We start from the raw sequence: 122,968 nt of genomic DNA on the forward strand, positions 1-122,968 counted from the left end.
TATTGTGTTAAAAGCTACCACCGGCAAACACACACACACACACACTCATACATGAAAACAGTGTCTATGTGTGTGACTAGAAAATCATTTCATTCTGGAAACCCTGGAAACCAGAATCAATTTGGATCATCCTGGCCAAAAAAAAACTTCCACCACCAATAATAATAATAATAATAATGACAATAGTGTGACAATAATTCCTGGAATACAATAAATATATACAAATCGTGGCAAACAAAAAGGAAAAAATGAAAGGAGAAAATGAACAAAACAAAACAAAAAAAAACGATCAAGTTTGACTAAAAACACACACGGAATCAAACTATGATTCTGAATGAAACACACATTTATGGATCATCATCATCTGTATGTATGTAAGTTTGAATCAAAAGAATGAATGAATGAATGAATGAATCATGGTTACAAACAAAACGAAAAAAAAAATTCGGATCAGACCAATTGAATTTGATAAAAATAGATGAAATAGAATAAAAATGGCTACCACACTACAACCATTAAATTCTATTATTATGTTATATACTCATCATCATCTTTAGCAGCCATTCTGTTTATATTCCATTTTCAATATCAACATAATATGGATATAGAATCTGTATTTGTTGATGATTATAATCTTCGATTATGATGATGATGATGATGAGAAGTTTCGAATTATAATACAAATCTATTACACACACACACATATACAGGAAAGTGAAAAATTTTTCCATTCTTTCTCTTTTTCCATTTTAATATTTTTTTCTCTCTCTTTCTCGATTTCTGGTCACACGCGACCAGCCAAAAAAAAAAAAAAAAATATTCAACGGCATCGGCCAATTTTTATTCGTCTTCTGTTTGACGACGACCTCTCTCTCTCTCTATCTCTCTACCAATTTGATTGTCAACTTTAGACGCACACACATATATATTGAGGGTAAATTGTTGTTTCCCATATGGCCATATCTATAATAGGAGAAGGTCTACATCTAGGGCTGTGTATATATGTGTGTGTGTGTGTTTGTATAATGTTTTTTTTTTCTTTTGGTTGTTAATTCACACGATTGATGATTTGGATCAGTCACCGACAATAATAATAATAATGATGATGATGATGATGATGATGATGTAGACGAGAGGATGAGGACAAAAAAAAAGATGAAAAGTAAATGAATGAATGAATGAATGAATGAGAAAGATCGACCGACAGGCGATTTTTTCCAACACACACACACACAAACACACATATTATATCCCAATAAGTTTTAGTTGTAGTTCATTCGCCGAATCATTCTCTCAATCTTTCTCACTATGTGTGTTTGTCTGTTTATATATATGTATATATGTTTTCGTTGTCGTTGTTATTTGTTTGTTCCATAAAAAGGTTCCAATATAAATAGATTATGAAGAGAATTTGAACAAAAAAAAAATTGTGGGGAAAATTATGATGATGATGAGAGAGGACGAAATAGTGAATCATTTTGTCCAATGAATATATCTGTATGTTTGTGTGTGATAGGGCCCTAGTATGCATTTTTGTTACCCCCCCCACCATTACCTTTAGTTCAAATGTTTTTATTCAATTGAACTCGACCAATTTTTTTAATATTATTGTGGAACACACACACAAATAAATAAAAAAAAAATCTGGCCCCCCCATACATGATACACAAACCAAACAATCAACCAACCATAATATTTTCTATACACTACCATCACCACCACCACCACCACTTTCTCCAATAAAAAAGGTCGAAGGACCCTATTAATCGGTTATTTGTATGATACATTCATTCATTCAATTTATTCAAATTTCATGTTTAAAAATTCCTTGGAACTTGAAAATTTGTTAATTTTTTTTTTCGTTTGTGTGTGTGTGTGTGTGTGTAACATGAACGCACGCGCACAATTTGTTACCTGAGTTTTTGAGAAATTGAATTTAAACCTGTGTGTGTGTGTGAAGAAATTAGTAAGGTATTTAGGAACCTAGAAGAGGGGAATTTTTTTTCTTTTGAAATCATTTTCACTACCGATTTTCATTTTGGAGTAGAGGAAGATAACAAACCAAACAACAACAACAAATGAATGACAGCTTTATGACCTTTTTTTCTGTTTTGGTTTTTTTTTCTCATTGACCGTGTGTGTATATACCGTATATTACAATCAGGGTCCTTGGAAGAAGAAAAAGAAGAAGAAGGGCAACAACGAAAAAAAATGTCTTCAAGATTTGTCGTCGTCCATCCTCGTCGTTGTTGTTGACCTACGACCTTTTTTTTCGTTGTTGTTATTGTTGTTATCATTATTGTTTAGTGTTTTGTGGCCTCTGTGTGTATGTGTGTATTTTGGTCGTAACCTCATTGGCTATGGCCAATTTGGTTATCATTAACAGCAACAACAACTACCAACACCACAACCATCATCAGTAGTTAAGATCTATTCAGCAAAAAAAAAAAAAAATTTTTGGTCAAAATTGAAACCAGAAATTTTTTTTTCTCTCCACTGAAGAGACTGATCATTTTCGAATCTAGTTATTAGTATCGGCGTTGTTGTTGTTGTTGTTTGACCGTTTTTTTGTCGATTCGATTTTGTTGTTGTTGCTGCTGCTGCTGCTGGAACGAACGAACGAAACAAACAAACAAACAACAAACATACTACAATCAACCGATCGGCCAGAAAAAAAATTTTCGATCTAACAACGATCCAACAATGGGCCATTTGGTTATGATCATTGTATATTATGATTTGGTTGGCCCATGTTTAGGGTCAATAATTTTTTTTTTGGGTATTTTTCACATATAATATGAACTGGGGGGAAAGGTGAATGAGAGGTTGGATGATCTCAATGATGATGAGAGTTAGAGATCGTGACTGACAAATAAACGAAATATTGGTTGATCCAAAATGTCATGATGAAGCAAAGAGAGAGAAAGAGAATAAAGTTCTATGAAAAAAAAACCATTTTCATGAATGACAGATGCATGAAACATGGAACATCTACATATACATAGACAAGGACAGATGAATTCGTTTTTGGAACCAAGCAAAAAAAAAAAAAAAAAATGACTTTACCCACTCTCACTAATCACGCATACACAAACACACACACACACATTTATTTATAACATGATGCACGTGTTCAATCGCGTTTATGTGTTTCTAGTTTCGGATTTTTTTTTTTTTTTTTTTGACACACCGATACAAATACATAATGGTATCAACCATCAAATGGAAAATTGAGATGATCATCACAATGATGATTTCGTATTTACATTATTGTAATTCAATTTCAAATTCAATAGATTAAATGAAAAAAAAAATAGGTCCGTGGTAAACAATAATAACTAATTATTACACAATCCACTTCCTTCTCCTACATTGTTTGTTTTTATTTTTGTTAATATTTTTCCTTCAATTTTCATCATTTACATCTTTTTTTTTCTATTTATTATGCCAATAATAATAATCTAACGGATTTTTATCCTTATGTATCATCATCATCATCATATTATTTATGTCGTCACTGACTGCAAGACGTTCATTCAGTCAATTGATCGTTTTCCATCATCATGGATCATAATCATCAATAGAGGATCCATCTCCATTTTGGTTACAAACTACTATGTGTGTGTGTGTGTGTGTTGTGTGTGCTGTTGTGTTTGCATCATTCAATGAGAGATAAATTAAAGAAAAGAAAACAAAAAAAAAATCTGTCAAAATAGATCATCCTGTTTTAAAGAGACAAAAGATGAAGAAAAAGAAGAGCAAAATGAACGGGATGAGTGAGAGAGAGAGAGAGAGAGAATACATTTATTCATTCATTTTCATTCCAGCTATAACTTGAATTTTTTTCTTCTTCTTCTGTATCTGAATCTGGCAACAAAATTTTCAAAAAAAAAAAATGTAAATTAGCCGGACAAGAAATTGAATAGCTATTAAACTTTTTTTTGGCTGAATATGAATAAAATGAACTAAACTGAACTGAATTGAACCTAACCAAGTTGAATATATACACACACACACACGAACAAAAACAGTATTGGAAAAAAAGAGAGAAATGAATTGAAATAGAACAAATGGATATGTGTGTGTGTGTATGTGTGTGGATGGCCAAAAATATTTAGACGACCGAAGACAAATGATGATGATGATGGCGACCCGAGAGTCATCGATGATAAAAAGAAGACGACAATAAACATCGGAAAGAAAGGAGAACGCAAGAGAGAGAGAGAGAAATAGAGAAAAGCCTGGCATTTTTTTTTTCTTCTTTTTATTCAGAAAATGAAGAAAAAAAAGCCTAATACAATGTGATTTGGGTAAAGTAAATCAGCCACCACCACCACCACCAACCATTATCATCTAAATGTAGTTCCTTTTTGGCTTTGGCGTCATCCTACACACACACACATAAAACAACACACAAATTGACATGAACAAAACTCGAATTTTTTTCATCATCATCATCATCAATTCACATTGGATCCTCACTTTTTTTTTGCTTTATTGTGTTTGCTTATGTGTATAAGTGTGTTGAATCCTATGCTTTGTTGATCCGGTTTGCTGCTAGCTTTTTATTATTATTTTTTTTCTTTTTACTAAAAGGATCCTCGAACTGGGTTAAATGGCAATGGACAGCTGTCATATCATGAAAAAAAAACATATAGTAATTCTCTCTCTCTCTCTCTCTCTCTCTCTCTCTCTCTCTCTCTCTCTCTCTCTCTCTCTCTCTCTCTCTCTCTCTATAGAGCCAATATATAATTGTATAGAGTTTATGATGATGATGATGATTTTGTTTCGGTTATATGATCCGTTGATTGTTGTTGATCAACACCACCACCAAATACACACATACACATACACACACACACACACCATACGGATAAAAAAAAATGATCATTATCATTATGATGACCAATATATACAAATTCTGTATTCTATGATTCTTTGACTATCTTTATCTGAGTATCAATGATATACATTTTTTGTGTCTATGCATAGATAATATATATAGAGATCGAGTGTTCAATGTGATGATTGACAAGAAAAAAAAATCAAAAGAGAAAAAAAATAGATTTAATTGAATTCAATGATATCGAGGAAATCCAATGAATGAATGAATGAATGAATGAATATTTGACATATGAAATGAATTGAATTGAATGAATGAATGAATCACAGTTGTAACAACCTAGCTGTCAATGTATATATATATACGACGATTATTATTGAGGTGTTACGGTAATGGTGGTGACAGAGAGAAGCCGTCGTGGTTTTGGTTACGTTTTTTTTTCAAATATATATATGAATCCCGCCTTTAAACATATAAATAAATGTTTGTGTTTGTGTTTGCGTGTGTGTGTGTGTGTGTGTATTTGTAATTGGATCCACATAGAATTATAGTAGGTAGCGTTGTGTGTGTGTGTGTAATATGCGTGTATATAGAATGATCCATATAACACACACATACATACACACACCTACCAAAAAATTTATGGATCATCAAAGAAATATATATATATAATAATATATGCTATTGGATTTTAGTAGTGGTAGTAGCATTATTATGTAATATAATATAATATTTGATGATTCAAGAATTTTTTTTCTTCAACACAATAGATACTATAAAAAAATAATATATCACAAGAATTCTAATCCATATTATATATGGATAATAATGCTACAAATGTATCAACAAAAAAAATAACACATCATTATTATATATTATTTTTACCACTACTACTACCACTACTACTACTACTGCTATTTACAAACAAATAAACAACCACACATCATTTTATTAATAAATAAAACACAATATAAATTACTAAAAAAAAAAAAAAATTTCTATTTACAACTAATGTGACGAAATGGAATTGGTGGAATTTAGATACAATTTTTTTTTTTTTATAAAATCGAATAACTAAAGAAAAAATATGAACCAAATTAATATAACAGTTATTAAAACAGGAAGAGAAAGAAACCATCAAAGTGTTCGAAATTTGTGAAGAAGACACCACAACCAACCACAGTGAATGATGAATAATAATAATAACAACAAATAAGACAGTTGTGAACAAACGAATTGATGATGATGAAAAGAAAAGAAAAAAAAATGCCCTGGCCACACACACACACATTCATTCATTCATTCAATTCATTCGAATATTAGAGAAATTCAGTAAAAAGCCAAGATAGTAAAATACGAAAATCAAATAGCAACAACAGCAGCAGCAGCAGCAGAAGCCACATTTAATAAAAGGGATACACACACACACATCCATATATATCGACAATTGAATTGTGTGAAACAACCAACCAAACCAATAGGTTTTTTTTGTGTTTGGTGGTGGAAAAGAAGGGAAACGAAAAAAAAAAATAGAAAAAAAAACCAAAATCGACAAAAAAAAATATTCAGCTAAAGAACATATAACAAAAGAGATATTATTAATATATACAAAAAAAAATGAGAGAAAGATATCATACAGCCAAGTTTGCCGCTTCTTTTTCATCTGGGATCATCATCGTTCATTTGTTCGTTCGTTGTTTTAAACGTATAACGTACAACAATAACAAAACTTCTGTTCTGTTTCGGCAATAATACACACTGATATGGTGATGGAAGTAGTAGTAGTAATAGTAGTAGTAGTAGTAATAGTTGTGGTGGTGGTGGTAATGATTTGTGTGAGGAAAAAAAAATACAAAAAGAATTTTATCGACAATTGTCGAAATGTTTAGTTGTTTTTTTTTCTTTTTTCATTCATATTTCGAAATATTTTTGGTTTTTTCTTATTATTATATTTGGGTGGGAAAAAAAATAACAACAACAACAACAACAATGATAAAATCCTTGCTATATATTGAATGAACGTTGTACATTGGTGAACAGAAGACATTTAGGGGGAAAGCAAAAAAAATAAATAAAAAATAACAACAAAAATATTTAATGGTGGTAGTAGCGGTGGTGGTGGTGGTGGAATATGAGCCAAAATTATTGTGTAAATGACGACGTTTGTTGTCGTTAATGTTGTTGTTGTTGTTGCTGTTGTTGTTGTTGCTGTTGTTGTCGTCTGCGAGCGAAACGGAGCAAACTATGAATGATTTTGAATTGAATTGTACGACGACGACGACGACAACAACAACAACGATCCTGTTGTTGTATATGATGTTGTATGTGTGCATGTATATGATGGCTTTGGCTTCACACACACACACACACACACACAGACATACAAAACATTCACAGGATTCAAAGTCTGAACTACTAAAAACTTATTGCTGACTCTTTTTTCGTTCACATTTGTGCGATCAAATCGCTACTGTTAACATCGTCGTTGTCGGCGGTCGATTCGTTTATTTTGATTGAATTTTTTTTTTTTTACATATATTTTGGCCATTGATGATTTTGGAAGATTTTTTTTTTTCGTTTCCCATAGTGTTTGTGTGTGTAAATGTGTGTGTGTGGAGATTAAAATTTTTTCTCAGTTTGTTTCATTGTTGTTGAACCACAATAGATACAACAACAACAACAAACAACAACAACAACGAAGACGACGACCTTCATCATAGAATTAAGCGCGAATATTTTTTTTTCTCTCTCTTTACATCTGTTTTGTTTTGTTTTTTTTTTGAAAATTTGACAATTCTTGTGTTGATGATTCTGATTTCCGTTTTCTTTGATCATCTAGAATTGAATTGATTGAACGGTTACATCATGTGTTTTGTATCTATTATCCCATAAAAAAAAAGTTTGTCGCAAAATTATTCTTGAATTCTTGTTGATTGAATAAATGAAAAACAAAGAAAATTATCATCAATTCATCAACACATTTGTGGCCTGTATTTTTTTAAAAAAAAAATCTAGTCTTCGAATCTAATTTTCCGTTGTCATCATCATCATCAAACGATTCTTGATTTCTTGACAAAAAATTTCCAAAAAAAAAAAAAAATGAATAAATAACAACAAATGAAATAATCTTCCTGATGCTTGTGTTAAATACATTGTCGACAAATATTCCTGATCATTATGATCATTATCAATTGAATAAACGACAACAACAAAAACGACGACAACAAAGTGGACAAAAATTTAATGAAACAATTAGTAATAATAATAAAAAAATCAAATCGGTAACAATCGATTATAATAATAAATATACGGAAATGTCGACGACGATGGGCTGGCAATTTCAACATCAACATGCTGGATCAATGATGACAAATACCGGTACAACATCATCATCATCATCATCATCATCTTCAATATCACAACAATCACAACATATGATGAGTGGTTCATTACCACCAATGATGGGTGGTGGTAATGGCGGTGGTGTTGGTGGTGTCAACACATGTATGCCACATTCAGCAAATACCGGTAGTAATGGAATTTTATATAATGGTGGTGTAACAGTCAATAATAATAATAATAATAATAATGGCCATTGGTCAACATCACAACAACAACAACAACAAAAATCATCATCATCAATAACAAATCATTTACATAATGGTACCATGATGAATACAAATTATATGAATAATAGTGTCGGCAATAATAGTGGTGGCGTTGGGGGTGGTGGTGGTGGTTCTATGATGAACAACAATTATTCTATGAATAATAATTATAGTGATCCAACAGCATCCACGATGGGTGGTGGATTATCATCGAATAATGGTAATCATCATCATCATCATCATCAACATCATCCTCATTCACATCAAATGTCCAAAATGTATACACAACAACAACAACAACAACAACCGCCACTACCGGTACCACAATCACAACAACCAACGCCTACAATACCATCAGCAGCAGCACCAGCAGTAGCACCAACAACAACAACAACGACAAAACAAACTGTCTCTGGGTAAGTTTTTTTTTTGTTTTGTTTTTCAATAGAAAAACTTTCATTCAAAAAAAAAAATTTACACAAATATTTTGAAGGATAAAAACAATAAAAAACTACCTATATAGACACCTTTTCCTGTCCCTTTTATTATATTAAACATCATCATAATCAATAATCAATAATTTTATTTCTTTTCCTGTTGAGAATCGTTTTCGTTTTTTTTTTTTTTTTTTGATTATTATTTGATCATCATCATCTACTACAACAACAACAACAACAACACTTATTATCATTATCATCTTTGATGTCATTTTTGTGTGTTCGTGTGTGTGTGTGTGTATGTGAATATATGCTAATGAATAAAAAAAAAAAACTTCATCACCATCACAACTTCGTCATCATCTCATCAGAGAAATTGATAATTAACAAATGAAAAATACACTGATGTGTGTGTGTATACTATACATACCATTAATCATATGATTATGATGGTGATGATTTCAACTTCTGTTTCAAAAAAAAAAAAAATGTTCGACAAACAGTGGCCATTCGTTCCAAAAATTTGATAGCGAGATGGAGAGAGAAAGTGAAAAAATATTTGTCGAAATCACAATCATCATCATTGATTTTTTTTTTATTTGTGGAACAGAAAATGACGACCTAGGATTTTTTTTTCCATTTTTATTCAATTCTTTCATCTTTATTTTCAAAGTTCTGTGTTTTTGATCAGTTAGTTTGTCATCATCATCATCATCATCATCATCATGTTATGATCATGATCCATGATGATGATCCTAATGACCAATGATCAATGATTTTGTTTTATGTTTCTTATTAACTCTTCTCTTTTTTCTCCTTCTTCTTCTTCTTCAACTCTTTTGTCGCTTTCTATCACATTTTCCTTGCTCTTTCACATTTTTTTTCTCGAAATGGTGAAAAATGAAACAAGGAAAATGTTTTTTTTTTCATTCATTCATTTTAATTGGCTATCATTTTTTTTCTTATTTTAATACACACACACACACACACACATTCCACGATTATCATATGTTTGCTTTGATTTTTCAATTGCATTTTTATTTTACTTCAAACACACACAGGCATCATGTTTGTAAATTGAATGATGATGATGAACATTATCTTTTTTTTCTATACTGTGTGGTCATTTCTAACTTATCAAATACAAAAAAGATGAATCAAATCGTAAAAAGAAATGGTGAAAAATTTCGACATAAACTTTGAACATATGAGATGATGATGAACAATATCGTAAACATTGATGGATCGAATGAGAGAAAAAAATTGACTAAATAACCGTGATGGTTAAACATTCGAATAATAAAAAATTTTTTTTTGTTTGTAACATTTTTTATGAATGATGATTTCAAACATTGATATATTTCCATCATATATGGAATGTTTGTGGTAATGTTAAAAAACTAGAACAAAATTAGTTTTAAGTGCCAAATAATAATGATAATAATGGTGGTGATTTAAAAGGATTAAATATCAATTTTTCAATCTTGGAACAAGAAAAGATTGAAAAGAAGGAGAGAGAGAGAGAGAGGAATATAGATGTTTGATACTTTATTCATTTAGAAAACCGCCAAAAATTCATGGTCGAATCTTTTTGTGTATATGTGTGCTTGTTGAAGATGATAATTATATCATCATGGACAAATGATAAAATAAAAAACAAAATAGAATGTATCATGATCATTGACAACGATAATAATAATAATAATAATAAACGTTGTATATATATACAAGATAAACAAAACATTAAAAATGAATTTTTCAATCATCGAATGTCACACATCTCTGTCTCTTTTTTTTAAAATTATGTTTTGACAACATGTTACCTTGATAATTTCTAATGCAACACAAATCTCAAACACAAACACACGCACACTTATTGATTTTCATTTTGATTCATATCTAACTGTTTTTATTTTCTTTATTTTTTTTTCATTTTCCCATCAATTTAATCAAAAACAAAAAAAAAGACGAAAACGTAAAAATCAATCACAACAACAACAACAACAACAACAAGCAGCAGCAGCAGCAACAACAAAATCTTCAACAACAACAAGAACCATATAATATTCGTTATAATAATGGACAAACACCTCCAATGAATAATGGTGTTATAGGTGGTGGTGGTAGTGGTGGAGATTTTCATAGTGCCAATAATAATAATTCCATGTTGATGCAATCACATCATCATCCTCATCATCATCATCATCATCAACAGCATCATGATGGTTCATCCATTAGACATGATTCAACAATTTATGGTGGACATCAGGTTAGTAATTCTTGTTTGTTTGTTTTTTTTTTTTTGGTTCTAAAATTGATTTTATTTTTTTCCAATACATAGCATATGAATAATTCTTATCCAAATCAACAATCGTATCAAACACCTCAACAACAACGGATGCAACCAACAAATTGTTTAAATGGATCTCTTAATAATAATCAATGTACCTCGCAATCATCATCTACGATGGCCATGACAGCCGGACATCAAGCATGTGGTCCAGCTGCAATGTCTGGTCATCATCATACTCACCATAATGGCGGTAATGGTGGTGGTTCACATCATGGAAACGGAATGATGATGTCCGCTGGAACACATCAAGATCCCACAATGATGACAACATCGGCTGCTATGAAATCCAATAATTATAACAACGGTCGTGCATCAACAATGCGTAATGTTACACCATCAACAAATCAAGCCGCTTATTCAACAACGGCCAATCCAACACAACAGCATTATTCTTCATCACAAACGCCCAAAAGATCTTCCTCATCATCATCATCGGCTGCAATGTCACAACCATATTCAATGATGAATCAAAATAATGTTTATCATAACAATAATTATGGTATGCAACCACAACAACAAAATCAACCTCATTTCAATAACTCACAGGTAAATGTGTAATTTCTGTTTTTTCTTGATCAATTTTAACCTTATTTATATTATACAGTATCCTGTTAATCAGAACATGTCATACAACCCGAAAACATCATCAATGCCATTACAACAACAACAACAACAACAGACACAATCGCAGCAACAACCACAAATGTTTAACAATTCGATGATGCCTGTTGCAACAATGAATAATGGAAACACTAATAGTAATGGATATAACCATCATCATACTCATCATCAACATCATGGACAATCGACGAATACAGCAGCCACAACAGCAGCAACGACCAAATCCACACTTCATCATCATCATCAACAACAGATGCGTAATCAGCAAGGTCAATTCATGTCAAGCAATCAATATTATTCATCGTCATCATCGGCAACGCCAACGGTGGCGGCGGCTACATCAGCCACCTCAAATACAGCGGCAGCAGCCTCCCATCACCAACAATCACAACAAATGGCCCAAAATCATTCACACCATTCTTCCCATCATCATCCTCATCATCATCAACAACATCATTCGCATTCACAACAGGCACAAATGCATTCAACACATCATCAGCATTCACTTCATCAAAACAATAATCAAATGACTGGCAATATGACTCCAAATAATCAGATCTCAAATCATCATCACCATCCTCATCAATATGATATCAACAATTCTGGTAGCTATGGTACGGGTGGTGTTGGTAGCCAACCTTATGGCCAACAACATCACAATAGCTCTTATTCTCAACAACAACATTGGTCAATGTCTGGTTCCGGTGGCTCAAACAATCAGGGTCAACAATGTAATGGTGGTGCTGTTGGTAACAATATCAATTCGTATCAACATTCACCGATTCCTGGCAATCCTACACCACCATTAACACCGGCATCGAACATTCCACCATATCTATCACCAAATGGTGCCGATAATAAATCATCAAATTTAACTATTAACGATGTTAAACCAAGACTTTCATCAAATCAACGTAAGTTTTACATTGTTTATACTACGATTCTCTTTCTCTAACATTGATATATCTGAATATCGTATCATTCATTAGGTGATGATGAAATTCGTCTAACTTTTCCGGTACATGATGGTATTATTTTACCACCATTCCGTTTGGAACATAATCTTGCCGTCAGTAATCATGTATTCCATTTAAAACCAAATGTATATGAAACATTGATGTGGCGCCACGATCTAGAATTACAATTAAAATGTTTCCATCATCAAGATCAACATATGAATACAAATTGGCCAGCATCGGTTCAAGTATCGGTCAATGCCACTCCATTAGTGATTGAACGTAGCGATACTAAAACGTTCCATAAGCCATTATATTTGAAAGATATTTGCCAATCTGGACGTAATATGATTCAAATCACTGTGACAGCATGTTGTTGTGTATGTATTTGATGAAACAAAAAAAAATATTTTCAAATGACAACATTGTCTAATACTAATATTTTCAATCATTATCTATGATCAGTCACATCTATTTAGCTTACAATTGGTACATCGGCCAACATTACGTTCTGTGTTACAAGGTTTACTACGAAAACGTTTGCTTCCAGCTGATCATTGCGTGACAAAAATTAAACGCAATTTCTCCAACAATGGATCATTGACGCCATCACAACAATATGATGATAGTATCGAGCCGACTGCCATTAAAGTTCCACTTAAATGTCCAGTTACATTCAAAAGGATCTTATTACCATCACGTGGTCCAGATTGTAAACATATTCAGGTTTGTTGATTATTTATTGTAAAATTATCATTACTTTTTTTTGTATGAAAAAAAATTATGTTTATTTTCTAATCATCATCACTATTATTATTCTCTTACAATTTATCCAGTGTTTTGATCTTGAATCCTATCTACAAATGAATGCCGATAAAAACACCTGGAAATGTCCGATTTGTAATAAACCGGCTTTTCTTGAAGGTCTTGAAGTTGATCAATATATTTGGGGTATATTGACATCGACCGGTTTGGATGTTGAAGAAGTAACCATTGATTCAAATGCCTATTGGAAACCAATCAATAAATATGATTCAGGTAAAGAATGATGATAATGATTATTTATAAAAATGAAAAAAAACGACATTTTTTTTCATCCATCACATCATTGGCAAATTGTTACTAAAATGTTGCACTCTTCATTAGGAAACTACAACACATCAAAACGATTCAAGGCTAATTCACCGAATAGTATGCAATTGCCAACATCAAGTTCTTGGGAACTTGGTCAAGGCCTATCACCATACCAATCATCGATGCCCACACCTGACATGCAATGTATGTATACATTGATTATTATTTTTTTTTCTATTCTTTTTATACATCATTTAACTCACCTAAATCGTGATATTTTGTTATTTGTCATTCGAATGTGTAGCTATTTTAAATGGATCCAATGCTACTACTAGCAACAATAATGGTATCCAATCAAATAACGGCAATATCAACAACAACAATAACAACTCATCATCATCATTGATACAATCATCATCATCATCATCATCAATGTCGAGCTTTGAATTTCATTCATCTGCATCTGAATTTGCACCATTGATGCATGATTCAACTAATGATATGGGAATGGCTACTATCAATCCATTAACAGCGATAGAAAAATCCATTAGCCATGTAGAACAGAATATGGGTCCACCTGTATTCGGATCATTAGGTTCAGCAAATACAACATCCGATAATACCACCAATAATAATAATGGAATACCTACCAGGCCAAGCAGTACCAATTTGAATAATAATAATGCAAACAATGCTAATAATAATCCAAGTTTATTGAATACACCTCCATCAACTTCATCATCAGCATCATCAGTTGCCAGTAATAATGGTAGTAATTCGATCATGAATCCCGGTAGCCATGGTCCACATACACCTGCAACACCATCTTCCTCAGCAGCTGTTTGCAGCAGCAGTAGTAATAATAATAATCATGGTGGACCAAATACACCACACACTCCACATACACCACACACACCTCATACGCCCGGTAGTTCAATGAATAATAATCAAACATCAGCACCTAGAACGCCACAAGGTAGTGAACAATCATCATTATCATCAACGAATAGTCAAAATGGTGGTAGTAGTAAAAATGGAAACAGTAATAGTAATCCTGGTTCTGCATTGAATGATCTCCATTTTGATCCAGCTGCCGTTATTGATGGCGAAGGTCAAGGACAAGAAACACTTAATGTAAGTAATTTATAAACTAAAAATTCTAGAAAATATTTCTAATCTTTTTTAATCATTACATTGATAGCTTCTTCCGGACAACATGGTCGATATGGAATTATTGTCCTATCTAGAGCCATCAGATTCAGGCCTAGGTACGGGTAATTCATCAAGTGTTGATCTAAGTGGATCATTAACATCAGTCGACGATAGTGTCGTTGCTGAAGAAATACTCTCATTATTTGACAATTGATTGATACATACATGACAACATAACATAACATGAAACCAAAAACAAAAACAAAAACCAGTGACCAAATGAGTATTATTATTGTCTTCTGCTACGATTTTTATCAAATATTTTTCTCTCTCTCTCTCTCTCTTTCTTTCTTATTTTTTGTTGTTGATATATAATTATTATAATGATAAAAAATTCATGAATCATTGAAAAATGACAAATTATTGTAAAACTTTGTTATTGTTTTTTTTTCTGTCTGACTATCTATATATCTCTCTTTCTCTTTCTCTTTCATTCATCATTTTTTTTCAATTTTTTCAATTGTTAATTTATTCATCATCATCATCATCATTATGTACAGTTTCAAGAATTGATTAACAATTATTCGAATTTTTTTTCTTGTTTTGTTTTTGATCAATCATCAACATCATCATCATTCAATTATCATTACGCACGAATATTAATGTTCAAAAATCAATGTTATCGTCGATTATCTTTGACCAAACAAAATAAACAAAACAGAAAAAACGAAAAATTTTACATATTTATTCTGTGTATATAAAACTCTCATACTGATTGTTCTTCATTGTCATTATGATTTTTTTCCTCTGTTCTCATCAAAAACACACACACACACACAAACACATTTTTTCCGTTCTTTCTGTGTATTGATTATATTGATGATTTCATGAATGAAAATTTCAAACTTTGATGATCAAAAAATATTGAAATTTTGATTCAATTTTGTTTTCCTGGATCAAAATGATGAATATATATTGTTGAAAGCTTCTTTTTTGTTTGCATGAAATACCTAGAATGCAAAACGAAAGAAAAAAATGAAAGGGAATTCTTTTATGAATCAAATAAATTCTGATTTGATATATAATTACCAAACAAACAAAGAAAAAAAACTCGTTTTTGTCAATCAATTTTCATAAGGTTTTCATAATATATTTAATACTTTGACCAGAAAGAGCATATAATTCATATAATACTCTGCCATGAATTTCATCGGTTTTGGTTCATTTTTTTTTCATTTGAAAATATAAATGGGGAAAAAAAATTTGAAAATGGTTAATTCATACAAAATATATGACGACGTTATAACAAACAAAAAAAAAAAAAAAAAAAAAAAAAAATAATGATGATGATGATGATACGTTCGTTCATTGATGACGTACAACACATATACACGTGTGTTGTGATTGAAGAATTTTTTTTGTCCATGCATGTATAAAAAAAAAATGATCAATTCATACAAATAGAAATTCAAAACAACAAAAATAATTCTGACTAGGTCGTAATTGTTTGTTTTTTTTCCAAGAAAAAAAAAGAAAAAAAAATTCTGTTTTTCATTTACATTACATTAATTTGATAATGGATAAATGAATATAAATTATATAGGAAGCTGTCACAATTGGAATGTTATTGCTGAATCACTTGTTGTTGTGGCTGCGATTGCGATTGCGGTTGCGGTTGCTGTTGATGTTGTTGTTGTCCAACAATATTATCATTGTATTGAGATGTCTGTTGTTTACATACATTCGTATTATTGATTCGTGTTGTTGATATACTGGAAGTGGCCGTAGTCGAAATGTTTCTTCCTACTGGATTCGATGCAAGCTATCAATATATCAATATAATGATTAAATCCAATTGTAATTTGATATGAATTATTATTATTATTATTGTAACATACTTCACCCAGCATCTGTAATGGTGTTGTATGTGTTGTTTTGGCAATTCGTTGTTCAACCAGATAGAATATATATTCATCGAATAATAATCTTATCAGATGAAATGATCCAAATGATTGTGCCGATCGTAATGTTAAATCACGCATTACAAGTGAACTGTAAGTGAAATGAATTTTTTTTTTTTTCATAAACACATGATGAATGACATGATATATTGATAATAATTACCTATAGAATTCCCATTTGAAGAAAAATTGTTTGGCTGTACTATTATTGTGATTTGAAAGGCTCATATTCAACACATCTTCACACCAATAAGCCCAACGATCGTATGGACATTGATCGGATAAAAAGCCCTAAATTTGATTTATTGAAATTTTTTTTTCACTTATTTAATAGTAACATATAGAAAACATACCTTGAAGCTTGATTCGATTTGATGTACAATCTCTTCATTACATCCGCAAACCCAGGATGCTTGTTCCTTGTTTGTTTTGATTAAACATCATGGATGATTATCATTAATATTAAATTAATCAAAATCAAAAACAAGATTGCATCATCATCATCACAACATGATGATGATGATGATAATGTGGGTGAATATAACATAACATACCTGAACATTTTTAAAGTCTACTTTATTTAGATCGTTAATCATTTGTAAAACTTGTTGCTGATTTTTTAACACTGCACATGCTGCTGTCGATAAATGATTCAATGATGTATAACGTCGAAGCATATGGCTTAAAGCACTAACCGCCGATGTTTTCATACGTATAAATTCATCTAAAAATGTATATCATCATTGATTGATCGATTAATGATCATTCAAACCACAATGAAATGGAAGAGAAAGAAAAAACATTAAACGTTCAAAGTTCGATATATATATATATTAATAATTTTTGTATGCACTAACCGGAATAACCTTGTAAGGCATTGATCATCCATTTATTAATACATTTGGCAAAATTTCTAATCTGTTGTGTTAATATTTGTGGTATTGGTTTCAATAGATTTGGTAACAATAATGTTGATAAAATTGAATTATACATTGTATAATCAGTTTGAGCGATCCAATTGGATATATCGGTTTTAGTTATTTCACGTAATGATTGTAAACTTAATTGTTGTTCAATATCATTATCAATAGAGGTATTTGGTGGCTGCCAAAATGATAACCATATATTTTCTACCTCTTGGAAGCTTAATTCGGATAAGGCCTGAATGATTTTATCATAATGAATACGATAACTTTTGAAAAATAAATTTGATCTTTTCTGTAATTCATCCTGTTGCTGCTGCTGTTGCTGTGGACTATCTTGTTGTGGCCAAACAGAATCCATTAATTGTCTTGAATCACCAAGATATGATTGCAATGTTTCTTTCGTTGCAGACATATTTTGTAAATCATTTATGGCATTCATATTGCTATTATTATTACCGTTGTTGTTGTTGTTGTTATTGACTTTCGGATTATTATTGTTGCTACTGTTGCTATTATTATTATTCGATGAAGCATGATTTATTTTTGATCTTTTCATCGGTGGCATCGTATTGTTTTCCACTGCACCATTATTATTATCATTCAATGGTGAATTGGTTTTCACTCGAATTCCATAATAATGATATTTTGAATTGCCTAAAATTTAAAAAAAAAATTAAAAAATTAAACTTCATTTCTCATCACCTATATTCATATACTCATATTACCTCTTGTTCCCAATCGTCTAGTACGAAGACCAACAAATACCGAACGTATCAATTTACCAAATGATGCTGCATTCACTGGTTCCATATTATTTGCCTGGCAATGTTGTTGATAATGTGAATAGAGCGTTGATCGCGGAAGTGAAACTCCTGTTGATAAAGAAAAATTCAATTAAGACATCAAATGTACATGAACATATTAATTCTGTTCATTCAAAGAGAAAAAAGAAAGAAAAAAAACATCAATTACCATCAGCTGTCTCGTAGTTTTGTAGCAACCAGGTAACCTATTTATACAGATATAAATATATATAAATGATCAATTATAATGATGATTTATATTAAATTAATGATTGAATATTTTCATACTTACAGTCTGTGGTTGAACAGAGATTCGTGTTGGTTGTTGATATGATGATTTATTATAATCAACATCAATCTACAATGACAAATGAATGATTTTGTATCAATAATTTTTTTGTTCTTGATAATACTTACTGATATTGTATCACGATGAGACATAAGGCCATTATTCGGTATTGTTTGTGATGGTTGTTGTTGAGATTGTGATTGTGAATGCGGTGGTGGTGGTGGTGGTGGTGGTGGTGGCTGTTGATGATGCGTTTGATTCATTGTATGATGATCATTGACTGTAGCGACTGTTGCTGCTGCTGCTGCTGCTGTTGATGCCGCAACTGTTGGATCCATCACAACATAACCATCGGGTAAAGCGGTTGCATAATATGCACCATGTGTATATGAATCAGTAACATAATATGTAGCCCTATTTTTATTATTAAAAAAAAAATTTCAATTTGTTATATAAATTCATTCGTTTTTTTAAAAAAAAAAGATTCTTACATTTGTCCAGCTGAATTTGTATCATTTGGATAATTATAATCTTCATATGATGTATGCTGTTCAGCAGCGGTAGCAACAACAGCTGCATTATTATCTGTGCCATCAGATTCTAATTGATTTGTTTGTGATTGTGATGGTTGTTGTTGTTGTTGTTGAGGTGTTGGTGGTTGTTGTGGTGTAACATTGTTATGTTGATCAGGTTGTTGTTGTTGTTGTTGTTGCTGATCGGATGATGAAACCGTTATATATTGTGATTGTTGTTGATTGACACCAACACCAACAGTTGATACTAATGTCACAACCGGTTGTGCTGAGATCATTTCTATTGTCAAGAGAAAAAAAAATCAAACAATTATTATGGCATAATTAGTTATAATTAAAAAAAAAAGAAAAATTCCTAATTTGAATATGCTTGTCATGAATGAATGATAACAATAACAAATAATCGCAAAAATAACAACCTGTAGAATGTGGGTGTTGTTGCTGGGTCAACGATGTTGATGATGATAACGTGGATAATGATGTTGGCGTTGAAGATATTGATGATGATGATGATGGTATCGATGACAACGTGGCAGCTATTCCTACAGATGATGCTGATGAAGATGATGATGATGATGATGGAGCAACAACCGTTATAACGGCTTGTGCCGCTGTTGTGGTCACCAATGATGTAGATTGTTGTTGTTGATGATGATGATGATTTAAATGATGTTGTGGTTGTTGTTGATACAATTGTAATTGACTAGATGATGATGATGATGATGATGATGAATAATGAATTTGTTCAGGAATAACACTTGCACTAGTCGATAATAATAATGGTGATGGTGTTGATGCTACAATTGTAATTGATGATAGATTCTTTAAATTATTTGATAATCTAGGTTGTTGCTGTGATTGTATTGAATGTAGTATTTGAGGTTGTTGTTGCGATGTATGTGGCGGCAAATTATTTTTATTTTGATTTGTTGTTCTATCCGTATTTTGATTTGAATGTTGATCCATCATCAACAACAACAACAACAACCACAACGATGACGATGTTGGCGGCTGGTTTTGGTTTTGATTTTCGTGGTTATAGTTTCTATAAAATTGTCGTTGTTTCAATGTTGATGTTTGACGATCTTGATAAAGCTGATGATGATGATGATGATATGGATTGATCGTGGCATTTACAATAATTTTGATCAATGTATAATCATCATCATCATTTATTATTATTATTGTGGTTGTTGTTGTCGTTATGGTTGATCTTTGTTTTGGCTGGATGATGATTCCTGAGTTTGATTGTTGCATTCTATGGATAATGACAAAAAAAAAATCCAGAGTCAATATCATTATCAATAAACGATGGAGATGGAAACATAAAAAAAATGCTAAAATCAAATAGGAAAAAAAACTAACAAATAAATGTCAAAATATGAATGGATTATAAATATCAAACAAAACAAAACAAAACAAAAAAAACATTTGGTTCAATTTTAGCAACGTATATGTATGGTCAGGAAAATGGAGTTAATTTGTTTGGTTTTTTTTCTTTGTTTTGTACTTTTTGTATCACCATCATTGCTCAAATTGATGTCGTTGTTATGTCAATAATATATAGGAGAAACCACCAATTGATAATGTTTTTCATTGTCGTCGATAAATGAATCTAGAAAGAAGTGGAAATATCGAACCACACGACATATGGATTGGATTTTTGAAATGTATCTGGAATCTACTTTTATTCATTTCATTAGACAAAATTAAATCAATCAACTTGTTGACAATATACATCATTTATATAATGATTTTGAATCAATTTAGAATCACACATACACACACACATAACGACATAATATTTTCTACAAAATGTGATGGGTGAGAGGTGAAAAAACCAGAAAGTTTACCTAATTGTATATTGTTGATTGTAATATTTATTCATTATTCTACTTTGCACACACACACACACACTCACATTCACATTGATTGATAAGTTTGATCAGACCATATATCATTGAATCAAGCAATAACAATCACCATACAAAAGCCATACAATCTAAGACAAACATGGCATATGATTAGCAAACAAATAGACAAACAACAACAACAAAAAAAAAACAGAAAAAAAATCCAATAGTAAACCCATGCTGTTGAATGGAAAAGAACACTAAAACTAAAACTAAAACCAAACTGAACTCAAATATGAATTGAAAACATAACATTTAGCCACATAGAAAGATAAGAAAACCAAATAAATTGGTTGATAATAATCAATAAATAAGACAAAAAAAATATTTTATTATCATTGAATCGGGTTAGGTCAACTAATCGACATTACCACCAACACCACCACCACCACCATTGCAATGTGGAGACAAAAATTTCCGCTAAGAAACCACCGATTTTATTTTCAATCCAATAATCAAAAATGACTGAATAATGGAATGGAATAACCACTACCGTTATTCCAAAAAAAAATCCAATCGATTGTATTTATTTGAATTTTTCATCTTGTTTGAAAAATTGTGAAATTTATTAATTGCTTTTCTGCGAACCTGTTGTTGTTGTTGTTGTTGCTGTTGTTGGATTCGAATCCATTCGTGTTTTTTGTGTGTGTGTGTGTGTGTCGAATCGAACCAGCATGATTCGAAATCATTCCATCATTTCATGACGACCATAATTTTTGTAGTACGTCTACCGAATCAATTATCACCGGTGACACATGATGCATACACTTATTAACAGTAACCTAATCATTTAATTTGGTCGTCGAATAAAATGTTGAAATTCGAAACAACAACAAAAAAAATTGAATGCCATTGGCCAGATGTATAAAATGAATGGATAATTAGCTATCGAACTTTATCATCATTTATATCAGTCGAAAAATACAAAACAAAAAAAAAAATTCTGTGATACTTATGTCGATGCAGATGCTGAATTGCAAATTCATTCATTCAAAACATCTGCTTATGGCTGTTGAGTTCCTGAAAACAAAAATTCAACAGTTTTTTTTTCACGAATTGATAAAAAAAACTGTTTTGGTGACATTCACACACACACACACGGCCCATCTAGTCAAAACAATCGTCTCCTGTAAACAATTATTATTTCTGATGATGATGACCTAATGGTGGAACACACACACACACATAAGTGCGCGCGTGCCAAAATCATTGAGGCGATAAAAAAAACTCCTACTTTGAACCCGGTGGTCAAAACTTTCAAGCACACGTTTGTACATATGTACTATTGAGAAAGAAAGAAATGTCATTGTCATCAACTATCGTATGATAATCGCGTGTTGATCGGTCATTTTCGACATGAATGACTTAATTTTTTTTATCATTGAAATCATCATATAAAAAATAAAAAAAAGCGCGAAACGGTTGCATATCCGTAAAAAATACCAAACACGCATTCACAATCAATATGAAAATGAACTTACCCACGAAACAAAAGCCAAAATAAATCAGCATTTGAAGTCAAAAATCAGATTGTATTTATCGGAACAAAAATGATTCGGATTTAAATTCCGTTACAATGAATTCCATTAGAATCTTACATCACTTAAACACACACAAACACACGTGAAGATGAATTCAGCTGATGGAATTTTTTTTTCTTGCCGGTTCCTCGTGGTCGTTGATGTTTTGATTTTGTTATTGTTGTTGTTTTGTTGTTGTTGTTGTTGTTGTTGTTGTTGACGTTGTCAATAGTGAGAATCTTTCATTCTTAAAAAGTCAGTCAGTCAGTCAGTCAGTCAGTCACTTGGTCGAACGGTCGGTGTGTTGTTGGTAGTGAAAAATATAGAGTATATAATTGTAGGCGGTTCCAGATACAGGTTTTTTTACGGTATATTGTTAGGCTAGTTGATATTTTATTTCTGGTTGTCCAGGGATTGATTTTGGTTTATATTTTAGTTCTCATATTGGTTGGCCGTTGTCTTAGAGAATCAGCCGACGACAAAAAATGAGATGTATCGAGATGTTCATTATTATTGTTGTTGTCGTTTGATTTAGTTTGGTAGTCTTGGTCCCGGTTACCTTGGATCATAACCATTCCTGAAAATCCTGTTTTATAAATGTTGCAAACATACACACACACACACCGACCAGTTTCCATGTTATGTGTATCAAACATACAAGGTATATAACAATGTCAACTTTGTCAACACGATAGTGTGAATGGAAATGAGAGCGATTCAATGATTAAAAAAAAAAAAAAAATACCTAACCTTACCGATAAAATATTGCCAACAATCTGATGTGGATTTGTTAGTGATGATGATAATGGTAGCGGTGATAATATGGTTGTAGTATTACTGATAAATGAAAAAAAAGAACGATGATGGTGGTGTTGGCAGTGTTGTGGTGGTTATACTAGTTGTTTTTTTCCACGATATGCAAGCCAGAATATCGTTGTATTTTTTTTTTTTTTTTTTTTATTAACTAAAATGAAAATGAAAATTATAGAAACACATGCATAACGCATTTTTTTGTTTTGTTTGTTAGGTTGTTACGCTTATACCAATGTCAACGTTTGTCTTGATATATACATACTAGAGTCACAATTTTTGGGACCTCCTGATTTTTTTTTACGTTTTTTTTATTTTATTTTCATTTCTTCATGATAATGCTTATACAACATTGCCAATTCCGTATACCGAAAGCCCAGTTAAATTGTATTGATGATGAGAGAAATAAAAACAGAAAAATAAACTGAGGATCCAACATATAACACCAAATAACAACAACAAAAGAAACGTTACCACGAACAAACGTTACCACCAGTTTTCTGGTTATATCCATTTTTTTTATATCCCGCCCTTTTTTAGCTCATTCTATGGTTCGTTTACTACTGGTAGTTTCAATTACTTTTTAAACATCGACATCATTGGCAATGTTTTTCTTTTTGTTTCTATTACAACAATTCAATTTATACTTTTGGATCCCGAGTAAGAAAAAAAAATCCAAATTCAACAAGAGTTTCAATAAAACAATATCAACATCAATGATGATGGTATTGAATATCGATCAGATTTGGTCGGAACTGATTTTTTTTGTCCCAAAAAATTATTTGATATCATAAAGAAGAAAATCATCAACTATAATATTATGCCACGTACACACACACACAAACACACCCGTAGAATGTTTGTTGATCATCATTGATATATTGTTGATAACCATGGTAACCAAAATGAAAAAATGTTGTGTATATTTTTGATCATAATCATCCACGATCATCATTGCAATGATGTATAATAACATTTTTAACCAGATATTCAATGGCTTAATAAAAAAAAAAATTTACCACTCATAAACTTTTAGATTTCAAATTAATATTTTTGTTTTTTTTGTTTTTCGAGGTAAAGCTTACTTTTCTAGGGATCTAGTCACCTTGGTGATTGATTGTTGATTGTTGTTGTTATCAAAAAAAGAGAAATGTTAAATATCAACAAATTAATCTATGTAGTAGTATACGATCATTATAAGTAAGTTTTTAGATCTACGGTAACTATGGTAGCTATCTATGGTTTTTTTTTTTTTTTTTTTTTTTGGTTTTCGGCAACTTTATTTGTATCACACTACTGCTATGGATACCGAGCAAAAAAAAAATGAAAGACAAACAACATTTATGGCGACGATGATGATGGTAAATAACAACAATAACGATAACAATGACAACGAGAATAATAATAATAATAATGTTCCAAAATGGACCAAATCGATTTCTTTCTTTTTTTTTCTTTCAAATAAATGAGAGAAATGTCCCCTACCACTTTTTCATTCATCCATTGAAATGAAAAAAAAGAAAAAGAAAAGTTGATGAAAGTTGTTTGCATTTTGTCAATTCATAGTTGGTAGCCATGGTGATTTGTCGCCATTCTTTACAATACATACACACACACACACACACACGTACTCTATATCCGTATGTCGATGTCTCATTCGTTGATTTTTTTTCCCACTATTCCATAGAAATGAATCAAAAAATTCCATGCCATTAAAAAAAAGACCATCATTGTGAATAGATATGATTTTGATTAGGATTCATGAATCAAGAATCGATTGATTGAATAAAATCGATTAAAAATGAAATTGAAAAATATTGAAAAAACATAAAATCATTGATGATGATCAAGCAACAGATCATTAGAAAAATCAATCAAAAACAATATCGATATTAATCAATCGATATTGATCAAACATCATTTACAAATGGTGATCATATATATATATATATATATAGGTGATGATCGTGTCTATTCATGTTGTATGCAAATTATGAATACGTGTTGTTTGTATCAAATAAAAAAAAATCGTTAGTAATCGGGGCAACACACTAAATCATAAATGGATGAAATAAAAATGTTTATCAAACAAACAAGCAAAAAAAATTGTTTAAACACGGATACAGATGACGTTTCCTAAGAGACGGCAATTTACCATTTGATGTAAACATTTTTTTTATAAAATACATGGATCCATATCATTGACATATAATCAATTTATTGTTTTTATTTTAAAAGAATAAATTAAAAAATTTTTCCAACAAAAAAAAATTATCATCGATCGTCAAAAAAATTATTAAAAAAATTTAAATATATATTGATGAAATAAAATCATGGAACCTATGGCTCCATCTATCATTGAACACAGTGATTGTATTCATAATGATGATGAGATCGATTATTATCCAAATCTTATATATAATCATCATATTTTGGATAATGAAAATTTTGATTCCTGTTCCTGTAATCGTTTCATTTTTCCGGACATTTTAATACCCAAACGTGCAGCTTTATGACAGGTTATATTATCATTTTTGGCGTATATCACATTAAAATCTAATGATGATTGTTTAGAATATTTACATTTTTTCTTTTCATCAATCATTATCATTTCATGTTTTTGCATTTCCATCTCTTTATCGTCGATTTCTTTACATTGTTTCTTTTTTCTTTTTTTCTTGTTACATTTTTCATCTTTGATTTGTTCATTATTATCATCATGAATTTTGTTCAATATCGTTCCACCGCTTACGAAATGTTGATTATAAATTTCATTTTTTTCTTCAAGATTTTCATCACCATTTAAGCCGGATTTTGTTTTAACAATCACTCCAACTGATGTGATTTTATATTCAGGTTTTAAACCTTTACTAGCCACATTATAAGCTTCTGCCCACCATTGGTTTTTGATCTGTAGCGAATCGGCTATGCTGAATCCGAGGCCACGAGTATCCATTTGAATATTTGGAACAATAGGTTTGACGATACCATTCTCTTCAGCACCTAATCCTTTACCTTCGCTCCAGCCCATATTCTTCATTTGTCGTTTGGCAAAATCCATTTTGATCGTAAAGAATTTTCACACAAAATGAAATGAACACAATGTATCCAATGGAAAAATGCACGTGTCAAAATCGATTTCTACAATTCTGAACTAGAGCTGTCGAAATATCCTAGTGGATTGCTGTCAGGTTCTTTGTTTACAACGGCTAGGATGTTTTCTATTTCTTGTTAATTAATTGAAGTTTTTATTTTATTTTCATTATTTTTTTCGGTTTTATTTTTTACCTTCTCGTTTAAAAAGCAAAAAAATGTCACCCAATATTCGAAAAACAACAAATATTTGACAATAATGGCATCACCTTTATTAAATCAAATCAAGGAGAAATCCAAACGTCGACGAAAACTTTTAGCCCAACAGGTTGTGACAACATATATAACTTAAAACTTAATATTTTTAAAATTTGGAACTCGTTCTCATTCCTCTGACATTTTCATAGTTTGGCCTCAAGAATGTCGATAATTTACCTAAAGTTCTTGGCTTCGATGATGAACGTAAAGCATTCCAATTGAGCAGAAAATGTTCATCAGTTCGAAAAGATCTTGGTGATTCGAAAACTCGAGTCCATCATAAATCTAGCAATAATGATTTATGTCCAGATTTACTTGGCGATGTAGCTGATGAAGAAATCACCTATACAGATTCTAGCACCTTTCTAAAGGTAATATTCAAAGAAAAAAAATCATATTTAGTTTTAACTTTTTTGGCTATTCTTTTTTTTTGTATAGGGAACTCAATCTGCCAATCCTCACAATGATTATTGTCAACATTTTGTTGACACTGGTCAGCGGCCACAAAATTTTATTCGTGATGTAGGACTCAATGATCGATTCGAAGAATATCCTAAACTTAAAGAATTGATTCGTTTAAAAGATGAACTTATTCAAAAAACGGCCACTCCACCCATGTATTTAAAATGTGATCTACGAAAGTTTGATCTCATTGAATTGCAAGCAAAATTCGATGTTATACTTATTGATCCACCATTAGAAGAATACAAAAGAACAAATGGTGTTACTAATGTTGATTTTTGGTCATGGGATGATGTTAGTAAACTTAAAATTGAAGATATTGCAGCACCACGATCATTTATATTTTTATGGTGCGGTTCATCTGATGGCCTAGATCTTGGACGTGTTTGTCTTCGTAAATGGGGTTTTCGTCGTTGTGAAGATATTTGTTGGATCAAAACAAATATCGACCAGAAAAAGAAACATGCAAAAAATCTTGAACCAAAAGCTATATTTCAACGTACCAAAGAACATTGTCTTATGGGTATTAAAGGAACTGTAAGACGAAGTACAGATGGTGATTTTATCCATGCTAATGTTGATATCGATCTCATCATTACCGAAGAATTTGAATATGGAAGTTTGAAAAAACCGGATGAAATTTATCATATTATTGAACATTTTTGTTTAGGTAGACGTCGTTTAAATTTATTTGGACGTGATGATATTATTCGTCCTGGATGGCTTTCAATAGGTCCAGCATTAACCAATAGTAATTTCAATGCTGAAACTTATCATAGTTATTTCGATGGTTCAAACGGAAATCTAACCGGATGTACAGAACGGATTGAAATATTGCGGCCAAAATCACCACCACCAAAAGTGAATAAAAATTCCAATTCATCCATACGATCAAATTCACATTATTCGGTACCTAGAAAAATTCAACGCCAATAGATGGCAGCTATTATGACGACATGTGTAAAAATTTAATTTATTATTATTATTAACCAACAAATTGATTTTTGATTATTATTTTGATGACAACAAATCGATCTGAATTCATTGTTTGACATTTTATTAAATCTTTGGTACAATAAATGAATAGCGTTTCATATTTCACAAAAATTTATATCATTTCATCGTTTTTTTGTTGTTGTTGTTGTTTTAATGGTTCCATTATTAAAATTAGGATTAACATTGGTTTCGCTCATCATTGTTGAATTGATCGCTGTCGTTGAATCGAATACAACGATGGTATCATTTTTGGCCATAAATTATGGAACGATTATCATTCCAGATGTAAGTGTTGTTGGTAAAACAAAAATTGTCAAAATTTTCAATTCTAATTCGGATTGTTATTTAGGAAAAATGTGAACAAATTGTACAAAAAGATATTGAAATTTTAGCAATCATTGTAACAAAGAAAAAAATCTTAATATTAACCAGTGATTATCATGTATTTGATTTATCGGCAAATTTTTATGATTCAACAACAAATACTGTTAATTTATTTCAAAAATCAACTTTAATGTCTGATAAATATCCAAAACTATGGCTTGATTCGAAATTTGATAGCATGAAATCCACATTCAAAGATGTACGTTTTATTATCGATCATAAAAATGATATTTGGCTATGTTTTTTAACACCATTTTTGGCTCCAAATTCTGGTATCAATTATAATGTTTACAATGGTGAAATTGTGGATGGTTGGCATCAACAAAAACATGATGCAGAAATATTCATTTCAACTGATATTGATTCTTATCAATATGTTGTACGAACAAATGAAGGCATTAAATTCAATATGATAAATACGATATCAAAAAATTCTGATAATGATGATTATTATATTAATAAACGATTCTCAACTGTATGTAAATATTTCGACAATGCTGATAGTAAAATTTATTTTAAACAATTTTCACCATATGAAAATTGTGAAAATAATGGCCATTTTGATGTTGATTGGTCAATAATCAATGGTTTTGTTACCGATGGATTTTTTCATATTGTCACAACAAAAGGTGTATTGATATTTAAAGAACAAATTTTCCATCGACAATTTACACCATTTCCAGTGAAACAACGATCATTACAGGAATTTTTTCTATGTTCAATTCCTGTTCCAGTTTATCCAACGAAATCATTTTTCTGGCTTATTGCCATTTTAATCATCATATTAATGTTGTTGTTTTTTATAATGTTTTTGATTATAATGGACGGAAAATCACTTAAAACCACCAAATAAACATCGACATCATGAGAGAATATCATCATCATGCAAACAAAAACCATCATCATCGAAAAGAATTTCTAAATTTTCAAAAGAATCACAACAACAACAACAAAAACAAGATCTGCCAATAAGTTCAGCATTTTCAAGTAGTTGTCCAAGCAAAAATGATTCCATTCAATCATTTCGAATGGATTCGAAAAATTTGAAAAAAATTGAAACAATTTCTAGCCGATATTTGCCAACAAATCAAATTACATCGAAGCAACAACAACAACAATCATCATCATTTAAAATTCCATCATCATTCATAATTATGTATCCAAAACCAAAAAAAAAACAACAACAACACAGTAGCCTATAGAAAAATATCGAAATCGAGAATCTAATTAATTATTCATTAAATTAAATTATAAAAATTTGTCCAATAAAAAATCCAACACGACCAAATATTGGTGATTATATCGAAAATGTTTTTATTAAGCGTTTCAAATCAATTCATCACAATGATAATGTTGGCTATGATCATCATCATCATCACCATTGCCATCGATTCAACAACATGCACTGTACATGATTTAATTTGTGAATCGATTAAAAATACCAGTGATCATGATGATACATTTGACATATTGAATGTTGGTGTTACTAGAGAGAAAATTATTTTGGTAACAAAAAAATGGTTTGTCTACGAAATGGACATTAATTCAATGAAAGATGGTAAATTATATCTGAATGTATTGCCTACACCGGCATCGGCTAAATTTCCATACCTATGGAGTTATAAAAGATTTCAAGATATCAAAGATAAAATTACCGATGTACAAATATTTATGGATGATGAAGGCGATTGGTTATGTTTGGTGCCAATATTTGATTATGGAATCGGTTATCATATTGATACAAATGAAATAATTGTCATTACTTGGTTTATGAGAAATAATAGCATTGAAAATGAACGATCAATTGGAACAATGGAATCATATCGTAATTATATATTTCGTTATATTAGATTTGATATTACAGCTAAAGCAATACAGATTAATAAGGATTCAATCAACGGTACTATTGGTGTTCGAAATACAAAAAGAATTCATATTGTAAATTTATGGACTTATATTTGTTTAACATCGGATAATAAAATCGTTATACAATATGGTTTTTGTCAAAATTATGGCCTACAAACAGTTGATTGGGATATACAGGGTGGTTTTGTTGTCAATGAACAATTTTATTTACTCGGAAAAGATAATGTTTATTCATTTTCTGAACAAGCATATTTGAAACCGAATCAATCATTTGCTTATAGTAAACAAGATTATCGATCATTTATTTATTGTTATGGTGAAATTGATTCATTACCATTTAATAGAATTGTTCGTATTATATTCATCATTATAATATTGTTGTTGATAATATTGGTTATTTTATTATTCATAAATATAAATCAACGTCGCCATCATCGACAAAAATCTAGAGAAATTCTTAAAGTAAAAGTAGCAAAGAAACCACCACCACCACCACCACCTTCACCATCAAAAGCAGTTAAGCAAACAAAACAACAACAGATTAAAAGTAAAATATCAATGGACAAAAATTCTAGCATAATTCAAAAAAGTGCAAAATTCAGTTCTATAGGCACTATGCGATCGGAAATTGGTAAAATACCTGTGCCAGTAATATCTCGCCAATCAAGTAGTATGGAAAAAAGTGCAATACAAAAGTCAAAATTTTTTTAATATGAAAAAAAAACAATTTTTTCTATTTTCAAATGATACAATAACCTATTATTTTCAATTTGTTGTTCATTTGAATGATGTGTGTGTGTGTATGTGTGATTATATAATAAAAATGATGATGATGATTCAATGAAACAAAACAACAAAAAAAATGAACGATACATTTATTTATTTTCCTGTTTTTTTTTGGCATTGGTGGTTCGATCATTCCCCAAAACCCCCAAGATCAAGACACAATTTATCACAATTTACAAAAATTCTGATTGCTGACATTTTTGTATTTTGGGGCCACAGGCTAAGGCAATAATGGCCCGTTGGGACACACAACCGTTTTTTTTTTTGGTTTATTATTATGAGAGCTGTTTGTTTTTTTTCACTGACATTTCTAATTGCACATATATTGCATATATATAATACATATCGGAATGATTATTTCATAAAAATAACGTATCACACCACACACACACACACACAATTCTTGATTCAATTCAATATATTGATAATGGAAAAAATTGACCAAAAAACAAAACAAAAAAAAAACAGAAAAAAAGAACGAAAAATAAATTATCATCCAATCAAGTTAAATCAAATTGGCATACGCTCTGTAGAGGGGATAATGGTGATGATGATGATGATGATGCTATATATTCATGATGGCCAAGTTAGTAGTTGGTCCCGTTTTCGAATTAAGTTCTTATTTTCGAATCGAATTTCATTCAATAGTCAGTTATCGAGAGAGAGAGAGAGGGAGAGAGATAAAAAACCTGCGCACATTCAATGAAAAAAAAAAATGAAAAATTCTCAAGGGAAATTCAATATCAAGCATCATGAAATATTCGTTAAACGAAACGTCATCATCATTTAATTTGAACAACGACCAACCAACCAACCAAAAAAAAAAAATTGTGCTTATCATTTTCATCGCATTTATATTTGGTGACGAATCTCACGGTGTTATATTAAAAAAAGAATGGCCCAAAAAGAAAAAAAAATTTATCAAACTAATTTAATCTCATTGGATCGTAGCCGCGATTAGTGAAAAAGTGATTGAAGAATATTTATAATTCAATTATATACATCGAACGATGATCATCGATATACAATTAATGTTTATTTTCTTTCGATTCATAAATTTGAAATTTTATTCATGTTTCAACGATTTTGTTTCTGATGTTCAAATAAAATAGTCATCATGAAAAAAAAACCGGAAGTCCCAGAAGAAGAAAAAGAACCAAAAAAGAAAAGAAAAATAACAAATGAGAGTATAATCAAAGTAATAACTGCATTTACTTTTATCTGTAATCAAATTTTTAAATTTTATTTTGGGTAACAACAAAAAAAAAATGAAATTTATTGAATCACATCCAACTGATGATGATGATGATGATGGTTGAAGATTCTCTTGGTTTAACGACAAAAAATTGTGTGGCTGATTTAATATTCTCTATTCGTTCATTCATTTATTTGATTCTATTATTTCATATGACACATTGTCTCAACAACAACAACAACAATGATGATGATGATTGTGTGTGTGTGCCCAAACACACACACAAATATAATTCCAATTGTTCCGAAATTCTAAATTCAATTCATTTATTTCGACTTTTTGGAATTCATTGAAAGAGAATTTTTTTTTCTTCTTCATTTTCGATTCTGAACTTTCGCGAACATTTTCATTATACAAGCCAGCCTATAGAGAAAATTGGTTTTCCTTTTTGATTCTGTGTGTGTGTGTGTGGATGTGTGCCGTACCAACAACTAAACATTCATTTATTTATTTATTCATTTAATTCCATATATTCTTCTGTTTCAGTCAGACGAGAGAGAGAAAGTATATCGTAAATTCAATTTATAACTTGTCAAATTATAAGCCTTAGAGTAAATAAATAATTAGATCATTTGACGAATTTTTTATTCGTTTTTTTTCGTTGCATTTCATCATTATGTGGCCATTTTATCATGCATCAATTTTCATTGTATAATTTGGTAAGTCATAAACACTAAAAAAAAATCAAATTTCAACACTCAAAATTCAATTGGAAATTGTTTTTAGCCAATTTTTTTGTGCGGTTATAGTGACCAAAAAAAAAGAGATGAAAATGCATCACTATCAAGACTGCAAAGAATTGAAATTGTCATTGTGACACAATCTACAAAATGTATAATTCTTCATTCATTCACCATTTATTCTGTTGTTTGAAACATTGATGGATTTCGTACCGGCAAATTTTTCTCCATTTTCGTTTATATATAATATATATTGTCACACACATATATTATCAATGAATGATTTTTTTTTTCGTTGTTGTTGCCTCCGCCTTATATTTGATTTTGGTTTCAATTTAGTTCATCCATTTCAATACGCATATCACAAATTATGCCAACCCTAGAAAGAAAAAAAAAATTTCATTTTCATTCACTATGAAACTAGACATTTGAAACAAATCAATATTGGCTCCACCCATCGGCTATAGCCACTATCAATTGCTCTAGTATATTTTTCTTCTTCTATATATGCTTATACAACTCAAATACACACACACACACACAATGAAGAATATTCTATACGATTTTTTTTTTTAAATATGCCTATACGCATCACAGACGACAAAGAATTCAAGATGATGTGACAGAAACAAACCAAACAAACAAAAAGGCGCGACGATGACAATGAACTATTATCAGATATCAGAGAAAATAAAAAATTTCGGTGTTATCATCATCATCATGATTATTATTATATAAAATATAAAATGAATCGTTACCAAACTATTTGGCCATAATAATTCTCGATTCTGCGGTCGTCATCATCATCATCATTGTTTGTCAATTGTTCATTGGATGATTCAATTTTTTTTTCTCTGATTCATTTTGTCTGTTTCTTCTCATCAATTCAATCGTTCAAGTTATTCATTTATCGCAACTGTTCTTATGATTAGTGCAATATATATATAATTAATTATTATTTCCAATTTGTTGTTATTGCAAATAGGTATGTATGTGAAATTTATCATGAAAAAGATGATTTTTTTGTGTGTGTAGAATTTTTTTTTTTCATTTCAGAATCAGAATCAGAATTCAATCGGAATTGAAATAGCCATTAGAAGGATATTTGATTGATTTGAATTTTTCTGATTTTTTTTGTTGTTGACCAATTTTATATTTCAATAAATTTCCGGTTATAGGAAATACATTTGTCTATATGAGCAATTAGGAAATGTCAGAAATTTTTTTTTTTTGGATTTTTATTTTCAAATATAGATAGATTTTGTTAAAATCATCAAATAGGAAATGTAATCTGTCATTGTCTGATCCATCATTAGAGAAGCATGTTTTGTTATCATTGTCCACCGACACTTACTACGACTGGTTCAACAGGAACTGCTACGGCTGTATCAACTGGACCAACACATACACATCATCATCATCAACATCATAATCATCACCAACAACAACAACAACAACAACATTCATCAACAATCACAACAACATCATCTGTTTCAGCGGCGGCAGCAGCAGCTGCGGCAGCTGCGGCAGCCGCTGCTGCTGCAATGTCAAATACAAGCCTTTCAACATTATCGACACTTTATTCGGCTGCTGGTGCCACAACATCACAATGTAAGTAAACAATAATTCAAAATGGGAAAGAATGGTAATAATTAAATTTTGTAACAAAAAAAAAATCGTTTCATCATCAAAAAATGAATTAACGGGAATTTTCCTGTCTTAATGCTATTAAACGGGTAGTGAAAAAAAAAATTTAATTGAAACTTCAATGAATCCATCAGCTCATCATCATCATCATCTAGGACAGCAAAATCTTTTGATGATGACAATGAAAATATGAACATATCAGGTTACTATAGTTTGCAACAACAACAACAACAAAAAAAATTTCTCAAATCAAGTGCAAAGTTTATAACAATAGTTTTTGTTCAACAAACAAACAAATCAAAAACAAGAAATTTAAGATGCTTAAAAACAAATTGATGATAACAGAAATGATGCTGATTGCATCATGTTTTCCGAAATGAATGATTTTTTTTTTGAAATTTGATCCACTTGATGATTGTGCATTCTTTGATTCTTATTATTATTATGAGATGGAAAAAAAGCAGCAGAGAATGGAAAAAATTTAATTTAATTTAATTTTTTCTCTTCATTCTTTCCATTGAATAATAATAAAAAAAAATATTCCACATTGCCATCATGATGATGTTGATGATGATGTTGGTTTTTATTTTTTATTTATTTATTTATCGATTTTCGTCATGATCATCATTTTTTTGCAGATTCATCATTCAACTCGGTATATGGTTCCAATGGTGATGGACCGGATGAAGCATTTATTCGTCGAAAACAGCGAAGAAATCGTACAACATTCAGTGTACAACAATTGGAAGAACTTGAAAAAGCTTTCGCACAAACACATTATCCAGATGTGTTTACCAGAGAAGGTTTGATGATGATGATGATGATAATGACAATATTCAGGATTCTGGTCAGGATTTTTAATTCTTTTTTTTTCTTTTTCTTTTTGTTTTGTTGCTTCACATAATAGATTTGGCAATGAAAATTAATCTGACCGAAGCAAGAGTACAGGTTTGGTTCCAGAATCGGCGAGCAAAATGGCGTAAATCAGAACGACTTCGAAAAGAACGTGAAACAAATGGCAATCATGATGATGATCATCTACTTGATATGGGATCACAATCACCAACCATCAATATAGATGTAGCATCAGCTGAAATGACATCAACACCTAGTACAAGTCCAGATCCAATTGATTTAAAAGATCATGATCGATTATTAATAGCCGATGATCATCATCATTTATTGATAAGAAATAAAATTAAATCCAATAATGAAAATCATCATACCACAAATAATAATGATACATTACCAATCAAACATAAACAATCAAATTTTCCGATAAGTTCATTGATTGCAAATACTAATAATAATCGTACTAATAGTAATAGTAGTAGTAGTGGTATAAATGATTTTGGTCCATCATCATTCATTTCATCGATTAAACATCCATTCTATCAAGGTGGTGGTGGTGGTGGTGGTGGTGGTGTTCATTCATTATTTGATCGAAGTCCATTTTTTCGTGAAATTTCAATGTCTCCACATTTTTCAGTTCCAACATTTAATTCAATTCAAAGTTCATTATTTGCTAGTGCTTTTAATGCTACTGCCAATGAAAAGTAAGCAAAACTATATATAGATTCTTAAGTTTTTTTGTTATTTTATTCTTTTTTTTTTCATTTTTAGGCCTGGATTTAGTCCATCAAATTTGGACAATATGTTGAATGCTGCAGCTATGGCAGCTGTAACTGGACATCATAATTCTGCTTGTTCAAGATTTTCGGCCACTATACCACCATTGTTCATGACCACAACAACAACGGCATCACCACTATCATCAGCACATACGCCCACCACCAACAACAATAATGGTCAATCATCTACACTATCATCATCATCATCATCATCATCATCATCATCATCATTATCTTTTTCACCAAATAATCATCATCTCAATCATCATTTAAATCATCATCCATTTTCATCACAATCATCATTTTCTACAAAACAATTATCACCAACAATTATGAATAATAATATTTTACGTTCATCAATAGATCAACAACAACAACAACAACTTTATAAACGGACATTATCATACCAAAATGGTGATAATAAATCGATAACAAATCAAGATTCAATTTCACCACCACCCCCACCACCACCAGCACCAGCAATAAATGTTACGATTACTGCTGATGCAACAAATTCCAATAAAAAATGATAAATTCAATTGATCAATTCAAATGTATTATAGATTTTAGTATTAATGAAAATATTGAAAAAAAACTATGCAAAATAGAAAATTTTCTGTTGTTTTCCAATTATGAATTTCCTTTTTTCCATCTAACTGTAAATGATAATTTTATCACTATAATTTTAAACAAGATTTTCTCTCCTTTTTTTTCCATTCAATTCGATACTCAATAAATCACCGTCATCATCATTATTGTAATGAAGGCTGGCCAGAAACAAAAATTTGATATTTATGTTGTTGATAATTTCCAACAATATATAATAATAATAATAATTAATGACGATGATTCTGATGACTATAGTGCATTCGGAATCGACAGAATCATCGTCAACAACAACAACAACAACAAAATGAAATGAAGTATTCCTAAAAAAAAATAAAAATAACAATGGTAATTAATTTTAATGAATGAATGAAATTGAGTGTTGATAATATGTCATCATCGTTTGCTTTTGTTCGTTCTCTGTTGTTCGTTGTTCGTTGTTGTTGTTCGTTGGAAATGAATCAATGGAATATATATTGACATTCATCATTGATTCATAATAATATAATGAATGAATGAATGAATGATAAAGTTATAATTGCACAACATTGGATATAATGTCAATGAATTTGAGCCTGGAACCATGAAACCATATTATTATCATTATTATTATGATTACAATTGATGCTTGTTATCATGATTCATTAAATGTCAAACAATGTAAATGCACACACACACACACACACACTCATACAGCACCGGAATACATTTTGCCCCAAATCGATCCAATTGGATCTACATTACCTTATTATTTTTTTCCAATTTTTTCTGTTGTTGTTATTGTTGTTGTTGTTGTTATTGTTATTGTTGTTTGATTTTTTTTCTCTCTTTCTCCTGTTTTTTTTTCTTTGGTTCAACAAAAAAAAAAAAAAATTCATGTACCAATTTTTGTCGATATTATCATTTTGAAAATGTTGTTATTATCATTATTTTCAATTGCCCTCTAGGCTCGTGTCTCTCTCTCTCTCTCTCCATTTCAGTCATCAGACACATGGAAAATATAATGAAATACAATAAACATTTGAATGTCATGATGAACCAGGGATAATAATAATGCATTGAAACTCACACATGGATGTATTCAAAAGATTTTCAATAACAAAGCAAAAAAAAAACTAATTCAAGAATAGTGTGAAATGAAATTGAAATCACATCATCATCATCGATGATCTCATTTTGACTTCATTGAATGTGTGTGTGTGTATGTTGTGTTGAGTGTGCGGTTGATTTCAATCGGGAATATATTATTGTTAAGTTTGCTGGTTTTTTTTTGCTGATGACAATACCAAAAAAAAAAAAATCTACCATATTGATGTTTTGAGTTTTTTTTTCATGGATCATTGTGCATCAATTCTTTTCAAGCGCAAATATATAAATATTCTATCGGGTATCGTTTGTTTGTTTTTATATGACGACAATGTTCGTCAGTGCAAACTAGATCCAGTGTCCCGAGTGAGTGATTAAAACAAGACTGCCTGAATGTATGTCTCATCATCAACTGGACTTGCAAATATTCTATTAGTCGTCAACTTCGAATGATGATTGTTCCATAATTAACACTTCACTATATTCAAATAAAAGATTTTTTTTTCTATGAATTTTTTTTTTGTTGAATATTCTGTGTACGTTGTCTGAAAGTTTGCATTTCATTGTAAACATAATCTCTTTTTTTTCAATGTTTGTTTACCACTTTGAATGGTCAAAAAAAAAAATCAGGATGGATAAGAAATCAGAAAAAGTTATCCATAATGATGATGATGATGGTGATGATCAAGACAGCCTGTTTGAAAAGTAATTTACTCACATATAAACTAGAATCCGGGATAATATTTAGGTTTTGACTTTTATTTTATTCGGATTCCAGACTTAAAGAATCCCCTAATGTGAATCAAATTATAATGATAATGATAATATAAATCCCCTTCTCTACCCTCACATTCATCACTATTTCCCTATAGTTTTTATATTATTATTTGATAATAAAATTACTTTATATTCACCATCATCAACATCAACAATGGACACAAATAGACATACACGATTCTCGGAACCTTAATGTCATTATCATCTCTCTCTCTCTCCTTCTTGATTCTTGTTGATGTTAATTACGGTAACAACCAACATAACAACAGCAACAACAGAAATGCGCATTCTCTTCAATCATCATAGAATTAAAAGCAAAAAAAAGTATTCAAACTGTGAATTTCATTCATTCGGTACATAAATAAATTAAATATAATTTGACTTTTCATCAATGTTCATCATTATTTTGCTTTCATATACAACACTAACTAGGTTAACTACGAAATAAAATTATTATTATTCTATCGTGGAAAATTCTAGAGTACTGAATCTAATTCTAATCATTATTGCAACAAATTGATGTTTAGTTTTTAAATAATTGATTTTTTTTATTTATTTATTAATATCATCATTGATAATTGATTGCTATAAAAACCCGGTTTTTCATTATCAGATCATTTAATAGATAAGGTTTTTTTTTCATTCTCTCCAACTCTGAATATTGACTATCAATTGGAACAAAAAAAAAAAATTTTTTTTATTAATTTTGAATTTGCAGGTTTTTTGGCTTTTATTATCCACTCTCAATCAAATTGAACCAAACAGTGTGTTTGTATGCCATATGGGTGTGTGTGTGTGTGAATGATGTTGATCGACAAAAGATTCCACTTAGTAAGGTTAAATTGCACATGGTGCCACAGTGTGTGTCTGAGTGTGTGTGTCTGAGTGTGTGTGTGTGTGTGTGTGTGTGAATGATGCTACAACGGCATTGGCTAATTGAATACAAATCTAATTTGCATCCAATTCTATTATTCATTAACTTTTTGCTCTCATTTTCTTTTTCCATTTCATCTCTTTTTTTTCCAAATAGATTTTTGTAGCTGAAAACAAAAAAAAAACAAAAAAATTGCATTTGAATCTCCAAATGTTATGTGTTGTCATATTATGTTATGTCCATCCATATAACACAAGAATCGAATGTCGATTTCGAATATCGAATTTTTTTTTCTGTTTTGTTTTTCTTGTTTCTCCGTTGATAGATATCAGTCATATTTGTAAATATGAATAAAATATAGATAGAATTTGTTATGCACCTAATGCGATTCTGAAGGTTTTTTGTTTTTTTGTTTTTGGCATAAAAATGGGCCAATTTTTTTTCACAACAGATCAAAACAAAAAAAAACTGATAACAAGACACCAGAATTTAATGTAAAAGCTGCAGCAACGTGTGCTGAGCTAGAACAGAATTTAATGTAATATCATCATCATCATCATCATCAGCAGTGGATAATCTAATAATTTCCAGTGCAATGTAATGTATAATTGATAAGAATATGTGTGTGTGTGTGTGTGTGTGTATGCCTAACATTATCGTCATTTTCAATAATTTTTGATCATCAATCATATAAATATATACCATTGATCATTGTTGAATGTCCATGTTTTTTTTAAATTCATTCTAATTTATCAAATTAAAATGAATCAATTATCCAAAACGATTATTTTCTAATCTCATAATGAATTTTTTTTTCTGTTTTGAATTTAACATTCGTACCAAACAAAAAAAAAAAAGAAAAGAAAAAACTTTGAATATCACAAGAAATCCAAATGGAAAGCAATGAAGAAAAAAAAACACAAAACAACAACAAAAAAACAAAAAAAAATGGAGAAAATTAAATTTAAATGATCAAGTTGAAATGTCATTAATAATTAATTTGGCGCATGAAACATGACAACTAAAAGAAAGAAAAAATTGATTCGAAAAATTTTGTTTGAATAAAATTCCCAATCCAGAATTCCATACACACACACACATTCGCATGTGGCTGGCTTTATTTTATATTCGTAAAAAAAGTATGTGCAGTTTATATATAGTGGAACAACAACAACAACATAATGAGAACCGTATTTTTTTTTTCTCTCTCTCTCTTTCTGCAAAACAAAATTTTTCTCTGTGTATCCCATTTGTGTATCCAACAAACACACACGCACAATGAATAATGTTTGGTTGAAACAACGACAACATCAACAGAAAAAAAACGAATTTGATTAGACATCGGTCGACAGCATCACACACACACACACACACACATCATCAAAATCTAATTATGCATGATAGATTTGTATTTGAATGAATGAATGAATGAATGAATGAATAATATGTACCGAAATGAAACAAAACAAAAAAATAGCATACGATATACGTTTTTATCTAGAATAAAATACAGAATAATCATCTAGTAGTGGGCATAGTGCAGTAATAATTACATCTTTGTTAATTTGAACCTAATAATTAATTAGATTCTTCTTCAATCGTCAATCGTATATTGACGAAAAATTAGAAATAGAAAAAGAATCAAAAATTTGAACAAATTTTTGGACATATCTTTTTTGTTAATTAATTTCCATTTTCACCATAGAATTCGTCACAATAGAATCGAAAGAATCGTGTGAAAGGCAAAGAGAGAAAGAAAAAAGATTTTTTTTTTCACACATTGCCTGAAGCAACAAAAATGATTGATTTATGTCAAATTAATTGTCACATCGTCATGTTATGTTGTGTGTGTGTGTACGACAAATCAAAAAAATTCAATATAGAACATTTCACTGGATTCGTGATCCAGATGTGTCCAACAACATCAGAGAAATCATTCATGGGACATACATGGCCCAGAAACTAACTGAAAATCCAGTCAGTCAGTCAGTCAGAATTTTATACATTCTTAAATTAATCAATTTTTCGTACATTAGTGAATAGAGAGAGAGAGAGTGATGATGGAAATTTGATCTTAAACGTGATTCTTCAAATACATGACATACGTATGATGATGATGATGATGATGTGAAATTGAATGAAAAAGAATCTAACATACAAAAAAAAATCCATAATAGTAAAAATAAATTGTATTAATTGTTAATCATATTATCTATCATCAATATTTGATTCTCATAGTAGTATATAATTTTTGTATAATTTGTTGAGGTCTCGTCTGGTCGGTTAGATTTCTGTCCTCTGTCTGGGCATATATATGTTGATGATGATGATGATGATGATGATAATTGATTTATTCATTTGGTTGGTATATACACACGTATCATTTGTATTTCTATTACACATCTACACATCTACATCTGCACATATAAACACAATTTGTTAGGTTTTTTTTTTGGAAATTAAATACAGAAAAAAAAATTCCGATTCGATTATATGATTATCGGGTTATTCTTGATAATCTCATCAAAAATCAATAATGATGATGATGATGATGATGTATCAGATGTGTTCGAATGTGTATTTTGAGGCGAGAAAAAAAAATTTGAAAAGCTAAATGCAAATTTCAAATGTTCGATAAAGTCATCATCATCATCGCCATCATCCCTTTCAATAAATGTCCATTATCAAATACATTATTATCAGGAATTGGTGGCAAAAGTCGATTGACACAAAGGAATTGTCGAATACAAACACACGACAGTCATCATCATCATCATCATCATCATCATCCGAAACAGCGACAACGACAACAAAAAAACGAGCATAATGATTCGGAAATACGAACAATAACAATCATCATCATCATCATCATGCAGCGGAACAATTGTTTGAATCAATCTTGATAATGTCAATGATGATAATAATGATGATGATGATGATGATGATGATTTTGTTTGTTTTGTTTTCCAATTCTTTTGTTTGACCAGAATTTGGACACACGACTCGATTCGTGAAGGCATGGTTATGAAACAATAGTCCTAGTTGTATCTCGGAACAACAACAATGGAAACAGACACGAACACCATTTCAATAAAAGCAAACGGATCAATGGAATAGAGGGTAATGAGGAGGAGGTATGAGTGAATCCAAAAGTGTCAGACAAGCAAATTTTTTCAGTTTGTTGGTTGTCAAAAAAAAAAAGAAAAAAAATTCTTTCTTCTGTCACATGAATCACTAACAAATGATACTATAGTATAAAAGAAATTGATGTAGTTTTTGAGGACCAGAATCTGTCTGTGTGTGTGACACTTGACATGATGACGGAAATTGTCGTATGTTGTTTGTTGTTTTTAACTTATTCACACAATGTTATGCTAATTTGAATATACTAAAAAAAAAAAAATTTATTTGTCACGCGTTTGAGCCCCTTTTTTATCCATCATCATCACCACTTTATGAATTGAATCTAATGTAAAAATCATGAATAGCAGTGTTGTTGTTGTTGTTGCTGCTGCTGCTGCTGCTATTGAAAATTGGTTTTGTTATCAATTTTTCAATCGAAATTCGATCAGAATTACGAATTACACATACACACACACACAATATGCATGTGTGTGTGTAAATTTGATATTTAAATTGGAAAAGAATTCATTCCCACTGTATATGAATATTATGATGATCAATTGATGGTGACAATAAATTAAATTCTTCAAATTTTTTTTTTTCGTTATAAAAAAAAATTCACAATTTTATTCTATTTTTGAAACTTGTCAATTGTTTTTTTTTTGGATTCTGTATTCTGGTTCGTGAATAAATTGTTGACATGACAACAACAACAACAATTGATGATTCAATTGATTCAGTGAGTTAGTGAGAAAGAAAAAAAAACGAAATTAACCACAAATATCGAAAATGATTGTGTGTTTCCATACATTTCTCCATTAGTAGATGATTTTCAATTCAGAAAGTACTGGTTGTTGTGGTTACGATGATAATGTCGTTCTGAATTTATAGGTAGGTAGCAAAAGATAATGGGAAAAAAATTGGAACAAAAAAAAGCCTTCACACACACACACGCATACATTTATAGGCTTCGGCTATCTTACCTATAGGTTGGTTCATGACAAAAATTTTCCTCTCTCTCGATCTCGATCTCGATCTAGCATTCAATTTTGGTTCAAAAAAAAAATTTTTTTGATTGTTGACCGCCCACCGACAAATTACATCACACTGTATAAATGAACTGTTTTTTCCATCATCAACATCAAACACTAAATTGTTTCATTGAATCTACAACGAACCGTGGTGTAGATATTTATAGCAACAACAACAACAACAACAACAACAACAGCAAAAGTCTATTATCCGGGTAAAATTATTTTTTCCAATAAAGACAACATTATTATTATTGTTTGGTGATGATGATGATGATGATATTAATTTTAGTGAAAAACAAAATATCATCATCTAAGCACAAACGATGTGCCAAAATATCATTTTTTTTTTGTTTCAAACAAAATAAATGAAAATCTAATGATAATTAATGGCATTTTAAATCGATCCAACAGAAGAATCCATAGTGAGAAAGTGAGATAGTAAATTGCGGTATCCATGTTGATCCTTTTTACGATCCGTTACTCTTGGTTGATTTTCATCATCATCATCATCATCATCATCAAAATTTAAAACTAGATCACCGAGCAGTGATTGTAAATTGAAAAAAAAGCAATTTACAATTTTCAATGCAACAACAACAACAACAACAACAGAAAAAAATATCATCTGAATCCCGTTATATTTCATCGTCATTAATATTCAGTAGTGAAAAATAAATTTTTTTCCTCTCAACCACAGAATAACATCATGATGATGATGAATGGAATGGAATAAAAAATAAAATCACGTTGAAAATGTATAAGAAAAACGACGACGATAATCCTCAATCTATTTAGAAAATGGGAATTTTTTTTATTCTGTTTTTTTTCGAGAATATTATTGAGAATATAATACACTTGCATTCTCATTCATTCATTCATTTTTTTTGTAATTCTGTTGAAACAAAATTACCTCTCCAGAGAAATATTTTTTTTGTCATATTTTCCATATTAAGCTGAAGAAAAATATGTGGATAAATGATGATGATCATTACAGTCGAAAAAATTGCCCATACTCGTCTTCTATTGAAAAAAGAATAAATTGAAAATCTCATCCATTTAAATCAATCTGATGAATTCATCATCATCAGCCACTAAAAAAAAGGTTAATTATTCAATTACATTGAGCGAGAAAAAAAACAAAATTCTACATGAAAATCTATGAAGAATATCGAAAAATGCATAAAACAACAGTGTTCAAACAAATCAATTTAATCTCAAATTGATTTTTCGTTCGTACCAATAAAAATAAAAAATCATTTAGTCAAACCGGATTCCGAGAGAATTTCATTATATATATATATGATAGGGGAAAAAAATGACTGAGTAGTTTTTTTCTGGAAAACAGAAAAAAAATTACCAGAATCCAGTAACTAGATGATTACAAGATTGAATTGAACAACGTTTTTTTTCCAATCGACAACGAATCACATATATGTGAATGATTCATTCTTGGTTTTTGTTTTTGGGTAGAAAAAAAACCAAATATTTCATGTTGTTTATATGTTGAAAACATTTATTTTTCTCCATTCAATTAATCAACATGGCATCCGGTCGGTCAACAACAAGAACAGATTTGGTCAGTCCAACATAACATGAACACGTTAATAGTGTGTGTGTGTGTTAGAGTAATGGACCATTGAAATTTTAACAATTCTATTGTATTTTCAGATGACCATTGGTCAAGCCAGAAAAACAAACATGAACAACAACAACAACAAAAATTCCTAAATCAATCATTTTATTCATCATTTTTTTTTGTTCAAGTAATAACAATCATAACACAATATAAACAGGAAAACGATGTCATTTAGAGAAGAAAAAAAAGCGAATAGGAAAAGGAAATAACAAATTCGATTGAATCTTTTGCATGTGTGTGTGTGTGTGCGTGGTGATTATAACAGTGACCAACAATGATAATAAATGAGAAAAAAAAACGCAACGAAACGAAATTTTCTTTTTTTTCCAATGTTCCAGTTAATCTAATAGTTAATTTGTTGTTGACTCAAATTCGTTTATTATTGTTTTATCAAGTTTTAAAAGATAAAATAAATTGATTGCAAAACATTCAACATTGCTAAATTGCTTTTACATTGCATGTTTGAAGAAAAAGTTTTCTTTCCTTTTCCGGAATTATGATGGAAAAATCTGTACAAAGAAAACAAAAAAAAAAATTATTTCAGAATTTGTTGACAAACTACTACTAAAACATATATGATATATTTACCTTTTAAAATGAAATTTCGTTTCTCATTACGAATATCTGCAAGAATGAAATTCAATCGCATTGCTAAATAAACTGTATTCTGTTTCTTTCCATATACTTTTAATGTTTCACACAATTGTCGACATTTACTTGGTTGATTGATTATTTGTTTTATAATCGATTCAAAAGCTTGAATATTTTGTTCACTTTTTAAAATTGTTTTCTTTATGTCGATTATGTCAGCACAATTTAAATCAAAAATATTTGGTAATTTTATCGATTTAATTGATTCTTTGTTCGATTCCATCTGGGTTTCAATTGGAAGCTTTTCAAAATATGCAGAAGTACGATCAGAAATTGATCTTTTTTGTTTTGATGATGAATCATCGTCGGTTTTGTTTTCGTGTTGGTCATTTTCTTCGGAAACTGGTCGGATTTTCTTGTTATAATATTCACCAGTTAAATATTGTTTGCGTTTTGGTATGATTTGTTTCTCTCCAAATGAATCAAATATACTTAATTTATCGTTTTGTTGTTCTATTTTTGGTTTGGCAGGAAATTTATCTTTAATTTTTGTATAATCGGAAGCCAAATTGTTGAAAATAGCTTGAATTTCATTATCATCTTGATGATTTGATTGTTCAATTTTAGATTCACTTTGAGGTAGTGGTGGTAACCGTAAAGGTTTGGAATTTTTGTTCTCTATATCTCTATGTACATTGGTTGATCTTTTGAAAAAAGAATCAATCTGTTGAATTCGTTGTGGAAAAGTTAATGATGCATTTTCACGTTTAAAGAATGGAATTATCCATCGTGAGAATCCTTCTCTTAATGATTGAAAACGGCTATCACATAAAACGATCATACCATAGTCATTTTTATGGCGAATAACTCTGCCTACCGATTGATTTAATGCTCGTTTCATTTGTAGCATATACCATTGGGATCCACTAAGTCGGCATTTGTTTTCATTTAGATATTGTTCTTTAAGTACAACTTTAGGATCATATTTGGCTGGATAGGGCAAGCTTATTATCATTACGGCACGACAATAATCATCGCCTAAATCCATGCCTTCCGAAAGTTTACCACGTGAAACGCCCATAAAAATAGCACCTTCTGGTGTTTCATCGCATGCATATTTAAATTGTTCAATCATTGGATTGAATTCTCGTTTGTTTCTTGGTTCGACGAAAATTTTTTTTACTGAAGAAAGCGATGCCCACAGATTAAATCCCATCGATGATTTCCATACATCAATACATTGATTGATCAATGAATATGATGAGAAAAAAATGAAAATGCCTTTTGGAACTTTTTTGGCAAATTCCAGAATGGTCAAACCAAGACCAGAAGTAAATTTTATATCATTACGTTTATCATATGAACCACAAAGTAAATTGCCATTCGGATCTTTGGCCACCACTTGTATTGATAATTGATCACTTAATATTACATGAGAATTTTGTAGTTTCACATGAAACGGAATACCCATTTCCATTTCAAATGATTCAAGTGGTGCCAATGTACCGCTGGTTATAATCAAATTGTATATTCCTTCTCGTTTCAATGATTGAATTGCAACACTTGGACTCATACACCTACAATAAGAAATTGGTTAAAATTTCAAGAAAAAAAATTCAAAAAAAAAATACATTCACCATAAGTAAACGGTCCAGTTATTTGGAACAGAATGAGTTAACCATGTTTTTTGATAACCATTTTCACGATCGATTTCAGTGTATAATTTATAATTTTTAACAAATTCACGTTTTTTCGACGACATTGATTCTCCTTCTTCAATCTGTGTGAATGGTTGAACAATTTCAAGAAATGAACAAACTGCACCCAATGCAGCAATCGATTGATTGGACATGAATCCCGGTGTGGAACTCATTACAACAGCACTAATTTTTTCACAAGTATTAGAGACTAGTTTAATATTTTCATAAGTCAAATTAACTTCATTTAAAATATTGAAAATTTCTTGAGTATCATGTGCATCTTTCTTATGTTTATCTTTGTTTACCAAATGATCCAATTCTTGTTCAAGATTCGAAATGATCAATTTAACTTTAGCAACATCGTGTATATCTAAATCGGATAATTCTTTATCATTAATGCCTTCATATGTACCATCATTCAATTCTTTTAATGATTTTAATACAATATCGAATGAACGAAGAAACAATGCCAACATTTCAGATTTTAATTCAGTAGACATACTATCTTCACAAACACGTTCAATATTATGGCCTTCATCGAAAATGATAATCGTATTCTTGATATTTAATTTCAATGTTTTTCGAATTGATGGATCCAATATATAATTGTAAGGCATAAATGTTAAGGCAGTATTGTAATCGGCCAATTCTTTAGACATATAGTAAGGGCATGATTTATGTTCATTACCAAATGCAATTAAATCTTCAATATCATAAATTTTTGAGCCACAAAAACTTAGATCAGAAACTATACGTTTATAATTATGATGATATGAACAAAGATCATACTTGACCTTATGACGACAGATTTGATTTTTAGCCGTAATATTTTCAAGTTTCATCACATCAGGATTAATACATAATTGATCACGTGATCCAATTGTAACACTGGGACAAAATTGGTAATAACAATTTTTCAATTCATTTGAAGCCTGATTCAATTGAGAATGTGTACGAGAACTATAAATAATTCTTAATGGATTATCTTGTTTCCAAGTTTTTTTTCCATTTTTTCTTTTCTTTTTTGCTTCCATTATCATCAGATATGATCAAATCATCGGAAAATACAATATTTTTAGGCGCACTATTTCCAATTAGTTGAGAATCTAGTTCTTTAAATTTTTGATTCTCAAGCCAAGCAAGTGTAGAACAAAGTAATGATAATGTTTTACCAGTACCAGTAGGACTTTCGAGTAATGCATTTTGTCGCTATAGAATGAAATGATACAAAAAACAAAAATTCCAATTATCAAAATGAATTATTTAAATAATCGAAAAAAAAACTTACACTATTCAATGCTTTAATGACAGAACGCATATAATCAATTTGTATATCATATGGTTTAAATGGAAAAATCACAGTAATACCTTCGATTTCATTATCCATTTTGGGATATAATCATTGGAAAAAAAAATGAAAAATAAAAAATATACAAACACGTTCATGTGAGTTAAATGAATTTGCGCCAAAATGAATGCAGCAACACAAAAACAGTGTTTTTTTTTGTTGAAAAACTATTTGTACATTATTGAAACCACCCAAATAGATGGCGTTATAATCAATGGATACACAGCACACAAACACACATTATCCTTCGAAAAAAATATATATTTATTTCATTCATTCATGTGGATCATGTTGCTGTGTTTTGTTTTGGTTTTGTTTTTGTTTTTGTTTTTGTTTTTTGTTCACAACACAATGTTTTATGTTGTTGATGTGAACTATTGGAAACATTTTTACATTTATTGATCAACCATCATTTTTTATTGACATTTGAAATGAGAATATTTTATCAGAAAAAAAAACCATAAATGAACCATGACACCTGTCAATATCAATGGAATATCATAATGATGACATTTGAAAATAAATTTTTTAATGAACAAAATGAATCAATCGATTCAAAGGTATTCTTATTTTATCCGAATTCCACGATTGCAATTTACCTCGAATTCAATAAAATTTTTGCATTTTTTCACTTCATTCAACTTTATGAAAATGTTTGATGAAGCTTTGAAAAATTTTTTAATTTTATCATCATTGATTGATCATTATTGATTAACACTGCACGTACACACATCTCATATACAAAAATGCTACATGATTTTGATCATTTTGTTCTTTTTTCTTGTATTGATTTTTTCGTTTCGCTATTAAATGGCTGAATTTGGCATAGTGAATTAAGCACACACACACACACATACATCAAAAAAAGCAATTTGTTTGAATTTGAATTTCAAGCAATAAAAGTGATAATCACCGGTTTAAACCTCAAACAACTAGCCCAAAAGAATAAATCATCATCATCATCATCATAATTATCATCAATCAGATGGAACATCATTTCATCGATAACAAGGTTTGTTTATTTTCTCTTTTCTTTATATCATCATTTTTTTATGGTCATATTTTGAAATATAAGAATTTTTCCATATCTTTAACTTATGATGATTTGTGTATTTCGTAATTTCCGATAAAAAAAATCAATGAAACACAACTTTAAATGAAATTCATCTATATATCAAATGAATTCTTGTTCTTCGTTTGTGTGTATTATCGATCATTCTTGTGAATCCTATATTAGAGATTCGATTCTGATGAGTTTTTCGACCCAAGAATCGAATTAAAGAAACAGGAAAAAAAACTAATCATCTAAATTGGTTTTTTTTCGGTAGTCATCATCAACGATTATTTTTCTCAAGATTATTATGAAATTGTACTAGTTTGTGTGTGTGTGTATATATGGTGAGGCAAGAATTTCTTTGGAAAAAAAATTATCCTCAAGATATCCACAAAAGATTGTGGCATTATATAGAATTCTTATGAATACAAGAACCAAATATTCAAGAATATAGAATATTCCGGTTTATTCAAGGCCAAATTTTCTTGTTTTTGTTTTTCTTTGGACATCGATGTGTGTTTGTGTGTGTGTTCATATGAAATATTAAAAATTTATTCCAAAAGCTAGAGAATTTTCTTTTTTGCTGTTGTTGTTATCATAAGTCTCATTGTAAAGTTTATTATTATTTACGTTGTTTAAATTTTCATGGTTTTCCGGTGCATTTATGCAACACCTTTGTCATCATCCATTTCAGAAACAACATACGATAATGTCGATATATATTTTTCATTTGTCATCAATACTCAAAAAGCCATTCCTAAATGTGCCAAACATTGATAAATATTGATGATGGTGTAATAAAGAAAAGAGAGAGAGAGAGTGAGGGAGAAAGAGAAAAAATTCTTGCAATTAATCCATTAAATCCAACATTTCTCGGGTAAATGTACCGATTGGAATCGATTTAAAATAGAAATCAAAGATTACCCTCATGTGCCTCATGGTAACAACCTTGATTTTATCGATAAAAAAATAAATTCTTGTTGTGTTCTTTTTTTTGTTTGTTTGTTTGTCTTGTTGACAACGACATTGTTTAATATTGACAAAAGATGATGATGATGATGGATCCAAGTTTTTTTTTACTTTTCTTTAAATTCTCTGTGATATTAATTTTTTCTTTGTTGGTTGCCTAGCTAAATTTTTTATTTTAAATTTTTTTTTTTTTTTGGTTGCCAGGTTGATTGACATTGATTGAGTTTTGGACAATTATGATTTCTTCAATGATGAAAAAGGTTGGTTTTTATTTTTTAAAAGAATGTGTGTTGATTCGAGAGAGAAATGGAATTTTGAATCCATGGCCATCATTTTTAGAATTATGCAATTCATATACGTTCGAAAGATGAATAATCCATCATCAAATGAAAATTTTTAGCTTTATTTTTTTCTGTTTGAAAGAAATACGCCATTATAATGTATGTATGGTTTTATGTGTGATACTGATTGATTAATATCATCAATCCATTTGTATTCATTGGTCGATCGATCGATCGATCGATTGATTGATTGATTGATTAATCTATTTGATTGAGTTTTGATTGTTGTGCAATAACCTCCCTTTTCAATCATGTATTTTTTTTTGGTTCTTTCCTTTTTCTTGTACAATTGATTTGATGATTCAAAATATCATCTATGGATGGATAATGATGATGATGATTATGGTTATTATTATTGTCATAATCATCCATACCTTCACTTGAACATTGTTCAACTATTGTATGGGTTTATCGTTCAATTTTAAGTTTATCTTCCTTTCTCTACATTCAATTATAATTATCATTTTTTTTATTGCAATTTTCAAACATACATAACGCGATAAAAAAAATGATATCGTTTCATTTTGAAAAAAAATCATTTGAAGTGATATGAATGAAACAAATGATGATGATGATGATTTATGATCTGATCTAATCGTAATCATCATTATGAGGAAAAAAAGATAACTGGTGTATATATCCATCCGTCCATCATTATTCATATCAATAGTAGGCAATATTGTACATTACGATTTAAACATTGGATCGTAATTATTGAATCAAGGTTGGCTCCATAAAGTCTAAGTTTCATTTTTTTTTGTTATTAGCATACAGACAAAATTGAATTACGTTTTCCTCAATCATGATGATGATGATAATTGACCTCCGGTTATTTACCAACTACTACTACTACTACTAATCCGACCATTTTTTTCTGGTTTACCGATCAAAAAAAAAAAAAAATAAATAAAAATAAAAAATGCTGACGCTATGTCTGCGCATATATGTTACACGTATTTGTTAAATATTGATTTGAATCGATTTTTAGTGTCATCAAATTATCATATATATTAAAATATGAATTTGAGAGAGTGATCGAAAAAAACATGAAATTTCAAGGATTTCCGCCAAAGTGAGAAAGATAGGGTTGTTGTTTTTTTTTTTTTTTTTTTTGTTAATAAAATGAAATTTTATAATGATAATGATTTATTATAATTATTACTGTCATCTAATGACAATAATAATAAATTATCATCTCATTAAAAACGTGTGTTTTGCATGTGTGTGTGTGTGTGTGTGTGCGTATCTGATATTTAACATTCATTTTTCACAGGATATATCCGGTTAATATACAATGTCCAATCTCGTTGTTAATTTTGAGCGAGCGCTCGCGCCAAAAATTTCCCATTTTTTTCTGCATTTTAGTATATAGATATTTTATTTCCATTTAACATGTCATTTAAATGTTTAGATATTCACAGATGTTGGTTTTTTTTGTTTGGTAATTGTGAATCCTCTTTATATCAATGAATTTTTTTTTTTTTTTTTTTTTTGGTGGATTGATGTTGAAATTAATAAACAAAACAAAAACCGAAAAAAAAGAAAAGTGACAAATTAGAAAGAAAAAAAAGATTATGTTTCTCCGGATTCCCTTCTCGATGATGATGATGATGATGATGATGATCCATCTTTATCCTTAAAAATTCGTAGATTATTATTATTATTTTTTGTTTGGTAATGAGATATACATGCGTGTTATTATCACCATTTTTTTCATTTTCTTGTATATTATGGATACAATATCGTTTTCGTTGTCGTCGTTGTTGTTGTTGTTGTTGTTTTGTTGATTATGCAATCCACATGGCTTTCATGCATTATTGTATATATGGCATGCCATACCATGCACTCGTAATCGATACATTCTATACACACAACCAAAAATCATACAAAATAAAAAGAAAGAGCCACCATTCACCACCACCACCACCACTATGTTTATCTAACCGGAGTGAACCAAAAATGTATTGAATTAATCAAAAAGGAGAAAGAAAGAAAGAAAAGCCAGCCAAAGCCATGGCATGTATGTTCTGGTGTTCACTAGTTTGTTCCAGTTTATCATCATCATCAACCGACGACAATGATGGTGATTTAATAGCAACGATGTTTTTGAAGCTTGATTGTAAGATTTTTTCTCTTTCACTATATAGCTTTGCTTCTTCTTCTTCTTCTTTGCTATACATTCATTTGAAGTTCGTATTCATCAAATATGATACTATATCCTATTTTGATGATGATAAACAAGGTAGCCAAAGTTGTAGTAGCATATTTTTATATGTAAATGATTTGGATACAATGAATGATAATGAATGCTGCAACCAGTGTGTGTGAGTATGAAAAAAAAATGTTCGCGCGAGTTTGGAACACAATGAAATGAAGAAAAAGAGAGAAAGAAAGAGAATCTTTATTTAGAATTTTCATTCAGGTAATAATGATAATGATGATGGATCAGAATTTAATTTAGTTGCGAATAGATCCAAAAGGTTTTTTTTAAACATAGAACTAATGATGATGAAAAGTTTCATTTACATTTTGTCTATTCTGTTTTTTTTCTTCTCTTTCGTTGTTTGAATTTTTCAGTTTTTTTTCATAGTTGAATTCAATCAATTTTTTTATTTATTGTGTTGAAACCTGGTAGTGGTGTGTATGTTTTTTGTAGGCGGTGTTCGTGATGATTGTTATTGTTATTGTTGTTGTTGTTGTTGTTATGACTGTGGTTATGATCCCTAAATAAATCCAGTTTGAACTAGTAAATATAAAAAATGTTCAGTTCATTCATTCGTTAGTTCACTGGTTTGGTTTTTTTTCCACTCTATTCTAATTCGATACGAATCTAATCGATTGATTCTTTTTATTTGTAAAATAAAATCGAAATTTAAATTTCGAAACTAGGAAATGTTTTTTTTTTAATGAAACACATACACGCACCACACACACACACACACAGATGTAGAAATAATCAAAAATTTTAAATGGCAATACAGTACATTGGACCCTAAGAATTTTTTTAACATTTGCTCAAATCATCATCATCATTCATTATTATGTTTGGAACAACTGTATCAGGAATCGAATGTGGGAGCGACAAATAAAATTCTATATTTCTTTATTATGAAACTTGTGTTTTTTAATAATAATAATAATATTTGCCGGTCTCAATTTTTTTTTGTTTGGATTTCCACCTACTTACTGATGTTTTCATCATCAACATCATCCATTTATTGTTGTTCCTGGAATTTCATTTTTTTTTCTTTCGTTCTTAAATATAATCTGAATTTCTTTCGTTTTGTTTTGTTTTTTTTTTTTGAGTGATTGATTGAATGAATCCAACAATCATCATTATCATTATTATTATTAACCACCACCTTTATATGGCAGCCATCATCAACATACCATTAACCACTCCGTTAGCGAGCATCCTACACACATACACACACACAAAGATATATAGATACTATTATATCTATATAATATAAAGAAAGAAAGAGAAAGGATCCTCAATACACGATATATTCGAGAATAAACTAGCTGTGACTTGAATATCATTCAGCTTATAGTAGGATCCAATCATACATACATACATACATATACAAACATTATATATATGTATTCATTCACCACTCTTTGTTTCTCTCTTTTTATATTACATTACATTGTGTGGAGATGTGCAAGTGTATTTTATTTTTTTTTGGTAAATGTGGATTTTGAAGTATGTATGTATGTGTGTATGTGTATGCTTTGCTTTTTTCTTCGATAGAAATATTCTCAAGCTTGAGATATATATGTTATATACATACATACACGGCGCCGCTCCAAGCATCATTGTTGTTGTTGTTGTTGTCGTCTTCATATTATAACCGACAATTGATCATGATGATGATGATGATGATGACGACCACGACGACAACCACCACCACCAACACCACCACCACCACCAACCATCACCATCATTATCAACGACAAGAAGAAGAAAAAAAATCATAACAACACATAAACCAATCGAATCTTTTTTTTGTGTGTGTGTGTATGTGTGTTTTATATACACATTTACGAAAATCTAAAATATAATCCACAATTCAAGCATAACTGGAATATTATTTTTTTTTTTTTTACTTCAACTTCAAATATTTCTAATCAATCATGTGGAATTTGTGATTAATTTATTTCAATTTTTTTTTCTTTCTTTCTTCTTTTCAAAATATCAACGAATTATGATGATTAGAATTTTTTTTTTCGTTTCGTTTTGTTTTGTTTTTCAATGAAACAAAATGAATATTTTGAATGAATAATAATCATAAAAATGGATGATCAATTGTGATCATCATCGTCATCGTCAACGAGATTATTCCTTTTGCGTTTGTGATCCAGAAGAAAAAAAAATTTTTTTTTTCATTGTTCATTTGTTTTCTTTTTTTTAGTCGTTGTCGTCATCTTTTCTATTCAAGAATTTTTCGTGATTCTTCATTTTGATGAGAGAATTTTATTTTTTTGTTTTGTTTTTATTTTTTTTTTTTTGCTTTAATTTTTTTTTCTACTGCAAATAAAAAAGATATCCTCATGTGTAAGTTTCTTTTGTGTGTGTGTGTGTGTGTGTTTTTTACCATCATTCACACTTCCGTGATCGATTTTGATCATAAATTTTGTTGTTGTTGTTATTGTCGCTGTCATTGCTATTGTTATTAAAATATAATAATCGTTGTTTGTATTTTGATTTGATCAATCCGATTCCTATCAATCAACTGTTTTATAATTATACACAACACATCCACATTTGTTTTTGTGTGTGTGTGTGTGCGTGTGTGTATATATACAATACATTTTCAAAAAAAATTGTCGTTTCATTAAGCTAATTTTATTGGTAGTTTGATTGTCAATTGTTTGTTTGTACCGTTTTGATGATTATGATGATAATGATGATGATGATATTTATTTTCGGTTCTATTCACCGTTTCATTTTGTTATTTAGAATTATTTAAATATGTCATCATCATCATAATCATCACATGTTTTTTTTTTTTTTTTTGGTTGCTTTCATTTCAAATAGGTAGTGTAGACCATTTTTTTAACGATTATAATGATAATGACATGATAATGTATGAATGAATAATGGAATAAATTTTCTTGTTTTTGAATATTGAATATCGGTGGTATGTTGTTGTTGTTTTTTTTTTGTTTTGTTTTACCATAAAAATAATAACGGCAATTATTTCAATTTCACTCACAACAACATTTGTCTATAGAGGATGTAATATCTACAAATAACAACAACAAGAATGACAACAAATTCTTTTTTTTCACAAAGAATTACACAACGCACTGTTTTTTTTTTACTATACACACGACAGTATTAGAAAAAATTCTTTTCATGTTTGTTTGAATGAATCCAATTTTCTTTATCCATTTCATTTCCGGTCATCTAATAATTATAGAATGATACAAAAAAAACAATCATCCACAAATCCGTTCGGATTTTTATTCTGTAAAATTCTAATTCAAATTTATTTTTTAAATCTATATCAGAATGTCTTGTTTGTCATCATCATATAAAAATACACAATGATTGTCTACATAAGCATACAGGGAGGGTTTGACAGTCATATGAACATTAACAACAACAACAACAACAACCGAACAAAAATCCGAGCAAAAGAAAAAAAAATTTATCACTCAAATTTTTTTTTGTATGAATGGATTTCCCGTGAACATCTACGTGAAAGAAAAAAAAATTTCACGTACACCACCACCACCATCACACATCATCATCGTCATAATATGGGCAATATGCCAATATTATGTCGGTGTGTGTGTGTGTCTTTGTTTGTGGGCTGTTCTGTTTTTCAAAGATGATAATATTGTTGATCTTTTTTTTCCATAGAGTTATGTATGTGTGGCCGCAATTGAAAGTTAATCTAACAAAAAAAAAAAAAAAAAATTTTGATTTAAATTTTTTTTTCCATTTTTATTGTTGGTTTTTTTTCTCGCTATTGTCAATTATCATTTCAAACAACAACAACAACATATTCAGTTCAATCATATCGATGAGGTTTTTCCTTTTTTTTTCTTTCTTTTTCTCCATGTGTCCAAATGAGAGACAACAACCAACAAAAAAAAAAAAAAAAAATTATTTGGTCGACCAATTGTGTCTAGTGGTTGATTGGTTGGTTTAGTTTGGTTTGGTTCACATGATATTGTGGTAACAATTTCATTATTTTTGTTATCATCATATTCGATAACGACAGGGAAATTAACAAAAAAAAACGAAAATGATTAAACGACCGACAAAACCATTGACCAACGTGATTGCCATTTCCGGTTGTCGTTCTCATCTTGTTTTTTTTTGTTCGTCATTGAATTGTATCAGAAAAGAAGTGGAAAAAAATGTAAAATCCGTTTTATTTTCAATATTTATATCATCTTTTTCAAAAGATGATATTTTGTCGTTGTCGTTCAAAAAAAAAAAAAAAAAAAATAGATGGATTTGTTTGATTGATTGATCGATTGTGATCGATCGATGGTTCAATTTCCTTTGCAAATTGAATTTCAATATGTTTCTATATGCTTTGCATGCATACACGCACATCATCATCATCTTATTGATGGCTATCACGTAATTGAAATTTGGTTGGTCATCTCTAATTTCAATTGATTTAATTCTAAACGAAAAATCAAATAAAATAATGGGCTAGGATCTGACCAATTTAGATGTTTCGGTTAATATTTGTCAACGTTTGGTCATTAAACTTTTATTTATTTATTTGAATACTTAATGATGAAATTAATTTGATGTTTCTAAATGTTTTTTTTTCTCTATCTATCTATTTATCTTTTGTTTTGTTGCTCTAGATTCGTTACAAACACATCAATTTGCCAATTGCTTCCTTTCCATCCTTATTCCCAATACAAATTTTCTAATGCTGTAATAAAGCTTTTGGAAAATTATCAACCAACCAAACAAACAAACAACCAACTAAACTAAATCATCCGTCGTTAAGCTTTGAGCGAAGATAATAATAATAATAACAAAAAAAAACTCGTCCAAATGGTTGAATATTTTCATGATTTCAAAATGTCCCTCGGTCTCAAGGAGATTGTTTCGAAGAACAAACTCCGTTATAAAGAAGATGGTTACGATCTGGATCTTTCCTGTATGTATAATCAACAATGAAAAAACTATACTAAACTATAGGTTTCTTGGAAATTATTTTGATTTTTTTTATTTATTTTCTTTTGTTTAATTTTATTTTAATTATATATAAAGATATTTCGAGGAATATAATTGCCATGGGATTTCCAGCTGAAACATTAGAACGAATATATCGTAACAACATCAATGAAGTGGTCAAATTTTTTGAAGAAAAACATAAAGATCATTATAAAATATACAATCTTTGCTCTGAAACAAAACGTCGTTATGATACATCAAAATTCAAAGGAATGGTTGTGGAACAATATTCATTTCAGGATCATAATCCACCTCCATTTTATATGTTAAAAGAATTTTGTGAAAGTCTACATAAATGGTTAATTTCCGATTCAAACAATGTTGTTGCCATACATTGTAAAGCAGGAAAAGGACGTACCGGTTTAATGATCTGTGCGTATCTTGTTTACACTGGAAAATGTATTGATGAGCAAGGAAAATTTGTGACCATTGATGGTGCCGATGCGGCTCTCGATTATTATGGCCGACAACGAACACGTGATCATAAAGGAGTGACAATACCATCACAGAAACGTTATGTTCATTATTTTGAATACCTAGTCAAGCACAATCTCGAATATCGGCCCAGCCATCTTAGGCTAACATCTTTGATTCTAACTTCAATACCGGTAAATAATGGTGGTGCCTATACATTGATCTGTGAAATTTATCAAATACCAAAGCAAAAAATCGAGTCATTTGAAATTGAAATGAAGAAAGGCCAAAAATATCTGTTTTTCACTTTACCTAAACCGTTGATTATTCATGGTGATGTTAAGCTAGAATTTTATATCAAAAAAATGAAAAAGAAATTGTTTCAATTTTGGTTCAATACATTTTTTGTCGGCTGTGGTTACGATACCGATACTTATACGATCATAACCGAACCATGTCCTCATTGTCCAAATGGTGAACGGATATCCATTCCTATTTCTTATCCTAATAGTACAGGAGAAATTGGTAATGGAAGCAATGGTGGCAAATCATCATCATCATCATCAATAATAATCACAAAGAATCCAAATGATCATCAGCCTGTGATTGACTTATCATTTTTCGATTTGATCAAGAATGAAAACAGTTTCGATCCCTGTGATTGTGCAAATTCGATTTTATTTCAATCGTCTGAAATTTTCGATTCAACCACAAATGTCCAAGATTATTGTAGCAATCATAATTCAAATTATAATAATCCTCTGTTTATATCGTCACAACAACTACCAAACACATCAGTATCATCGTTCAAATCATCTTCATCAACATCGTCTTCGAATAGTTCATCCACACAATCATTGTGTAATAATACTTGTAATCATGTTATAAATTATAATGGTAAAAAGACGAGCAATCCGGATATGATTCAAACATTCAATCAGGAAAAGTATGATTGAAAAATTTTAAAATGTTATTCTCAAATTAATTTGTTTTTATTATTATCATTTAATTTAGAAGTCTTCATCTAGTATTACCTAAAGAGAATCTTGACCAAGCATATAAAGATAAATCTAACAAAATTTTTCCTGCCAATTTCAAGGTAAAATCATTTGGTTTTTTTTATTCAAATTCAAAACATTTAATAATTTGTTTGTATTCCTATTCATCATTAGGTTGTATTAAAATTCAATCAAGATTCATTCGATGGTTTAGATACAACGATAATATCATCGAATGATCAATACATTTGTAGTGATTCAAATTGTAATCCATATGGTTACAGTGAAAGTGAGAATATTACCTCTGAAGATGATGATGATCCATCTGATCATGAATTTAATAATGGTAGTAGTAATCATTCTACATTGACAATGAAACGAACATCATTTGAGCCTAATAATCATAATCATAATCATAATAATCATAAACATCAACCAATACAGGCGAATCAATCATCATCATCAACAGAATTTGAGACGAATAATAATAATTTAGAAAATAAAAAAGGTAACAAAAAAGAATCATTATAAATGAAAATTAATTATTTTTCTTTCTTTCAAATAGGTGAAATGACCTATCTTTGACTAATTGAATGTTGATATATGGATATCAGCATACAAAAAAAAGTGAATGAAAAAAAAATCTCAACCTCATAAAATCTCATTTCTTCCTTCATTCTTTATTATCATTCATTTCGAATCGAATTAAACACAATACATACTCATTAAAATGATAATGATAAAAACACACCTGTGTGTGTGTGTGTGTGTGCGTGTTTACAAACACAAACACACCTACTTATTTAAAAAAAATTGTCGGTTGTTTCCGATTATCGTCAATCAACTAAAATAATTTTTTTTCCTTTTTTCATCATCATGTTGTCACACATTTTAAAGTATTACGATATATATTTTTTTCGAAATGTGAAAGTGAAACATAAACACCGAACGCATTTTATATTGCCCATATGTTGCGTTTTCTTTATCATCAATTATCATCATCATCATCATCATCATATGCCTCAACATCATTAATTAACAGATGGTTTTAAGATTTTGAAATTACCAACAGATTCAAAATTTATTTTGTGTACGTGTGTGTGTTTGTGTGTGTGTGAATGTGATCGATACCGTTCTATCATGACCAATTCACATCGGAAAAAATAATGAGAAAATTTTTTAGAAAATTATCCTAGATGATCAATCATACATCGTTATCATTTGGCCAAAAAAGAAAAAATCATGAGAAAATCAATTTTCGAAAAAAAATGTCCGAAGAATAATCGACCTTGTTTAATTTTTTTTTCTCGTTTGATTATCTGTTAATTGATTATAATTGTTAATTTTTGATAGAAAAAATACGTTTTTCTTTTTCTTTTTTCACCAATAATTTAATTCAAACATAAACACACACACACACACACATGAACATCATGAATCTTACACCCACACACACACACACACACACACACACACATAGGATAACGATATTGTGATGATCGTAATCGTGTATTGTGATTTTTGAAGAAAGAATTTGTTCATTCATTTTTTGTCTGTTCACAGAAAAAATTTTGTATTATTTTTTTTCCCATTGACCCACACATTCATACATACAACAAAAAACAACAACAACAAAATTCATTTTCTTCATTTAACTTATTTTTCTCATAATTATCATCATCATTAATATTTTCGTTTGTCATAAAATCGTTAATAAATCATATAACAGATATCTATAGATGTTTAAATCATCATTTAAATTAAAATCTCATTTACACTTGTACACCCATACAAACACACACACACAGAACAAATTGGACAAAAATGTTTGCATTTCAATCTCTCTCTCTCTCTCTCTCTCTCTCTCTCTCTCTCTCTCTCTCTCTCTCTCTCTCTCTCTCTCTCTCTCTCTCTCTCACTCATTGATTCAATATATGATGGATCCAATCACACACACTCACATCTTGTGAACCAATTATAATGATGATGATGATTAACTTTATTAACCAAAATCTCTCCTCACCATTTTGCCCATCCACCATTGACATATCCGTTTTCATTTTTCATTTCATTCTTCTTAACCTAAACTCCTTTTCTTTTTCGTACATATTTCCTTACCTTGAAATGTGGCATACACACACACATACACACACCCACAACATCCCCACTTCCAATACATCTCAAATGTTTTTTTTTCACGGATTTATGTTATTGTCAATTTAATTTTTTTTCTCACTCACTCTCTCTCATTATTAATTAATTTTATTAGTCATTATTATTCGAATTTATTAATTAATTAATTAATTTTATCAATTATTGCTGAAAAACAAAAATATTTTTCCAAAATTACAACAAAAAAAAAACGATAAACGATAAAAAATCAGAACCGATTCACAACATATTATATGTACGAACACACAGAACACACGCACAGAAAGAATACAGCAACGAACAGACAAAAACAAAAATATGATATTTTATGTGAACATAAACATGTTGATGATCACCAATGGTGAGCATCATTTCATCTTCAATTTCACAATTGATGATAATTGGCTTGTTTTCTTGAATGTGAATTTTTTTTTTAAAGATTGATTATTGTATGAAATTTTTTTTAGCAACGAAAAAAACGAAACGAAACAATCCTAAAAAAACCTATAAATATTTAAAAAAAAATTATCAAAAAAAAAAATTTAAATTAAATAAAATCATGTGATTTAAAATATAAAAACCGTTTTTGGATTTGATTTTCAGATACTTTCGGTACTACTGGTCCAAAAAATATTCTACCGATTATAAAGAATTTGTGTATCAATCAATCAATCGATAAGAAATATTGTAGTTGCAGAAATTTTTATTTTAATTTTCAATTTTTTTTTGTTTTTATACAAGAAATTAATATTGCTAACAAAATTTTCGTTGCCGCCGTTTTGATTGATTGAAACCAATTGATAATATCCATATTTCCTTTTGTCCAATTTGTTCTTATTGTTGTTGTTGTTGTTGTTTTTTTTTACTATAATATAGGTGGTGTATTCTGTAATGAATCTGTATGTGTGTGTGTGTGTGTGTGTGCAGGTTTTTTTTTCGTTGAAAAATAAAGTGAAAAATAGTAAAATGATCGGAAAAAAAATAATTTGAAATTAAATTGATGATGATGATCAATTGAACAATGAATCAATGTGTACCGATGTGTGTAGTGATGATGAAAATGATGATCATTGATGAGACAATAAAATCGTTGTCGTGGTTGTATCACATAATATAATTATTTTAAAATCAGAAAGAGATAATGAAAAACGGTTTTTAAACTGTGTATCTGTCTGTGTGTGTGTGTGTGTGTTTGTGTGTCCAGAATTCAAATTCAGAATAAAAAATCCAAAAAAAAAACTAGTGAGACTCAACAGAAAGATAATGGATGGATGAGCTAAATTGGAATAAAAGCTTTTTTTTTGACAAATTTTTTTTCGGTTGATTACAATCTATATATAGATTTTCAATATTTTCATTCAAACCGTATGATATTTACAATACTAAAAAAAAAAAAATCATTTGGTTCGATGATTATACAATGTGACAATTTTTATATTTATAAAATAAAAAATAAACAAATGAAAATTGGTGGTTGAAGTATTAGTAGTATTAGTAAAAAAAAAATCTGATATGGAACATAACTACATTGGCTTATCCATTTCATCATATGAAATTTCTTTTTGTATATTTTCAGTAGAAAAAAACTGCTGCTGCTGTTGTTGTTGTTGTTGTTGTTGGTCAAACTGATTGAATAAAAAAAAATATATAAATAATCATCAGGTATTATAAAGAAATATATCAAAAAAAAAAAAAAAATGGGTTACCGTGTTTGGGTGTGTTTGTGTGGGTGTGGGTGTAACGAAAACGAATTTGATAAATGTTTGACAGGAACAATTATTCAGGTGAAAACAAAACAAAAAAAAAATATTGAAATGATAATGGGATGAGAATCAGAATTTTTTTTCTCGTCAAATAAAATAAAAGGACACAAATGATAATTTTAGCCTGTCATGTTTTGTTTTTTATGTGATTTTTCTGGTTTGATGATGATCATACGATGATGATGATGATGATGTTGTTGTTGTTGTTATTGATTCTTTCGAAGTAACCATTGACTGGGAATATACCTCGAATATTGAATATCAGAATATTTGTAGCTCAATTTTGTTTAAATTATAATTTGTATTGTATAATTAAAAATAAAAAAATTTTTTTTTCTTACACATCCAAATTGTTTCCATTTCGGATGATTTTCATCTCTCTCATTAGACATAGGTGTATATAACATGTTTGTGTGTGTGTGTGTGTCTTTGTATGTGTATATGTTGTGTGTGCATGTTATACGGAGTGAACATTTTTTTTTAATTTTCAGATAATAATTATAATAAAAAAAAATAAACAAGAAAAAAAAGAAATTCTTGAAAAAAATGAAAACATTTTGAAACAACAAATGGCAACGAAAACGACTTGTAAAGATTGAAAGTAGCGAAGATATCTGAAAGGAAAGGGAAAAATAGGATTGATTGAAAACGATAATTGGTAAGTGTTGTTGTGTAATGTGATTTTTTTTTGTTCAAACTTTTTTTTTCATTTAGGCTATGTTTCTTGTTGTCTCTGTGTATTGTTTTTTGTTTGATGATTGTATGTATGTAATGTGATGTTTATTAGGCACCAAAAATGGGTTCAATCATTTGACTATATATTCATGAGGTGATAATCGTTCTGAATCGATGATAATGATGATGATCATGATCATAAGAAAAAAATTTGGACGCCTGTTCTGAACTGTTTGATGACTTATGAGAATCGAATGGCAATGATGATCATTTCATGACAATGATGAAAATTGTTGAGAAATTAAAAAAAAATCGTAGATGATCAAGAAAAATATAGAATCAATCATCATCATAATTTATAAATTGTTTTGGGCATTCCTTGTATGTGTGTATTATTATATGGTTGTTGATTCAGTTTGTAAAAAATAAAAATAATAAATACTTGACATTCGCAATTATAATATAGAACAGAAGGAAAAAAAATCATCATTCAACATAAACATCATCATCATTATCATAGCGATCTTTAGCAATTTGACAGAAGTGAAAAGTTAAAAAAATCATCATATTCGTGGCATTCCACACAATCATTGATGAAAAATAGACGAGAACATTAAGAACGAGAAATTTGAGTTGTTTCTGATGAAATAAAAAAAAATTGACTTGTGAGCGCGGCGGGTCGAATGTTGCTTTAAGTGTATATTTTTGATGTAAATGAACAAAACCAAATGACACATTTTTTTTTGTTTTGAAAAATTATCATCATAGTCAGATGCCGAAACGGAAACATTCGAATTGCTCATCGATTTTGTTGCGACTGTTGTTGTTGTGATGGTGGTGGATGATTAAACATTTGACGATTTGAAAATTGCCCTTGTCCACCAGCGCCACCTCTGTTGATTTGATTTCCACCTCCAGTATTAGCATTTTGATGATTAAAATTCGAGCGATTACGCGGACCGCCACCGATTTGATTCATTTGTGCACCACCAACACTTCCGGGATTCCCTGACATATGACCACCTCTTGGTCCAGAACCGCTTCCACTTTGCAATGGGTTTGTTTGAATATTAGGATTTCGCACATTTGACGAACTGTTTCGTTCACGATTGCGATCATAATTGCTACTTCCAGTGTTGGCAGCATTTTTGCCTTGCTTCTTTTCAACGTTATATCGATGGTTTTCATGGTAAATAGGCTAAATAAAATCAACAATCATAAATTGATAATGGGTTTTATTATCAAAAAAGCACTAACCTTTTGGGCAATAATTTTATCGACAACTTGTGGATCTTCAAATGTTATGAAACCATAGTTTCGATTTTTGCCTAAATTCGTTATTTTTTGTCGATTGATTCGAACGTCAACAATTTTTCCAAATTTTCCGAAAATAGTGTGCACGATTTCTTCGCTAATATCGGGCAATAAATTTCCAAGGAACAATTGATTTTCATCGGGATATTTTTTAACATTACTGCTGTTGGCAATGTTAATGCTACTATTGAGCATAGAAGAACCACCAAAATGATCAACACCATCAGCTGAATCAGAATCATTGTTCTTGCCACTTTCCCGGGAATCATTCCGACGATTGAAAGATTTTTTAGAGAAACGATGATCACGTTCACGTTGTTGATTCAATGGAGCTGTAGATTGTTGATGTTGAGCCGAAGAAGCAGTAACAGCGAATGGCGGCTTTGGAACAACTGAACCACCACTGCCGACATTTCCCATGTTACTTACGTTGGCACCAGCAACAATACCGGTAGCTATTGAATTTTCACCAGTAGATGGTGAAGGCAACGGAAAATTTGTAGAGACATTACCAACATTAGTAGGAGCATCAGTTGGATTTTTCGACACAGAAGTTTGACCAATCGATGCAGGAACAACGACAGCAGCAGCAGTCATTGATGGTTGATGAGTTGAACCACGACCCAAAATACCAGCATAAGTTTTCGGTTCATTCGTTGTCGATGAAAAAACACTAGTTTTAGGAATTTCATCCAAATTATTATTATTCTCATTTTGTTCCTGTTGTTCAGGTTTTGATTCAGATTTCACAAGATCTTCATCGTTATGTTTAAGGTTTTCTGTTCCAATAGCAGCAGCAGCCTTATCCGAATTTGTCACCATTTTCATTTGTTGATGAATGGCTTCGTTTGATTCAGGCTGTGGTGGCGTAATTGGTGATCTTGGTTGGGATCCCATTACAGCTTTATCGGTCGGCTGAACAGAAGCCGCTTTAGCTTGATCACCCGGCGTCATCATTTTACCGATATCGATCAATTCAATGTTATTATTATTAGCATTCGAATTGTGACTCAATTGTTGTTGTTTAGCAGATTGAAAATTTTCTTCCTGAGACGAATCGATGACGCCGGGTTCGCTTTTAGAAATTTCTGATGACTGATTCATTTCACGGCCAACAACATTGATTTCAGAAATCAATGATGATGAATCGCCATTTTCCAACATTTGTATATTAGCTTGATGATCACCACACATACCGTCGGCAACATCATCTTGATAGCGAAATATATCATTTCGAACATAGTATTTGTTTGGCGAGTCTGGTGCCAAAACAATTGTCTGATTAAAACGACGTGATGGTTGACGGTTGTTCGATAAATCACCAACAATCTAACGAGAAAAAAAAAACGATATCATAAAGTTATGATTTTTCCCTCATCAATGTAATTTATTAGCTCACCTGAATAACGATACCGTTACCAAGAGTTCTCATACTATCTACTTGACGAACTTTGGTATGACAGTTTAAAAAATTCAATGACATTATCTTATTGTTAATCTGTTTTTGTCCATGATGATAGAATTCGCCACGATTTTTATCCGGTTTATCCAATGTACCATGAATGAATGTTGAATCCTCGCTATAGAATCTATTGATAAAAAAATAAAATAAAATCAACATTTTATGATTAATTTAACCAAAAAAAAAAAAAAAGAAAAAAACGTAAATACAAACCGAAAAAGATGTTGTGGCGCTCGATTCATCATTGTATAATATTGGCGAACAAATTCAATTGCAACAGATTGTGCCGAATATTGTTCTTGAATATCGGCATTATTATTATTATTATTATTGATATTGATATTGATATTATTATTATTGGCAACCGTTTCAACATTATAAGCTGATGAGACAGCCGTTACATTATTATTATTATTATTATTGTTGTTGTTGACCGATTGATTAACAGTGGTCGAATTTTTACCAACAGTGGCTGATTCCATTTCGCTGACCATTATTTTTTTTCAATTATTCACAGTGAAAAAACAATTATTTTAGATTAGATTTTTATCGTTTTTTTATAATTTGAAAAAAGAGTTATGTGTAAGAGAAACGATTGTTTTTTCCAAAGAATTTTTGTTTTCGTTTTCTCATACAGATTGGACAATGATGATTATGTTGTTGTTGTTGTTGGTGATGATGATATAGCAAGTTTATTATTATTATTATTAAATGTTGAAATATCAAAAAAAAAGATTGAAATGAATGAAAAATTATTTCCTATTTCAAGACAAAAAAAATAAGATTTGAGAAAAAAATCAATTTTAGTTAATATGATAATGGACAAATAAATTTTTTCGAAAAATGGAAATATCTGGTAAAGGGACCGAAAAAATCAAAACATTTGAAAAAAAACAGCATGGACACAGTCCATGCAAATGAAAAAAAATACAGAAAAAAATGTTTGTTACCTAAAACAAGACAAGATCAATTGAAACAAAAAAAACAAATTTTGTTTGAAAACGAAGAAACCAGAAAAAAACACTCATTCATGCATTCATACATACAAAAACACAAAACACACACACACACACACCAAAAAAAAAATGATTTAAAGATTGTGATTAAAGAAAAAAAAAATTTACTGTTGTTGCAAATTGAGAAAATCAACAAGAAGAACAACAACAACAACGACGACAACAGCAGAAGAAACCCAAAAAAATGAACCAGAAAAAAAACAAATGAAAAAAATGCCGCACCAAATTTTTTTTTTTTTTTTTTGTTGGCTTTCGAACGTCGAACGTAACACACACACACACACACACTGATGATTGTGAGTGTAAAAAAAAGAGGATAATTTGAGGAGGAGTAAGAGGAGGAGGAGGAGGAGGAACATAAAACATGAGCCAAGAATAAAAATCGAACGAGAAAAAGTATACAACAACAACAACAAAAAATCCTTTTATTTGTGTGTAATCGAAAGAGAGAGAGAGAAAAAAAAATAAGGAGGATGATGATGATGATGATTGAGAGAATATATTAAGATGTTCATGTTGTTTTGGTTATTTCAATATTGAGCATGTGTTTGAGCATGCTCACAATTCACTAAAACATACCGCTTCATATATTGATTCATTCCTGTACATAAAAGACGTGCAAAAAAAAAAAAATTTTATACTTTTTCAAAAATTTTTGTAGTAAATGGCCCAAAACAACATGGATATATATGAAAGAGAAACGATTTAATTTAATATAAATCTTAAAGAGTCAAATGGAACAACATTTGTTTTGTATTTGTAACACCTTGACTTTGTGTTAAAATTAAGATGTTCATTATCATCATCATCATCATCATCATGTTGATGATAAAATGAACGGAACATTGATTATGAAACTAATTAACAAATTAAATTTCACTTAGTAACCGATAACGATCTGGTGCAATTTTTTTCTTTTTTTTAACTCTAAGAATAGGCCAAACTTATTCGAAACATCGATTGCCATATTTGGTGTTTTATTCATTTCCAAAACAAAACAACAAAAAACTGATCAATTTTTTTTCGAATCATTCCTTTTCAGGAACATTTTCATTTTTATTTCATAATAATAATTTCAGTGCATAGGAAGGGAAAAAAAATTCATTGAGATCATCAAAAAGACTTTTCAAGAACTTTTTAACATAAAAAAATTGATTCAATTTACAAAAAAAAATAAATAAAATAAACACACACACAATAACTGGAGATATATTTTGATGTTATTATTATTTCTGTAATGTATAGACAAGATTTTGTGTTTTGCCTAAAACTTTTTCCAATAACAGATTCGGTAATGGTTCATCAATCTCATCATCATCATCGGCACATGCAACCAATTCGATATGATCGGAAAATTTTACACTTTTTTTATTATTCCGTTGTGTTGCCGGTAGTATTTGTGTATCAATCGAATTTGATAATGTTTGTTGTTGTAGATTGACTTGTTGCTGATGATTAGTATTGAACGATGATGATGGTATGATTTGATCATTGAAATTTGTTCGTTGTTCCAACATCATAATCATTGGTATTGTTGTTGTTGTTGGTGATGGTGGCGGCGGTGGTAGATTCGAATAGATTGGATTTGATTGTTTTTGATGTAATCGTTTTAATGTTGTTTCATAATCTGGTGGCCTTTGAAGCCTTGTTGATCGTGGATTAACTGGTATTGGCATATGAACTGTTGTTGTTGTTGTCGTTGTTGAAGATGATGATGATGTCGATGATGTTGTTGTTGTAATGTTTCGATTATGATCAATACTTTGATTAGATGATGGTGGTGGAGAATTTTTCGAGATAAAATTCGTAATTTCAAACATACTAGGTTTTCTACTAATTATTGGCACCGGTGTCGGACCTGAAACGGTAGCTGATTTTAATTTGCCTTTGTCTTGTTGTTGTTGTTGTTGTCCGATGTTGCTTGGTGACGGTAATGTTTTAAGCTGAACATTACAATATATTTTCTCGTTCTTACGATCATCACGTGGACCATCATTATCCATATCATTGTTTTGTTTGTCACATTTCAATATTTCACTTCGTTTTCGATTTAATTCTTCAAGAAATAAATTACGTTTCGGTGGCAATGGTTTCTCTCGGATCGCGCAATCCGATTTAACTATTGCTGTAGTATTAGTTGTAGCTTTCGGTGCAATCTGATTATTTTTTGATGATTCATATTGTTCGTGTTGTACTTTTTTTTCAAATGATGATCGTGATGATGATAAAGGTGGTAGTGGTGGTAACGGAAGTGGAGGTAATGGCTTTTTCGATCCATTTAAAACAGCAGGTGGTTTTACCTTGATTAACAATGGTTTGGATATGAAACCTTGTTCCGCTACAAATGATCGATGTGATTGATGAAATCCTTTAGCATTGATTTGTGCAACAGCCGATGATCGGTGAATATTTTCATCATCTTTACATTTGTTTCCTTCTGCCGTTTCATTGTTGTTGTTGTTGTTGTTGTGATGCAAAATTTCTTCACGAAGATCTGGAAGACTTTGATTTTTTGATTTAAGAAAATTACCAAACATTAATTTCCGTTTGACTTTACATTGACTTTTTGGTGCAATTTTCTTATTATTCAAATTTGATTTCGATAATTTTGAAGAAACTTGTGGTGATCCGAATTCTGCATATCCAGCATCGCTATCTGTATTTTCACGACAACTTTGCCAACCCGTATTTGTAATCGGATCATTGATTTTGGTTTGTGGTTTCTTCTTACGAATGGCTTCCCATTCGCTATAATAATCACTAAATTCTGAATCTGATATCAAAGATACTCTAGATTTATTAGATTTTGTTTGCGATTTAATCATTTGTAAGTTTTCATAGATCAATTGATGATCATAATTTGAAGCTATTGATTTAGTAGCATTATCTTTCATTTTGTTTGCAGCATTTTCGGCCGAAATCGTATCTTTTGTATTTGATTTACGTTTAGATTTTTTCGGTAATGTTGCATAAATTTCTAGTGATGGCCAATGATTTTTACTATCCGATTTGGATTTGACTACGTTCATTGTATTATCATTGGATGCATCTTGTTTATGAGCGCTTATCGATTTGGTTGGATCTTTATTATCACGACTAGATTGTCGACTATGTCGCCCATAGCTACTATCTCGGCTTGATTGTCGACTATGATGTACGGCAGCTTCCATTGCGGCCACTTTTAACAATCGTTTTTCTTCGGTTTCAAGTTCCACTACTCGTTTATGTAAGCTTGCCGATCGCATGACACACATGCTATGTTTCATTTTGGCCGATATTAGTGTTTGATGATTACTGTACGGTATGTCCATGGCTAATCGTGCTTTTGCTGCAGCTGAATCACTTAATGCAGCGGCTGCTCTTAAATCACCTTCACGTTCTTTTTCATGTGATCGTAATAAAAGTATGTCTGCTTCTGAACAAAGTTTATCGCATTCATCCATCGTCGGTAAATTATTGACCATTTCAATAAGTTGACTATCATCTTCAGGAATCTGTTTCAAACGGTTATTCAATTTTGATGGTGAAATAGTCGATGGATAACTATCAGAACTAGATAATGAAAACGAATCATAACCTTGATCAGAAGCATTCTTCGCTGTCAAAGTATTACGATGAGAATTTTTCGACATTAATTGTTGACGTTGACTATAATGATATGATGTATCATTTGACGAAGCACTTGAAGCTCGATCACTGCTAGAATTTCCAGAATCTCGTCGTTGCAATGAACAGGTATTCATTTGATTTATCATCATAGATGTGGGCAAAGTGGAACAAATTTTTGAACCACGAACAACAGAATCAAATGATTCAAGACTACTTGAACTATTTCGATTATATTTTTGATTATCATAGATGCTATTATTGATCATTGTTGATAAAGTATTATCTAATTTTAATGAATTTTTCAAAGTTTTTGCTGATGATTTAGATCGTTGTTGAATTTTGATTATATTTTCTACAGTTTTTCTCGATATATAACCATCAGTAGAATCAGCACCTACATCACTGAAATATGAAGTGGTCGAGGTGGCTGATGGTGAATCAGGCACATCGGAATTATAATGTGCAACATTGGGCCGATATAATAATGGATTCGGCTTTTGTTGTTGTTGATGATGATGATTACTATGATGACTAACCGTGTCTGATTTCGAATTATTTATGGTTGTTGTTGTATCTGATGATGATTTCGGTTTCGTATATGATGATAATAGATTATGAGGAGGTATTGGAGGTGGTGTTGGTGATTTTCTTGTTGTAATAGAGGTGGGTGGATTGACTATATTACTAGAAGAATTTACGACCAATGATGATGATTCCATTTCATCGACAACAGGTTTTTTAATGACCGTCATTGGTATAATTTCTTTCGAAGCATATGAAGTATTGATAATTTTTGCATTCGGATTTGAATATAATAATAATAATGGTTGAAAATGGCCTTTAATACATTTTTCTACAACTTGTTGCCATCTTGGACCAACAACGCGTACAGTGGCATCATCAAAATAGATCCATTGTGATAGTTTTGTGTTGAATATGTATGTACTATAATGTTTACCATAATATGTAACCAAACCAACTAGATCTAATTGTTGATTATCAAATTGTTGATCATGATGATGATGAAAAGAATTGGTTTCATTTAAATTAAATATCTACATTAAAAAATAGTATGAAAAATAAGTCATTAAAATTTTGATTTTCTTTTGTATTCACAAAATTACTTCATTCAAACGAATATTCGTTCCAATCAATTGATAGACATTTCGAATGAACGATAATGATGGATGATCAGTATCCCATACAAGACCAATGCTTATTATATCTGGTCTATTGAGTAGTCGTTTTTCGATATTCATTTTTGCGCCACACATTTTCTAATGAAAAAAAAACAGAATTGAATAAGTAAATGAAATGATTTTCAATTTGGTGGTCACAATGATTGTCAATGCATGACAGGTATTATTATTATTGACATCAATTCTCAATTCAAAAAACATGAAAAAAATGTACATACCGGACAATTACGAATATCGCCCATTGAATTGACCATTTTAATCAATTGTCCGAAATTCAACATGATTTTATGGCCACTAACATTATCGTCAGCAACATTGTTATGGCCATTATTATTATTATTTTTATTGTTGCCAACAACATTGACAACTACATTATGATTTGATGTCGATGTCAATGTTGATGAAGAAGAGGAAGTAGTAGTAGCAGCCGTACATAATGCCGAGGTAGATATATAATGGACCATTTGTGAAAACATGAATGGATCGGAGGTCGCACCGCATGAATAGCAAATGATCTAGAATTTCATGTCCAACAACAATAATGACAACAACAAAGGCAGCAAATAATCATACACAATACAATAGAACGTCAACGGTAACGGTCAAGTGACATTGTAACGGACAATCATTATTATTAATGGAAAATAACATGGATAAAGTGAAATGAAAAAAAAGAAAAAATATATATAGGCTATCATTAGTTAAAAATGTTCACACACACACACACAAACACTTAATAAATCCTTTTAATATCATCATATATAAAAGATTCATACCTGTTCAAATAGATTCATTGAAAACTTTTCATGAGGTATACAATGTGGTAAACATTTGGATTGTGAATCAAGCTCTTGATTGGTTATATGATAATGTATACGAAATAAGATGTTCTCCTATTGTTGTGTGGTTATTGTTATTCGATGTGAATTGCGTAGGGGAAGAGGATAATTCATATATGAAAGAAATGAGAAAAAAAATGATCATTATTATTATTAGTCATCATAACAACAACTAAGACAACATTTCAGGAAACATTTCGACCCCATGTATGGATTGTTAAGTCGGTGTTATGGTTGAGCAATCATCCCAAACCAAATGTATAAATCTCAACGGCAACAATGAATTGATAATATTGTTATCGTCCAGACAAGACAGACGGTTCGTAGACATTGCCTCATAAAATAATGAATGATTTTATGAATTAGATTCCAGCACTTACAAAACATTCGGCAGCATCATCCATATAGCCAAGTCGAAATCTACGTTGATCACTAAATGCTTGGGCTAATGCAAATCGTAATGAATCTGGTGGTAATGCTGATTCTGTACTACTTTGAAATTGATTGAAAAGTTCCTAGAATTTTTTCGAAAAAAAAAGAAAAATAAATTAGACATGACCAATGAATGATTATAATTGGGAATAGAACGTGCAATCGATGTGTAAAAAAAATTCATGTGGGTGGCCAATAAATTATGTCAAATATAAACACACATCGTTAAATAATGATGATGATGATGATGATCAACAGGTGTGTCATTAGCATTATCATCATTATCGGGACCAAACAAGCGAAGAGTAGGGTCAAGAAAATGAAATAGACATACCTTCAAAGCACAGAAAATACATGAATCACCCATACAGGCATGGCCTTGTAATTCACGAAAACTTCGACGAAATATATCCAGATGCCATAGAACCTGAAATCAAAGTAAACAAAGTAAACAAAACGTTAAATTTATAATATTCAAAAAAAAAAAATTCAGAATCTCTAATAAATCTTTAAAACATTGCAATTAGAATTATGATTCGAATGATGATGAGTCATACGAAAAATAATGTAATGTCTGGTTGTTGTTCGAATTCGAAAGAAAAAAAATAATTGCTTTTTTTCGGATTTCAATTTTTCTTAAATCACAAAATAATTATATCATTTAATCTGATTTACGGATAAATTATGGTACTAAATTAAGCTCATTCTTAATCATTTTTATCATAACAATTAGATTCAATCTAAAGCTTTTTCAAAACTAATTATCATATATAATAAGGAATTGAATGAATAAAAAACAAGCAGCATTTCAAACAAACAAACAAAAAAAATCGCGGTACAAATAAATTTATAAAAAAAAAATATATAAAAATAATGACACACGAAATACAGAAAGAGAGAACATTTTCTTAAAGTGGTCAAACAAGTTCATCTTTAGAGCATCTTTTATAAGATGGGGTAAACATACTGTTGCCAATAGAAGAAGCTGCCATTCATTCATTCATTTATTTTTTTTCCCGATGAAGAATTGATGATGATCGTGTGTGTTCAGATGTTTCTTAGAACACACAAAAAAAAATCAGCTTGACAGCTTGAATATGTATATACACAGATTTAAAATGAAGAAAGAACGGACAATCGACGAGCATCTTCTGTGCTATAGCATCTACTATTTATCATCATCAAATTTATTCGAAAAAAAAAATAAGAATAGACTATTCACATTCATTCTTTCATTATGTCATTTCATTAAAGTTTTGTTTTCCTTCTTTTTTTTGCGTGTGTGTGTGTGTGAGATACTTTAAACGATGACAGGTAAAATAACAATTGCAAAAAGAAATGAAATGAATGAATCATTCTTTGTGAATGGTTTGTTTGTGAATACGAAACAATACAAAACACACACAAACAAAAAACATTTAAAATAAACGAACAAAATGAAAGATAAACGATGATAATAACAACAACAACAACAATAAACACGTCGAACAAACAAACAAACAAACAAATCAAACTAAACAGAAATTTGAATTTGAAGAAGAACAATTGTCAAGAAAAAACAAAACAAAAAAAAATTCACCTGAAAAACATTATTATTATTATTCTATTTCAATGATGACAATGAACTTAAATGGAAAACAATTATATTACGAAAATAAGGAAAAAGAATTTAATATAATCAACAACAGATGATCATCATCATAAAATTGAATTTGAATGAAAATATTGAGTATCAAACACAAAAAAAAGTATATATAAATCAATCAATCATATTGAAATTCGAATGAATTTTGTGTTCGAAAATAAAAAAAAAAAAAAATTTTTTTTGCATCACGCTCACAGATGACGTAATTGTTTGATTTTCGAAAATTATTTTTTTTTCGCCTTTCATCGATCTTCACATCAATATGATTGGATGGAAGAAATTTTTTTTTCTTCGTTTGCTTATATAAACAACAAAAAAAAAATGTAATTAATCTTTGCCGAACGATCTAATTTCATCATCATCATCATCATGATTTGATTTCTTTTACCAACCAATTAATTGTTGCTGGCGTTGTGATATAAGCAAATAAAATGTACTTTTACTCATACAGAACAGCATTTCAAGTGGAAAAAGGTGATGATAATTTTTCATTTTGACACCTTTTTTGGTTGAAACAACTACAACAACAACGAAGATGAGTAAAAAAAAAAATCTGATTAGTTATTTGATTTTCTTTTGTTTTTGGCCGAAACACTAAGATGGAAAAAAATTATTCAAGAATGACCAACCATCAAACATAACTATGATTATTATTATGTTCATCATTTGATAATCAGATCAATCAATCAAAAAAAAAAAGAAAAAATTCAGAACTAGATCTAGAATTAAACCGCACAATGCACACACCCGCAAAACCCATACACACACACACATATTGGTTGTTGAAAAGAAAGAAAAAAAAAATTCCAAAGTTAAACAAGAAAAACAGAAAAAAAAGATTGTAAAAGTGAAAAAAAATCAAGATCAACAAACGCTTGAACATTTCGATTATAATCATTTTGATTAGAAGAAGAAGAAGAAGTAGAAGAATATTTTTTGCAAAACACAACAGGATCAAGATCGAAGAAAAAAAGATTCGAATGTCAAGATAATTCTCATTATTATCATCGTTATTGTTGTTGTATGAAATTGAAAGAAAACAAAAAAAAAAAAACAACGCAACAGGTAAAAGGGCATGTATTATATTTATTGAATGAATGAATGAATCGATGTAATCTAATAATGATGATGATGATGACGAGAATCTCGGGTATAAAAAAGTGAATGAATGATGCTCTATCTTTCTTTTTCTTTTTTTATCGTTTCATTTTGAACAATCAAATCGAATCAAGATGATGATGATGATGATTATGAAGAGGATGAAAAACGACACGCTCTTTTGATCTAAGACAATAGATGAAACGATGTAACAATGGATCAACATAAAAAAAAACATCTACAGCGGCTGTAACATCATCATACACACACACACACAATCAAATCGAACGTTCTGATTTCTCGATCCTTATTCAACAACAACAACAACAACGAAAGAAAGAGAGAAGCAAAACAAAAAAAAATTTGTTCGATAATGATGAAAAAGAAGAGGAGGAGGAGGAGGACGATGACGAGGTCGATGATGATGAACACGGATACGAAATGTATAAGCAACAAGTGTTAAAGCTTAGTTTAACTAGATCAACCGAAATGAATCGAGCTTTTTGCGAAAAGAAGAAGAAGTTAAATGATCAAATTTTACTTTGAAATGAATAAAATATTCAATGTTTAATCATTCGATCGATTCGTAGCTAATCATCATGATCATGATCAACATTATTAACGAAAAATTTTTGTAATTTCAAAAAAAAATAACATACAACCAACAAACTATGAACGTGAAAAAGAGAAAATTGTTATTATTAACCCTCCAACCTCACAGTAGTGGTTCGATCATTCAATGAATAGAAAAATCAATTCTCATCAATGAACACGATGACGATGACGATGTCCAAATGTTAGATGAATGATCAGGATTAGAAAAAAAAAATTTTTTGTGCAGAAAGAACAAACATTTTTGATAAGGTAATCGACTGATTTTTTATCGATAGATCGATCTATCGATTGATTGATTGATTGATTGTCAGTATTAGTTTTTATTTTAATAAGCTGTTGTTGTTGTTGTTTCCTATTTCATCAACATCATGATCATGATCATAATCAAGATTCAAAAAAAAACAACAACAACAACAACAAGTGAATTAATCGATTTTTTGATCAAACTTTTGAAACAATCACTATTTTTTGTTTTGTTTTGTTTTTTTTTCACTCATTGTTGTTGTTGTTGTTTGATTATTTCATTTCGATGATTCTGTAATTTGCCGTTGATTATGTTATTATTATTATTATCATCATCAGCATCGTAGCTGATCTTTGATTTTTTTTTCTTTTTTTTTTTTGGTTTTCGATAATCGGAATAACCTTTTTTTTACTGATCGAATTGTGTAATGGCCTCGAAACTAAATAAAATTGACCTGTAAAAAAAAAATTTTGGCTGAATTATTCAATGTTCATCATAATCATTTGATGATGATGATGATGATGATTATCATCTTGAATGATGATGATGATCCAGTATACGAGATATAAAAACAAGTGTACAGCACACCTTATTATGATACAGGCGAGATACTTTTTTTCTACACACACACACATAGACACACTCATAAATCTTTGAATTTATTTGCTGGTTAATCTCATCATCATCATCAACATCATGTTCGATTTTTTTTATATTTTCCTTCAAGCATCACCTCCCGGTCACTTCGGAATAACAAAAAAAAAAGAAGAAAATCTTTTGGTCAAGACAAAAAAAACAACAACTTATTTTTAGCTCAATTTTTTCTCATCTTCATCAACTTTTATCTTTATTTTATTTTATGGAACACACGATGATGATGATGAACATTATTATAATGGAAAATGATTTTTATTTTTTTTCGACCAAATAGCCATCTCTCTACCGGACATCTATTGGTTGATGATGATGATCATCATCATCATCATTATCATTATGAGATGTGTGGTAAACACAATTTAAATCTTGTTTCAATGAATGAATGAATGAATGAACTATAGTAATGGTCATTTGTATTGTAAAGATGATAATACAAAGAAATTAAAATTAGAAATAAAATAAAAATGAAAATGAAATGAAATGAAAATGTATTAGCCATACGCGAATCAAATTCATTCATGATTTGTTTTTTTTTTCATCATTTCGGTAGAGATTTATTTTGAGCTAACAAACACTTAACCCGCCACAATCAGCCGGGAAAAGTTATTTTTAATTAATTATCAAAACAACAAAAAAAAAACATTGATGATGATGATGAACACACGATTAGAAATTTGACCGAATAAATTCGATTGATGATTTTGGATGATGATCATCATCATCATCGTGCAATGATAATGGTGGCCAAATTTCATTTTCATCATCATCATCATCATTTTCGATGGGAAATGTCAAAATCATTGCGAATCGAATTAGATATGAAAAAAAATGGGAAAAATCCTCATCATAACACCATTTCGACCAAAAATTTGACATGGTCAACACACACTATTATCATCATAAATTTATGTTTTAAGAAAGAAAGAAAAGAAAAAAAATTTCCAATTTCCTCAATCGTGTATTCATTCGTAAAAGGTATTCATTTATGTTTTTCGTGTTGTACATTTAGGAACATTCTCATAACTGTACAAATGAATGAAAATGGAATGAAAATGAAATGAAAAAGTTTCAATTACCAGTTGTCCAGTATAACTCGTTTGTTTTTACATTGAGAAACATGAAACATTGTTTTTTTTATCCAACTATAAAACAAAAAAAAAATAATTGCTTAATGCTGTAAATGTGAATATAAAAAAAAAAATTCATAAATCCACCAAGGATGCTAAGCACGTACAACGAATATATGAAATTGTATATCATTGTAGCAATTATCATTGATGATGATGGTGTTTATTTGTTTGTTTGTGAAATTTTTTTTTGATCCAATTTTTTTTGTTTGGTATCGTACATGCTACAAATGATGTGGGAATATCTGTAAATTGGTGCAAACAAACAAATAAAAATCATCACAATCATCTACGACGTGTTTGTATATTAATGACAAATTACTAATGATAATATTGACACACACACACAGACAGACACAAATGTCGAACACGAAACATAAGACATATAACTGGACAATCTAGATTGAATGATGATTATAATGATCATCATCATCATCATGAATTCTTTGTATTTTATTAAGTCATTTCATAATGAAATTGGCCTCAAAATGGATAATGATGAAACAATGAATGAATGAATGAATGACCAATGGACAAATTGAAACAAAAAAAAAAACAAAAAACAAAACTGAAAAAAAAAGAAACGGGGCACGTCCATTTATTCAAGTTTTTTTTTGTGAATCATCATCATCATTGTAATTATAATGAAATGGAATGGAAAAAAATATGGATCGTTAAAAAAGCAAAACTGTTATATACTGCTATCGATGTGTGTGTGTGTGTGTGTGTTATCATCATCAACACCATTCAACTACCATCATCATCATCATCATTAATAATAAGCTCAATTGAAATAAGAAAAAATTACACATTGATTTTTGTTCCAACCAAAACATCATTCGTTATGCGAAAAAAAAAACTTTGTTTGCTGTCGTTGTTTGGTTGATGGCTATGCAACAATGAAATTAAAATCGATCCATCAACATCATCATTTGAAAACAATAAAAAAAATGCAATAAACAACTACAAAAGATATTTATATTCACAAAATCTCAAGGTTCAATAACATAAATTTTTTTTTTGTTTTGTTTTGCATAAGTGTTAATTGAAAAAAAAATTTTCATGCCATTCCACAATGTTTCGACTATCGAAACAGATCGAAACGTTATTAATAATTTTTTTTTTCAATTTAATTCTCAAAAAAAACCACAATCAAAATCTTACCTGTACAGCACTATTGAGAAAACAATTATTCTGTCCAGGCATATTTAACAATCCTTTATCATGTGAAATGGACATTCGTGATTGTGATCGTATATGATTGGTTGATGATGTTGGTGATATCATATTTGATTCATTATCAATCATTGTTGGTGATGGCATTGTTTTGGCTAAATGTTCCAATTCAGGATGATTATGATTATGATTATGATGATTATTGAAATAATTTTTCATTGATAAATCATTATCCAATACCGGTCCTGGATCATAGATCATTGTTGAATGTATAGTTTCCATTTCCATTTTTTATTTTTATTTTTTTTTTGTTGACAAATGAAAACAAATTATCTGCAAACAATTTACAACAAATCAATTATGGCGCCAAATTATGAATAATAATCATTTTCAATATCACACACACACACAGACACAAACAAACAAACTAAATTGTGAATGGTGTTTGAATATAATTATCGCTTGTTGTTGTTGTCGTTGTTATTGATGATGATGATGATGATGACGATGGCGCCGAAAACAAAATGAAAATCATTCATGCACAAAAAACCGCAATTTAGAAAAAAAATATATAAATGAAAATTGAATGAAACGAATGGGAAAGAAAAAATCAAACATCAAAGAATCAAGAATTGTTGAAATTGAAATTCAACAATATAGTGATGAACGAATGAATGTTGACAACAATGGAGCGAAAAAAAACACACACACACATTCACCATTTAAAGATCGTTGTCAATATGAATTAGAAAATGGAAAAAGAAATACAAATCGGATAGAATAGAACAACAACAAGTGAATCGATCTGGCAACTGCATCCAAACATTTGACTTGTCCACCAATTCAAAATAAAAAACTAATAATGATAAAACTTGAATCAAAAAAAAAAATCGAGTCGATGGCCAAGTTAAGCTCTTTAGAAGCGGGAGGATTTCGCCCAAATGGACATCAATATAACAGAAAAGAGAGAAAAAGAGAAAAAAAAGAGAGACAGGTAAAACCTTGTTCAGCAAGTTGTAGCTTTGTCCATCATCATCATCATCATCATCATTGTCGTGTTGCTGCGACGACCGAATTTTGATTGCAAATGTGGTTGTTGTGAAACAACAGCATATACGAAGCAAAGGCAAAAGGTTAGATGATGGTGGTGGTGGTGGTGATGGTTGTGGTTGGCAAGGTGTATTGAATTTGTATAGAATGGACAAATGGCGCGTCGCACAGGTAAAAAAAACTTGTTATGAGATGGGCCAATTTTTTTTCATATCTTAACAACGTACACAAAAAAAACTTGAGATTTTTTTTTGGTGTGACCAGAAGATTGCGCGGCAATGGCATTGAGAAACCATCTTGTGAGGAGGAGGGAGTGTGAACCAAAAAAAAATGAGATGGACTAATATTTATACTTCTCATCAAGAAGAAGGGGGGAAAGTTTTTCTTGGCAAGTTGTTCAGAAAATATATTCCAATTGATGAAGCAAAAAAAAAAATGGCCCATGCTTTTGCATGCAAGATTCGAATTTTGATATTTCATCCAAAACCTCGAATTCATTCGATTCGTTGTCACACACAAATGTTGCAATGTTCATATGTGAAAGGTAAGGTCAAAGGCTGTGTGTGTGTGTGTGTGTGTGTGTGTGTGTGTGTGTGTGTGTGTGTGTCAAGATACAGAGAGAGATTCTAAAATCTGCTTAATGGTGAATGTGTCGCGTGTCATGTTGAGGCCATCGACAAGCCGATTTTCTATTTTTTTTTCAAACGAATGATAAAAAACAGAAGAGATGACCAGAAAAAATGAAGAGAGAAAGGTCTTAAGGTTTGGTGAACTGGATTTCAGATGTTCAGGTTTTTGGTTTAGGTCAGTCGCGTGCTTCATCATCATTGAATTTTTTTTATTTTTTTGGAAATAAACATTTTCTTTTGGGATGTCAAATCCTCTTCTCTCTTTTTTCCATTTAAAAGTCCATGGTGAAAATAATGTGAAACACAGCAAAAAAGGCAGAATTAAGGACAAGAGATATCACAACCAATGGTATAATTCATTTTCATTTGTCTTTGCTCGAATCATCATCATTCACTAAGGAAAAAGAAGGAAAAAAAATGAAAAGAAAATTGGCTGGTACAGCCGCTGGGATAATGATGACGATGATGACGATGATTTGGTAACCTTGATATCTAGCTATTGATTATTTGGCTACAAATTACTATTGGTGCCGTAGTACACACAATGAATGCCATGACATTCTGACAAACACCATCAAATCTAGATAGATTTTTATATATAAAAATCTATAAGGTAATAATTAAATATCAATGGTGTTCAGGACATCCTTCTCCTTACATCATTCACCATCACCAAATTGACCAAAATGAAATTCCACATTATATATAATGTGTATATTTGATGGACATTTTTCATCATGTATTAGAATGTTTTCATCATTAGTCATTTATCATTAATGAAAAAAGATTATTCAAATGTTCGTGATAAGGATGCACGTGAACGGATACACATAACACATGGCCACCATTATACTATGATATCACCACAACACGTAGTAAAAAACCAGAAAGCACGTGCTATGAACCTAATAGATTTCATTTATGATAACTAAAAAAAAAATCTGGCCCTTACGTATGTCATCTGTCATCGTTTTGTTTTGTTAGGATAATCCGTTGCTATTTTTGAAGACAACAACAACAACAACAACAACGAAAAAAATCCTGATGATTATGCAAACACTAGATTATTATTTTCCACATTAGGTGTGGTCATATACAAGCTGTTTGTTGCAATGAAAAAAAAAATTTTTTTTTCAATTTCCTTCCTATATTCATCGATGATAATTGGATCAATACATGCAATACATACAATAATTTGGGCGTTGGAATAATTTTTTTTTATATTAAACAAAACAGGTTTCTATTAAATCAATGCACAAATATTAGCGATTGGCAAAAAAAAAATCAATGGATCGCCCAAAGACAATAATCGATATATCGATCAATCAATCAATAAATCAGAATGACACATTCGAAATAAAACAGGAAAAAAATTTAAATTTCAAATTATGCTACTATTATTCTCTCTTTGGGGAAAAAAAATTCTTTACAATTTAAAATTCATTATCACGAATACAGGATAATTGAGCATGGAATTCTATTCTATTCTATTTTTTTGTGTGTGCAAATTGGATTCTCATTTCAATTTTATGCAAACACAACAACATTCGTTACAATCAGACCAAAAAAAAACCCAATTTCCATAATGCAACAACGACGACAACAACAAAATTCCATCATTGGAATTGTTACAGAATTTTTTTTTTGGATAAATAGAATTCTTCAATTGTCCCGGGTATTTTGTTTGTTGAGAATCCATTTCAAAAAAAAAAAAAAATCATTTCTCATGAATTTATTCATTCATATGTATGACAATTTAAGCGCCAATTGATTTTTTTTTTTTTTGGATTACAATACAAAACTAACACATAACACATTTATATGTATTTTACTCTGAGTAGTAGTGGAACAGTGGAAACTACGCGAGTGTGTGTGTGTATGTGTGTGTATATGAATACTATATCCAATGCATTTTATATGGAGTGTCTTCTTTGAATGAATATACCAACAATAACAACAACAACAACAAACAACAACAAACGAAAATAACTTTGAAACGCGCATCTCAAGAAGAAAAAAGAATTGAAAGAATCAGTTTTGGAACACAAACACACACATTTATTACACATTCATACATCGAGAAAATAGAGTGAAGAATCCAGAAGCCAAGAATTCCTGCTGGTTCTACTGATGATAGCTATAGCTACCGCGTTATATTATTATATTCTGTGATTCTGTTATTCTTTATCCGTGTCTGTGTCTGATCATCATACATTAATCCGTTCAATTTTTGAGTTTTTGTTTTTGTTTGTTTTTTTTGATTGTTTATAATAGTGGTCGTAATGTCGTTATCAAATAACCAAAGGATTCATTTGAATGAATAAATTTCTGTTCTTATCATCATGATGATTGTCAAAATTCTCTGTCCATTCGTTTGGTTTAATCACCTGTAAATACCGTCAACCATCATAATCATCATTATTATTGATTTGATTAATTCAATTAATGTCATATTCTGATCTTGATTTAAGTATTGATTTATTGTCTTTCACGATTTCTAGTTTGTCATCATCATCAATGAGATGATGATGACGAATGATAATGATGATGAATTGCATTATCATTTCATCATCATCATCAAATAAATTCGTTCTGGTCATCATCGAAAATTTTTGTCATGTCATTCCATTCTTATGTTCATAATAACGGGAAAAATTATCAAGAATAATTAAAAAGAATCCAAAATTTATTTTTCATCAATTCTCATTTTCGACAGAATCAAAGACCTTCAACAACCACCGAATGGTAAGATTTCGAAAATGACGTATTTTGTGTTCTATTTTTTTTCTGTGGAGTAGTAAAATTTTGGATCCACTTTGTTATTTTCGCACCTACTATTACACACCTTCATATACACTGCCATATATATTCCCATTATTTGTATTTCTCTATGCAGGAAATTCGATGATGACAATAATTTAATTTATTATCAAATTCCGTGTTTGCGTAGGAGTGTGTATGTGTGTGCTGATGATTTGTTGATTGTCGTATACGTAAATACCAAGAAATTAACCTTTGATATTTCGATTCATCATTATTTCCTGGATTCTTTCTGATATACTCATGCACACAAACACCGCACACACACACACACAGACTTTCAAGTTGCTTCTGCTTCTAAGATGCTTTTAACATGACTATGAAAAGAAAGGGGATAATGATTCGAGTGAAAAAAAAATTCTCCAATAATTTTCCACAAAAACATTGAATAGATTCTATGAGATTCCAAATTCGATCCGATTTTTTTTTTATTTGCCCATTTTTTGGTCCAGTGAGACACAGTGAAAGAGAATCAAACACATGTGCAGAATCAAGTGAAAAATATATTTTTTTTTTATCATAGATATAGAAGTAGTGGTCATATTCGATGATATAATAAATAAGTTGGCAACCCATAATAAGGTCTACAATGTTCATTCAAATGGGACGCGCGCATGAATTTTTGCTTATCATCATCATCATCATCAATTTAAACATCTTAGGCCCAGATTTTTTTTTCATACCATATATAAAAAAAAAAAAAAAAAAAAAAAAAAAAAATAGTAAAAATAGTAAAAATTTTGAAAGTTGACAACTTTTTTCCTATGTTTTTTTCTGACTAGATCTAGAGCCCGCATCTTTTTTTTTCTTTTGTTTCATTTAATTGCAATTCACATTCTTTACCTTTTCCAGTATTCAATAATTACAGGAGAGAGATGATGTTCACCGAACCAAATTTACTAAATTCTACATGTACAATGTCCATCTTTATCATATCTAAAAGATTTTTCTTTGCCAAAAGAAAAAAGTTTGTTTCCACTTTCCAATCCTATTATTGTAGCTTAATATAAGACAAAATTAATGTTAGATTCATTGTTTTTTTTGTGTGTGTGTGTGTGTGTGTGTGTGTCATGTGATTCGATTCTAACATTTCAATCAAACACACACTTGCACACTTGCACACAATCAATTATTGATGATGGATGAAAACCAGAATTCTGTCTTTGTAAAATTGTGAATCAAAAATGAAAAAAAAAATATAAACTTATGTTGTGTTGTTTTTGTTTGTATCTGGCAGAACATATTACCAAAACATATTATAAATGGTTATAATTATGAAATTTTCATCCATTCAAACATAACATCCATCCTCTTCTTATCATGTTGTACAAATCATATAAACTTTTCGAACAAAAAAAAATTTCCAATTTTTATGTCGATCGTATCGGTATTTATTTATTTCTTTTTAAAATACCATTTGTTTCATATTCGATTCTTGTGTTATTAATGGTTTTTTTTATTCGTTTGTTAGCTCTCATCATTTTAATCATCCTGGTCGAATCTGATCGAACATAAAATGTTGATGCTGATGATGATGATGATGACGATAATCAAATCGGACGATTCAACATTCTTTTAACCCCCTTTTTATTTATCTATTACAATTAAATGATGATGATGATTTATATAATCATTGAAATCATAACATTTTATTTCTTCCGTTGTTGTTGTTGTTGTTGTTGTTGATTTTTTTGATTTGATCGGTTACTATTTGACTATCCATTTTTATGACAATGTTACCAAGGTTGTATAATGTTCTTTTTTTTCATAATCCATTATCATCTGTCGTTGTCACCACCGTTGCTACCATAATAATAATAATAATAATGACATTTTCTTGTTCTCTCTGCATATATTTATCAACAGTCAAATCGACAAAATATTTTTCCATCCACACACACACACAGACGGTTCTTATGATTCAATGTCCATTTATCTTATCTTTATCATAATGCTTTTAAGAAATATGTCTTCTTTTGTGTGTGTGTGTGTGTCTCGGTATTTCATATTTCATTTTTTTTCCCTTGAAATTCTCAAAGAAATTGGATACTTGAAATTTTTTTTTTTCGTTTGCCATGGAATGTCCTGAACATTCATTCATCATAATAATTCATTACAAACCATTATCATCAATCTTTGAATAATTTTTTTTTCTAAAAAAAATTTTTGTTTTTTTTTTTAATAATTTGTCATGCTAGGTGTATATATCAATAACATCTCACAAATAACGACAACAATTTAATCAGCAATGTTGATCAAAGAATATCGTATACCGATGCCATTATCGGTTGAAGAATATAAAATTGCTCAATTGTATATGATTGCTGTAAGTGATTTTTTTTCTGTTTTGTTTTGAATTTATATATAGATTCTAAAAAAAATGGTTATGATTTTGTTTTTACATACATAGAAAAAAAGTCGTGAAGAAAGTCAAGGTACTGGAAGTGGTGTGGAAATCATACAAAATGAACCATATTCAGATGGTCCAGGTGGCTGCGGACAATATACCTATAAAATCTATCATGTTGGACATCATTTACCTGCATGGCTAAAGGCATTATTACCGAAATCGGCATTGACTGTTGAGGAAAAAGCCTGGAATTCATATCCATATACCAAAACACGTTATACATGTCCATTTATTGAAAAATTTTCAATCGAAATTGAAACCAAATATTTTGATGATTGTGGCCACCAATCGAATGTGTTCAATTTGCCCAACTCGGAATTAAATAGACAAATTGGTAATTTAAATGAATTTTTTTTGTTTATTTGTTTGAATTGAATTTGATTGCCATTTGTTTGTTCATTTACTTCAAAACAAAAACTTAATAGATTATATTGACATTGTTGAAGAGCAATTAGTTCCAGCCAGTGATTGTAATCAACAGGACGATGATCCTCGTTATTATATATCGACCAAAACTAAACGTGGTCCATTGTCGGATAATTGGATACAAGAATATTGGAATGATGGTAAACCAATCAAACCGATTATGTGTGCATATAAATTATGTCGTGTGGAATTTAAATATTGGGGAATGCAGAATAAAATCGAACGTTTTATTCATGAAAGCGGTAATTTTTTTTCTGAAAACTATTTTCATTTGTTTGATTTTAATCTAATCGAATTTTATATTTACTTTATCTAATATAGCATTACGTAAAACGATGCTAAAAGCACATCAACAGGCATGGGTTTGGCAAGATGAATGGGTCGATCTTACGATGGATGATATACGTCGTTTAGAATTGGAAACACAAGAATACCTCAAGAAATGTATGGCTGATCAATCTGAACAACAAGATCAACAACAAGAACAAGAACAAATGAATGAAGAAAATAAAGAAAATATGGCTACATTTGAATCTAATCATACTTTAGCAGGCTCGACTGGTACCGGCTCGAACAAAGTCATCAATCTGAATGTGATCGATAAAGATAATGAAAATAATTACGATAATTTTCTTCATTTTGAAACGCCCAACAAATTATCATCGGCATCAGTATCTAAAAAGAATTCCATTTCACAATATTCGATAGGTTCAAGCAATATAAGTTCCACACGTCGTGACAGTGATCTCGATGTAGGCAGTGATCAAACGCGAAAACGGAAATCATTCCAGTCAAACCTGCATTCTCCAAGTAATTTAATTTAATGAAATAATCATCAATATGAATATAATTTTGATGACTTTTTTTTATTGTTTTATGATCGTAGGTGAACGCTTAGATATCATTGAAACATGGCGAATCGAAACATTGGCTAGAGATTCTGAATCAAGTGATGATGAATTTTATGATGCTGAAGATATCAACGATGAAATTCAAACGAATAAAATTATTGAAGATGAAAGTGATGATATTTTTTCCACAAAATTCAAACAACAATTTCAATCAGATTTACAGCATAAAGTTGTCCGCGAACCTGAAGGTTCAGTATCAGAGTCTCCACAATATTCACCCACGCATCAACCTACATGTCCGATAAGCACATTGATTATAATTTTGCATGGTGGCAATGTTCTCGATATGAATAGTTTGGATGTAAATTTGTCAAAATCTCATGATATTAATACATTCAAAACGACGATGGATTCAATTATTGAAAAACATTATTCACATCTTTGTGGTCGAATCGCTTTACGTTATGTTGCTTGTCCGCCCATTTGTCATGAAAGCCTATTGGTCATGCTAAGTTTATCACCATATTCCGTACAAACTAGTCCAAATACAGATTCAGTTTCTCATACATTCAATTCAATACCGATCTCGGCATTACCACTGTTTGCAGTATCATCATTTGATTATCAAGAAAATGTCATTCAAACCATAAATGAATGTAATAAAATCTATCAGGAATTTATCAAATCCGATGATGGCAAAGGTTTTAATGGCAAAGTATGTCTAATAGGTGATTCGATTGGCTCAATTCTAGGATTTGATGCTTTATGTACTGGCTCACAGAACAGTATCTATGATAGTCAAATAATTGATAATAATACAATCAAAGATGAATTGATCAATAAAAATAGTTGCCATCTCTCGAATCCAATGATTTCCATAAATGATTCACAAAATTCATCATCAAATGATAATAACGATGATTTGGATGATGATCAAATGAACAAAATGAATCCGTTGGCCAAATCACGGACAATGCCGATGAGTGTTATAAATCAAAATAATAATGGCAAACAAATTCAAAAACAAGTTTATTGTAAATCATTATCACATCCTGGTGGTGATTCTATTACATCCACCACATCGACACAAAGATCGACAAATCGTTTGTATATTAATTCAGTTGTTCGACGGCGAAGTTCCGGCTCTTCAGATTTGGCTGCCAGTAAATTTGATTTCGAAGTTGGAGATTTTTTCATGTTTGGTTCAATGATTGGTGTCGTACTTACATATCGTAAATTGTTAAGTTTGGATGACAAGAGCTGTAAGTGATTTTGAAATGAATTTTTTCATTTATGAAAAATAATTTATTTTTTTTTGTTTTATCATTTAGTTTCATTGATGAAACCTGCCTGTGGCAATATTTACAATCTTTTCCATTTGAATGATCCATCAGCATTACGATTGGAACCACTTTTGAGTGCACGATTCTCATACATTCCGGCCATTAATGTTGCACGTTATCAGAAATTTCCTCTTGGCGATGGACAGCCAATTCATTTATGTAAATTTTGATGATTTTTTTTCTATTTGTTATCTAAATCTGAATTCAATTGATTTTCATGGAACAGTGGAATATTTACAAACATTTTCCTATCTGTTTTCCAATGAAAATTTACAGGTTTCACATAAAGATTTAGTAAGACGTATTAGCGAAATCAGTTTGGCTAGTAATGCACCAAATTCACCGATGGATAATCTTAATTTACCCAGTATTACTTCAAGTATGTTTAGATTAATATAAATTATTAATTCCATTATTAATTTGTGACTTGTTTTTGTTGTTTTTCAAGTTACAAATCGTTGGTGGGGAACAAAACGAATCGATTATACACTATACAGTCCTGAAGGATTGAATAATTTTCCAACACATTCATTACCACATTTATTCCATTCCAGTTATTGGGAATCAAGTGATGTTATTTCATTCATTCTTCGTCAGATCAATAAAGTAGATTTGTTCACTTTAAATTTCATAGCTGATTCTTCGAAAGAAATTGTTTTCAAGCCAAATCAATCTCGAGAAAAATGGCAACGTAAAAGAACTTCGGTTAAATTAAAAAATGTCAATGCTAATCATCGAGCCAACGATGTTATTGTCAAAGAAGGTCTGGAACAAGTGATCACTGGTCGATTCATGTATGGTCCGTTGGATTTTGTTGCTCTATCTGGTGAAAAGATTGACATCCATATGCTTTGTCCAAAAACTGGTCATTGGAATTATTTGGACACTGAACTTACGGATAAAACGGGCCGTGTTCAATATGTGATTCCTAAAGAAAAAGCTCTGCCATCAGGATTGTATCAATTTAAAATGGTGGTTCGTGGTGATCATACATTCTTGGATCTATTCATGGCTGTGGTTCCACCGAAAACAGAGGCAGTTGTTTTTAGCATTGACGGTTCATTGACAGCATCCGTATCGGTCAGTGCTAAAGATCCGAAAGTTCGTGCCGGTGCTATTGATGTGGTACGATTTTGGCAAGAACTTGGCTATCTAATTGTTTATATAACTGGTCGTCCAGATATTCAACAACAACGTGTGGTTTCATGGCTTTATCAGCATAATTTTCCACATGGTCTAATATTTTTTGTCGATGGATTTTCAACGGAACCATTAAAACATAAAACCGAATATCTAAAAACTTTAAGTCAACGAATGGAAATTTTAATTCGTTCAGCATATGGATCATGTAAAGATATTTCTGTTTATCAATCATCCGATTTGAAACCAGAACAGATCTATATTGTTGGAAAAGTTTGGAAAAAACAACAATTGTCTATGGCTAATGTATATAAGACTTTTATTTGTTGATTTTCTGTCTGAATAATTCCTAATCTGAATTTTAATTTATAGATTTTAACCGATGGTTATGCCGTCCATTTAGAACAACTTCGAAAAAGTTTACTTGGACGTTCAAATTGTCAACAACAAGTAAATTCAAGAGTGACATTGCCTAAAGGTGCATTCACTGGTCTACGAAGTCGTTATCAAACTAAATCTGTAAAACGTACCATTTCATATCCAATTACGACTATTGCAGCAAATAATAATAATTCACCATCATCAAAAGTTGTTCCTGTTTTAGTTTTGGCTAGTAGTAATAATAATCAAAGTCCTAGCGGAACAGGAACAAGTTTGAATTTTACAAACACTTCATCATAATACTTTTTTTTCATTTTCTATTTCACTTTGATTGATCAAACAAACAATTTGTTTTTAATCTGTTTTTTGTTTTGTTTTATTTTTCATTTTTTTTTTATTTATTTATTTTTGTTTTTTTTTGATAAATTCTTAGGATCCTTGAATCCCCTTTATTTATCACAAATTTGATATCGGAATCCTCATCTGTTGCTTTTGACCAAAAAAAACAAGAATTTATAAACCCGCACCTGTGATATATAAACCAATATAATTGTAACAAAAAAAAATTTAGTAATTATCATTGTGTTTAGATTCGTTAACTGTAGATGGCGCTATGCTGTCCATTTTTTTTAAAATAAAATTAAACTGAATGAATAAAGGAAGCAGGCCCGAGCCGCGCCATTGTGCAGGATGTGCGCCGCACAGTTTCATAACTCATTTTCCTGTGTGTGTGTATGGCGTGTACACGACGTGTTCAGGAAACGGAACAGCTATCTTGGTCGATTTTTTTTGGTGGTTTTTTGGTGAGAAAATCACGTAAAGTAGTAGAATTAATCATTAAATAATATTTCAATAATAATTTGATTTTTATTCAATCTAAATTAGCATTATTTAGAATTTAATTTATTTTTAGTTGTTAAAATCCCATACATGACAGGAAAATTGTTTTGGATTCTGTATTATTTACTAGATCGTTGGCAATCATATTTGACCTGTCCAAAAAAAAAAAAAAAAAAATTATGACGAATGATTAAAACTTGTTATTCAAGCTGAATGAAATAAATCAATAACATAACATATCGAATGTTCCACGATATTCTTTTTGTCCATCCAGTCGTCTAGTAGTTTCTCTATATTCTCGTGCCCGATGTTTCTTGATTTTTTTGTACCGATAGATGATATATGCAATATACGAAACCACCAAGATGACTAGGATGATCCCCCCAGCTGTCATGAAGTATGACATTGTCTTAGAGATATATGAGGCAGCAATCCTTGATAGCAGCTTGTTTTCAACATCTATCAGTGTTTCTAAATTCTTGAGGCTGATGTCTGATTTATCTGGGTCAAACACTTTTTCGTTTACATAATCCGAAACATCAGTCTCTAACACCGATAGTGTTCCCAAACGGAAGCTTTGTACCAGGACGGTTTGTCCGTTTATGGAGATGTTAGTTCCCCGCTTTTGTTTATAAATTTGGTTTAGGCAGGGTGTTGGATGTTCTCCAATTGTCAGGTTCTGGGAATAACAATAATAGTAGACAAAGTCATGGTCCCATTTCAATTGTACCACTTCTTCAGGTATCAATGTTTCTGGACTTTCACATTTTACTTGTCTCCATTTTACATTCGCAGTTTTTATTGGAGTTTTGCACAATTCCGAATGGAATAGTAATAGTGTTTGATGATCTCCTATAGGGTTGTAAGGAATTTCTCGGAAGCATTTGGTTTTCTGATTAAAGACAATGTATTGTGGCCCCACGTATTCTGAGATGCATATTTCTGTTTTTGGCTTAAGCATTGCGTTGGTCTTTTCCTCCCGAATAATATAGAACGGATCGGCTCGTAAAAGATTGAAATCTGGGTCCATTTTGATGCCATTTATACATAGGACAAGTTCATCGGAATTGGTCATTATGTCTTCTTTCAATATACATCCTTCCAATGACCAATACTCATCCGGTGCCTCTGGTCCCAATAATATATTATGGAACAAATCTTTCAACTGCATGGCTAGATGTTCATTGTCTGGTTGAAACATTTGTTTGATGGTATTCCCCACTTCGGTGAACCTTCTCGTTATTGTATTCATGACCGTAATTTCCTGGAGTCGATGTTTCATTTCCATATTTTCTTGGTGCATCTTGGTGAGGACTTTTAGAAATTTCTTATTTATTTGGTTTTCTATTTCCTTATATGCCAGGTCGTTTCGTTGCCAGGACATTTGGTCATTAGGATCGTGGAAGTAACTGACTAGGCCAATGGTTGCTGTCAGCCTGATCTCTAATTTTACCGTTTTGTAGACGAAACTAATAATTCCACGTTTTTGAATTCCATGACCAAATTCATCTGTCATTTTTGTTGGACAAAAATGTCTCAATGGTCGGATGATTTGTTGTATATATCTTTGGAAGCATTGTTTTCGATTGTATTCGTTTAGAAAATGAACCGCTTCCGTTTTATTGAAGCTTAACTTGTCTGTTGTAAAATTATTAACAACAGTTTATAATTGAGAAATGAATTTTGATTTTAGAACAATTTCAAATAATTTTAAAGAATTTATTTTATTTTATTTTTTTAAATTTAAAAGTTGGTCAAATGTTTCACACAGAGAAGAAAAAAAAACTTAACATAAAAAAAACATTAAAAAAAAGAGACAAGAAAAAACATTCACGTGTTTTTTCTTTTATAATATTTTTGTTCATAAATGAAGTTACATTTTTTGTAACATGTCGATTATTTTGCATGGATTTTCTAGTTTTATTTTAACATCGGCCTGAACGACTTGTGTAGCCACATGATGACTGGACTTGTTCCAGATGACTGGATACCCAAGACGATCGGATTGACAAACATTATTCATACTAAATAGGATGATGGACCAAAATATGATCGTGTTAATATGTCGTAATGCCATGATTCACTAAGAATTTCAGAAACAAACAAGAAAATTATTGATAGTACAATAGTGTTGATCACTAAAAATTTTTGGTTCGGGATAGATGAATGTCGAAGTTTTATGATTTAGTAGTAAAGAAAATTTGATTCGATGAAAAATACAATGATGAAGTTTAAACAAGTTGCAGTTTAATTTATAGGAAAATCGCATATACAGCAAGTTTTTCCAGAATAAAACCATTATTACAAATGACATATAACCAACAAGTTTTGACCAGATGTCAATGACTAAATCGATAAACAAATGGATCATTTCTGATAAATATTTGTGTTAATTTTTTTCCAAAACGTTATTGTTGATGTTTATTTACAAAGCAGCAAATGAGAATTTCCCAGAATAAAACCGTGAGGGAAGCTTTAATCGTAGAGACAATCGGTGTAAGCAATCTCACCAATCCACTTTCCGACAATCTTTCACGACAGTTGACCATGAATTTACAGGAAAAAAAATATTGGGCACATATTTAATGTGTAAATTTTTCCTAAAATATTCATGTGAAAGAGGAGAATTGATCGAAGAGTCCCAAATTGAGAGTGCCAGTGAAATTGAGAGTGACAGTGGTTGATTTTTACTGTATAAACTGTCACACACCACCTGTAGCTGAGATTAGGGTCGCACTACAGACTCACGACCATTACAATAATAATAATAATAAATTATCTCTAAATTTTTCACCACAAGAACACCACACCAATACTTATACACAGGGCACAACATTAATATTTCTTTAATGCAATTATTTTTCATCGGTACAAGAGTCTTCGGACTTGGTGCCATTTAAATTTTCAAATAAAATTACACTAATACCTCGATATACGGCCTAGTTACGTTCCACGAAACTTGGCCGCAAAGCGAAAAGCTGTATAAGGAATCAATTATTCTAATACGGAAATTCAATAAATTTTGTGGGATCGGTTCCAAAGTAACAAAAGTTACAAAAGTAACATCGTAGAGACAATCGGTGTAAGCAATCTCACCAATCCACTTTCCGACAATCTTTCACGACAGTTGACCATGAATTTACAGGAAAAAAAATATTAGGCACATATTTAATGTGTAAATTTTTCCTAAAATATTCATTTGAAAGAGGAGAATTGATCGAAGAGTCCCAAAGTGACAGTGATTGATATATAGTTTATTATTGACCTTATATCGATTTTTAATTGAAACAAATTAAATGATTAAACTATTTTGAAAATCGACTTGTGGCCAAAACTTTTATTCAGTGTTGACAGATGTCGCTTTCCAACGGTTGAATTTAAACAACTGTTTTAACAATCGCGGGCTTTACTGCACAAATCCAAAATTTGTTAATACACAATGCAAGTACATGCAGGGTGTAAATGCTGAATTTCATATTCAAAAATTAATTTTGCGCAGTTGTTTTGACTAAATTGATGAAAATTGCTATTGTTGTTATTAGAAAATTTTTAAGGGAAAATTTCTGAAATTCACTCAAAATGCACTCACAAAACACTCACTGTAACTAAAACTGGAACTTGTGAAGCGTATATACGAGTTTTAACCCACATTGCCCCCTGCATACTTACCTGGCGGGGTGATCGGGTTCTCAAGCAAACCCGGCACCGGGTGGAGTCTGTGCCATTGCACTTCGGCACGTGATGAAACCCGCCACTGGTCCAAAATGGATCAGATGGCTCGTGTAATTTTTGGTAGCGAGGTTTAGCGTACGCGCTGACCTCTTCCTTTTATAAAATTGAAAAAAGGGTGCACAAAAAACAAGTCATTATTGACAAATTACCCACTGGTGGCATGGGCGCCGACAGGGGGTGCAAGTAGGTGCATGTGCACCCCCTAGCTTTTGAAAAAAAGAAAATGGAGAAAAAAAATAAATCTTTCAATAATAAGAAAAAACGCGAAAAAATAGTTTGAATTTTAAATTTTTAAATTACAATTAGACATTTACATTTTACAACTTATTTTCTAAAAGAGCAACTCAAGCCTTCTTTTTTGTTGTCCAAACTTGTCTACAACTTTGTCGATAAAATTTGGACAATTATTTATTCTTTTTTTGTGTACACTAAGCATACATAATCCACTTAGTCTATCGTCACTCATTGTAGATCGGTTCCAAGTTTTGACGCGCCGTAATGTGCTAAAAGATCTTTCAATACTGCAGGTTGTTGCAGGAAGTGTCATGCCAATCTTGAGTGCCTCGGAAACAGCCGGATAAAACTTCGTAGCCTCTTCAATTAAACTCATGCAATCGGTAATTTCGTTCGCAATGTTTTTATTTTTCCACATCTCATACCATGTGGTAGCGTCGGATATAAAGTTTGGAAGAATATCACCATACAGACTGTTAATGTCTTCCAGAACTGTTAAAAACGATGACTTGTCCAATTTACTCATTTCTTTTGGGTGAAGTTGTAAAAGTGAAAATGCTTTCTCTTGTGTAGAAGAATACCGAATTTGTAGAGGAAGATATTATAGAATCCAAATAAGGGATGAAAATGGATCTCCTAAAATATTCTTCTGCGTTTTCAGAAGGTAAATTCGATCTGTGAACTTGCCTTTTATTTAACCGTGGCTGTTTTAATTCAATGTCTAATTCTTCACAAATCGATTGTTCTTTTTTGAAAATCAATGAAAACTCTTCAGAAACATTGTCTCGATGGGATTGCAGCACATCTGTTGATTGAATTATATGAGCAGTTACATCTTTAATGTTCATATTTACTTGCTGCAACTGATTGCACACAGATTCGAGTTTAGCCGAATAAGTAGCAATTACTAAAAGCGTCAAAATGTAAGTTGGAGTTGTGATAGCAGTGAACAGCAAATGAGCCTTGACCTTTGTGTTTTTGTTCGCACTGTCCTCTGTAAGCTTTTCTAGCGCTTGGACAATTACCAAAAAGTTCTCAGAAAATATTCTGATACTTTTATACTTTGCCGACCAACGTGTTTCACAAGAATCAAAGATCGTCGTAAAGTGCTCTCTCTAAAAAAGTTGATTACTTCCTTAGTTGTGCCACTGGCATTTTGAACTTCTTTGACATTGTTCAAGTCATTAATGACGAGATTCAATATATGACTGGCACAATGAAAATACAAAGCCTTAGGGTGCTTGTCTCTGATAAGCTTCTGAACACCACTTTCTTTACAAAGGGATGATTCGTCCTGCTATCACGTATGGTTATCAAATTTGGGGTGATAAACTAATTGTCAAAACAAAAAATAAGCTTAACTCAATTCAGCATCATATTTTATTAAAATCAATTTATGCATATCAAACGGTTTCATGCAATATTGTCTGTATTCTCAACAACGTCGAAAAATTAACTGATTACATTGATTCTTCTCTAATTACGTACAAGATTCAAGACAAGGTTGTTAGGAAAATTATTATGGCTATTCGGAAGAAACAAATTATTAAAAATTATTTCAACGATGTAAACGACAATTTCAAAAGCTACTTTCCCACATCGCAAATCCCAAAATTCTTCAAGCCTAATTTCTACAACGTACAGTTTATTACAGGTCATGGTCATTTCATGAGCTACCTTCACCGAATTAATGTTAAACCAACTCCCGCTTGTGAATGCGGTCACAGCTACCAAGACCCTAATCTGTTGAACTACGATGCGCATGTTCTATTTTAGTCATTGGCTCTGTGTCATTTAAACTTTTGTCTTTTCTAAATTTTGTTTGTATTTTTCATCTCATTTAAAGACACGTGTTAATTTTCCATTATCATTATTATTTTTTCTGTGGTGAAAAACATTTTTGATAATAAACCTTTGTTTATTGATTATTTTTCGGCTGAAGTTTATGTCTGTGTATTGTTTGTTTTTTTTCTGTATCGTAAAATTTCGTATCAATACACTAATCATATGCTGTTTGACTGCTCGATCCACCAGCAAATCCATCACAATTTAATTAATCCATGGGAATTTATGATCAACAAACATAATTTTACGTTGTTTAATAATATCTGCAAGGGATACGTAGTATCCAATTATTAATTTGATTACTGTATTACATTTTCTTTTGTTTGTTCCTTTATAACACAAATGCCATCATGGCAGTGTGTTTTATTCTAAATTAATAAATAAATAAATAAAGCATCAGATATTTTATTTTCATCTTTTTCTTCTTTATTCGAGTACCTTCATTAGAATAAGTAGCAAGTTAAGTGGAAAAAACCACCAGAATAATTGGGCTTTGGTGTGTTCATATATACATCCATTGACCATATCTGGTATACTTACCTGTTGGGGGTGTGGCATTTCAAGCAATTCCAGCCCCGGGTGGAGTCTGTGCCATTGCACTTCAGCACGTGATGAAGCCCGTCACTGATCCAAAATGGATCAGATGGCCCAAGTAATTTTTGGTAGCGAGGTTTAGCGTACGCGCTGACCTCTTCCTTTTATAAGATTGAAAAAAGGGTGCACAAAAAACAAGTTATTGGTCTCCACATTCGCAATTACCCCCTGGATGTGTTTTTGTGAAGCATCAGATATTTTTAGCCCCAAGAAAAGAGTTCCCACGGAAAAATTTCTGGGCTACAAATGTGATATTTTGGTTCTATAGAGCAGGCTTACAATCTGATCAATCGATCGATTTTAAACGAAAATGGAAGATCTTAAGCGCGCTTTAAGCAGAAAAATAGAACCATTGCAGCCCATCACGTGATCACAATTTACAGGGAACTTTTCACCTGAATGAAATAAATTTCCGAAATCATTCTCATTTTCTGCATATCCGCTGCTTATCTGGTTCATATTTTAATCATTTTATTTTAAAAAATAAAGTTAATTATTATCATTAATCATAAATCAAAAATTAAAATTCAAAAATTGAAAATCAAAAATCAAAAAAAAAACAAACAAAAAATGCCAAAAAAATGTGATAATTCATAATGATGATTTTTTTCCTTCTTTTTTGATTTTTTCATTGTGTAATTTTTTAATAAATTTTTAACATATAGTTTTGCAGAGATACCATATGCCTTTAATATCATCATTTGGCATCATAGATGATGCCAAATCACTGGAATGTACAGCGATTCTGTTTTTCCCGATTTTGATTATATTCTAAAAAATAAACTTAGTTAGTTTTGCAAAATAAAGTATAAAAATTCATACGTTGGCATTTATGCCATGACTATTTGTCAAGTAATCGATTCTTCTTGTTAGTTCTTGACATTTTTGATTCAGTTCTTCCACTTGCTTGCATTTCTTCGAATTTATGATTTTCGTCAGCTCGACATAAGGATTGTTTTTTTTTTTTGAATAACTTCTGCCTCTGTACCTAAAACAAAATATGATGTTATAAAATTTAAAATGTGGTCTTGTTTATTACAAATATAAAATTCTATTACCCATAACAATTATTTTTCCTTTTCTTTTATTAAAGTCTACCGAACTATATTGAATGTCATCTTCATTCCTTCACCGCCATTTTGGATCGAAATCAAAAATTTGGAAAAATCTAATTACAAGCAATTTGCCAGAATCATCTATTAATGATGCCAAGTTTGTTATAACAACAATTAAAAATCTTTTCGTTACGACCATCAGAACGTGATTGGGAAGCATTAGTCGAAATCGCTATATTGATACGAAACACCTTATCAAGTGCAAATCTAGCATCAGAAGAACGATCGTTGGTAGGTGTACTGTTACATAAAATTGATCTTCATGCACATTGGTGATAAGCGAGCCATTACGTTGGAACAAATACTATCCAACCTGGATCATTAAGCTGTGCGATGATTATTCCTTTGTCTCTTGTGAAGTCAAAAATTTCTTTTTTTAAATCGTAAAAACGCTTAAGCATTTTCGCTTTTGACAACCATCTGACTTCACATTAATATGTAACATCGTCATAATCGGAAAATAATTCAGCCAAATAATTTCTGAATTGACGATGTTTCTGAATTTGTTAACTTGACCGATTTCGCACATAAATTTTGTTGATGGATAATACAATGTAAGTTGGTCAGCTTTTTTGGACCAATTTTTTTTTGTTAACATTCCCATTGAACCCTTTCTGGGTTCCGATCATTGCTGGCGCACCGTCGGTGCATATCCCTGTCAATAAATTCCAATTGATTTTTTGAAAATTAGATCGACAGAGTTGAATATTTCTTCTCCGGTTGTGATCCCTTTCATAGGGTGGAGAGATAGTAATTCTTCTGTTATGTTAAAATTTTCATCAATACCTCGAATGAATATGGCTAATTGCGCTGTGTCTGAAATATCAGTGCTTTCATCCAGTGCTATTGAAAATTCTTTGAAATTAGCGATTTTGGCTTTCAAACTTTTTTCATTTCAATACGTCGAACAAGCTTGTTCAATTTTAACAGTCCATCATGAAAAAATCCTGGTGGGTGGTGCAACATATTCGGATGATTCGGATAATGGTACATTGAGAAAAGATATTCGTATATCAATTTGACGAGTATTTAATTTGAATGTTGCAGCATAACTCAAAGCCAAATTGGTTAATAACTTCTTGTAAAAATCCATTTATCGCTTCAATCCAATGTTCAGTGTCGTGTAACGTCATTTATGACGACCGTTCTCGTGAGCTAATGCTTGGTGTGCTCTATTTTTCTATAAATTTATATTCTATTACTCATCACTATTTGGAAAATTCTTGATTCAGAACATTCCAGATCTTCTTTAGCTCATCAAACATCAATATTCATGAAGATTGTGAGATAAAAGCCTTCAATCGGTGAGTGATAAAAATGATTTAAAATATATTGATGATTAATGATTTAGGCCAAAAAATTTTCGCCACTGTTTGATACTTTGGTGTCAATTTGTCAGGATTAATTTCCTGGACATAATATCGAAATAATTTGGTCTCTCCAACTAAATCATCGTTAATTAATTTGAAAAGAGTAATTTCATTACTTTGAAAATTCGATATGGAATCCACATCTAGTTCAATCCATCTGCTAATGTTTGATGGAAATGTTGGAAGATTATAGTTGTCAACTATAAAGCTATTCGTGCGATGAACGAAAAAATTGCACGAATAATTCTGGCAATTTTGAAAATTAATCAATTAGTTTAGATTTAGAATATCATTCATTTATACTTACTTCGTTTAAATTTCTTTTATAACGAAAACGAAAACGAGTAATTTATTTTAAAATATTGTGTGTTATAGTAAGGTCATTCAATACAATCATTTATATATGTTTCAGTAATGTAATAATAATCATAAAAGTTCAAATATTAGAATAAAAAGTTTGTTCTATTAATGTTTTCTATTTCAACACTTCAAGTCTTGCTCGCTAAAAGAAAGAGCAATATCAAAAAGATTTTTCGTAAATCTACTCTTTATCTCGGTTAAATTGTTATCCAGAGATTGTGCATGTATATGAGTATGTATGAGTATTTGATTTGATGAGTATATGATGAGTATGATGATGAGTATATGATGAGTATGATGATGAGTATATGATGAGTATATGATGAGTATGATGATGAGTATTTGATAATGAAATCATTTTTGATTTGGAATTCGAATTTGAATTCGAAACATTTTATTTCATTTCATTTCATTTCATTTCATTTCATTTCATTTTTCATTTCATTTCACCATCATCATCATTTGGAACAACAACTATTATTGCGAGTATCCAGCTATATTGACCGTCAGGGCCAGCTTGGGACTGGCGCGAAGCACCTGTACTGGGCTGGTTAACAATTATCATCACTATATTTTTACTAACCTTATCTTGCATTATTTTTTTTTTTTTTTTTTTGAATAATGGTTCTGTACATTCTGTACAAAATTTTCGTTATTATCAAGCTTGATCATTCACTTGAATATACTTATCATAGTGGTTATTGTGATAAACTAATGTAAGTAAAATCAATCTGAATATCGAAACCTTGAATTAAATGAATTGAATGAACCCAGCCAAAGAAGATCCAGTTCTAAACAGATCGCTGGTGGTTCTCAACAAGATATAGCGAAATTAGCAGGTCCGGCTGAACCCATAGTTTCAGAAATTCCATTTGATCAAGATCATGGACAAACTTCGAGACATGAAAGTGAGATTCCAATGGATGTGGATCCACATGATCCTAAAAATGAATCAGATGATGATGGTAACGACAACGATGATAACGACGATGATGATAACAATGATGAGTATGATCAACTTGAACAAGTCTTCGAAAAGTCTTTGAGACGAGAACCAAGCTTAAATTCATTTTGGTCTTCAACTGTGTCACCATTAAACAAAGGTATTAGTGAGTATTTACAAATTAGATTCATATTTTTATATTTGATTTAGACGAAAGAGATTTTTTGAAACAATTCATTGTGGAAATGTCGGAAGTACGTCTAAAAAAATCGATTCCAAATTCACATGTGGAAGAACTGGGAACGGTTATTGCTAATAATTTTGTAAAAGCTTTCGAATATTCTGAGAATATTAGAAATATTATGGCACGGTATTGCTCCAGTTGTTATTTGCAAAACAACTTTTTGGAAATTGCAAGACTCCTATGTACAACCTACCCAGGTATAGAGTTTGATTAATTTAATCATTTTTTTTAAATTTTTGAATCTAATCTATTTAGATAACTACTTCTGACGACCAACTTTCTATCCAATATTTTTCAGTTGAAGGAATTTTGAAATCCATAATCAATCAACATCCCTCGTTGATTAATTCAATCGAAAAAGAAAAATCATTGAATTTTATTCCCGAACAGAATCGAAAAAATATGGTTATCCGGAATGAGTTGGACACGACTTATTAAAGCATGTTTCGAAGATTAAAAGGAAAATTGCGAGTTGAAATTTCCCTTGATGATTTTTCTTTTATTGGAAAAAATGGAAAGAAATTCTTAGCCGGTTACATATCATGCACTAATCTACCATTGAAAAAACAAACAAAACGCGATAACATATATTTATTTTTGATGGTTAAGAGACCAAGTACTCGGATATTTGAAGCAATGAACCAAATATTGAAACCATTCGTTGATGAAATGAAGCTGCTTGAAAAAAACGGCATAACAATAATGGATAATGAAAATGGTGAAACAACCAAAATCGATGTTACACTTTCGAAAGTTGTGTGTGACAACCTAGCTCAAAATGAGATACAAATAACCGATCAGGAAAAAGTTGAATCCAAAATGGCAAATTTTCTTCAGTTAGGTCCATACCAGACCGCATTTCCAGTTGCCAAAAAAATTACCTACATCTTGAACCTGTGGAAAACGCATCAGCATCAGCCCGCATCGAAGGCGTCTGGGAAGCATCAATAAAAACGACCAAACGAGCTTTGAAATCAATTACATGGAAGAAGAATTTAAATCCAGAAAATTTTCGAACAATTCTCTATGAAATTTCGGCAATCATCAATTCTCGCCCATCGCGAATATTGTGGATAATTTGAATGGATCGTGTGTTGACTCCAAGTGTGTTGAATAAAAATTGATATATGGCACAGAATTGAGGAAACATGACTGTAGAAATTGTTTTAATACCGTGCCGCAACCACCGCGTACTGTTAAAATAGACTTGAACATGATTCATTCAACAAACATTTCTTGTCTGTCACACATATAAAAACAGCACATTTACACACATGACAACGTTGGTCTTTTATTTTGTTCTACACAAGACACAATCATCATCTTATCATCTGATTCATTTTCTTCCTTTATTATTGTTTCTGCATACTTATTTTTTCTTTTGGCTTAATCAATAAACATTAAATTAAACATTTCCAACAGGTTATGGGTCTGAGCAGTTTTCATGCTACGTACTGAAACTTTGTGTCCGATATTTATAAAATTGTGCTTCTGTCTTCATGCTTCTTATCTTTGATCTGTTAATTGACAATAACACAACTAAATCCAAAAAATGTCCAATTTCTATCTTTGGATAAGGTGCCATATCACCACTGATACGAATCGATCAAAGAGTGTTGTAACGGTACGTTGTATACGAACAAAGCATAAAAGTAAAAAGCACATGTATAGAACTTTCGTCATAAAATGGTTTGTTTTTGTTCCATTTTTGTATTGATTTTGATCTTTGTGAATTTAAAAACGATATACCAACGTTTAGTACGTAATCTATTTTTAACCATTAATTTATTATTCAATTTTCAATTTCAGAAATAAAGATTTACAATTTGTTAATGTAACAGAGTGTCTAATCGCTATGGAGTGCGAGGATTACATCGACCCAAAATTCGATTACAAGCCAAAGGATGGTTTATCCAAGCAACAAAAAATCGGCATCAATAGCAGCAAAAATCTGATTAAGTCATCATTAAACTCCATGGATCGAGAAACGGTAATTAACTGTGAAACACCGCTGGAAATGACAAACAAGATTTAGTATAAGAAGCGATTCTTGTTGCTGGTGCGGAGCCGCAGTCCAGGATCCGGTGCATTTGTGTTGAAGATCAGAGACAAAAATTGATGTTTTTAAATGGTTTTATTTATTAATCATGAAAAAGAATATTTTATATTTTCAATAATAATACAACTACAAAAATCATGAAACAACAACACGTTGTTCGAGTACAATTCTAATTGATATTCAGATATGACGTTATTTTACACAATCTTTTAACAATTTGGTCTGTCGATTAGGTTGTTGATCAAATCATCTCGACGTCGCTAATGCTGCTGTTGATGGTGGACAAAAAAAAGCGACCACTGCCACAGCAAGGATTAATCGTTCAATGTGTCATTGTTTTTAAATAGTCATCATCAACATCATGTAAATTGTTCCCATTGTGCATGCGTTTTGCGCGCCTTTTATGATTGTCATTCGAGCCTTATAAAGGATTTTAGCATCATCTTTGAGTGGTTGGCAACCTCAGCATCATTGTATTGATTTGTTCTTGTATTTTTACAATTGTCGTCATGCATTAATCTAATTCTAATAAAGACATCGAAAATTATTCAAAACCGACCACCGTTGTTTATTTTTCGTCTAATGGTGCTGATTTTGATATGGTCGACTTTGCTGGCGTCGGTTTCGATATGGTCGTTGGTAGCGCCGGTGTTGTTGTTGTAGTTGAATGTCGAATTGTTGTTGTAATTCTTGTTGTTGAATATGGAATTGTCGTTGCAATTCTTGTTGTTGCATCTTGAATAGTATCGATTCAAACGACAATACAACTAAAACGAAAAGGTACGAGTTGGTATCAGGACGATGATGCAATTGCGCTCCACAAGCAAGTTTCTTACTTGAATTTGTTCGCAAGTCGAGTATCGGAACATGTATGTACTTTGTCTTTGTGTATGTCTTGTTCTATTGGATTGTGGGTTGAAATAGCCAAATTGAAAATAGCCAAGGCAGAAAAGATTGTGGGTTAAAATAGCCAAATTGAAAATAGCCAAGGCAGAAAATATCCAAGGCAGAAAACAGCCAAAACTGAAAACAGATATTTTCAATTTGGCTATTTTAACCCACAACCGTTCTATTGATGTATGCGCGTTTTCTTTAATGTGATCTATTCCAAAAAAAACTTTAATTTAATTTTTTGGGAGGGCACCTGTGATATATAAACCAATATAATTGTATAACAAAAAAAATATCTATTATTGTGTTTAGATTCGTTAACTGTAGATGGCGCTATGCTGCCCATTTTTTTAAAATAAAATTAAACTGAATAAATAAATAAAGGAAGTACAAAAAAACATTTGCTTTTGACCAGAAAAAAAGCCAAAATTTATAAACCAAAAATTGTAACAAAAAAAATATCAATAATTATTGTGTTTAGATTCGTTAACTGTAGATGGCGCTATGCTCTCCATTTTTTTAAAAATAAAATTAAACTAAATCAAACTAAATGAAACTAAATGAATGAAAATGACGGAAATACAAAAAAATGGCGGCCTCTGGCGGGACTCGAACCCGCAATCTCCGGTTTACTTAACAAAACAGTGAAATGAATAGTTTGTTTATAGGAGACCGAAACCTTATCCATTAGGCCACAGAGGCGACACGTAATTATTAAAAGCATTTACTATAAGTCAAAAAGAGCGATGCCAAAAGAGCGAAAGTGATCAAAAATATATACTTGCAGCCATTTTCATTGTCATCGACCATGAAGAAAAAAAACAATAAGAATAACTAGTCTATGGCATTAGCATTATTTATATGGGAAACCACCACTACTTGTTGTAGGAGGAACGGGTTTTATTCCGATTCTCGAAAATTTTGATAAAAATTCAAATGTTTTATCAATTGGACATCATCAAAACTCACTATTGACATTGACAAAATTTTCAATGACTGAAAACAATATGAAACAACCATTAAATTCTTGCAGCAAAAAAAAACACAAGACATCAAGTTAATTAAAATTCTACCATCGAAAATGACATATCATTTATGATTGTGATAATGATGATGATTATAATTTGATTCTTGGCTATTATTGCTCAAAATTTTGATATATGAATAATGCTGAACAAGCAACAAAAATTGATAGGCAATGAAGCCAAGAATTTTCAAACAAATTCATCCAAATATAAAAACACATATAAATCATTAAAAATCATTCACATTGTTTTCATAAACAACAACAACAACAAAAAACGAATGAATGATTCGAAATAATAATAATAATTTAAACAAATAAATGACAGGCCCATAAATTCTTTTTGGATCACACTCCCAGAGATGTGATGATCAAAATGGATTCATATACAAAGAATTTCAATGTTCATACATGCATGCATGTTGGATGCATTCGATGATGATGATTTTTTTTTCTTTCATATTCATCATTATTTTATTTCGAAACTTTTTCATTGCTATCTCTGAATGTCCATCCATGTCTGATCAAATTCACGAATCGAAATATGGTGAATGATCATCATTCGTTTTTTTTAGTGTTTCCCTCCTGACAACCGAATGACGTATTGTCATTTTATCTTCTTTTTTTTTTTTGCTTATTCCATCATCATCATCATTCTGTGGATTCATTCAATGGGGGGGTCGTAGTGGTTTTATGAGGGCAGTAAACGATAAAAAAAATTTCAAACATGACCATTTATTATTACGACGATTATGATTATGATTATTACGATAAATGTTTTGAATATCATCAAATACTGTTATTTGAATTTCAACTTTTCGTTTTTTTTTATTTCATTTGGGTACATTCTATATACGGTGTGTGTGTGTGTAGACCATTATGAATTATTTTTGGATGATTTAAAATTAAATTCATGAATTCTGTTGTTGTTTGCTCGGTTTATTCATCCATTTTGTTCATTATTTGGAACATTGTTATTATTAGATGTTGCTACTACTACTAATGCTACTGCTACTACAAGAATCGTTATCATCATCATTATCATTTATTGTAATAATAATAAAAATAATGAATGATCATCATCATCATCATCTAATAGTTGTAAAGCAATGAAATGAAATTGAAAATGAACATCACATGGGTTGCCATTTTTTTTTCTTTTTTTTTGTGCCATGGTTTTTATCGTTGCGTGTTGTTTGCTGTTTTTATTTTTTTATTTTATTTTTTTTTTGTCAGTGATATTCACGCATCATGATCATTCATTTTTTTCTTTTTTTTTGCAAATTATTATTATTGCAAATTATTTTGATTCAAATATGTATCTTGCGAGAGAATTCTATAGAATTTGGTTCATGTGAATACACAATAGAATGAATGAATGAATAAATGAATGTTTCCAATGACAAGCAAAATTTTCAAAGAATCATTTTATTGCATTTTTTTTTGCTTTGTTTTGCTTTGAATTTTCATTCAATTTTTAACATTTTTTATTGTTGATTTGATTCGATTCTGTAATTTATTCTTTTCATTGTATATTTAATAATATTTTCAATATTCATAATCATCAATGGAATAACAAAATAGATGATGATGATTTTTTTCAATACATAAATCACTGGATGGAGGTCGTGAACATCAGTAATTCATTGCATTGAAATTTAATCAAATTACATAATCACATAATTTTCATCATGATAATTGCCATTTTTTTATGGCATTTTGTTTTGATTCTTTTGATTAGGTGGTCATCATCATCATAGTAGTGAATTCAATGTGGCAGGATATGATATAGAATGGTATTAGTGTGAATGTTAACACATTATAATGCAACCAAAGAGAGAGAAAAACGAAACAAAACAAACGTAAACGTTTCATTCTATATATATGGTCCAACGATGAACCACATGGAACATGGAACATTTATCAGGAAGAAATAAAAAACGCATAGATAGATGGATAATTTGTAACCTTAATGTGAACAATCATGATGATCATGATCATCATCCATGATGATCATGATGATGATGATGATAAACCATAGTAGCAACAAAATTACTTTGTTATTAATGTTTTTTTTTTTGAAACAATTTTCATTTGTTGTTTGTTGTTTGGATTCCAAAAATAAATTTTTCTCTTTTTCTTCACAATCTCAATCTCAATCATTTGCCATTTTTTCTAATCAAATCCAATTGCATTAATATCTTTTTTTTTTGTTTATATGAGTCTCATATAGATAAAATGAATGAAACAAAATAAAAAACAATGAAAATGGTCAAACATTAATTTAAATTGTTTTTTTTTCTTTCTTCTCTCATTCTATCGCTTCATCATTGTTATTTTCTTTTCATTTCACATTAAAACTAGAAATAGAAAGAAAATTTTTTTTCTTTCTTCTCATTTCGAATTGAATTGGTTGGATGTTGTTTTGTTTTGTTTTGTTCCAACAAACAACACAAAACAATTGGGTCCAAATTGCCTCGTCGTCATCAACATTGATGATGATGGTGATAAACGAAAATTGCTGCTTGTTTGTATAGCAGTGAATGAAGAGAAAACCAAAAAAAAAAATCACAGAAAAAAAATTACATTTTTTTTGGAACGATCCAAAAAAAAAAAAAATATAATGGCCGTTTTTGAAAACAAAAAAAAATTTTTTTTTTTATTTTTCATTTTACAGAAACCATCATTATTATTTTGTATCTAGAATTTGATAATGATGACTGTTTTTTTTTTCGTTTGTTTGCTGTTTTGGTTCGATTTCAAAGAATTTTTTGTTTGTAACAATTTTTTCATCATTGATTGACTCATTTTGCATTTTCTTTTTCCAGCCATTACATTGTATCAAATTGAAATTTTTTAAATTTATTTTCAAATCAATTTTTTTTTTGTTGCTATAAATCCATATATCTTGACATCATTTTGATATCCAACCAATCATTTGTGTGTGTGTTGTTGTTGTTGTTGTTGTTGCTAATAATCAAAAGAGAATCTTGTGACAATTCAATATGATGATGATGATGACGATATAGCCAATTAATTGGCCTATTGAACTGTTCGCCATATAATCAATATTATCATTAGCAAAGTTTTACTCGAATTATCGAACGAAACTAAATAGATAGAAAAAAAAACGATTGAAATTCGAGTTCCTCATCATCATGGAGAATCGAGTGGATCGGAATTTTGAATTTTGAATTCTATGACATACAAATTCTTCTTCTCCTCATTTCACTATATTCCATCATCATCTATCTAATTTTGTTGTTATAAATCGAACAAAAATCGAATTCATTATCGTATTCGATTTGTTTGAAATGAAATGAAATAATAATAAATATCATTACAATCTGGAAAATGAAATTCATTCAGAATTCATATCCATTAAGAATAATTATGATCATCATCATCATCATCATTATTATTATCTGATATATTGATTATAAATGATCATTATCATCATCATCATCATCATTAAACAAATGGAATTTTTTTTTTAATTATTATCATATAATAATCAGTATTTCAAACTCGTATTCTTTTCCTGTTTGAAATTCATTTTATCATTGATTGTTTGTCATAATGAAACTATAACAACAACAACAACGACGACAACAACAACAATAACCAGAAAATAAAAATGAAAAATATATCGTGAAGGATTTCGAATGACTGATGATGGCCTGTATGCCACACATGTGTCACACACACACATAATGAAATCATAGAAATTATGGTACCAAATCTATTCGAATTTGAAACGATACGAATATAACTAAAAGTTTCGTTTTATTTTTTCCCCTTTTTCCTTTCATCTTTTTTTTTAGTTTTAGTTTTCGATTTATAATTCTAGGATAAAAAAAACGGGCCAATATTTATTCCATTAGATATTTTGAGGATCCGTTCAACCCCCTCCACCATCACCACCACCACCACCCACATTTGTTACACACAATCTCCATTTTTATAAATAAAATGTACGCGCACCATTCCTTGTTGGCGTATATATCGATTATTGATGGCATTTTGTTTCCACCATATCGATGATTAAATAAAATGGAACATGCTCCAAAAAAAAAAAAAAATGAAAAAAAATGAAAAACAGCACAAACCATCCAATGAAACGAAACGAAATAAAAAAAAACACACCAAACCGATTCGATTCCAAATGTTTGATTAAGCTTAATCATCATACACAATACGCACATATATTTAACTTTAATAATAAACTATAGAATTATATAATGTACGATGTATATACAAACAGAATATATATACAACGAAAACGAGAATTCAATGTGTGTATTTTAAGAAACAAAACCCTCACACACACACACACACACACACAATCAGCCTATATGATTCCGGATTCCAATGATGATGATGATGATGACGAATAATAAATGATTGTGCTTACACACACACACATAGATCTTAACGGAAAAAAAAATTCTTCTAAGCAATCGATAAAAGTAAAAGAAACAAAAAAAAATAATCTATAAAATACATTATGGTTATTAATTTGCCTTTTTTCATCATCATCATCATCATCATCATCATATCGTTTCAACTACAACCTAATACAACAACAACAACAACAAAAACCATCAGCAATTTGATCCAAGAGAAATAAAAAAAAATTGATGTTGGTGGTTCCATTTTTTTTTCTAAATCTGAAAAAAAATCTAATGATGATAGAACTGTTAGAATGTGGAAAAAAATGATGAAAAAAAAAAATTTTTTTTTTCGTTTCAAAATCAATCAATGATTCTGTTTGTAGGAAAACTTGATTCAATCTCTAGATTCTTGTATATATATATATGAACTTTAAATGTCTTATTATTTCTTGTCATCTTGTAAAAATTCATAATTTTTCAACGAAAATCCTAAAAACAAACTTTGATCTTGATGATAATTATGGAAAAAAAATCCAATTAAATCAAAAGACAAAAAAAAATTGATTGATCAAAAACAAACAGAATATTCAGCTATGGCAGCAGTTTAATGTTTTTTCTTTTGTTTTCCACGTCCAAAGAAAATGAAAGCAAATTATTAATTCAAATTGTCACCATAATAAATAATCAGTCTCTTTTTTCCGTTCGCTTTTTCCATACACACGCACAAACAATCGTTCAATGTTTATGTTTCATTATACATTAAAAGGATGACTATAATAAATTGATTCTAACAAACAACAACAACAACAACAACAAAAAACCGGACGGGAAAGAGATAAATCTTTGGAACAGTCCAGAGAGCATACACATAACAGTATTTTTTGTATACATGATAACAACAACAACAAAGGCCATAAGGTACCCTTGGAAAAATCATCATAAAAAATATATTTTGAATGAATGAATGAATGAATATAAATCTTAGGTTTCTGTATAATGTGGATCGAGTTTTTTTTCACGTTTATTTTTCTGGTTGAAATAATTTGTATGTATGACGTTTACGTTTTTGTTTTTTTTTCCTACTATCGTTAGTTTTTTTTTTAGTATTTTTCAAGATAAAATCTATTTGTTCGTTCATTTTTTTTTGTATTCTAATATGAATTTGGTTTTTTTTTGTTCGCTGGTTATATATAAATAGATAGATATCAATGTTTATGGATCGAGTTTGCGCAATTTTTTTTTGTTTTTCATTTTTAATCATTCATCCATTGTTATTATTGTTATCGTCATCGTCGTTTCCATATCCGTAAATAAATGGCTGTTTATTTATTGAAATTATTAAAAATTAAATTTGATGACAGAAAAAAAAGGTTTGCAAATCAAACAAACTCTGGATATATAAAATCTATGGTATTAAATTTGATTTTCCTCAATCACAATCACATATATATAGTGAAAAAAATCACAAATAATTTCATGGTTCCACAATAAATTTTACAAATTACGTAATTTGGTTTTTTCCCCTAATCATCATTATCATCGTTTGCTTATTTTAATTTCGTTCGTTGTCGTCGTCGTCGTTGTCGTCATTATTGAGCAGAATATACAGAAATGAACAAAAAAAATTTTTTTTTTTTGCTTAATTATTACGAATCGAAAGAAGAAATGAGAGAGAGAGAAAAAAAATTTTTTTTTTTTTTAGTTCTGTTGGTTTGTCATGAATTTTTTTTGTTGTTGTTTGTTGTTGTTTTCTATATTACACGAATGGAGAATCGATTCGATTCGGTCTTTTGCAACTGTTTTGTTTTTTTTGGATAGATGGATGAATGGAATGAGCAAATGAGCTCGTTCAATTCGTTTCAATTCAATTTGAGGCCATAATTTTTTTTTGCTGGGTGTTTTTTTTTGTTTCACTATAAATGTGCGCGTGTACACTGATGAAATGAATGAAAGAATCTACACATATTCTTACTAACGAAGCAGCCATATTTTTAATGGAATGGAAAAAAAAAATTAATTGCATAACAATATCCATCATTGGCGGATACACAAACAAAATGGATGCATGTCGAATAATTTCAAATTTTTTTTTATTCAAAATAATAATATCCCGTTAATTTCCGTTCTCTTTTTTCCGGTTGTTTTTTTTCTGCTAATCTGACACAAAATGATGATGATGATGATGATGTTGATTCGAAATTCTTTTTTCAGTGGTTTTTTTTCATGATTCTGATTGAGTTTTGTTGTTGTTGTGGTTGCACACTACATTTTTGGATTTATTTGAAATGGATTAAATTGCAGTACACACACACACACACTTGTTTACGAAATAAACGAAAAAAAAAACTTTTTTGGTTATGAAATCAAATGATAAATTAAGACCAAGAAAAAGAAGGAGAAAAAGTTCAATTCAATGATTCATGAGATGAAAATGGAAAAAAAATTCTCCATCATAAATTAATAAATGTTTTGAATTTCTGTAGAATTTCTGAATTCAAATTTTTTTTCTTTTTCTTTGATTCTATGGTAACCAAACGAAATAAAAATTGGAAAAAAATTTTCATCACACACAACAACAACAACAACAAACAACAACAAAAAATGAATGAATTAGATTAGATCATTAACAACATTATGTAATAATGTAATTCATTTTCTCTTTGTTTTTTGTTTTCTAGCAATGATAATATTAATTTTCATTGTCGTGTGTTTCGATTTGGTTCTGTATGACAACAACAACAAAAGAAAAAAATCATTTGACAACGTTTATCGCCATATATATATAGTGAATGCACAAAAACAACGATTGTGTAATAATAATGGCCATTTTCATTCATTTCATTCATTTAGATAACCGGAGAAGAAAAAAAATGATTCAATTGATGATTCTGCAAAAAAAAAAATCATCTACTAAAACAATACGCCCACAATGAAGCAAACAACAACAATCAAACAGAATGGGAAACAAATTGGTTAATAATAATGATAATGATAATAACAAGAATCGAAACAACAACAAGAATCGATGATGATGATGATGATGACAATTTTTCGATTCCTAGAATCGTTTTTTTTTTTTTTTTTTGCTCGATTCCATTACAACAACAACGGTCCAAAAAACATTAAAGTTTTTTTTTTCATTATTTAGAAAAAAAAATGGTCGATATCACGATATTGAAAAGTTTTTTTTTCTCCACATAAACAATAACGACAACAACTTGATAATAATTCTAATGATTATAAGTGATGATGATGATGATGATGATGGTTGAAGAATCAATATTCGATCACAATTTTTTCGTCGTTGTTGTTGTTGTTTTTTTTGTGGATGTCGTTTGGTCGTTTAAATTGATTTTTTTTCTCCACCATCGCCACCACCATTACTTTCTGAGTTAGAATTGTCATCATTCAAGCAAACTGCCATGATACATTGGAATCATTTCTATATAGACCAGTAACATTAATAATAAGAGTTGAAATTCTTGAATTTTTTTTTTTTTTGGTTTTTGTTTTTGTTTTGCAATTTCTGCTTGCCTTTTGGCCATCATTATCAATCAATTGATTTTTTGATCATTGAAATGATATTCTGTTTGTTTTTTTTTTGCAATGGAAACTACATTTATTTGGTTCAATCATTATTATCAATGATAATATTCATCAACGAAAAAAACAAACCAATGAAAAAAAAAATATGAAATTGATGATTGAATCGAATTCTAGCTATGGGCCAAAATTTTAGATCTACCCGATTGGGTAGTGGCAATGATGATGTTAATGATAAAGACCATAATGTAAAAAAAAATAAAACAATTTATCATGTTTGATTTGAGATTTTCTTCCTTCTTTTTCATTTTCATTTTTTTTTTGTTTGTTTGTTTCGCAAATACCAACTACTACAAACAAAAAAAAAGCAAGATAAACAATGATGCCAGAATCAACCAGAATCTTTTGATTATGATAAATGATTATGGATTGAAATGTTGTTTGAGCAAAAAAAATGAAATGAAAAAAAAGAAAAGAAAAAAAAATTATTGACAATCGTAGTTCTCTCTGGGGAGATTAAAAAGATTCAATGGTAGTGGTTAACTAGTTGGTTAGAAATCAAAATCAAAACAATAGAAAAACGACAAACAAGAAAAAAAAATGTCAAATCGATTGTACGTGGTCAATTTGTTTGATTTATTTTTCTTTGGAATTTTAAATCTATTGATGAAAAGAATAATGAATTCGAATTCAATGATTTTAATGATTCCACAATTATCTATATACATCGTATATTGTGCTACGCATACGCCAAAGTATTGAATGAAAATATAATGAATCAAAAAGAATGAAGAAAAAAAAACTTGGAAAAATCGATGATGATTAAACAATTGCAGTGAAAAAAAAACAGCAACAGCATCAACAACAACAACAACAAACTATAAATGCAATGTGGATGGATATTAAAGTTTTTTTCCACGATTCATTCACTACTACTACCATCATCATCATTCTCGAATGTTCCATTTTGGATTTTTTTTCTTTTTTTTTGCATCAAAACGTTTTGTATATAATGATTCGATTCTATAAGAATGTAGCTTGTAGCAGCATTGGCGTAGAGAAGAAGAAGAAGAAGAAGATGAAAAAATCGAAATCAAATCAAATTGAACGAAATATTCTGTTATTTTTTTTATTCTTTCATCATCATCATCATTCTCTCCGCATATTATTATTTTATTGATTTTCATGACTGTTTCAATTTGATTTGATTTCGATTTTTTTTTCTCCTCATTTCATTCCAATGTTTGTATGTTTCGTCGACCCATTCGTTGTTGCTGTTGTTGTTGTTGTTCGATCCAATTGGATCGAAATAATGATCAAAGTCAAACTCATCAATATAGATTTTTATTTTTTATTTTTATTTTTTCTTGTTCAATCACCATCATCATCATCATCATCATCGACATCAAAATAAATTGAACAGCAGAATGAGCAAAAAAAAGAGAGATGGAGAGAGAGAGAGAAAAAAAAAACGATGAAAATGATGAAACAGAATTCAGAATGTTCACCATACATGTATATGTGTGTGTGTGTGTGTAATGATCCTATAGGAAAAAAAATGAATTTAATTCAATACAAAAAAAAATTTTCATATTCGATTTATCGATCGATTTTTTTTCTCCACAATCAATAATAAAAATGGTTGTCATTTATTTGAATTCGAATGAATTGAATGATTTCGTATAGAAATTTTGCCCAGTCTCTTTTTTTTGCCTGTTTTTTTTCTACAATGTAAATTGTAGTGCATCATGTACAAAATAATAACAATGTTTTTGAAATTCAAATGATCGTGGACAAAAATTCACATTTTCAATGGACGAATCTTTGATTTTCACTACGGAATATAGGAATATCATTCTGGCAACCCTTTCGGCCATGTTGTTATTGAATAAATCTTTTCTTTTTTTTTTACACACACACACACACACAAAAAAAACCTTGACCGTGAATCTTTTTCCGGATTTTTTTGTTGTTGTTCTATTCCCATTCCCGTTCCCGTTGTGTTAATGAAAATCTCCCAATGTTTTCTGATTTGGTTCATTGAAACATTGAATGTGATCGGGGCAATGTACCGTAATTTTTATTTTTGTATGTCTGTGTGTGTTTGTATGTGTGTGGATGTCCTATTTTTTCCCGTTTTATTCCCGGATCTTTTTTTCTTTTGTTCCTGGTACTTATAGTTTCTTTTTCTTTTCTTTGTTCTGGTTTGTCTTCTTTCGGCCGATTTCATATGACGCCTCCGACGGCAATTTGATGACGAAAACTATGACGACGACTACGATGATGACGACGACCGTGATATTGACTGTCCCCGTTTGTCTTCCACGTGATCACTATACTAACCGACCGATTAAATATCAGACTGACGATGAGAGAGTGAATACGGCCCAATTCACCCAAATACACATACACAGACATACACATAGGGAAAAACCAGTATGTCCGTGAAAGAAACGACGATGAAAGGAATCAAACAAAAAAAAAGGAAAAAAAATCTGGTTAGTATGTCTCGTATGTCTGGTTGTTTGACTACATATCATTGTCGACGACAAAAGTGATGAAGGAGTCTATCATTCCCATTTCCACATAATTTTGGGTGAGCTATTCAAGTAGACTTTTATTCTTTTGATTGTCGATCCAGAAACCATAGAAAAACAGCTTAAAGTACATAAGAAAAAGGCCAGTAAACCAGAATCGTCTTACGTATTATTTTGATGATGATCATGACAAGAATGAGGAATCAAATATACAAACTTTTTTTACGTTCACAGTAAATTCCCGTTGGCAAATTACAGAATTTATTTGCGTGATTATTGGATATTTTGAAGCAAAAACAACAACAACAATAACAACAATTACATCATCAAAAATAGATTGTCGTGCAGACACTTACGGGTAAGATTACATCGGACTTACATATGGTCCAATGAACCAGAATTATAACCAACCTATATTTGACAGTGACGATAAAAATCGGAACAAATGCGGTGGAGGGCGTCTTGTAAATGTGTAATAATGTGTATAAGTCAATTACATACATCGAATTTCAAATACTCAGTATTTGGCTATCACTGGTTTTTGTTATTGTTGTTGTTGTTGTTGTTGATATTGTATACAGATCAAAATTCAACGATACCAAATTGTCCGTTGCCGGTATTTATAATATACATGTTCTATGTCTCAAAGTGTGTGTATTTGATCCAGGAGATTTTTATTGAATGGGCTCCACATTAGGTGAACACATACACACACACACACACACAGACTAACACACTGACACATAGATGAAGGAAACCAGTCCCGGACCGATAACGAAGACATACGTAAAGTAACGTTAAACAACAATAAACCGGACAACCATGGAGTCTAGTTTTTGATAGATCAAAAACTATCATTGAGATTGAGAGAGAGAGAGAGAGAGAGAGAGAGAGAGAGAGAGAGAGAGAGAGAGAAGAGAGAGAGAGAGAGAGAGAGAGAGAGAGGAGAGAGAGAGAGAGAGAGAAGAGAGAGAGAGAGAGAGAGAGAGAGAGAGAGAGAGAGTGAATAGAAAATTCTATGAATGAATTCAAGGAAATGCAATGGTTGCCGTCATCATCATCATCATCATTATCATCGCCTTTCGTTTTTTTTCTTCTTCTTCTTCAACCAGACACCATTTTCTATTAATAGGATAAAAGCAAAATAATTTGTTTCAATTTCGGTGGTAATGGTGGAGTATAAGGGAAAGAAATAAAGAAGAAAAAAAAGTGAAAGTGAAAAAGAGAGAAAGAAAAATCCAAAACTCAGTACTAGACATCGAAAACAATAACAACAACAACAATGTCGACGACGACTACGGGAAAAAAAATGTTTCAATGAAAACAAGAAACGTTTCCAGGATCGGGATTTCTATCCCCGATTCATTTCACATACTGAAACATGATTTTGACTTTCTCATATTCTATCTTTGTCTGTAATTTTTTTTCCCGTTCTTTCTTGATTCCCGTCATCGTCATCATCATCATCATCACCGTTTTGTGCGGGAAAGAAAACTGAAAATCGGGAGATGTTGATGATGATGAAATCAATCCAGACATTCAAGTATATATTTATTCAAGTATAAGTGTTAAAATGTACTCTTCATGTGAAGTGTTGTTGATAAAAAGTCAAAGAACCCGGAATGATGATGATGATAATCAAGAGAGGTGGTGGAGGTGGAAAGTTTTTTTTTCAATGAAAAGTTTTTCGAACCCGGGAAATCATGTGGTGTATGAACGTGTGTGTGTGTGTGTATGCGATCCAGAATAAAAGAGATGCACTTGAACTTGAACTAGAACTAGTTATAAATAAAAAGATAAACAGAATTTTTTTTTTACTTACCACAATATGATCAGCTGATATGGTCACAATGTAAACATTGTAAACACATGTTTTTTTTTATTCACAAATATTGATGATGATGGCATTGACACATGAACCGAATTCCCTTGGAAAAAAAAATAATTTGTGATAATTTACTTCCTGGGTCACCAGTACAGAAAAAAAGGTCAGTCGGTTTCTAGGTTGTGGTTGTTGTTGTTGTTGTTGTGGTTGTTGTTGTCTCCCCATCATCAACATCATGATCTTTTAACTTAACCTTTCAATCATCATCATCATCATCACCGTTTTTCCCTCGGCATAAAATAATACCACCCGCAACAAAACAAAAAAAAAACCGACAACAATCTGACCTGTGTGTGTTTTTTTCCTGGTTGTTATTCTTAGGGGGGGATTCAATCATTATGAATGAAAAGGAGATTTCTACCCTTAAAACCATCGACCGATAAATTGACACACGTCGGCCGTCATCGTGTTTTTGTTGTTGTTGTTGTTGTTTTTCCCCACACACACACACATTGACCAAACTTTCGGTAGCCGTCAGTCAGTTTGTTGATAAGTCAATCAAGAATGGTGTGGGTGATGATTGTTATGCTTAGGGTGTCAGGAGGGGATCATCATCATCCTTATACATGAGTCGACGAAAAGATGATAGGGAGAACCTACCAACCGAAAAAAAAAATTTTTTTTGAGGAAAGAAGATGAAATCGTCGCGTGTCTTTTTCATTCTATTACCCTCTCACCACCAGACAACCAAATGATTACATCATTAACACTATGTATGATTCAATTGACCTTTATAAATAGCATTGAATGAATATAGTTGTGTTGTTGTTTGGGAGGGGGGCGAAAAAAGGAATTTTCACTTTTCAAAATATTTCCGGGTTTTACTTATTCACTACTGAGTGTATTTTTGTGTGTTTATAAAGAAGGGCTTTACCCTCTATCTCCCATTATCTAAATTGCCACAATCATCACACAATCCCTTATGTTTCGGTTTCATTCATTCAATTTTTTTTTCTGATTGTCAGGTGCCTCATCTTTATGCACACACACACACATGCAAACACAACATGTCGCCGATCAAAATCCTAAATAACCGAAAAGTTTTTTTTGTTTGGGTTTTGTTTCGCTTTCTATTCATCTCATTCATTCAATTCATTTCATTCTTTACAATTCTACAACGTCATTTCTATGTCTGGATTGTATCTTTTTTTTTGCTTTGTTTTTTCTTTTGTTGTTGTTGTTCTTTCTTTTATTGAATGAGTGTAGTATCTGTGTAGAAATTAGAATTTAGAATGAAAAATGTGATTGACTGGGAAAAAGCGGAGAGAAAGCGTCAGCCAAAATGATTTGTATTGAAAATAGCTACGAGGTGATATTGTTTGATTGAATCATCATAATCAGCTGATTTACAGAATATTCTTTTCAACAGATTCATTCACAATTATTTGTGGAACAAAGATTTGATAAATTTCATCTGATTGATTTATTCATTTTTTTTAGTTAAAATTTAAAGGTAGCAAAACATTTTTTTTCCCACGGATTTGGAATTAAATTTACCTCAGTTGGTATATTCAATTAGATTGAAAACACAACAAAAGAACCTAACCTAACCAAAAAAAAAACCTAGCCTGACCTTTTGTCCTAGTGACCTGGAAAGAAAAATTGAAATTAAATTGACCTGTGTGTGTATGTCAACCATTCGGCCATTTTTTTCATTATTATTGTTTTCTTTGGTTTCTTAGCATAGCCAAAAAACTAATTCCTAGACATGACGACCTAGTGGGCCTAGATATTACAACAACAATTTTGGTTGATGAATTCACCACCACCACCACCACAACCACCACTACTACTGCAACAACAACAACAACAAAAAAAAATTTTGAAATCATTTATTTTCAACCACACCGAGAAAAACATGCTTAGGTCCTTTTTTTTCATTTGCTATGTGCTGCTTTTTTGCTTCTGCTGCTGCTGCTGCTGCTGCTGTCGTTGTCAATATAATTCATTATAGATCATCGATCATTATTGATCATGATTTGGAAAAATTGTAAAGAGAAAGAAAAAAATGAGAAAAAAAAGAAAAGAAATTGAGAAAAATGCACACAAACAAAATTCATCAAAACAACAAATGCAACCAAACCAACTAACCAACAAATTCAATATTTGTGGATATTGAAAGCAATGAAAAAAAAAATATGGAGAACAATAGAGAATCTAAAGCAATATCATCATCATCATTATATCGTTGTGTGATATATATAATATATACGAAACTAATGTAGAAAAAAAAATAACTTCGTCATCATCATCATTAGAATAATGAGAATGAACCAACCACCCACCCACCAGAAAAAAAAATCATTCTCTTTTTTTTTAGATTCGGGACAACAACAACAACAACAACAAAAACAACAAAAAAATACACAAAAATTTTACATATGCCAATGCGCAGCAATTCTTTATAATTTTTTTTTCTATACACAACAAAACAAAAATTCAATTCTTCAACAACAACAACAACAACAACAACAACGAAAAAAAAATAGCACATAAAACATAACAAAAACAAACCAAAGATTTTTTTTTCTAATCTATTTAGTGCGCGTACAGTCTCCCCGCCGAAGCCAATCATTTTAAAAGTTGAATGATGATGATGATGATGATGATGATGATGACATTGCCGCGCGGTTCAATATTCTTTCTTTTTTTTGTATAC

General features: G+C 30.4%; 13 protein-coding genes, 3 non-coding genes and 1 pseudogene across 31 annotated transcripts; 11 read left to right on the forward strand and 6 right to left on the reverse strand.

Moving 5' to 3' along the window:
- Nucleotides 1-7,139: 7,139 nt before the first annotated feature.
- Nucleotides 7,140-11,157, forward strand: LOC142597635 (uncharacterized). The gene is made up of 2 exons (XM_075732455.1): nucleotides 7,140-8,867; nucleotides 10,856-11,157. The coding sequence occupies exons 1-2, from the start codon at nucleotides 7,978-7,980 to the stop codon at nucleotides 10,950-10,952; spliced, it is 987 nt and encodes a 328-aa protein (XP_075588570.1). The 5' UTR covers nucleotides 7,140-7,977; the 3' UTR covers nucleotides 10,953-11,157.
- On the forward strand, nucleotides 10,984-15,637 carry tna (Zinc finger MIZ domain-containing protein tonalli). The gene is made up of 9 exons (XM_047060942.2): nucleotides 10,984-11,157; nucleotides 11,230-11,787; nucleotides 11,846-12,776; nucleotides 12,852-13,198; nucleotides 13,284-13,544; nucleotides 13,655-13,856; nucleotides 13,965-14,096; nucleotides 14,197-15,026; nucleotides 15,094-15,637. The coding sequence occupies exons 1-9, from the start codon at nucleotides 10,984-10,986 to the stop codon at nucleotides 15,256-15,258; spliced, it is 3,600 nt and encodes a 1,199-aa protein (XP_046916898.2). The 3' UTR covers nucleotides 15,259-15,637.
- Nucleotides 15,638-16,172: 535 nt separating this feature from the next.
- Nucleotides 16,173-24,268, reverse strand: LOC124497304 (uncharacterized). Its single transcript, XM_075732454.1, has 15 exons — nucleotides 24,065-24,268; nucleotides 23,745-23,953; nucleotides 22,951-23,667; nucleotides 19,976-20,814; nucleotides 19,515-19,836; nucleotides 19,152-19,437; nucleotides 19,027-19,092; nucleotides 18,904-18,940; nucleotides 18,657-18,803; nucleotides 17,863-18,585; nucleotides 17,560-17,729; nucleotides 17,359-17,424; nucleotides 17,169-17,296; nucleotides 16,943-17,096; nucleotides 16,173-16,866 (listed from the first exon to the last, which is right to left on the reverse strand). Exons 4-15 carry the CDS (start codon nucleotides 20,811-20,813, stop codon nucleotides 16,669-16,671), a joined length of 3,135 nt encoding a protein of 1,044 aa, XP_075588569.1. The 5' UTR covers nucleotide 20,814; nucleotides 22,951-23,667; nucleotides 23,745-23,953; nucleotides 24,065-24,268; the 3' UTR covers nucleotides 16,173-16,668.
- Nucleotides 24,269-26,224: 1,956 nt separating this feature from the next.
- On the reverse strand, nucleotides 26,225-26,860 carry LOC124497321 (G patch domain-containing protein 4). The gene has a single exon (XM_047060977.2). The coding sequence runs from the start codon at nucleotides 26,858-26,860 to the stop codon at nucleotides 26,225-26,227; it is 636 nt and encodes a 211-aa protein (XP_046916933.1).
- A 125-nt stretch (nucleotides 26,861-26,985) lies between these two features.
- Mettl14 (methyltransferase like 14) lies at nucleotides 26,986-28,719 on the forward strand. The gene is made up of 3 exons (XM_047060962.2): nucleotides 26,986-27,220; nucleotides 27,300-27,521; nucleotides 27,589-28,719. Exons 1-3 carry the CDS (start codon nucleotides 27,152-27,154, stop codon nucleotides 28,546-28,548), a joined length of 1,251 nt encoding a protein of 416 aa, XP_046916918.1. The 5' UTR covers nucleotides 26,986-27,151; the 3' UTR covers nucleotides 28,549-28,719.
- On the forward strand, nucleotides 28,623-31,582 carry LOC124497318 (uncharacterized). The gene is made up of 2 exons (XM_047060974.2): nucleotides 28,623-28,893; nucleotides 28,958-31,582. Exons 1-2 carry the CDS (start codon nucleotides 28,762-28,764, stop codon nucleotides 29,843-29,845), a joined length of 1,020 nt encoding a protein of 339 aa, XP_046916930.2. The 5' UTR covers nucleotides 28,623-28,761; the 3' UTR covers nucleotides 29,846-31,582.
- On the forward strand, nucleotides 30,301-31,591 carry LOC124497310 (uncharacterized). The gene has a single exon (XM_047060961.2). The coding sequence runs from the start codon at nucleotides 30,301-30,303 to the stop codon at nucleotides 31,567-31,569; it is 1,269 nt and encodes a 422-aa protein (XP_046916917.1). The 3' UTR covers nucleotides 31,570-31,591.
- A 2,877-nt stretch (nucleotides 31,592-34,468) lies between these two features.
- LOC124497313 (uncharacterized) lies at nucleotides 34,469-37,469 on the forward strand. Its single transcript, XM_047060965.2, has 5 exons — nucleotides 34,469-34,564; nucleotides 34,896-35,190; nucleotides 35,865-36,029; nucleotides 36,134-36,782; nucleotides 36,850-37,469. The coding sequence occupies exons 2-5, from the start codon at nucleotides 34,902-34,904 to the stop codon at nucleotides 37,385-37,387; spliced, it is 1,641 nt and encodes a 546-aa protein (XP_046916921.2). The 5' UTR covers nucleotides 34,469-34,564; nucleotides 34,896-34,901; the 3' UTR covers nucleotides 37,388-37,469.
- An 8,612-nt stretch (nucleotides 37,470-46,081) lies between these two features.
- Nucleotides 46,082-49,722, reverse strand: Rtel1 (Regulator of telomere elongation helicase 1). The gene is given in 5 exon segments (XM_047060949.2): nucleotides 46,082-46,502; nucleotides 46,582-48,161; nucleotides 48,222-49,315; nucleotides 49,317-49,493; nucleotides 49,573-49,722. Coding segments are annotated over 5 exon segments (3,021 nt in total). The 5' UTR covers nucleotides 49,672-49,722; the 3' UTR covers nucleotides 46,082-46,431.
- Nucleotides 49,723-49,907: 185 nt separating this feature from the next.
- On the forward strand, nucleotides 49,908-63,343 carry Pten (phosphatase and tensin-like protein). 8 transcript variants are annotated; one of them, XM_075732462.1, is made up of 7 exons: nucleotides 49,918-50,192; nucleotides 50,462-50,644; nucleotides 58,837-59,138; nucleotides 59,252-60,575; nucleotides 60,644-60,728; nucleotides 60,802-61,135; nucleotides 61,193-63,343. In XM_075732462.1, the coding sequence occupies exons 3-7, from the start codon at nucleotides 59,033-59,035 to the stop codon at nucleotides 61,210-61,212; spliced, it is 1,869 nt and encodes a 622-aa protein (XP_075588577.1). In that variant the 5' UTR covers nucleotides 49,918-50,192; nucleotides 50,462-50,644; nucleotides 58,837-59,032; the 3' UTR covers nucleotides 61,213-63,343. The 8 variants fall into 8 exon arrangements, with proteins under 8 accessions (XP_075588575.1, XP_075588577.1, XP_075588571.1 ...); XM_075732456.1 differs by adding an exon at nucleotides 51,860-51,915 and having other exon boundaries at nucleotides 49,955-50,644; XM_075732460.1 differs by having other exon boundaries at nucleotides 49,908-50,644.
- Nucleotides 63,344-63,461: 118 nt separating this feature from the next.
- Nucleotides 63,462-69,489, reverse strand: LOC124497305 (uncharacterized). 2 transcript variants are annotated; one of them, XR_012832317.1, is made up of 6 exons: nucleotides 68,943-69,489; nucleotides 68,206-68,751; nucleotides 67,930-68,119; nucleotides 66,474-67,859; nucleotides 64,485-66,414; nucleotides 63,462-64,403 (listed from the first exon to the last, which is right to left on the reverse strand). XR_012832317.1 is itself a non-coding variant. In XM_075732467.1 (5 exons), exons 2-5 carry the CDS (start codon nucleotides 68,484-68,486, stop codon nucleotides 66,016-66,018), a joined length of 2,256 nt encoding a protein of 751 aa, XP_075588582.1. In that variant the 5' UTR covers nucleotides 68,487-68,751; nucleotides 68,943-69,489; the 3' UTR covers nucleotides 63,462-66,015. The 2 variants fall into 2 exon arrangements, 1 of the variants encoding a protein (XP_075588582.1); XM_075732467.1 differs by having other exon boundaries at nucleotides 63,462-66,414.
- Nucleotides 69,490-70,061: 572 nt separating this feature from the next.
- On the reverse strand, nucleotides 70,062-82,498 carry LOC124497290 (ubiquitin specific peptidase echinus). 5 transcript variants are annotated; one of them, XM_047060936.2, is made up of 7 exons: nucleotides 81,638-82,498; nucleotides 75,422-75,514; nucleotides 75,036-75,170; nucleotides 74,593-74,709; nucleotides 74,035-74,331; nucleotides 73,742-73,894; nucleotides 70,062-73,672 (listed from the first exon to the last, which is right to left on the reverse strand). In XM_047060936.2, the coding sequence occupies exons 1-7, from the start codon at nucleotides 81,935-81,937 to the stop codon at nucleotides 70,235-70,237; spliced, it is 4,533 nt and encodes a 1,510-aa protein (XP_046916892.2). In that variant the 5' UTR covers nucleotides 81,938-82,498; the 3' UTR covers nucleotides 70,062-70,234. The 5 variants fall into 5 exon arrangements, with proteins under 5 accessions (XP_046916892.2, XP_075588579.1, XP_075588581.1 ...); XM_075732464.1 differs by lacking the exon at nucleotides 81,638-82,498 and adding an exon at nucleotides 77,606-78,161; XM_075732466.1 differs by lacking the exon at nucleotides 81,638-82,498 and adding an exon at nucleotides 76,667-76,889.
- Nucleotides 82,499-85,272: 2,774 nt separating this feature from the next.
- Nucleotides 85,273-93,357, forward strand: rdgB (retinal degeneration B). 4 transcript variants are annotated; one of them, XM_047060940.2, is made up of 10 exons: nucleotides 85,273-86,073; nucleotides 88,347-88,474; nucleotides 88,559-88,892; nucleotides 88,984-89,226; nucleotides 89,306-89,794; nucleotides 89,871-91,097; nucleotides 91,167-91,337; nucleotides 91,405-91,557; nucleotides 91,627-92,624; nucleotides 92,691-93,357. In XM_047060940.2, the coding sequence occupies exons 2-10, from the start codon at nucleotides 88,397-88,399 to the stop codon at nucleotides 92,997-92,999; spliced, it is 4,002 nt and encodes a 1,333-aa protein (XP_046916896.1). In that variant the 5' UTR covers nucleotides 85,273-86,073; nucleotides 88,347-88,396; the 3' UTR covers nucleotides 93,000-93,357. The 4 variants fall into 4 exon arrangements, with proteins under 4 accessions (XP_046916896.1, XP_075588584.1, XP_075588585.1 ...); XM_075732469.1 differs by having other exon boundaries at nucleotides 85,282-86,073; nucleotides 87,620-88,474; XM_075732470.1 differs by lacking the exon at nucleotides 85,273-86,073 and adding an exon at nucleotides 86,944-87,115.
- Nucleotides 93,358-97,200: 3,843 nt separating this feature from the next.
- LOC124497353 (U1 spliceosomal RNA) lies at nucleotides 97,201-97,363 on the forward strand. Its single transcript, XR_006959406.1, has one exon. It is a non-coding gene; the product is annotated as a U1 spliceosomal RNA (small nuclear RNA).
- Nucleotides 97,364-99,882: 2,519 nt separating this feature from the next.
- LOC124497356 (U1 spliceosomal RNA) lies at nucleotides 99,883-100,044 on the forward strand. Its single transcript, XR_006959409.1, has one exon. It is a non-coding gene; the product is annotated as a U1 spliceosomal RNA (small nuclear RNA).
- A 3,902-nt stretch (nucleotides 100,045-103,946) lies between these two features.
- On the forward strand, nucleotides 103,947-104,927 carry LOC124497322 (uncharacterized; annotated as a pseudogene).
- Nucleotides 104,928-107,520: 2,593 nt separating this feature from the next.
- Nucleotides 107,521-107,628, reverse strand: TRNAR-CCU (transfer RNA arginine (anticodon CCU)). The gene is made up of 2 exons: nucleotides 107,592-107,628; nucleotides 107,521-107,556 (listed from the first exon to the last, which is right to left on the reverse strand). It is a non-coding gene; the product is annotated as a tRNA-Arg (tRNA).
- Between the last annotated feature and the right edge of the window lie 15,340 nt (nucleotides 107,629-122,968).

This window comes from Dermatophagoides farinae, chromosome 7, assembly GCF_024713945.1.
Source record: "Dermatophagoides farinae isolate YC_2012a chromosome 7, ASM2471394v1, whole genome shotgun sequence".
In the NCBI taxonomy this organism is placed as follows: Eukaryota; Metazoa; Arthropoda; class Arachnida; order Sarcoptiformes; family Pyroglyphidae; genus Dermatophagoides; species Dermatophagoides farinae.

Coding starts and splice junctions, on each gene's coding strand:
- rdgB (XM_047060940.2), top strand. CDS start 88,397: ATGTTGATCAAAGAATATCGTATACCGATGCCATTATCGGTTGAAGAA. Junction 89,227..89,305: donor ACGTTTTATTCATGAAAGCG/GTAATTTTTTTT, acceptor TATCTAATATAG/CATTACGTAAAACGATGCTA. Junction 91,338..91,404: donor TGGACAGCCAATTCATTTAT/GTAAATTTTGAT, acceptor TTCATGGAACAG/TGGAATATTTACAAACATTT.
- LOC124497304 (XM_075732454.1), bottom strand. CDS start 20,813: ATGCAACAATCAAACTCAGGAATCATCATCCAGCCAAAACAAAGATCA. Junction 19,837..19,975: donor ACAACACCCACATTCTACAG/GTTGTTATTTTT, acceptor TCTTGACAATAG/AAATGATCTCAGCACAACCG. Junction 19,093..19,151: donor CTCATCGTGATACAATATCA/GTAAGTATTATC, acceptor TTGTCATTGTAG/ATTGATGTTGATTATAATAA.
- tna (XM_047060942.2), top strand. CDS start 10,984: ATGAATAATGGTGTTATAGGTGGTGGTGGTAGTGGTGGAGATTTTCAT. Junction 11,788..11,845: donor CTCATTTCAATAACTCACAG/GTAAATGTGTAA, acceptor TATATTATACAG/TATCCTGTTAATCAGAACAT. Junction 13,545..13,654: donor CAGATTGTAAACATATTCAG/GTTTGTTGATTA, acceptor CAATTTATCCAG/TGTTTTGATCTTGAATCCTA.
- LOC124497318 (XM_047060974.2), top strand. CDS start 28,762: ATGGTTCCATTATTAAAATTAGGATTAACATTGGTTTCGCTCATCATT. Junction 28,894..28,957: donor GAACGATTATCATTCCAGAT/GTAAGTGTTGTT, acceptor ATTGTTATTTAG/GAAAAATGTGAACAAATTGT.
- LOC124497305 (XM_075732467.1), bottom strand. CDS start 68,486: ATGGTCAGCGAAATGGAATCAGCCACTGTTGGTAAAAATTCGACCACT. Junction 68,120..68,205: donor GCGCCACAACATCTTTTTCG/GTTTGTATTTAC, acceptor TTTTATCAATAG/ATTCTATAGCGAGGATTCAA. Junction 67,860..67,929: donor GTAACGGTATCGTTATTCAG/GTGAGCTAATAA, acceptor TTTTCTCGTTAG/ATTGTTGGTGATTTATCGAA.
- LOC124497310 (XM_047060961.2), top strand. CDS start 30,301: ATGTTTTTATTAAGCGTTTCAAATCAATTCATCACAATGATAATGTTG.
- Pten (XM_075732460.1), top strand. CDS start 59,033: ATGGTTGAATATTTTCATGATTTCAAAATGTCCCTCGGTCTCAAGGAG. Junction 60,576..60,643: donor CAAACATTCAATCAGGAAAA/GTATGATTGAAA, acceptor CATTTAATTTAG/AAGTCTTCATCTAGTATTAC. Junction 61,136..61,192: donor TAATTTAGAAAATAAAAAAG/GTAACAAAAAAG, acceptor TCTTTCAAATAG/GTGAAATGACCTATCTTTGA.
- LOC124497290 (XM_047060936.2), bottom strand. CDS start 81,937: ATGGAAATGGAAACTATACATTCAACAATGATCTATGATCCAGGACCG. Junction 75,515..81,637: donor TTCTCAATAGTGCTGTACAG/GTAAGATTTTGA, acceptor CTTTGATTTCAG/GTTCTATGGCATCTGGATAT. Junction 73,895..74,034: donor GCGATATTCGTAATTGTCCG/GTATGTACATTT, acceptor TTTTTTCATTAG/AAAATGTGTGGCGCAAAAAT.
- LOC124497321 (XM_047060977.2), bottom strand. CDS start 26,860: ATGGATTTTGCCAAACGACAAATGAAGAATATGGGCTGGAGCGAAGGT.
- LOC124497313 (XM_047060965.2), top strand. CDS start 34,902: ATGTTTTGTTATCATTGTCCACCGACACTTACTACGACTGGTTCAACA. Junction 35,191..35,864: donor TGGTGCCACAACATCACAAT/GTAAGTAAACAA, acceptor ATTTTTTTGCAG/ATTCATCATTCAACTCGGTA. Junction 36,030..36,133: donor AGATGTGTTTACCAGAGAAG/GTTTGATGATGA, acceptor TTCACATAATAG/ATTTGGCAATGAAAATTAAT.
- LOC142597635 (XM_075732455.1), top strand. CDS start 7,978: ATGCTTGTGTTAAATACATTGTCGACAAATATTCCTGATCATTATGAT. Junction 8,868..10,855: donor ACAAAACAAACTGTCTCTGG/GTAAGTTTTTTT, acceptor ACAAAAAAAAAG/ACGAAAACGTAAAAATCAAT.
- Mettl14 (XM_047060962.2), top strand. CDS start 27,152: ATGGCATCACCTTTATTAAATCAAATCAAGGAGAAATCCAAACGTCGA. Junction 27,221..27,299: donor GAAAACTTTTAGCCCAACAG/GTTGTGACAACA, acceptor ACATTTTCATAG/TTTGGCCTCAAGAATGTCGA. Junction 27,522..27,588: donor ATTCTAGCACCTTTCTAAAG/GTAATATTCAAA, acceptor TTTTTTGTATAG/GGAACTCAATCTGCCAATCC.